Source organism: Phacochoerus africanus, chromosome 11, assembly GCF_016906955.1.
Source record: "Phacochoerus africanus isolate WHEZ1 chromosome 11, ROS_Pafr_v1, whole genome shotgun sequence".
Lineage (NCBI taxonomy): Eukaryota > Metazoa > Chordata > Mammalia > Artiodactyla > Suidae > Phacochoerus > Phacochoerus africanus.
In genome coordinates, this window is record NC_062554.1 from 23,359,165 (window position 1) to 23,503,343 (window position 144,179).

The following is a 144,179-nucleotide window of genomic DNA, read 5'->3' on the forward strand; positions in this document are numbered from 1 at the left end:
GTACTTTATACCTCTGAATAGAAAAAAAGATCCATTGAAGGCATAGATTCATTGGGGAAGGGAAAAATATTCAGTTGGGGAACATACTTATAAGGAAATAAATTAACGCTTGTTGAATTCTTGGCAGGTTCTGTATTTCTAGCTCCTCATATGTGTTAAGTAAAGTAGGACTAGTAACAGAACAATCTCTAGATTTTTACATGTTTCCATTTTTCAAGTTCAGAAAATAAAACTATCTATCTTGTTAATGTACGTATTCTTTAAACTTAAAGGTAGGCGCTTTAAAGAAAGTAAAGAGGGTTTGAAATGATAAAGGATGGGAGCAACTATTAAAAAGAGAGAGCTGGCAGGAAAGAAAGGCAAAGACTCAGAGAGAAAGAGTGAAAAGAAGACAGAAAGAAGAAAAAATCAGTAAGATGTTTTTCAAATGATTTAAACTGTCATTTGTAGCCATTTTTAAATATTGCTGTTCCTGATGCAAAGATTTTATTGTGCTTTCATTGCTATATTTACAACTGGAACATCTAGGTCTTGTCACTTGTTTCAGTTGCTAGATGAAATTAAGTAGCAGTTTATTCTGGCATAAATGGCAAATAGTTATGTCTGGAATTCACAAATAGGTTTCTTTCCTCATTACAACTTAAAATACACTCTTACTGCAGCAACCCTTTCTTGCACACAAAGTGTGCACAGGGTAATCATTAGGAGTTTGCCCACAAATTCTTCCTTTACATCTTTGTTATCTTCTTATTACATTTTTGTAAGTGTAAATATTTGATAATATAACCAAAACAAAAATGCCTAGAAACCTCCCAGAAAATCAGTGAAGATTATTGCGTCCTAGTAGACCTTGTTATTATTAGCTGTATATGGAATGGTTACTAGATAGATAATACTACTTAATCTAAAATTACCAAAACCTCTTAAAGGTCACTAACTCACATGGTGAATTTAAGATATTGAAGCTATCATAATTTTCCTTTAGCATCATTTTAAAATGTCTACAAAAATAAATAATACATGTTCAGTCAAATTTGGAGGCAAAAGTTACATCAGTGGACTCTATGACTAAACAAATTCCCTGAATTTACACTCATGATTGGAAATACTTAAACCAATTCTGTTTATTTTTATTATTAGAAGGAAAATGAAAAACAAAGTCTGGCTTCTTGGTTCATGGGGTATCATATTATTGACATTTTGGCAACTCATTTTTCCAAATTTTATTCTTCTTTCAAAATGTACACAGGTTTGGACATTTGGGAAGTCATCTCATATTTTATATTAAAGTGCTATGCTTTATTTTTTATTGAGGTATAGTTGATTTACAATATTATATTAGTTTCAAATGTACAACATAGTGAGACAAAACCTTCATGGATTATACTCCATTTAAATATATTATAAAATATTGGCTATACTCCCTGAGCTGTAAAATAGATCCTTACAGCTTATTTATCTTATCCATAATAGATTTAACTCTCAATCCCCCACCTCTATCTTGCTCTCCCCCTTCCTTCTCCCCACTGGTAACCTCTGGTTTGTTCTCTATATCTATTAGTCTGTTTCTGTTTTGTTATATTCACTCTTTTATTTTATTTTTTTAGATACTACATATAAGTGATAATATAAAGTATTTGTCTTTATCTGATTTATCTTAATAAGCATGACACCTTTCAGGTTCCTCTATGTTGTTGCAAATGGTATAGTTCCATTCTTTTTGATTAGTCATATTCCATCGTGTATATACGTCACATCTTCTTTACCCATTAATCTGTTGAAGACAGCAGATTAGCTCAGCAACTATAAATAATGCTTCTGTGGGCATTGGGATGCGTGTATCTTTTCAAATGAGTGTTTTGATTTCCTTGGGATGTATATTCCAGAGTGAAACTGCCAGATTATATGACATTCTATTTTTCGTTTTTGAGGAACCTCCATACATTTTTACACAGTGGTTGCACTAATGTACATTCCCACCAACAGTGTATGAGGGTTACCTTTTCTTCACATTTATCAACATTTGTTATTTGTGGTCTTTTTGATGATTGCAGTCTGACAGGTGTGAGGTGATATCCCACTGTGGTTCTGAGTTAAATTTCTCTGATGATTAGCAATGTTGAGCATCTTTTCATGTGCCTGTTGGGCATCTGTATGTCTCCTTTGGAAAAATGTCTATTCAGATCCTCTGCCCACTTTATATTTGGGTTGTTTGCTTTTAAATATTTAGTTGTAGGAGTTCTTTGAATATTTTGTATATTAACCCTTTATCAGATCTTTTTTTGTATCATTTGCATATATCTCCTCCAATTTAGTAGGTGCACTTTTCATATTTTTTAATTTCCTTAACTGTGCAAAAGGATTTTAGCTTGTTTATTTTTGCTGTAGTTTCCCATGCCTGAGGAGACATATCCGAAACACTGATGTGAAAGGGTTTACTATCTATATTTTCTTCTAGTAGTTTTATGACTTACAGCTTTACATTTAGTTCTCAATCCATTTTGGGTTTATTTTTATATGGTGTGAGAAAATATTCTAATTTCATTTTTTTAATGTACCTTGCTAGTTTTCCCAGTTTCTGTTATTGAAGAGACAGTCTTTCCCCCATTTTATATTCTTGCCTTTTTTGTCATAGATTAATTCACTGTAAGTGTGAGGGTTTATTTCTGGCTTCTGTTCTGTTCCATCGGTCTATGTATTTATCTCTCTGCCACTATCATGTTTTGATGACTCCGGTTTTGTACTACAGTCTGAAGTCACACAGTGTGATAACTCCAGTTCTATTCTTGTTTCTCATGACTGCTTTGGCTATTCAGGGTGTTTCGTGTTTCCATACAAATTTCAAATTATTTATTCCAGTTTTGTGAAAAATATCATTGATATTTTGATGGGGACTGCATTGAATCTGTTGATGGCCATGGGTAGCATGGTCATTTCAATAATATTAATTATTCTAATCCATGAATACCATATTTATTTCCATATATTTTTTTTGTTTTTTTCTTAAAGTTTTCTGAGTATGTTTTTTTTTACCTTCTTAGTTTGATTTATTCCTATGTATTGTATTCTTTTCGATGTAGTGATAAATGAGATAGATTTCTTAATTTATCTTTCTGTTACTTTGTTGTTAATGTATAGAACTGCAACAGATTTCTGGATATTAATTTTGTATCCTACAAGTTTGCCAAATTCATAGATAAACTGTAGTAGTTTTTTGGTAGCATGATTAAGATTTTCTATTTATAGTGTCATGTCATTTGCAAACAGTCACAGTTTTTCTTTTTCCTTTCCAATTTGGATTCCATTTACTTATTTTTCCTGATCAGGTTGCTGTGGCTAGGACTTCCAATATTGAATAGAAGTGGCAAGAGTAGACATTTTTGCCTTGTTCCTGATCTTAGAGAAAATACTTTCAGCTTTTTACCTTTGAGTGTTATGTCAACTGTGAAGTTACATAGCCTCTATAATGTTGAGGGTTATTCCCTCTATACTCACTTTGTTGAGAGTTTTTATCATAAACTGATGTTGAATTTTATATAATCTTTTTATGCATCTATTGAGATGGTCATATGATTTTTATCCTTCAGGATGTTAATGTGGTATATCACTTTAATTGGTTTGTGGATATTGAACCATTCTTTCATCCCTGGAATAAATCCCACTTGTTCCTGGTTTATGATTCTTTTTAATATATATTTGAATTCAATTTGCTAATATTTTGTTGAAGATTTTCACAGTTTGCTCATATTTTTGTTGGAGATTTTTGCATCTAAGTTCATCAGTGATATTGGCCAGACATATTTGTGCTTCTCTTTGATTTTCTGTCTGAATGATCAGTTCATTATTATAAGCGGAGTGATAAATTTCCCAAATATCACTGTGTTTCTGTCAATTTCTTTCTTTATATTTACTGATATTCACTGTATATTATAGGTGCTTCTACAATTTATAATTATTGTATCTTCTTCTTGGATTAATCCCTTGATCATTATGTATGTTCCAGGACTGGTGCTTAGAGGCTAAGTGGTGGCTCTGGATCCAATGTTAATTACCTAAAGCGAAGATTCCAAAATGGTGCTTGCCAGAACCTGTCTCCACATGGTAGAAGGAGCTCCTAAAAAGGCTACTGTCAATGTCTATGTCCTCAAGGTGAGCTGTAGTTGTTCCTGTCTCTCTGAGAGATTCTCTAAGATTAGCAGGTGGGCCTAACTGAGGCTCCTTTTAAATTACTGTTTCTGCCCTAGACTTGAAGCCTCCGGATTTTTTACTTGCCCTTTGAGAGTGGAATCCCCCTGAAAGTAAGACCCACTGACTTTTTTTTTTTTTTTTTTTTTTGCATATGGAAGTTCCCAGGCTAGGGGGTAAATCAGAGCTGCAGCTACTGGCCAACACCACAGCCAAAGCAATGTCAGATCCAAGCCGTGTCTGCAACCTATAGCAGAGTTTGCAGCAATGCTGGATCCTTAACCCACTGTGTGAGGCCAGGGATTGAACTTGCATCCTCACGGATATTAGTGGGATTTGTTACCACTGAGCCACTGTGGGAACTCCCCACTGACTTTTAAAGCCAAACATACTAGGTGCTCATCTTCTGCATCCAAGACCTCCAGGCTGGGGAGCTTAAAGTGGGGTTAGACTTCTTGCTCCTTGAGGAGACACTCTGTAGTTGTAATTATCCTCCTGTTTGTGTTTGTTACCTACCTGGGGACTGGAGGCGGGTCTTGCCTATACTGTGACTCTGACCCTCCTCCCTCTCTCCTCGTGGTTTCTTTATTATATCTTCAGTTTTAGAAGAATTTTCTGCTGGATTCTTGTCTTTCTCATCAATAGTTTATCCACAAATGGCTGTAATTTTGGTGTGCCAGTAAGAGGTGGGCTCAGGGGCTTCCTACTCTGATATCTTGGCCAAGCTCTTGACATGAAAGGCATAATTAGTAAAACAGTGTATGGATAAAAATATATCAGTTTTGCAAATATTTTAGGTTTTTATTAGGGTCCTTTATTTTTAAAAAGAAAAGATACTTCAGTGAATATATTTATGGTCTAATGAGATCCATTAGTACACAGAGATATATAGAAACATAATCCAGGGTGAGTTTTGCAGGTCTATGTTACACAATTTTTTGTGTATATAGCCAAAAGTATAATTTTTATCTATTTCTACTTTTTCATTAAACTGAAAAGAGTTTCTAGAGATGTTTCATCTTTACCATATGCTAGAAAATTGTTCATATGGAAAGAATATAGCTCATATTAAAATTCTAAACTTCATTAGCATTTACTTTAGGTAAATTTCCTTGACTGAAACTAATGGAGGGTACATGATTTACATGCATGTGTTGATTTTTTTGAAAGATGGATCTTACATTCTTTTTCAGACAGGACTAAAATATTGGATCAGCAAGAGCAAAGTGAGTGATTTTTCTTGATAAATAAAGAGAGCAGAAGAAGGAGAAATAGAAGAAAGAAAAAAGAGGACAGGAAGTAAGTGGAGGAAAATAAAGGAAGTTGAAGAAAATGAAGAGAGGGAGTGAGAAAAGAAGAAAAGGAAAGAGAAAAATTTAGAAAGAGAAGGAGAAGAGAAAGGAAGAGGGAGAGAGGAAAAAGAAGGACAAAAATACAAGCAGTAGAAGAAAATGAAATGGAAAACCATGGGAAAAAGGCAAGGCCAGTGTAGCAGATGCAGTTTGGTTGGTTGAGGGTTATAAATTGGAAGATTACATTTTAGGCTGCCTTGAATTATCACTCTAGAATCTTGACAAACTACTTTCCCCTTTAACTAGTAAAGTAGATGAAGGGGAAGAAAAGCAAGAAGTAGCTTTTCAAGCTAATCCCCAAATCCCCAAATTGCTCTTTGTGTTTGTGAGTTAATTCTATATTGAAATGTAGATGTAACCTATCAATATAGATGTATTACTGGTGAATCAGCATTAATTTCTCCTCACTTTCTTTTACTTGGCTAGATTTTTTTTTTCCCCCCTTGGCTAGAAGGATAAAAATTCTACTTTCCCAGATATCAATTTCATACACGATAGACTGCTGGTGAGATGTGGAAGTGTCTATCCAGACATTGGAAATAGATTAATCCAATAATAATAATAAAAAAACTTTGGAAGGCAAAGAAATCGTCAAATAAAAATCCAAAAGCTATTTCTGTGTGGCCTACCTCAGTATTCAAATATCAAACCACTCCTTTTCTCTTCCCTTCGACTTAGCTTTTTGAAGTTTTTGTTGTATTTAATGATGTTATGGGCATAGACATAAGGATGCACAATGTATAACCCCACATTGCTCCCAATCATGAATTTTCCCATACTGACTATACATGAAGCAACCAAATGCAGATGCATTAAATAGTCTTTCGTTGGTATTTCAATACAAAGCAGATTTAGGTGACGTAAAGAGATAAAAGTGGAAGCCTCAGTTAAGCCTGCTGATTTCTATTGCATCTAAACCTTGGAATTTGAGTACTCTCTGGCCAGCAGCATGAGGAAGAAAGTGGGAAACCAGCTGGGTTATGGTGTGAAAATTTGGATAAACAAGCCCTGGAATATTTTATATACTCAGACTCAAGGAACCATGGAGGGAAATCAGGCGCTCTGAGCTCAAAAGAGAGCGCAGACCCAGTACACTTATTCAGATAAATAAGTAGAATACAATAAATTTTAATAAGAACAGAAAATAGCTTTCTGCTACTAAGGCATAAAACTTCACCCCCTCTTAAAAATTTCCCAATGAAGCATTAATAAAACAGCTAGGGCCTAGAAATGGGGAAATCAAAAGAGAATTTAGTATGGAGAAATATAGCTAATAATTCCCTCATTCCCACATTCCAGTGAAGATGGAACTTCTGATGATGGTTCTGCGTAATGTAACTTATGTATAGAGTAGAATTTCCAAGTAGTACTGAGTTGGAATGGGTCTGGGGTAAAACTCTGAAGTGGCTCTGTCCCCTTTCTTATGGTTATTGTGACCCCAGAACATCAAATTGTACTTAGGGTTGTTTTGAACATGTACTAGTCTATTGGTAGACTCTATTGAAATTTGTTCTTCCTAGGTGGTAGGGAATGGTTCCAAATTATTATAACTAATTTCTACTGTTTTTAGAATACTATGTGATATAGAGTCATAGTAAGCACTTGATATAATCCTTATAAGCAATGAGAAAATGTAAGAAATATAAAAGACTTGGAGACCAGACTCTTTGTCCATTACTGGAAAGACTATTAAATAATACTTAACTGTAACAACCCTTTTAATTATTTTTTTAGTTTTTTTTTTTTTTTTTTTTTTTGCTTTTGAGATTTATTTATTTTGTATGCATTTAAGCAAATAGGGTCACCTCAAGTTTTTCAAAAACAGGCCCAGGGGTTTTTAATCATACAGGAGAAACTATTTCAAAGGGGGAGGCATTCTGACCCATTTCTTCATCTCTCTGAGGGCAGCCCATTATTGCAATTATGATGTCTAAACAAATTCCATCACCTCATATGAGAGAGTGTAATAGGCCAGCCCTTCTTTGTGTTTTTTAGCAGCAACAATAGGTGGTAAGCTATTCTATAATTTTTGAACAATGATTTAAGCAAATGTTCTAGCTATATATGCTATATTCATTACAGTAGCTAGACTTTATTTTTCTGAGAAATATTATCACGGATCTTAGGATACTTACCAGAAAATAACACAAATACAATTTCCCCAAGAGAAGAAAATATCATTAAATGCATGTGTATATTCAGAAGGTTTCAGGCCATAAAGGAAACTTCAGTCAGATTTTTTTCTGAACATGAGGTTGGATAATTTGGAGAATATAGCAAAACCACAATATACACCTAGGACGCTCTATTCCTAAACCCAGTATTCTTGAGTTCTGCAAGTGCTGCTGAATTGCCGCAAATGACCTTTTACTAATTACATTTATGCAGGATTTATGTATGTTATGTCAGTATACATTGCTTATAGCTAGGTTTAATTTGCACTCAAATCAAATTCCAGGGTTCTTCACACTCAAAATGCTACCTGTGCATTATTTGGGATTTCTTTTGAAAAATATATGTGTTCCAAAGGGGTAACGTTAGAATCAGAATCTTTATCTTCTTCCATATCCCTAACTAAATCAACACAAATGAATACTTTAGAATTCAGGGAAAGATATTTCAGAAATTACATTGAGTCCACTATTTTTTTTTTCCTCACTCATTAGGGAATTTTCTGTTTATATATTTATTCAAGGTACTCAAAATTCCATCTACATTGTGGAGTTTCATCATTTGTGTTTGTATTGTGAGCACAAGAGACTTTAAAACATATGAGAAAATTCTGCTTTTTTCTTAAACTCAAGCTTCCAGCCCCATTAGAGAGGGATTCCAACAGAGAGCAAAGAGGAGCATGATGTCAATCAAAGTCAAAAAAAAATTAAAAGACAAAAAGAATTGTTAGTTACCTCAGAGAAAAGGAAGAAGATCAAAAGACGTAGTATGGTGATTGAAAGAGAAAAAAATAGCAGGAAAACCAATAAACAAAATACATATGTTAAATGCATATAAAGACTGAATGAATACATAAATTTGCCTTTTTGTTTTTGTATCTGACTGGTTTGGTAAGGGTAACAGAAACTACATCTGTTTTCTAAGACCAGTGTTCTCCATTAAAACACTGGTACATAGTCATCAAAAATCCTAATTTCTTTGCAGTATTTTTTTGTTTGTTTTTTAGGGTCAAACCCGTGGCATATGGAGGTTCCCAGGCTAGGAATCTAATCTGAACCACAGCTGTCGGCCACAGACACAGCCCCAACAAGGCAAGGATCCGATCCATGTCTGTGACCTACACCACAGTTCACCGCAATGCCATATCCTTACGCACTGAGGGAGGCCAGGGACGGAACCCAAAACCTCATGGTTACTAGTTGGATTTGTTCCCACTGCACCACAACAGGAACGCCCTACTTTAGTTTTAAGATTTTATTTTTTCAGCGCACTTTAAGATTTTCCAACCAAATTGAGAGGGAAGTGCAGAGATGCATAGCTTCCTCTGCATCAACATCATTCACCAGAACAGCACATTTTTTATCAAAGATGAACCTGTACGGACACATCATAATCCCTCAAAGTCCATAGTTCACCTTAGGATTCACTCTTGGATGTTGTACAGTTTATGCATTTAGACAAATTATAATGACATAAATCCATTATTATAGTACCATATAGAGCATTTCAGCTGCCCTAAAAATCCTCTGAGCTGTGCCTGTTCATCTCTCTCTGCCTACTCCTGGCAACCGTTGATCTTTTTATGTTAACATTGTTTTTCCTTTTCCTGAATGTCATATAATTGGAATCATACAGCATGCAGCCCTTTCAGATCAACTTCTTTCACTTCGTAATATGCATTTAGATGAATCCATGTCTTTTCACAGATTGACAGTTCATTCTTTTTTAGTGCTGAATGATATTGTCTGGATGTGCTACATTTTATTTATCCATTCACTTACTGATGGACATCTTGGTTAGTTTCAAGTTCTGGCAATCATGAATAAAGCTGCAATAAACATCCTTGTGTAGATTTTTGTGTGGATATTAATTTTTTGACTCCTTTTGGATAAATACCCAGGATTACAGTTGCTGGATCTTATGGTAAGAATATGTTTGGTTTTGTGAAAAACTGCCAAGCTGTCATCCAGAGGAGCTGAACTATTTTGAATTCCCACCATCAACAGATGATCATTCCTACTGCCCCCCATACTTGCCAGCATTTGATATTGTCAGTACTCTAGATAGGGGCCATTCTAATTAGATATGAAGTTCTATCTTATTGCTTTTTCTCTAATATGATTTTGATGTGTGCTTCATTTCAGGTTCCTCTGCAAATTTCCTGCTAAAGTTTTAAATAATCAGTTTCATTCAAAATATCCTTACTTTGGCCTTATGTTAATTATTCCTCTTTAAGAAGGGGTTCAACTTTACAGTTGCCATTGAGAGCATGAAAATTGAATTAGAAAATTCTAAATGATTAGTATTCTAAGCTAATCTTGGTTACAATGGAGCCAAGCACACAAAGTAGATACTCAGTTAATAAGTAATAAAGAATGACTATAACATGATTATACAGTGTACAAAGACACCATGCCTGGACTTTGCATAATGCTGTCAGGATTTAATGATTCATAGCCATGAGTGATACTGTTAAAATGCTTAAGTAGTAAATGTTCTTTTTAATGTGGCTTTGCATTTCCTTCATCAAGAGTGGAATTAGTCTTCACCTTCTTGAATCTAGCCTTCTTGGTAATTTTATTGGATAAAAGAATGTGGCAGAAAAGGCAGTTTGCTAATATGGAGCCTAGACCTCACAAAGCTGTTTGTGCTTCACGTTCTTGCTTGGACACATGTGAACACCACATCCAGGGTAGCTTCCTGGAGAAGGAGAGATCATGGGATACAGAACTAATTCATCACAGCTGAAGCTGTCTTAGGCCAGTGAATTCCCAATCCACCAACCAGCTGACCATAGACCCATGAGCAAGACTAGTCAAGATGAACCTGAAACAGACCAATAGAACTATCTATCCAATTGATTGATAATCTTTTGAACTAAAGTTAAAAAAATGTTTATTGTTTTAACCATTGATTTTGGAAGGTGATTTTTTTTTTTATGAAGCAATGGTAATTAATACAGCACAGTAGAATGCTTAACTTTTTTTTTTTTTTTTGTCTTTTTAGGGCCTAACCCAAGGTATATGGAAGTTTCCAGTTAGGGGTTGAATTGGAGCTGTGGCTGCCAGCCTAAACTACAGGCACAGCAATGTGGGGTCTGAGCCACCTCTGTGACCTACACCACTACACCACAGCTCATGGCAACACTGGCTCCTTAATCCACTGAGCAATGCTAGGGATCAAACTGCATCCTTGTGGATACTAGTCAGGTTTATTACTGCTGAGTTATGACAGGAACCTCAAGAATGCTTAACTTAAGCTTCAAAGTTGGAAGCAATTCTTTTCTCACAACTACCATCATGCAAAAGAGAACAGATGTATTCAGCGCACATGAAGGTGTTGACATGGATGAGGTTTGTTGCTATTGTTCACTATCTATGACAAAATCACTAATTCAGTATGTGTTCCTTTTCACCAGGTGCTAGAAATACACTGAAATATTCAATAAAATATTTACCTTAGATAAATGCTGAAAAGAACAATAAAGCAGAGTAGATTAAGGAAAATCAAAGGTTGCAATTTTGGATAGAGCCATTGGAGAAGGCCTCACAAAGGAGGTGATATTTAATACACACCCTCAAGAAATGAGGGCATAAAGCATTAGGGTATCTGAGGGAAAGGCATCCCATATAGATGCAAGGTCTATGCAAGGTATAAGGCGGAATGGTGTCTGGTGTGTTGAGGTAACTGAGGAAAGGCCAATGAGGCTGCATCAGCATGAATGATGGGGAGAGTAATATGAGATCAAATCAGAAAAATAGTTGGGAACAAGTGACCAGAAAGTTTTTTAGGTCATTCTAAGTATTTGGCTTTTACACAGCTAAATTAAGGGCTACTAGAGACTTTCTACCAGAAGAGTGTCAGGTAATAGCTTTCATTGAAATAGCATCATTTTGGCTTCTGAACTGAGAATATACTTAAGAGAGGCAGGGTCAGAAGTGGGAAGCTGAAACAGGTGTCTGTAGCAATAATCTAAGTGAGAAATGAGGGTGGCTTGGACCAGGATGGGAGCAGTTAAAAAAAAAAAAAAACGGCAAGATAGTGTGGTATAGAAGGATGTACAAGTGATTCAATATGGGTTGCAAAGGAAGAAATGTTTTTGACCTGAATAGGAACTTACTGGTATATTTTACTCAAGTATCATGGACTTATAATATGAACAAACTGATGTCAAATCTCAAGAATAGCTTTGATTTTTGTCTGTACTATTGTTCTGTTGTTTGATATGGCAGGTGCTTTTCAGAATATGTCTTTAGACGTAGCTGAAAGGTAAAAGATTTATAAAGGGGGAAGATGAATCTCCATCTTTCTCCCTCCCCCATCCAGTTTGATCATTTGAGCTACTTTACATTTGAAGCCAGCATATAATGTACTGATTAAATCACATTATGCGTAGCTGGGTGAATATATTATTAAACAAATTACCCTTTTCCATAACCATGAACTGTGCATCTGTAGCAAATGGTTGAACATTTTAATAAGGAGGAGTGTAATTATATTACGGTCATTGCTTTTTGCAGGCTTATTGGCCACATTTTGGAGGTGAATATCTTCTGATGAAGATATTTATTGTAAAGGAAGGGTTTTCAAGTTATAGTCATAACTCACTGAAAATATCCGTGCTTGGAAAATAAATGAGCACGAGGGTGGAGTTTTTAAAGAAATCATTGAACTTAAAAGCAATAAATTACCAACTGGTCTTTTTTTATGAATTATTTCTTGGAGCTTTCCTATCTGTGTCTGTCTATCTACCTACCTGCCTATCCACCTATTTTACAATGAATGAAAAACATTGCAAAGCAAATAAACCAAACAAAAATTGTCTGTCATCATACAGTTAGATGGAATGAAAATGCTCCAGCAAATGGCAGATTCACTCGGAATTATCTAACATTTGCCTTTTAATCAATTATATGCAGTCAGTAGTGGTTCATGAGAGGGGCTGCAGATGATACTTCTTATTAAGCAAAATTCATAGCAACTTACTTTTCTAATAAGTGAAAAAAATTTGCCCCGCCGAAATATCTATGGCCTTACTATAATTTATATGAGTCAGAAACCAGTGTGTCAGTATCAAAGAGATTAAATTGTGTTTTGAAGATAATTTGAAAATGGAAATAACGAATTGCTTATTGGCAAGATGTTTGGAGTCAGCCCATTTCTACATGCCTATGTTTAGTGACAGCTCTTCAGTTACTCATTCAACCAAATATCATGAAATGGCAGTTATAACAAGGAATTACATTTTCTGGTTTATAGGAAAAAAGGCAGAAAGTCACTTTGTTAAACATTAGATCTGCCTTGGAATAACTGGCCAAGAATATTGTGAAGTGAAATAATAGTGAAGATAATGACAGCGTTTCTAGTCAATTACCAAATTATTTTCATTAAAACTAGAATAACTAAACTAGTTTCCTCAGCTTCTTTTGAGAGTGCCAAACAAGTTTTGGCATCCTAGGAATGATGTAGACCAGTGACTCGTTCTCAACTTTAATTGTACCGCACAATTATCTGAGTCGCTTTCAAATTATATCTACGTTCAAGTCCCATTTGAGAATAAGGAACTAGAATCTGAAGTGATTCTACAGGGGCCAGGGCATTAATATAGTTCAACAAGGTGATTCTAATGTGCAGCTATATTTGGGTAATAAAGGTGAAGTATGTCAGGAAATATCTGTTCAAAATAGTCTCATATACCAACAATTGGGACACCACTCAGCCTGAGAGCCTTCTCTTAATATTTACAGGGGAGGTTTGATTCTCAGACATGATGGCATATCTGTAGATTTTTCCTTACATAGAAAAGCCTTCCTTTCACATGAAGCAGAGTTCAACAGACTTCAGAAACATTCATCTTTGAGTTTAGGAAGTATGACGGTTAATTTCATGGGTCAATTTAAGTGGGCCACAGGGTGTCCAGATATTTGGTGCAACATTATTCTGGGTGTTTGCAAGGTTGTTTCTGGATGATATTAGCCTTCACATCAGTAAACTGAGGAAAACAGATTGCCCTCCCTGATGTGACTTAGCCTCATCCAGCCTGGGATGAGGACGAAGTAGAACAAAAATGCTAATGCTTCCCTGACTAGGAGAAAAATACCTCCTGCCTAACAGCTTTCAGTCTGGGACGGCTTTTTTCCTGCCTTGGGACTTGAGCTGAAACATCAGCTCTCCTGGGTCTCCAGTCTGCAGACCTTCAAACTGAAACTACACTATTGACTCCTGGTTCTCAGTCCTTTGAACTTGAACTTCCTGGTTCTCAGCCCTGTGGACTGGGACTGGCACAGAACCAACAACTTTTGTCTAGCTTGTTGACTCACCCTGAAGATCTTGGCTGCATAATCTTGTGAGCAAATTCTTCACAGTAAATGCCTTTCTATGTGGGGGGGTGTGTACACACGTGTGTACAGGCACACATATATTCTGACTATATTCAGAAGTGGTAAGTGAAAAAGGAGTTAAAAAGCACCTATGGCCAGAACAAGGTCTATATAATATACATATAGATATATATAGACATACATAATACATATCTATGTACATGCATATCGCTCTGTATCTGTCTATGGAGAGAATGAAGCTTATGTTTATTTCAATTTTCCTTCTCCCATTTCCCTACTAATACAAAATGTGTTAACAGTCATCAGTCTTATATCTCAGTACTTAGGTTATAGAATGACTTATAGGTTGGCTGTCAAGTTGACAAGTGGTGAGCTGAGTCAGAGAGTTCTATCATCAACTTAATTTTATTGAGAACTACCTTTCCCCAAATCTCCTTTACTCTGTGATTTCAAGTTAGAGTGGAGAGTTGTGATTGTGTGAGGTTTGGCAGCTATAAACAAACAGAACCTTTCTGTTCTGAAGCTGGTTGATGAGAGGCATTGAGACTCAGATGCAAAGATTCCAGAGGATTTCAGTTTTTCCTTGCCCTGCCCTCTCCGAATCTAGCTCTCTTTCGTGAGTCCCAGTCATCCCTAGATCAATAGCGATAGTGATGTCATGCTTACCCCCACACACTTTGCTGAAAATTTATATGTGAAAACCATGGAAAGCCTGCAGCCTGCCATGAACACCAGCCTCCTTTCGCAGTCCCAAGCCAGCAGCCAGGTGCACCGTTCTTCCAAATTTCCTTGTAAGCTCGTACTCATTTGTCTGTATCAGAGTTGGTTAATGGTGTTTTTCCCTGATCCTTCAACAATTCCTTTTACGTATTTATTTCCCTGGTTCCTCCTACAATTGTTTAATTTCTAATTTCTGTGATAAATTTCCTATTCCATACTACTCATATTAGTGCTGATTGAGTCCTAATTAATACATGAAACGAATAAAGTCCAAAATCCAAAGAAAAAGAAGAATAAGAACATTAGAAAAAGAATCCTGAACTTAAAAAAAAAAAAGGATTAATCAAATAAACATGTCTGAAAATCTGCAACTAACTTCAATTAAAGTAAAAGAATATGGAGCTCCTGCTGTGGCTCGGTGGAGTAAGAACCCAACATAGTGTCTGTGAAGATGTGGGTTTGATCCCTGGTCTTGCTTAGTGGGTTAAGGCTCTGGTATGGCCACAGGCTGTGACTTAGTTTGTGAATGCAGCTTGGATCTGGTGTTGCTGTGGCTCTGGCATAGGCCTGAAGCTGCATCTCTGATTCGACCCCTAGCCTGAGACCCTCCATATGCCACAGATGCAGTTGTAAAAAGAAAAAAAAAGAGTAGAAGAATATAACATTATAATAAGGGTAAAGATGAGTACAATAATGAGCTTAGAAATTGTTTTGAGGGAGTTCCTTTTGTGGCACAGTGGAAAAGAATCCAACTAGTATCCATGAGGATGCAGGTTCAAATCCTAGCTTTGCTCAGTGGGTCAGGGATCTGGTCTTGCCATGAGCTGTGGTGTAAGTCTCAGACACGGCTCAGATTCTGCATTGCTATGGCTGTGGCATAGCCCAGCAGCTGTAGCTTGGATTCCATCCCCAGCCTGGGAACTTCCATATGCCTTGGGTGCGGCCATAAAATAGCAAAAAAAAAAAAAAAATTCTTTTGAGATTTGAGACAGGATTTACATTTCATTCCCTCTAACACAAGTATGCTATTTAAACTTGAAGATAGTTTCCAGGAAAACTTTTTGGTCTTTAACATGTCACAAGGACACTAACAATTTTGAAAGAGCACGTTCAATTTCTTCTTCAGTCTCTGTTTAATCCTGAATACATTGCTTCAAAAAGTATAAGTGTTAAACTCTTGCTAATATGTGAAACAAATGAGTTTATTAAATCTGTTGTCAAGGAAATGTATGAACTGGTACATGAAATATTTTAATATTGATATGTAACTATTCAGAATATTGGTGCAGTCTTTGGTAATTAATGCTGAGACATTGTGTTGGCTGTGGCTCAATATTTTTGACTTGGATCAGCAGCATAAACTCTTTTTGCTATTTGTTTCTATTTGGTCCCGAGTTCTGGTGGCCATTTTTTTTTTTTTTTTTGGTCTTTTGTCTTTTTTGTTGTTGTTGTTGCTATTTCTTGGGCCGCTCCCGTGGCATATGGAGGTTCCCAGGCTAGGGGTCGAATCGGAGCCGTAGCCACCGGCCTATGCCAGAGCCACAGCAACGCAGGATCCGAGCCGCGTTTGCAACCTACACCACAGCTCGTGGCAACGCCGGATCGTTAACCCACTGAGCAAGGGCAGGGACCGAACCCACAACCTCATGGCTCCTAGTCGGATTCGTTAACCACTGCGCCACGACGGGAACTCCCCTGGTGGCCATTTTTAAGTTTTATCATGGGATGTTCTCTTGATGGTATAAAAAAGAGGTCTCTGAGACCATGAAAACAGAAAGTGATATTACTAGAAATATTTCCACTAATTCGAAGATAAAGAATATACAATGATCTTCTTTTCAGGAACTCAAATTATGCTGGGCGGGATAAACAAAGATGAGTAACTGAGACAGAATCTCTAAAATATCTGGATGAACCTGCACATATAATTTTTTATATTATCTAGGATTAGAAAAACATAAACAGAAAAACTCACCAGCTAGTTAGACTAATCACTTTTTTGAGGCGTATCTGAACCAAATTTGCTATGTGACCCATCTCTTGTTTCTATTCAGATATTCTCAAATCTCAGCTAAAGAACACAGAAATATTGTGTGATAGTTGTACAACTATAAACGTTATAAAATTCATTTACAAAATAAAATTAAAAATAGAAAAAAAAAAACCCCAAACACAGAAATAGTCTCCAAATCTCATGGTGTTTAGGATTTTTTTAAAGATGACTTGCCTTTCTGCTTCTCGTACCTTCCTGGACAAGAAGTGTTAAGCTGGCATGAGAAAACTTTTTATGTCATCTTAAGCCTGTTTGTATTAATTACGTATTGAAAGTTTTGTTCGACACTGGGGAGCTGCTTCAGTAATTAAATAATTGTTTAGTAGCAGTAAACTACATTAGAAAAAAGCAACTGAGACATTTCAAATCACCAAATAATAAATAGGATTTTAATTGTAACTGTTTATTGTAAGGGAAAGTAACGTGTTTAATGGAAATTGCATTCACCATATTGAAGCATAAATGCGCAGAATGGCTTTTTCAGTTATCAACTGTCTTAGTTTTTAGTTCTGCTTTGGAATATAACCAGACTTGGAAGGAGGATATTACTTTGCATATTAAGTTATCATGAATATTGTCTCTAAAATATTCTTTATGCATGTTCAAAGAGCATATTATAATACTCTCTTTGCATTTGAATATCTTCTAACAACACACAAGTGTGCAGTGTAGGTTTTTAATAGAGTATCAAAATGGCCTTATTGAAGGAAATTTGCATCCAGAGATAGCTTTGTTTTCTTTGTTAAGCTCCAGTGAACCCATTTAAGAGATTCAGGCTGAAAGCAAAAATTCTTTTTTTATTGAGCTATATATTTGATATACAATGTCATGTTAGTTTCTGGTGTACAGCAAAGTGATTAATTACACATGTATACACCTATTATTTCTCATATTCTTTTCCATTATGGTTTATTATAGTATGTTTTATTAAGTAGGACATACTTATTGTTTATCTATTTTATACCTAGTGGTATGTATCTATTAATCCCAAACTCCTAACTTATCCCTCCTCTCCTTCTCATTTTGTAACCATAGTTTTTTTTTTTTTTTCTGGGTCTATGAGTCTGTGAAGGCAAAAAATTTTTGTACAATAGCTCCCTTTGCCAATAAATACTTCTCAATAGATCACCATCTTACTAATGAGCATGACTAATAGTCTGTGATCTGATAGTTAGTAGGAATAAAATAATATTCTGTGATCTGACAGTAAGCAGGAGTAAGAAATTAGTAAAAATACTAATTTTCTGTGATCTGATAGTAAATAGGAGTAAAAATAGGAGTAAAAAAATACTCTTAATATATTGATTTTTCAACAAAAAATGTACTGACTTAGCCAACTGGAAATAAAAGTATGAATAAGTTCTTTGTCTTCAAGGAGATGGAGAAGCAAGTGAAGGTACTAAAGTTCTAAAATGAAGCAAATAAACATCCATGAAGAAGCTGGGAAATTTTTCCAGAATAGAAGGCACTTGTAGATTCCACAGGCACAGGGAAGAGGAAATACACCATTTCAGCAAGAGGAAACGTGCAAAAATATTTGTGACATTATTATAAACGGGACTGAGTGAAGGGGGAAGGTGGAGGGGGTTCGGGGATGGGAAGGGCAGAGGGGGGAGTCTCCTCTTTCGGCCGAAGGTCTCCTAAAAAAACCTCTTCCTTCTCTCTCTCTCTTCTCCCTTCCTTTTCTTCTTTCTTTCTTTCTTTCTTTCTTTCTTTTCTTTCTTTCTTTCTTCTCTTTCTTTCTTTCTTTCTTTCTTTCTTCTTTCTTTCTTCTGTCTTTTTAACTACTGCAACTACTGCATATAGAAATTCCCAGGCTAGAGCTACAGCTGAAGCCTATGCCACAGCCACAGCAAAACCAGTTCTGAGCCACATCTGTGACCTGTGCTGCAGCTTTTAGCAATGCTGGATCCTTAACCCACTGAGGGAGGCCAGGGATTGAACCCATATCTGCATGGAAACAGTGTTGGCTTCTTAACCCACTGAGTCACAATGGGAACTTCTCAGTCTTTCTCTTAGTAATTGTTCTCCAATATTTTTATCTTAGGTAGGTATGGCCATGTGACATGTTCAGGATATTAGGAGGTAAGCAGAAGTTATGCTTGTATCGTCTAGGTCACGTGTGTATGTGTGTGTGTGTATTTAAGTTATTCATAGTCTGCTTTTTACTCTTTTCTCCTTTCTTTATTGAAATGTAGGTAAAGAGATTTTGAGTCAGTTTTAACAATCGAAGATGAGGGCTCTATCCTAGAAAACTACAGAGCAACCCAAGTGAAGGGACCTGCCCTTGTCCCTGAATTGCCTGCCTAAATTTGGACATTCATGAGAAAGAAATAAGATTATACCTCATCAGAGGTGCTCTATTTACTGTTCCTCTTGTAATAGTAGCTATAATCAGTATGTTACAAAGCCTGATATAGCATAGCTTACTTGTGGTACATATGGAAAGGCTGGAAACTCAAGTATAAAGAGGACAGAGATGGAATAAGTCTAGAAAGAAATTTTATGGCTAGATGATTTGCACTGTACAGTCTTGTATTATAGACACAACCCATGAGTCATGAGTCATCAGATTTTTAAGCAGGCTGGTAATATGATCAGTTTAGTGTTCTTACGTAGTATTTGGGACTTTATATTTACTTAATTTTTGGTAACAACATCCAAATTTCCTTTGGGGAAATTTTTTTCTACCCCTTCTAACCAGAATCCATGAAATGGTAAGCCCATATGAGCTAGTAGTCATCCAATAGTTATGTAACCTGATTTAAGCAGTTAGATTCTATCTCCCAGAACTTTTAATCTGATAGGACTAGTACAAGGATGGAAACATTTATTCACTAAACATGTATTTGTTAATTAATTAAGCCTCTACTCTGTGCCAGGCAATATTATAGAGATTGGAGTCAATACACAAAAGAGATTAAAAACATTTGTCTTCATAGAGTATAGCTCTACAAATATCCACATGTATGGACTCTTTCTAGTAATACTACCCAGATATATCTGAGTATTTACTGTTCAGGTACACTACTATTATCCTTGTTCCTATATTTTCTTAGATATGTTTTCCAAACTTCCTGTCAATTTTGTAAGCTATAAAAAAAGTTGCCCCCAATTTCCCAATTATTTAAGTTAATAAGAGTCAGTGTTAGTTTACAGTTTTCTTTTAGTTCCTTAAGTAAATTTAGGTATTGATTTGAGATCTTTTTAAATGTAAAATGTAGTAGTTACACATTTCTCTCTAAGTCCTGCTTTCACTGAATCTCAAATTTTGTTGTGCTGATTTTTCATTGTCATTTGTTTCAGATAATTTCCTTTTTGACTTATATGTTGTTTGAGTATATCTTTAAATTTCTACATAGTGTGGATTTTCCAGTTTTCCTTCTGTTAATTGATTTCTCGTTTCATTGCACTGTGAGTAGAAAAGATACTTTGAATGACTTGAATCTTTTAAAATTTTCTTGTTTTGTAGACTCAAATATGGCTAGAGAATCTTCCACATATACTTAAGAGGAATGTGTTCTGCGAACGATGTGTTTATTTTTAGGCTCTCTATTCAGTTTCATTGATCTGTTTCTTCTTTTATATCAATACTACATGTTTTGATTGTTATGGTTTGAAACCAGGAAATTGTGATGCCTCCAGCTTTGTTCTTTCTCCAGATTGCTTTAGCTATTTGGAATCTTTTGTGATCTCATACAAATTTTAGAATTATCTATTTTTCCTATAGAAAATGCCCTTGAACTTTTCAAGGGATGCATTGTTTCTGAAGATTGCTTTGGAAAATATGGACATTTCAACAAGATTAGTACTTCTTATCCATGAATATGGGATGGATTACTATTTATTTGTGTCTTCAGTTTTTTTCATCAATGACTCATAGTTTTCAGTGTACAAATCTTTCATCTCCTCCGTTACAGTTGTCCCAAAGTATTTCATTATTCTGGATTCTATTGTAAATAATTGTATAATAGATATAGGTGCTCTGATAATAGGTGTTTATATATTTTAAATTTTGACATCAATTATGAACTGATCTCTTTATCATTATACAGTGTATATCTTTGTCTCTTGGTACAGCTTTTGATTTAAAGTTTATTTTATCTTATACAGCTACCCTTGCTCCCTTTTGACATATTTGAACACCCTGTCACTTTTAGTCTCTGTTCTTAAAGCTGATATGAGTCTCTTGTATGTAGCATATACCTAAGTTGAGTCTTTTTTTTTTTTTTTTTTTGCAATCCATTCAGCCACATCTGTCTTTTGATTGGAGAATTTAGTGCATTTACACTTAAAGGAATAGCTGTGGAATTACTACTGTAATTTATTTCCTCTTTTCTTGTTATTTTTGTTATTTCTTTGGTTCTCTTCTTTCTTTCTCACTCTCTTTCTTTGTGATTTGATAATTCTCTTTTATGTTATACAATATAAAGCTAACTATATATTTACAATATAAAGCTAACATATATAATATATAATATATAATAAAGCTAATATATGTATATAGCTAATATGTAAAGCTATTATAGGCTTTTGCTTTTTGGTTATCACAGGCTTATAAAATATATTTTAACTTCCTATTTAGGCTAATAATGAATGTATTTCAAATGAATACAAGAGCTCTTCCACCAACATCTTATGTTTTACTGTCACATTTTCATTTTTTTACATTGTCATAACATTGAACATTGACATATTTCTGTAGTTATAGTTTTAAAAATACTTTTGTTCTTTAACATTCATATTAGACTTACAAGTGATTTACTCAACACCATTACAATAGTTTATTTTGAATTTAACTATATATTTACTTTACCAAAGACTTTGATATTTTTACATGCTCTCCTGTTGCTAATCAGGATCCTCTTGTTTCAGCTAGAATATCTCCCTTTAACACTTCCTTAAGGCCAGTCTAGTGGGGATGAACTCCTTCACCTTCTTGTTGTTGTTTAGGAAACTCTTCATCTCTCCTTCCCATCTGATGGGTAACTTTGCTGGGTAGAATTTGCGTGGCTGAAGTCAGCCATTTTTAGTGCCACCTTACCCTTTACCTCCTTGTGCTGGGCTTAAAGATTAGCCAAGGTTAAATGTTAAATGTTAAATTAACAAGGTCAGTGTTAAATGTTATGCTTTCCTCAGATCTTCTCTGACCATGTTCCCTGCCCTGGGTATGCACAAGTGTTTTCCAGTTGCCCCAGCATAGGCTGAAATCTTTTAAACCCTTATTCCCCAAATTCTCACTACCAAGGTTTTCTTCCTAGGCTATGTGTTCACTGTGTGCCCCAATTATCTTTTGCAGTACATAGCAAGGACTTCTCCCTTGCTTTTCAGTGTTTTCACAGCCTCTCCCATCTGATAAAATTCCCAGGTTAGCAAAAACAAAGGGAAGCCTCTTGCATTAGTGCTTTTGAAAATCTGTCAGGTCAAAACAAACAATATTTCCTGGGAACAGGATGTGCTCTATACATTTTAAAAATAAGATACCCACATCTGGAATATGGGCTGTCATCCTCAAGACCTTGGCAGTAGTAGGGAAAAGGATGAGGCCAGGATTAATTTAAATGCCACAATTAACTTCTACCATGTTTAAATTGTCTTTAAGTGCTTACTTATTTGCTCTAAACTTTTGACTATCGCTCTGAGTTTTGCTAAGATTAATTCTGACAGTTTTTACTAGATCTTGCAGTGTTTCTGGAGAAGAACAGACCTCCCCAGAGCTACCTGATCTGATATTTTCACTGCCATCACCTATATCTATGCTCCTTAATGTGACTAATTCTGTGCTATTGTGTAGGGCACATGTGGTTTCAGTCCTTAGATTTTCTAATGTAATAGAGGTCATGTCTATTATACAGAAGTGTGTTTACATACATGTAATAAGCTACAAGCAGTAATGAGGATGGCTAGAGGGAAGGGGATGTGGAAATCAGCCAGTTGAGGAAAGTGACTTGTTCAACGTTGCTCTGTTGTGTTTTCTTTTTTTTTTTGGACTGCACAAGGGACAGAATTTGTGTATGCTACCTTTTAGCTCAGCACAGCCCCATATACTGATCTTCACAGTAGAGAAGTTTGCTGTTGAATATTCACTAGTACCTATTTTATAACTTCCAGTTCAGTCTCTTGTTGGTGACATAAAACTTAAGTCAATAAACATAGATAACATTAATCCTCAAAGCCAGAAACATCGGCCTTCATAACAATGGTTTTGAGATGCTTTGTAATATCTGACATGAAGATCCAATTTCTCTTTCTAAATCATCTTAAAGGTATGCTCTTCTTCCGGTGTTTCCAAATTTGGATCTTTTTTTTTTTTTTTTTTTTTTAGAGCCACACTCTTGGCGTATGGAGAGTCCCAGGCCAGGGGTCTAATGGGAGCTACAGCTGTGATCTACCCCACAGCTCATGGCAAGGCCAGACTCTTAACCCACTGAGAGAGGCCAGGGATAGAACCCACAACCTCTTGGTTCCTAGTTGGATTCGTTACCTCTGCGCCACAATAGGAACTCCCCCAAATTTGGATCTTATACTTGAGCTTTTAACTTTGATTCAAGAGTTCCTGCGGTGTCACAGTGGGTTAAGAATCAGACTGCAGTGGCTCAGATTGCTGCAGAGTTGCAGGTTTGATCCATGGCCTGAGCAGTGAGTTAAAGGATCCAACATGGCTGCAGCTGTAGCCTTTGTCACAGCTGTGGCTCAGATTCAGTCCCAGGCCCAGGAATGTCCATATACTGTGGGCGTGGCCACAAAATTAAAAAATAATAACAATAATAGTAAAAAACATTGATTCAGAGTGAGACCAAATGTAAAAAGCAGTATATATACATGTGTGAGTAAGACGAAGGGAAAATGTAGAAGTGATAGTTACTTATCTAATGGAGCAGCAGCTTGAAAAATCTTTGTGCAAACTCCAGTTAACTTACTGCTTAGTGAAATATAAACAGTAATTATATAATACTTCATATGAGTTTGGTGAGTTAGGGACAGTTAGAACTTAAATGGAGAGGGTGCAAAAGCAGCAAGCACAGCCTGAGATCCTGCATCACACCTGAAGTCCATGGACCGCAGTCAAGTGTTTTGTAAGAAAGGAATGTCCAAGAGCTCGCAAATTATGTGTTTACACCTACAAATGTTCACATCTCTTCTGTTTTTTCCTATTTTTTTTTTCTTTGCTAGCTGTTTTCTTTGCAGACAATTTTAATGCGACTTGTGGCTTCTGTCTCTCTCATATCCAAATCTGATGTCATTGTACTCAGTCCCACTGTCAGTTTCATTCAAAGGGCAGAATTTTAAAATGTAAATGTCTTTCCTGTGCTTTGCCTTATGAAATTCCTAGGTGATTTCTACAGGCAAGCTTTTCAACCTGACTTAGTCTCCACTGTTTTACTCTAACATAATTTCCCAGCTGGAGTCTGTTTCATGTTGGCAAAATGGTAATATATTCTTAAAAGTTTGTAAAAGGTCTAAATGGGAACAAATGCTTTCCCCACACTTTAATCGCTAGTAGCATATGTGAAATTTTATCTGAATGAAAAAATTAATCTCAGACATCAAGTTTTGTGGTTTCACAGCTTTGCTCAAGCTTGGGGTCATTAAGAAATATAGTCAGCATTAATAATAAATCATTTGAAATAGAGGCAGTCATGATGAACACTTTCTCCCTTCATGATAGATAGTGGCTTGGGGGATAAGTGCCTAAAAATCATTACTCTTGGAAGAAAAAGAATACTTTATTAATAAAACACAAATCAACAGTCTCATTTAAAGTCTTCTAGTTATTTTATTTTCTGGGAGAAAAAAAGCATTTTTAAAAACAGGGAAATGGATGTATGTGTTAAGTGATTTATCCCAGGTCTGACTGAAAGACAGTATTAGCTTCTATTTTTTGCTGAGGTCTGTTTCTTGCCCAATCCTCAGGTGGTATTCCATAGCATAGATAGAAGAGGTGGGGCCAGATGTTCACCACATGGACTTCCATGATGCATGTCCCTTCACTGACAGACCTGTCACATTCTTTTCAGCATTTTAGGAAGTGCGGTGATATGACATTGAAAACCAAAGCTCGCAATCTTCCCTAATCTTTAAGATTTCAATATGCCATTCATTTGTAAAACAAAATAATTTGACATTATTTCACACTATTAGAGAAATAAGAAAATGCTGAAATTGATAGGAAGACCAGTAGTTTTTTTTTTTTTTTTAATGTTTTCTTCAAAGAAACCCCTAAGAGGGGAGAATATTTAAAATTGGGCATATGTGTTAAGGAGAAGGACAAAGGAAAGAGAATAGAAGGAGAATTGTAAAGATTAATCAATTTACATATAGATATTTCTGCAGATAAATGTACTATAAATACATGAATTCTCCTTTTTTTTTTTTTTTTTTTTTTTAACCTATGGCCACACCTTTGGCATATGGAAGCTTCCAGGCTAAGAGTCAAATTGGAGCTGCAGCTGCCAGCCCTAGCCACAGCCACAGCAGCACTGGACCCGAGCTGCATCTGTGACCTATACCTCAGCTTTGGGATCTCAACCCACTGACCAAGGCCAGGGATCAAACCCACATCCTCATGGAAACTGTGTTGGGTTCCTAAGAGGCTGAGCCACAACAGGAATCCCTGTGTTTTGTTTCTAATTCACAGACCCTTTGTTTTTTTTCTATTATGTCTATGTTATGTTTTGTTGATGGAAAAAAAAAATGCCTAACCTAAAACTTGAGAATTATGTTTTATTTGGGGCATTAGTGTAGCCTCTCAGATAGCTATGAAGAGCTCTTCCAAATAGCTAAGAGAGCTCACAGGTTATATGGGAGTTCTTGCTGAAAAAACAAAACAAATAGAAAAAAATATATATGTATTGTTGGACATCAAAAGATTACTACTAATCAGGAAAAAAAAGAATTCAAATTAACAATTTAATGCTTTTATGTGTAAGGAAAGATGCAAGTCTAGGCTCATTGAAATTAATCCTTTGATATGCATTTTAACTATGTAGGGCCAATATCCTCTTTTTCTCCATCCTGAACTCCCCTCAGGGCTCACTACTGCCCTTGGCTACAGTGGCTAATGGCTTGTTGGTGGGCTACCTTTATTGTTTACTAAAATGGCAGGAAACTTTCTTGCCTCCAGCTTTTATTTCAGATTTCAGAAGTAGATTAATAAACAAAATCCTCTTGAAGTTTACAAGTATATGGGATTTCACCATTTTGTATTTGACCTTTATTATATACTGATAATACCTGTGCTTCAGGCATGAAGAAGAAATAAACTTACTTACATTAGCTTTTTAATTAAAATTTAAACAAAAGGAAAGCTCATGAATATGATTATTATCATCCCCTGGAAAATACATTAGTTGTTCTTGGGCTGTTACTATCATTACCAATGTTTTAAACAAAATTTAAATACAAACTAATGAAGTTATCAATAGCCATTCTGCTTCCTTTATTTAAAATCATTAATGTAAATTATCAATGAGTATTTATTGAGCCCCTATTCCATTTCTATTGTTAAATTCAGTATTAGGGGCAGGAACTATCTCTATACCCATATGGCCATGCGACTCCTTGTCCCTGACCTGTCCTGTTTCTTCCTGGTGCGTTCCGTCCAGTCACAATTAAACCCTCTTATTTATACCTTCAATCTGTATTAAATTTAATCCTTAGAAATAAACTATTATACCAGAAACTTCGGTTAACTTCTGCAGTTTTCCCAGGATGCCTATTCTCCAGAGTGCAAAGCTCTTTTAGGTAGCTCTCCAAAACTATAGCATAGCGGGAAGAACAGGCCACGCGGAGGTGAGCAGGGAATCTGGTTCTCATTCTATCTTAATGGGGTACAATGTCCTTGTGTATTTTTTGTTGTCACAGTGAGGAAGTCCTCACTGTCAACGGTAAGGAGGTAGCAGTCAATTAGGCTAGTACCCCTGCAATAATCTTGGGATATCCCACTTACCAACATCCATCCTACATTCTGTGGCACTTCAAAACGTATTTGCACATATCTATTAGTGCACAAAACATCTCGTCGAACTATAATCTTAAAACATATCTCTATATAACCTTTAAACACACAGTAGCTTTTCTTTAATTTTAATATTCATTAAAATTTCCAGGAAAATAGATGAAATATTATACTCTATAGTGTCTGGAATTTTAACATGAGTTTTTCACCTTTAGAAAAGTTACAGCATGAGGAGCAGTGTCGGTTTTGGGTATTTGAGTTATCAATACAACTATCAGTTTGAACTTATGGTTTATTCATTAATATTCATTCTATCTATAGGAACAAGCCTATGGACATTTGGTTAACATTTTCTAAAGTAGCTATGCCAAAGCATTTACATATTGAATGACAATTACAATCATAATTTTTATTACTTTTGTCAATTACTCTTAGGACATTATATTGATTTTTAAGTAATAAGAATAAGGGTTTAATAGTCTTTGTGAATTCCATGAGGATCCAAAAAGGGATTTCATATCACAGAGTTATTGAAGAAGGACAAAGAATTACTAATCACAGTTCTATAATATATGAAGTGACTATAGAAAAATAAAGGGCAAAAACAGGAATTGCCCCATAAGCTGGGGCTGAACTCAAGTCAGAATACAGAATAGAAGTTCTAGAAAAATCAGAGCCAAGAGACCAAATGTCATTCCGATGCAACTGGAGTCAGGTCACAAAAGCAGCTCAAGTGCCTGACTTGTTAATTCAAAGGATGTTAATGAGTTTTAAGAATGAGGGAAGAAGAGACCAAGGATTAAAATAGTCAGCGATTGAGATTCTACTGAGGCGTTCCCGCCGTGGCGCAGTGGTTAACGAATCCGACTAGGAACCATGAGGTTGCGGGTTCGATCCCTGCCCTTGCTCAGTGGGTTAACGATCCAGCATTGCCGTGAGCTGTGGTGTAGGTTGCAGACGCGGCTCGGATCCTGCGTTGCTGTGGCTCTGGCGCAGGCCAGTGGCCACAGCTCCGATTCGACCCCTAGCCTGGGAACCTCCATATGCCACGGGAGCGGCCCAAGAAATATCAAAAAGACAAAAAAAAAAAAAAAAAAAGAGATTCTACTGAGTGGGAGAGAGGGCGTGGTGAGGAAAGGAAAACCAAGAGTATTATTTGTAAAATGCCTGATCAGTACAGAGGTTGGCCCTGCTAATCTCATCATTTGACCTTTTTATAAAGGAAACTATATACAACTATAAATGTAATAAATTCATTGAGTAATAAAAAAATAAAAAAATTAAAAATTAAAAAAAAAGGAAACCTGAATAACAAGATTACCCTTCTCTGGTGCCCCATTTGTTTCCTTAGCCAATCTCTCCTGTACTTTGTTTCCAGGAGCCCTTACTTCTTGCTTTCCTCTCTAAATGTCTAGACCCGTGCATTGCCTCCTTTAGTTCATTTTATTCTCACCTGGATGTGCAATTCTTCAGGCGTTTTCTATGCCAGTTTCCTGGATCTACATGTTCCTTATTGCTTTTTCCGTATATTTTTGAGTATGAGTGATCACTGACAGCCAAAATTTCTATGTGTTTTGGGAACTATCACCTAGCACAGACTTTAATTTCAAATACTGTCAATGATTCCTGACCTAATTGTTCATTCTTGATCCCTGATCTAGACTCAGTATGGTCACACATATAAGGAGATTAAAATAGACCTTTTGAAAGATGATTCCCTCTTTCAGCTTGTTTAGGTAGCTTTTAGCTGATAGCTGTCTTAGGGCAACAAAAAAGTTGTTTCTCGTTTGAGCCCTGTATCAATAGGCAGGGCCCCTGGAAAACTTATACCAGAAGATGTTATCTAAGCATCTAGTGCCATCTGACATAAAGTGAAATTATGATCTATTACAGAGATTGGAAAGTTTTCTTTAAAAGACTAGACAGTGAATATTTTAGGCTTTGGGGTCATTTAGTCTTTGTTGACAGTGATGAATATTGACCCTGTAGTGCAAAAGCAGCCATATGCAAGGCTAAATAAGTGAATATGGCTAGTTTCCAATAAAATTTTATTTACAAAAAGAGGAGGTAGGTTGCATTCGAACCCTAGGCCACTGCCTGCTAGCTTTAGACTATTACACTGGTAGCTCAGACTGGCTCAGCGAATTAATTTGAACTTAAATATGTTTTATTTTTTTGGTTGTTCTACACAGTCTGCCCAGGAAATTCCCAACGTAAACTACCTCTTTGCCTATCAAATTAAATCTGCTTGAGCTCATATGAGATAATTTTTAATCTATAATATAATGTCTACTGTGTAAAAATTTTTAAGTTCTGCCAAAATTATGTACTCATAAATGATGAATGAAAAAGCTTAAAACTGGGAGGGAGTTGGCATTTATTGCTATAAGGGGACATCCTATCCATTTTCTTACCCCCATTTGTTAACTCTTTAAGAGGTTTAGAACAGTTAAATTACACAATTAAAATTCACTTTTCCAAATAATGAAAGCTGAGACACCTATGCTCAACACAATTAAAGGAATAAAATGCCAAAAATACAGAGCTAATGAAAATACAATATTGGAAGGATGTTTACCTAGCCAGTAGAATTGTCATTACCTAAACTTGGCCTGATTCAAAAATATTCATGGTGTGTATGTGTGCCTGTTTCCTAAGGCTTCCTAAGTGTTTTACCGTTTGTCACAATTTTCCACATGGAAGATTGAAGTTATTGTCACCAATATTAAAATCAGAACCTGAGGGAGTTCCCTTCGTGGTTCAGCAGTTAACAAACTTGACTATGATCTATGAGGTTGCGGGTTTGATCCCCAGCCTCACTCAGTGGGTTAAGGATCAGGCATTGCTATGAGCTGTGCCAACAACATTAGTAGAACTTGAGAGAATTATGCTAAGTGAAGTTAGACATAGAAAGACAAATATTGCATGATTTCACTTATATGTGGAATCTAAATAACCTCAAAATTATAGAAACAGAGATCAGATTAGTTGCCAGAGGTGGGAGTTGGAGGGTGGAGGAACTAGATGAAGGAACTATGAACTAGATGACTTTGTCAAAAGTTACAAACATACCAAAAAAAAAAAAAAAAAAGAGTGCCTACTGTGGTGCAGTGGGTTAAGAATCCAGTGGCAGCTGCTCAGGTTGCTGCAGAGATGTGGATTAGATCTCCAGCCAGGCAGAGCTGGTTAAATGATTCAGTGTTGCCTCAGCTGTGGTGTAGGTGGCAGCTGTGGCTCTGATTTAATCCCTGACCTGGAAACTTCCATATGCCATGGATCTAACTATTAAAACAAAAAGTTACAAACTTCCAGTTACAAGATAAATAAGTCCTGATGACGTAATGTGTAGTATAGCATGGTGACCACAGGTAAGCATACGGTATCACGTATTTGGAAGTTTCTAAGAGAGGAGATCTTGAAAGTTCTCACCACAAGGAAAAAAGCATTTTTAAGTATGTGAGATGATGGATGCTTAGTAAACTTATTGTGGTAAAATCATCGCACAATACGTATAAATATCAAATCACTATATTGTGCGCCTTAAACCTTTATAAAGTTATATGCCAATTATAACAATAAAACTGAAAAAAATTAAAAACCTTTGAATATAATATATAATATAGAATAATATAATATAATGAGGAGATAAAGCTCTGGGAAAAGACGGTCCAGGCCCAAATTCTTAAACAGTATTTTAGGTTTCTAACATTATGTTCTTAATTATCTTTGTATTTATGTCCTTAGAAGGAAAAGCTGTCACTTTTCCCTCTTTTTTTTTTTTTGCTTTTTTTATTTCTCAGGACCACATGGAAGTTCCCAGGCGATGGGTCAAATCAGAGCTACAACTGCCGGCCTATACCACAACCAAGGCACCACAGGATCCCAGCTGCATCTACTACCTACACCACAGCTCATGGTAACAACGGATCCTTAACCCACCGAGTGAGGCCAGGGGTTGAACCCAAATCCTCATGGATACTGGTCAAATTCATTTCTGCTGTGCCACAGTGGGAACTCGCAAAACCCTCACTTTTCAAGAATGATTTAGAATGTTTCCATTTTGCTCTTTACTGTATCTCATCTATCAAATTATTACATCATTCATTCATTTATTTAACAAGTATTTAATGAGGGCTTTCTACATGCAAAGCTTATTTATATAAAAGTAAACAGATACGTCTCTGGTTCTTATGGAGTTTCCAGGCTGATAAAAGAGCCAGAATAAACAAGTAGATGCAGAAATACACGTTTATTTAAAGTGTAACCAATTATATGTGCAAAGATAACAGAAACCTGAACAGCACAGCATGAGCTGTTCACTTCCAAGGGAGAATTATGCTCCGTTAATTCTCCACACATATCCTGGTCCAGAGGAATCTTTCACAGAAAAACCAAGGGTGTCACTCTCCCTGGAGCTGGCATTGAGCTGTCCCTAGTACTGTGATAAGGAACAGGGAGAAAAGACAAACGTATAAAAGGAGAAATGTATTGTGCATATGGTAGGTACAGAAGAATTTTCTGGAAGTTATCATTTAAGATAAACAGGAGGAAAAGGAATAGTCATATCATAGCAGAGAAAGAATTTTCCAAGCCAAGATAGAACAAAAACTGAGGCCCTCTGTTGGAAAGAGTGGTGTTTTGCTATGTTTCGTCAGTAAAGATATAGATATAGACAGAATCAATGGGATAGGAACTAATCTGTGGCATGTGGTGAGGTAATAAGAATACTAAGGGGGAGTTCCCATCATGGCGCAGTGGTTAACGAATCCGACTAGGAACCATGAGGTTGCAGGTTCGATCCCTGCCCTTGCTCTGTGGGTTAAGGATCTGGCGTTGCTGTGAGCTGTGGTGTGGGTTGCAGACACGGCTCAGATCCCCCCGTTGCTGTGGCTCTGGCGTAGACCGGTGGCTACGGATCCGATTAGACCCCTAGCCTGGGAATCTCCGTATGCCGCGGAAGCGGAAGCAGACCTAGAAAAGGCAAAAAAAAAAAAGAATACATAAGGGAACTAAAATCACAGGATTATCAATTTAATTCCTGGTGAAAAAGGAAATGACTGAAGACAGTGATGCGGTCTGACATATGTTAAGAGGGAGTTCTGTGTACTTCATAATGAGTCAAAAGTGCTTAAAGGAGACCCTGCGGGAAAGTGCAGCAGGGGACCAGGAGAAGAGCAGTAGATAGGAAGAAAAGGAGGTGTGAGATATGTTTTAGAGGAAGAATTGACAGAATTTTGCTTTTCTTTGTTCTGCATCATACTTATTGGCTCCATAAAATACAATTAGGTCCTCTGCAGGGGAGCTAAATTGGATATAACTAAAAATTTCCAGAAATATCTAATCAGGCTTGTTTAACAAGACTGAATAATTTGGGTCTGAACTAGAATTTCTATTGTCATTCAAATAAACTTACCTCATTTTAAAAAAAAGAGGCAATGGAAAAGTCAAAGTACAAATAAAGTCCTCTTTAGTTCATATCTGCCTTAAATCAGAACAGAGGCCTGCCTGTGTGAATTTCAACTATTTATGTTATCTTTATTTTATTTTATTGTTCGTCTTTTGTCTCTTTAGGGCTGCACCTGTGGCATATGGAAGTTCCCAGTCTAGGGGTGGATTTGGAGCTGTAGCTGCTGGCCTACACCACAGTCACAGCAATGCCAGATCCAAGCCGCATCTGTGACCTTCAGCACAGCTCATGACAATGCTGGATCCTTAACCCACTGAGCCCGAGGCCAGGGATCAAACCTGCACCTTCATGGATACTAGTTGTGTCCATTAACCACTGAGCCACAATGGGAACTCCGAACTACTCATTTTAGTAATATCCCCTTATTTATTTTTATTTTTATATATTTTTTTTGCCTTTTAGGGCCACACCTGTGACATACAGTTGTTCCCAGGGTAGGGGTCTAATCAGAGCTGCAGTTGCCGGCGTAGGGACAGCCACAGCCACAGGCCCACCAGATCTGAGCTACATGTGCAATCTATACCAAAGCTCATGGCGACACTGGATCCCTCACCCACTGAGTGGGTCTGAGATCGAACCTACCTCCTCATGGATACGAATAGGGTCCATAACCTGCTGAGCCACAATGGGAACTGCCCACCTTGTTTACTTTCTCTTTCAAAAATTTTCTAGGGTGGAAAACACATCACTAAAATAGCTTTAAGAGTTAAACTAGACATTTCCTAATCTTCCATGCCAGTTGAACTTTATTAAATATTTATCCACTAGGCAATGTTTAGAATGATATATAAATGCCAAGTCACGGCTTTGCTTCCTAACATCCTCTCACAGACTATAGTAAAAACGTAAAAATAATCATTTGCTCTTATATCATAGACACATCCTCAGAGCTAATAATTTTATCTTTTGTCTAATGTGTAGCTCATTATAAAGTCAAATGTAAAAGCAAATATTAGGGTATATATTTTTTTCTCTTAAATCTTGGGATTTTTGTTAATAAATTTAGTATTTCTTAGTTTAATTTTAATACTTGTTTACCTTTAGATTTTGAATACTTTTATTCATTTAGAAGTAACTTAATTTTATTTATTTTAACATAAACTTTTTCTAAAAGATACGGGTGGACCACTCTTGCTTTCAAGTTCCTTTTGGAGAATGAGCCTTATTCCTTAAGGAAAATCAATTGTCCTCTCCTAAGAAATTGTTAAATTGTTCAGAGATTTGTATTAGTTTATCATGAAAACATTATTATCATGCTCTGACTTGTGTTATAACAATTATAGTCTTAGAATCTGTTGGAAATTATACTAGCATTAAGATTTTTAAATCTAGGAGTTCCCATTGTGGTTCAACAGTAACAAACTGGACTCATATCCATGAGGATGCAGGTTCAATACCTGGCCTCCCTCAGTGGGTTAAGGATCCGGCATTGGCATGAGCTGTGGTGTAGGCCAGTAGCTGCAGCTGAATAGAGACCTAGTTTGGGAACTTCCATATGCCATGGGTGCAGTCCTAAAAAAAAAATAAGTTTTAATCTAATAAAGCATAGCAATTATACACAATCACTGAAAAATCTAAAGTTCTAGCTGTCTCAGTGTTTACTTTCTTTAGAGTGGAACCTGATTTCTATCATGTGAAGCCTTTACCATCAAGGCCATAACGGACACTTAGTAGTCTTGGGTCAATTAAGTCTATGTCCTGAATTCAGACCAATACTCCTCAAAGTTTCCTCAAATAAAAGGAGTTACAAGAAACTCAAATATTACCTATTATGTTTTCTCTTAAGAAACAAAACCAGAGAATCCAGCATTTTCTGAAATAATGTAACATTTGACAGCTTCATCCCACAGGCATTCATTGAAATATATGTGTTCCTTTTCTAATCCAATCTTACAAAGAGGACATCAGTAAAGTGGGAAATTTTTTTCCCCCATAAATTAAGTGAAAGTCCAGAGTATGGCTTAATACGTGGTTAGCTGTTGTTTAAAAATATTCTTCTATAATTATTTTTCCAGAGTGCCATGTTCCTCCTGGCATGAATTTCTCCATTTATTTTTTAGAATCCTGTCCCAGTTTGCCTAGTATAATTCTTTTACCCATCACCAGGCTTTCTTTTAAAAAAAAGAGAAATTTCTTTTTCAAATTTTTAAAAAAATTTTTTATTGTTATTTTCCCAATACATTTTTTTTCTACTGTACAGCAGAGCATGATAATATGAGAAAAAAGAATGTACACTTGTAGAATGAAATTTCTTTAAAAACAGGAATTGTTGCTTTTGCCTTCTTACTCTCATCATCATCCAGCATTGTACTTACCCAGTAGAGTCAATGCACCACAGATATTTATTGAATGAAAACTAATCATTTAATTATCGAAAATGTATATATTGCTTCATTTTCTCCAGATATAAAACAGATAAGATCACTGTTCTCAGGCATGCTGGATCTTTCTGTCGCTCCATTTGTAGATAATTGGCAGTAATTCTTCTTTGTGTTATATTAAGTTTTCTAGAATAAATTTAAAGCCTTATTGTGGCACATAATCTTGTGAAATAGCAGAGCTTAGGATACCAAAGTCTTTTAACTCAAAGATGGAGATACTTTGCAAAACGCAGCTGGGAAGTGGACGTAGAAAATATTCCTTTACTTATTACAGTTAGGAAATAAAATTTCCCTCGGCCTCTGGGAAAAGGTTTCCTAATGTGTTTGTGTGTGTGTGTGTGTTAAGAAAAAGAAGAAACATTGGCTCCCAAACCTTGCTGTACATCAGAATCATCCCAGGAACTTAATAAATAAACATTACCATATCCCTAAGTATCTCCAAGTAGAGCCCTGGAAACTGACAGGAGATAGTAAAAGGAGTAGCAATTGTGAAGCACATTTATGAAATAGAACTATCTCGATTATAAAAAAGCAATCAGACATGAAATGATATTTGAAATCTGTTTTAGAGATTTAATATGCTATTCCTGAGTTTTTGATATTGTGATTCACTCGTTCATACATCCATATCCCTTTAATGTAATATGCTTATTATTTAGCACAGCCCACTACCTAGTAGTCACTCAAGAGACTTTTGCTAAATGAATAAATAAATTCAAAGGATTCTAATAACAGAGAATAATCCTGCACACCTCCATATCCTATAGTTTCTAACATACTTTCTTAAAAAATGTCCTTCAAAGTGCATGAATTTAAAAACTATTATTGAGAAAAAGAGACAAATACTAACCAAATATGTACACACACGACACACACATAAAGAAACACAGCTGGGTAACCATACTGAAAAATCACTTCTGGAGTTCCCGTTGTGGCTCAGTGGTTCACGAATCCGACTAGGAACCATGAAGTTGCGGATTTGATTCCTGGCCTTGTTTGGTGGGTTAAGGATCTGGCGTCGCTATGAGCTGTGGTGTAGGTCACAGATGCGGCTCAGATCCCTCGTTGCTGTGGCTGTGGTGTAGGGTGGTGGCTACAGCTCTGATTAGACCCCTAGCCTGGGAACCTCCATATGCTGCAGGAGCAGCCCTAGAAAAGGCAAAAAGACAAAAAGACAAAAAAAAAAGAAAAAAAAACTCTTCGGTTTCAGATTCTGGTGATGATGAGATAGTTTTAATTGAACCAGCCCTCTCACACATAATACTTCTAAAACCTGGGGGGAAATATCAAAATAACTGTAAAGCACAGGAAAGTGAACAAAAGTGACATTTCTGAGTCCAAGCTCATACTGCTCATAGCACAAAGATCAATCAATAAATGGAGAGATGAGGTGCTGGGACAAGGAGTAGTGACCTTATTGAGAAAGCCAGTAGACTGAGAAGGCAGATTAGTGCCGGAAAGAACCATCTTACCCAACTAAGAATTCTTTCTGTGGCTACTTTTGTACTAAAAAGGCAAGGTAGTGTGGCTGGTTGGTGCTGGTCAGACCTCAGAGGATATGTGATAATTCTTTGTTCTTACAGCTGGTTATGTTGGTCTGGTTACAATGTTCCTAGAAACCCCGAAAAAGACAAATGTTATTTTCTTTCCAATAAAACAGTGCTCAGTTTTGCTTTCTTTTTTTTTAAACTTGAAGTAATATTATGTTCTATGCTTAGACCAGTTGTAAATGAGAACCAAACAACCAAACTATGACTAGAAAATACCAACATGTTTGGAAAATTAAACCAAACATTTGTAAATAATCTATGGGTTAAAGAATGAATTACAAGAAAACTTGTAAATTAATTTGACCTAAATGATAATGAAAGCTCACTGTAACATTTGCGGACTATAGATAAAGCTATGTTTAGAGGGAAGTTTTTAGAATTATACGTTTATAGTAGAAAGGAGGGAAGATTTAAAATCAACTATCAATACTTCCATCTTAAGAAACTAAAAACAAAAAAAAAGCCAATTAAACAGAAAAAATGGTAGAAAGATAAATAAAAGAGTAGAAATAAATAAAAGAGTAGAAATCAATGGGCTAGAGTATAAATAATAGAACAATAAATAAGGCCAAAAGTTTGCTCTTTTAAAATTGGTGTAATTGATAAACCACTAGCAAGGCTAATCAAGTATGGGTGAAAGAGATAAGAAACACAATATGGATGTCAATATCACTTATAAAGGTATCACTCTGGGTCCTATATGTATTAAAAAGGAAGACATTAAAAAGAAATTTATTAACATCTTTATGCCAATAATTTAGACAAATTAGAGAAAACATTTCCTGAAAAACACAGCTTCCAAATGTAATACAAGAAGAAAAATGAGGAAAACTAAGTTTTTCTTTCCAAAAGCTAAGTATATTCTTAGTATATTAAAGAGCTGTTATTAATAATTAAGTATATATTAAGTGAATCAATAAATCTATTCTCTTTTATCAAATAAGGTAGATTTATATGGCAAAAATAAAGTTAAAAGAAAACTACCAATCTTACTCCTTCTCCTTTTTTAGTTAAGTTTTACTGAACCAGCAAAATCCAGAACTTCTGATATCATTGTGATGGCCAAGTTTAAGGCTAAGCTGTACTCCTTAGTTGTTCAGTCAAATACTAATCTAGGTGCTGCCTTGAAGATATTCTGTAGATGTGATTAATGTCAGTAATCAGTTGACTTCAAGTAAAACAGATTATCCTAGACAATCAAGGTGTGCCCAGTTCAATCAATTGAAAGGCCTTGAGAACAGACTGAAGTTTCCCTGAAGAAAAGGAATTCTGCTTGTGGACTGCAGCTTCAGCTTCTGCCAAGAACTCCAGCTTGCCCTTCTCAATGGCCTGCCTTATAGATTTTGGACCAGCCTAGTCAATCTCCACAATCACTAAAGCTAATTTCTTGCAATAAATCTCATATATATATATGAATAGAATAGGTTCTTTTTCTCTAGAAGAATGCTAACATAAAATCATAGACCTAGATCAACTCATTCATGTCACAGAGGGGAAATTATAGATTTACAGACAGAGAGAAATGTCCTAAATCACACAGAAATTTAGAAGCAGAATTTAGATCTGAACTGAAGTCTTTCTCCTGAAAATCTTATGCTCATTTCTCTATGATTCTGTGTAATTTAGGCATTTCTGTCAGAGATGTCATTATTCTTCATTATAATTTCAAGTTTCACAGACCATCTAGCAGGAAGGTCTCACAACATATAAAAATAGACACAGCTATATTTTAAGTAATTGTTCGATACTGCAAAGGGAAAAATAGACAAATTTTTGATTTATCTGTTTGCCTTTTTTCACTGAGTGAAAAGTTCCATTAGCCATTAAAAACACATGGTTAACTTTCTCAACTATAAAGTGTGGTCCTTGGTTTCACTGTAAGCCTGATACTAAAATATATTTTGGTATTTTCTACTTTATTTCTACCAGATTTCACTAATGAGGACAAAAAAAAAAAATAAATCTAACAAGAAATGTCTTGTCTTTAAAGTACGCTGCAAATACACATTTATCTTCTTATCGTGACTTTGAAGTATTTTAATACATATTTGGCTAAATCTATCTGGAAAATTAATTGCTTCTTGAAAATGCATACTCCATCGGGAACAGCTGAATTTTTTCAGGTCACTGAGATATGGCAATTTGCACTCAAGATGATGTTATTAGTGAATATTCAAAAGCCAGTACATTTCCACAGGCAGAGAAAAGATAAAAAGGAATGACAAAGTGAGACATGGAAAAAAAAATTATTGATCCCCAAGCACATGATACTACCTCTTTCTCCAATGTAGGTATGTGTCATTATCTTCCGATATATAATTTAGAAACCCACTCATAGACTATGTAGAGTATAAGATATTCATGTATTAAATGGAAGGATAAATAAAGAGTTTCTCTTATCAGATAAGTTTGATTTTCTAGGAAAAATAAATAAATAAGGCCACTGTACTTTAGCACATTGTAGGCATCATTTGATTCAAAGACTTGTTTTTGTATCCCAACCCTATCGGTTATTAAATATGTAACCTTGGACAAGCTTCTGTTTACTAACTTCTAAAATCAGAATATAATTCCTACCTCAAAAAGGTTGTTGTAAGAGGAGTTCCCGTCGTGGCGCAGTGGTTAACGAATCCGACTAGGAACCATGAGGTTGCGGGTTCGATCCCTGGCCTTGCTCAGTGGGCTAAGGATCTGGCATTGCCGTGAGCTGTGGTGTAGGTTGCAGATGTGGCTCCGATCCCATGGTGCTGTGGCTGTGGTGTAGGCTGGCAGCTACAGCTCCAATTCGACCCCGAGCCTGGAAACCTCCATATGCTGTGGGAGCGGCCTTCGAAAAGGCAAAAAGACAAAAAAAACAAAAAAAGGTTGTTGTGAGAAAGGCATGTGCTGTTGTAAAGAACGTGGTTATGTTCCAGAAACTATCAAGTGCATGTGCAGTGTCCTCTGTGGGCCCCGTGATGGTGCATTTGCCTGTGATATTATGCTCGTTATTTCACTCTTCCCCTTTTCTACCAAGTTCACTGTTCTAGAGCAAGCCAAACTTCGGTTCAGTTCCTCAAAAACATCTAGAAAACCTTTCGTTCCCACGTGGATTTTTCTTACATTTTTCCTCATGTGTAGAAAACACTTCTCTCACTTTCAACCTGGCCATTCCTTGTCATACTTCATGTTTGGGCTTAAATGCCTTTGGCGGGAGGACAGTATCTGAGCACCTCCTCAAAACATATTTCCTTTTTTTTTTTAATATTAATATTTGTGAATTTTTCTGTTGAGTTTATCAACACTTTTAAGTTACCTGTGCACTTTTGCTGACTTGTTTAGGTACTGTCTTACAGAACTCTAAACTGAGATCGAAGACTTGTTTTACTCACTAGATTATAGGATTATTTAATTCAGATTGTGTACATAGTAAACACTGAGAAATTTTTTTTTTTTTTACTAAACCAGTGAGTGAGTGAATTAATTAATTGAATGGATGCTCATACTGTTTCATTTGTTTTTTAATGAATCCAGGCCAGAGTTACAAAATTAATAGAGAGCAGTCATATGGGAAACAGGAGAATCAGTTTCCTGTCCTCTACGTGCCAGCTACTGGAGATGCAATTTTGCTAATATAGAAACCTCAGTTTCCTCTTATGTGTCATATACAGCTTGGGATAGATTGTCTCACTAAAGTACCTGTAAAGAAGTTCTTAACATTGACTGTAACATGGGCCCATTTAAGGATAAGTGAATATGTGCACGTATTATGAAAATTTTATGTGTTTATGTAAAATTCAATGAATTTCCCAAGTCCACTGAAGCTCATAGCGACCACTAGAGATTCACAGATCTCAGGTTAAAAACAATCCTCCATTAGAGCACAAACATTCCATTTAGTCATACTACTGTGTAGGACTTGGCAAATCTCCAATTGCCTCTGAATTCATCCAGAAAATTAAATTGATTGCAGAGTTCGGAATGTTAAATATGAAAATACTATCTGGAATTTTCACTAGGAGTCATTTTCTGATAAGTTTTCATATTGCTTTAGTATTTCTTTGGTGTGTTAAGAAATGTACAAATTGGGCTTCCCTGGTTGCTCAGTGTGTTAAGGACCCGGCATTGTCACTGATGTGGCTCAGGTTGCTGCTGTGGCATGGGTTTCATCCTTGGCCTGGGAACTTCTGCATGCCATGGGTGTGGCAAAAAAAAAAAAAAAAAGGTACAAATTAACCATACTATCTATTATTCCCTTTCTCTCATGTAAATATTCTTATAAAAATAGCAGGTAATTCCCATAACACATTACTGGGCATTCAGTCTCTTTTGCTTCAATCAACTATAGATACACATAATGGAAACATTTCAATTATTTTACTATATTGCTTTCTAAACATTTATTTATTTATAAAATTATGATCACACACATTTATAAGAGAGCCCTAAATTTGAGTAAAAGTTTGTAATATAAACTATGTGTATCAAAGAGTAAGCATCTGTAAAATGAGTAGATTTAAGATAACAAGGAATAAAGTATTAAATTCTGTTATGGGAAATCTGGGTAGAAATTAACTTCCTGCCAAATAAAGAAAGTCTGAACCTTTCCAAAGCAAAGAAGCATATGAAAAAAAAAAAGTCTTCAGAAAATAAAGTAGAGAACTTTATAAAAAGGTTAAAAAAAAAAAAAAGCATTATGACACCATCCCTAATGCAATGAAATGAATAACAGCACAGCAGATTAAGGTAACAACACTGTAAAAAGTGGATTATAAATACCTAGGAATTAATGTTACTTTGGAGATAGCCCATTTAATAGCTGGAGGTTTTTTCCATGCATGCAAAACAATTATGACCCACCTCATGGAGAAAACAAAGTTTCTGGAATTCATATATTCAACAAATATATATTGAACACTGACGATTTGTGAGGCATTGGTTTGGATAGGGAGAAAAAACTATGATTAAAAAAAGATAGGAATAATTTCAGTCCATTCCAGAGATGCATATTCTCATTTGCCTCTCGAGATGTACTTTCTATGTTTAATTATTCCCTATGGCCAAAAAGCTAGCTCATCTTAATGAATTACATCACTTCTAACTTGTTATCAACTCTCTGGTGGGATTAAACCAATGTAAGGTATAGACAGGAGACTAGAGGATGGAAGGAGAATGAACACGGGATCTTTTTCCCTTGACTACACATCTTTGAGGCTTCAAATTAGCAGTGGATGCAGTCCTCTGTTAAATGCCACAGTACTTATTGTGTATCCCTTTTCCAGGGTTAAAACCACAAACTTAGCAATTGTTCCCTCCCTTACCGTGTCGAGTCCAGGGAAGGAAGGGTTTCTTACTATAGCAAGATACAGGGCACTTCCACATCCCTTTTTTGTTTCCCTTTAATTTACCCAAACCTATATGCTCACCTTTAAATCTACCTAGTGTCAGACTGAGATTTTATTACATCACACAAACTGTCCCTTTTATAAGATGAAATGTGATTGTGTGTCTATTTGCTTAAGAATAAACAAATTTTCCACCTAATTGTCTAGTGCTTATTACCTCTCATATAACCTATGTCTTGTGCTTTAAACCTGATTCTAGAGTGAGTGGTCTTTTTTACAAAGACAGGGTAGATTTTGCTATACTAAATTAAATATACTTCTTTCCGTTTATAATTTATATTTCATAAGGGAATAATGCGGAATTTGGTTTTATCTTCTCTCGTGATGCAAAATGGCACTATAGACAATAAGGAATTTTTTTTTTTTCTTTTCTGCCACACCCATAGCATATGGAAGTTTCCAGGCCGTGGACTGCATCCAAGCCAGAGCCTCTACTTATGCCACTGCTGCAGAAACACTGGATAATTAAGCCACTGCTCCACAGCAGCAACTCTTAGGACTTAAGCATTTTTAATAGAACATATATGTTCTTTCTCTGTGTAAATGTTTGCTTGTGTGTGTGTGTAGAGATAAAGAAATACATTTAAAAAAAGATACTTCTAGATTTCACCTTATATAATAATAATAAAAAAGTCACTTTAGGAGTTCTCTTGCAGTGCAGTGGGTTAAGGATCATGTATTGTCACTAGGATCATGTATTGTAGCTAGGGTTGCTACAGTGGCATAGGTTTGATCCCTGGTCCAGGAATGTCCACATGCCACAAGCATGCAAGCATGGCCCAAAAAAATCAATTTAAGAAACTTCCACAGAACCTTGAATTTCTTTTAAAATTTAATGTTCTACATGATTCTATAGCACATATTGAAAAAATAAAAGTGAAAGCAAAGAAGTGAAGATAAACTTTTATCCTTTCATTGCTTTTTTTTCTTTCTTTTTTTCTTTTTTTTTTTTGTCTTCTTGCCTTTTCTAGAGCCACTCCCAAGGCATATGGAGATTCCCAGGCTAGGGGTCTAATCAGAGCTGTAGCCACCAGCCTACACCAGAGCCATAGCAACTGGGGATCTGAGCCGCACCTTTAACCTACACCACAGCTCATGGCGACGCCAGATCCTTAACCCACTGAGCAAGGCCAGGAATCAAACCCGCAACCTCATGGTTCCTAGTCGGATTCATTAACCACTGTGCCATGGTGGGAACTTCTCGTTTTCTTAAAACACTTTTTCTGGTCTATAATAAAAGGAGATTGCATGAGAATCTCTCTTTCAAAAGAATTCACGAATTATCAAATGTGTTAAGGTTTCAGCTATAGCTTTTTAAACTTCTTTTTGCTATAATTGTTATTTCCAAATTTGAGATAATAATTTATAACTTGCTTTAAGGCTATTTCTTGATTGCCTCATGACAATTAAATTTCAAAAATCTCCAATATTTAAGTGTTTACAAGAGTTCTAGTTGATTGGACAAGATAGACTAGCATGAAGAAAACACAGGTAATGGTCTACAAACCTCATTCTACTCTTGGAGGAAAATTATTTTGCTTAACCATAAATTGGATTTCCCCCTCTACTTTACAATGCAAATAAAAATACATATTTATCCTGACACTCAGCAGTTCTAAACTGTTTCTAATTCTGCCCAATATCACTCCTGTTCAAGTCATTGGAGCGCATAAGGAACTAGTTAGGATGCTCCATAAAACTTTGAACTTGGATGGCTCAAAATTTGATCATTCCAGTTTCTGGATTTGGAGAATAGTGAATAAATAACTAGGTTTTTTATTCATGAGAGTCTGCCAAATTATAAAGACTCACAGGCATATTTATTGACTTTCACACACTTCTATTCAGCAGTCTCTAAATTTTTATTCCCACTCAAGTTTTAGCAGACAGTGCCAATTTATGGAAGCAACCAAGACACCGTAAATTAATTTTTAATTAAGTAAGTTTATTTTATTGCTGATTGTTTTATTTTCCAACCAATTGGCAATTGCAAATATTCAATCATTTAGTAAATCTTTATTTCACACGAATAGAGTAGGTCATGGCGAGGGCTACTGTGAGAATTATGAACAAGTTGCACCGTGATTCTTGGAAAAGGAAGTATCAAGTGACCTCACGTTGTAGTATCCAGACAATTCCAGGGAATGTTGCTTTCTAAGCAAATGTATACAATATCTGCATTTCTAAGCAAATGCATATGTGCATATGAAAAAAGATCCTTATCTTCCTGAGTTACCTATTCTAATTGTGATTAGTGGACTTAAGCCTAGAAAAGCAAGTTTGTACCATATTTCTGGGAAGACCCAAATATTCACAGACCATTTTTTAAAAAATCAGTATGTATAGAAAAGGGCCCCTTGTCATTCAAGTAGAATGATCATTTTAAGTTAACTTGTATTGCTTTAATTTCTCTCCAATAGATTCTGAGCCTTTAGGACTAACCAAATCATGCTTTGTGTGTGCCTGGTCGTCTCACTCTGTAATTTCTGAATCCACCTAACTTCTGCTGCTGTTGCTGTTGCCTTATTTCTGTCTCCCTCTGTCTCAACACAGGGAATTTATCTCTTACCTCAGACAGAAAATGGAACGACTAAATCCAGTGCCCTTTACCAATGCTTGTGTTCCCAAGTTCTTCTGCACACACACCCATTTTTGCTTTCTTCCCACTAGTCCTCCGGAAGAAGAGATTCCTAATCTTTGCCAGTACCTCATGATAGAGATTTGTGGAATTAATATCAATGGAACATTCTTAGGCATGTGACTTTAAATCATTTCCCTCCTTCTGGAATTATTTCTTCTTGTTTTCTCAATCTGATTTTCTCTTGGTTTTGCTCATAGTTCGGTGGTTTTTCTTTCTAATGATAAATGGAGAACCCTTATAGAAACGCAGTTTTTCCATCCATTTAAATACTATTTTGACCAAGGATTCTTTACTTGGCTCTTTTCTTTGGTTATATTATTATCTCACTCTGGACACTATTATCCATACACAGTATTTCAAATATCTGCCTCCTAAATGCAGATGGCACCCAAGTTTGAAATTTCAAGTCAGTCCTTCCTTTTGAGACTGATATTGTCAGCTTCCAATGGGTAACAAAGACACTTCAAATGTAACAAGCCATGATACAGAAATAACCCACTCAAATGATACTGAAATAATCTACCTCTACATTTCCGTTCCTTCTACAAGCTTGCTAAATTAAATTAAATTAAGTGCACCTCTATAAACTTGGAAATTAGCCACATATCCCATGGCCTATCAAATCTACATTCCTAGTTTCTACATATCTTTTTAATATTTCCCTCTCTCTATCTCCACCTTTCAACTCCATATGTATGTAATATATGTATATATGATATACATAACATCACATATATTGATATATGTGGTCAATAATTCTGCCAGGCACAGTTTAGGGTTTCTGCTACTTTAGAACAGGTTGTCATCATATTTCATTAATTTTTGCTTTATTTTATTATAATTGCTATAAAAATATGTTCTATCATATCACTTCCTTACTTAAGCCTTTTATAACTCTTCCTGCCTACCGTTAAAGTCAAAATTTTAAAGCAATGTCCTTCTGATTCCTGCCTATTTCTATAGAATTCTCACTATATTTTCTTCAGATGTGCTCTGTTCTCCCAGGACTTTCTAGCTGTGCATTCTGGTTCCTCTATTTAAAATCGTCCAACTCTCATTTATAACTAATTAAATCCTATAATACTTTCAAGATTTAACTCGCTTATCCCTTAGTCTTGGAAGACTTTCCAGATGTGTCCTTCAATCACGTGTTAATTATTTGACTTGCATTATAACACTTAGCATATGATATTATAGTCCTCAGTGTATCTTTCTTACTGAACTGTAACTCCCTTGAGAGGAAGGAATGTGTCTTTTATCACTATATTACTACTAGCTAATGTATTTCTCAATACAGACTGCACAACAGGTTCTTGAATGTAAAAGTGAGAGGCATATGATTGAAAATATTCATATAAGGAAACTGTGTGGCATGAAGCCACTTTATTTTCTCTACTTACAATTGATTGGTTTGATTAATATTTAATAAATTGATTAATAATTTTGAGGGGTATTTGCCAAATTGCTTGACCTGTGAATATTTTTTCCTTTAGAGAAAACACTATGGTGGGAAAGATTTTTCCTTGCCAGGTCATTGTGTATGACCTAATCTTGGCAAACACATGTGACAAAGGAAATATGCCTGATGCATTAACAACCCCCAAAACTTAATATACCTCTGATATATATATATATATAATTTCTCTTAGTTATGCATGTTTGCACAATAATGTATTTGCATGTTATATATTTTTGCTAAGAAAGAATTTGGAAAAGAAAATATATATATATATAAATTGAAAAACAAAACAATATGTGCTGTACATTATGAAATTCAGTAAACCCTGGCAAGAAGGAAGAATTTAACTGTGGAAACTAGGAATTATTTTTTTTCCCCTGAATAGTGTTTTTGTTTCTTCTTCTATAAATGGACATTGTTTGATGGGATGTAGAAGTCAATACTGTGAATTTATGTTAACAAATTAAAGAAAATACTAGAAAATAAGTGACTTTAAAGGAGCTTACAACCTGTAGAAATTGGAAAAATCTCTAATTTTTTCAATTGTGTGCAGTCTGATTTCTATGGGGTAGCTAGATTTAAGATATAGTTATTATTTGCATTCAGCTATGTCTGTTTATATCTTTATTTAGGCTATCATCCCCTATTAATCCCAATAAAAATGTCTGTTTATATCTTTATTTAGGCTATCATCCCCTATTAATCCCAATAAAATTTAAAACACTTCAGGAAATTACATTTAAAGTATTTTAACTGATACATATATCTAATGAGGCTGTATTATGCAACAGGCTATTTTAGCTTCTAATAGCTCAATATATGCAATAAAAAAGTCTCTGTTCTCAAGTTGTGTTTAGAGGCAAATATGGGGAAAGAGGATGGTTGGCAAAGAACCAGTAACTAGAACACAGTGGGATTTGTGTCATTATGGATGGACGTTTAATGGAGCCAAGAGGGGGAGCTAGTGAGGTAAAGAGAGGAGGTATAATTATCAAAGTAATTTAGGTTGTAAATCACACTTAGTTCAATCATAATGAAGTGAAGCACCCCATAACTGCTTCATTCTCTATTGTGTGTTGCACACATAACCCTAATCTTAAAGCATCATTATCCTTTCTTTTGGAGTCAAACTATGTGTTGCAACTGTAAGCCTCCGACCTCCTAACCTCCTTGGCCTCCCACTTAGTGGCATCTCAGCATGACCTCTGATTATGAGGACCATGAACCACTGCACATTGCCAGAACACACCACGAATGGTGGTAGTGGTTTTTCTTTTCTTTAGCCTAGCTATTATGTGAGGCACATCAGGGAAGTGAGTACAAAATTGGCATCCAGGTGTTAAGTAAAAAGAAAAAAAAATAATAAAACACAAAAAACACTGAATGTGCCAGGCTCAGTTGACTTCATTGTACTGTCTAGAAACCAGTCTTACTCCAGCTGCCCTTGAGACTGTCTGGAAGAATCAGAAGAGATGGGATAAAATACAGAGTAATGTTAAAGGGATTTTTTAAATAAAGAATTTTTTAAAAAATTGTGTTAGCTAACTTAGAACTAAAGGAGATGTGGAGGGTCTTTTCCCTTCTTTTAATTATTGCTATAAAGACACAATGTCATTTTTTTAATACTGTAAAGGGGGCAATAACACCTCCTCATAGGACAATTCCAAAAAAGATTATCGTTTTTGTCCCTCTATTGTACCTATGAAATTATACAGACTGTGATTCTTAGAATTGGTTATTTTTTTCCCCTATGGTGTTTGCATACTTCTCCTTCCTTCTTTTATCATTTCTTCTTTTTTTCTTACATATTTTTTATTTCCTTCCTTCCTTGCTTCCTTCCTTCCTCTGGTCTTTCTTACCTTCCTTCCTTTCTTCCCTGCATTTTATCTTTCTTCTCACTCTATCTCCTCTCTGTCTTTCTCTTTTTTCATTCCTGCTTTGTTTTTTTTTTTAATCCTATAATTGCATGATATACTAATCTTTAGTAGTTGCAATTATACAACAAATACTACTATTGTAAAAACAACATAACCTTTGGACACTCAATTTCTTCATCTGCAAAATGTATATAATACAGCTAGACCCCTCAGCTGACTCTTATGCTAATTACATAAGATCAAATCCTTAATATAGTTGATGATGTATAATGGACTCATCAATTTATGCACCTGCCATTATATAGCTCTCAAACTTTTCCCTTGCTTTGGATATTTTTCCTTGAGAAAATTACTACTAAAAAGTTATAAAATTTTATTGTATTTTAAAATGTTGCCAAATTGAATCATAAAAGATCCTGGCCATTAAAATAGGAATAAACAATAGCAGCTTTAAAACAATAAGAGAATGATTCTTGGCACCTTCAAAAACTGGACCCTTTCAAGACAAAATTCAGGCTGCTCAGATAATTACAAAGGCTCAAGAGATAATGAACAGCTTGGGTGAGATTAAAAATGAGGTTGATCTCCTGCACAAGGCCACTCCAATGAAACCAGGAGAGATAGTTGCCTAATACACAGAACCAGACACAAAGGGCCAAGCAAAATGGGGAAATAGAAGAATATGTCTTAAGTGAAAAAAACAAGATAAAACCCCAGAAATGCTTTAATAAAACAGAAATAAGTAATGATCTGAGTTCAAAGCAATGGTCACCTTGAAGAATACAATGAAGAATATAGGAACTGAGATGAAAAAATACACAAGAGGGGTTCAGTAGCAGACTAGATGATGCAGAAGAAACAATCAGTGATCTGGAAGACAGGATAGTGGTAACCCAAATTAAGCAGCAAAAACAAAAGCATTTTAAAAAGAGAAGATAGCTTAAAGGACCTGCTGGACAACATTGAACAAAATAGCATTAACATTATAGGAGTCCCAGAAGGAAAAGAGAGAGGAAAAGGGACCTAAAACTTATTTGAAGAAACAAATAAGATCAACCAAAAACCAACACCAAGACCATTATAATTAAAATGTCAGAAGTCAAAGCTAAAGAGAGAATCTTAAAAAGAGCAATAGCAAAAAACTTGTTCCATAGAAAGGAACACTTATAAGGCTATCAGAAGACTTCTCAGCAGAAACTGCCAGCCAGAAGGCACAAACATGATATATTCAAAGGGCAAATATATGTGTATGTTTATATACTTCCAAAAAAGTACACCCTTGCTGACAATGTTACCATTCAGAATTGAAGGAGCCATAAAGAGCTTTCCAGACAAACAAAAACCAAGAGTGCATCACCACTAAACTGTCCTTACAAGGAATGTTAAAGGGAAATCTTTACGCTAAAAAGAAAGGGTACTGATTAGTAACATGGAAACACCTGAAATTCAAAATCTCAATGGTAAAGGTAAATATATAGTAATGTAGTAGTTTTAATCACTTACAAACTTAGTATGAAAGTTAAAAGATAGAGCTCCTGTTGTGGCTCAGTGGTAACAAAATTGATTAGGATTGATGGGGTTGTGTGTTTGATCCCTGGCCTCACTCAGTGGGTTAAGGATCTGGTGTTGCTGTGAACTGCAGTGTAGGCCGGCAGCTGTAGCTCCAATTTGATACCTAGCCTGAGAACTGCTATATGCTGTGGGTTCAGCTCTAAAAAGCAAAAAAAATAAAAAAAAAAATAAAAAAGTTAAAAGGACAAAGGTAATAAAAATAACTATAACTACAATAACTTAGTCAAGGGATGCTGAAAATAAAAAGATGTAAAATGTGACAACAAACATATAACATGGAATGGAGCAAAACTATAGTTTCAGAATATGTTCAAACAACTTGCTATCAACTTAGAATAGACTGTCATATGCTAGCCTCTTGGTAACAACTATGCAAAAATCAATGGTAGATACACAAAATATAATTCAAAAAGCACCTAAGAATACCACAATGGGATGTCATCAAACCACAAGAGAGGAAAGCAAAAGAAGAAACAGAGAATAACTACAAAACAGCCAGAAAACAATTAATAAAATGACAATAAGTATATAAATGTTTATAATTACTTTAAATGAAAATGGGCTAAAACCTCCAGTCAAAAGACAAAGAATGAGTGAATGGATAAAACAAAACAAGATTCATCTATGGCTGCCTATAAGAGACACAATATAAGGATACACACAATTTTAAAGTGAAGAGATGAAAAATGTCTCATGTTAATAGAAATAAAAAGAAAGCTGAGGTGGCTCTACTAACATCAGACAAGATATACTTTAAAATAAAAATTGTAATAAAAGACAAAGTGGGCATTACATATTGATAAAGGAATCAATCAGTAAGAAGATATAACAGTTGCAAATAGTTATGCACTCAACGTAGGAGAACCTAAATATATAAAGCAAATATTAACAGAACTAAAGGGAGAAGTTGACAGCAGTGCAATAATAGTAGGGATTTTAATACCCCACATACATCAACTTATAGATTATCCAGACAGAAAATCAGTATGAAAACATCAGCCTTAATATCAATTAGGTCAGATAGAATTATGTGTGTATATACATAATTATACAAATATACGTGTGTGTGTGTGTATGCATGCGTATAAAACATTCCTTCCAAAAGCAGAATACACGTTCTTCCAAGCTGCACATGGAACATTATCTAGGATATATCCTATGTTACATCACAAAATAAGCTCAATAAATTTAAGAAGCTTGAAATCAAATTAAGAATTATTTTTGACTACAAGGATATGAAACTAGAAATCAAGTACAATAGAAAAAATTGGAAATGTCACAAGTATGTGGAAGTTAAACAACACACTACTAAACTACCAATAGGTCAATGAAGAAATCAAAGGAGGAATGAAAAATACTTTGGAAAAACAAAAATGGGAAAAAAATAAATCTATGGGATGCAGCAAAATGTGATCCAAGAGGGATGTTTACAGAGACACAGGGCAACCTCAAGAAACAAGAAAAACCTCAAATAAACCATATACAATAATCCATGGGACCTGTAAATATTACTTTATTTGGAAAAAGATTCCTTTAGATGTCTTTCAGTTAAGGATCTTGTAATGGGTAAATGATCTTGGATTATCTGCATAGACTCTCAGTGTCATCAAGTGTCCTTATAAGAGGTAGGCAGAGGGGTATTTGATATACACACAGAAGGCAGGGTGAAGATGAAGATAGATATTGGAGTTACGCAGCCACAAGCCAAGGAAAGCTAGCAGTCAATACAAAGTAAAAATAGAAAACTAGCATAACTATGCATACTCATTAATTAAAATAGTAATAATTCTTATATTTTTGTCTTATATAGAAGATTGATGGCCAATAATTTTTGAAGAGTAGCATACAGTTTTGAACAATTAGTACAGGCATAGTGCTAAATGATTTCAATGCATCATCTCATGCTAACAATTTCCCTTTGTAATGATATCCTTATGTAAAGAGGATTGAAAAATTCTATCTTAGCCGATATCCCTCCACCTGCTATAAAACTAGAATGTTCTTTGAAGACACAAATGGACCAGGCCCACTTCAGTTCCAGGACATAGGGATTAATCACTTGTTCTTACATATTTATATATTGCTTATATGCTGCTCCGAATTCAGCAATCATATGTTACTATCAAGATCAATAAAAGAGATATCTCCAGGAAAAAACAAAACAAAAATAGTTGGGTGTAAGGAAATTTGGGGAGAGGAGTTGGTTCATCTTTAAGGCTACTAGATTTATACTATACTAGGTAGGAATTTTTTTAGACTATCTTGAAGAATATCGCTTCAGGTATTTTTAATATTCTCTTTTAAAGGATTTCTTTTAAGAAAAATTTTAGGGTAACAGCAAAATTGAGAGGAAGGCACAGAGGCCTCTGCCCCACATATGAATAACTTCCCCATTATCAACATCTCCCACTAAACTGGTACATTTTTTTCAGTTGGTGAAACTTCACTGACACATCATAGATACCCCAAATCCATGGTGTACATTAATTTGCTCTTGGTGTTGCACCGCCTATGAAGTTAAACATATAATAATGTGCATCAGCCATTATAGTATCATACAGAGTATTTCAACTGCCCTAAAAATCCTTTATGTGCCACTTATTCTTCCTCTCCCCTCACTAATCAAGCACTGGCAACCCATTGGCAAATTTTTACTCTCTCTTACTTTTGTCTTTTCCTGAATTTCATATAGTTGTAATCATACAGTATGCAGCCTTTGGCTTCTTTCACTTAGTAAAATTCACTTAAGATTCCTCCATGGCTTGATAGCACATTTATTTTTAGTGCTGAATAACATTCCACTGTCTGAATATACCAAGTTTATTTATCCATTTACCTGCCGAAGGACTTCTTGGTTGTTTCTAAGTTGTGACAACTGTGAATAAAACTACTATAAACATCCATGAGCAGGTTTTTTGTGTGGGCACAAGTTTTATGTGGATGTAATTTACTCTTTTGGGTAGAAAGCAAGGATTTTTTTTTTTTTATAGTTGGTGGATCATTTAGTAAAAGTATTTGATTTTGAAAAAAATAACCAAACTCTTCTTCAATGGATGGGAGTCCCTTTTGCTCCATATCTTTGCTGCCTTTGGCATTGTCAGTGTTCTTGATTTTGGTCACTCTCAGAGGTGTGCAGTGGTATCTCATTTTAATCTGCATCTCCCTGATGACATAATATGTGGAGCATTTTTTCATATGCTTATTTGACATCAGTAGCTCTTCTTTGGTGAGGTGTCTGTAAAATATTATTTTAATCAGTAGAAGTATTAACATTCATTTGAAAAAGAGACAGATTGTTTCGTCAATCCCAAGGATACCAGATTCTCTAAAAATATGATAGTTCTATCCTGGGAGCTATTCTCTAATCTAAATTGTGGTTGAAAATTCTTTGATGAAAGTTTAAATTCTCTTAGTATATAAAGAGTTTACTGTTTTTAATTTGACATTAACCTGTCTCTCAAGTACAGTTTTTAATTTGTTTTGTTTCCATTTGTTCTGTTTTTCTAAAACAGAAATTCATAGTCTGGGGATTTGGAATACTTAGGAATTCCACAAATGGAATGGAGTTTTTGTGAAAAGGGGTGCATTTTTAGTTTTCTAAGTAGAGGTTTCATAGTTTTCACAGGACTTTGTGATTTAAAAAAAAAAAAAACTTAAAATAAACATGCTTTAAAATATAGCATAGGCTTAATTATCGCAATTGTGATTCTATATGAATTCATAACCAAAATTATTACTTTCGAGTTTTAGACTTCAGAAGTTAGTGCTTTTAGGCAATTACAGAACTCTCAATGTTGACACAACATCAAACATTCAGTTTATATGTTCAATATTGATGTCACCTTCCATGCTTCTATCATCTATCTTCTTTTCTTCTATCGGCCCTAAGTCTGCTTTGAAGTTTCACATTTAACTAATTTAAAATTACCGTCTTTTAAGTTTGCCTCCATTCACATGATTCATTCTGGTCTTTATCATATTTCTGTTTTTTTTTTTTTGGTCTTTTTGCTATTTCTTTGGGCTGCTCCCACGGCATATGGAGGTTCCCAGGCTAGGGGTCTAATCGGATCTGTAGCCACCGGTCTACGCCAGAGCCACAGCAACGCGGGATCCGAGCCGTGTCTGCAACCTACACCACAGCTCACGGCAACGCCGGATCGTTAACCCACTGAGCAAGGGCAGGAACCGAACCCTCAATCTCATGGTTCCTAGTCGGATTCGTTAACCACTGCGCCACGACGGGAACTCCTCATATTTCTGTATTTTATTTCAATTCAACTTTCTCATACAAATAAAGTAGTTTTAGGCTGTTGATGCCATAAAGACAAATTATCCAACAGGTCACATAATTAGATGTAGCAATAAGGCATGGTTGGGAGTGATGGACACCATTTCCAAGATTATATTGTGTAATAGTCTATGATATTTTCCGACTATGATTTCTCCTTGCTTATTCATTACACAGCTGAAGCAGAGGACTTAGAAAAAGACCTAGGGCATACCAGAAGTGGTTGACAAAAGCAGTCTGCACTCCTCAGTCACCACCTGGAAAATCACCTACATTAACAACTACTTGGACTCTGGCATGAGAGAAAAATTAATCTCTATTGAGCTAAATCCTTAGGGATTTAGGATAGTTTTCTATAACTGCTCATGTTAATTACCTTCTTCACACAGAAATCTTTTTCCTTATAGATTCCAGAGATTGGGTCTTGATTGCCATCACTGGCGCATGGGCGGAGTAACCGATTTCTCTTTTTTTGCATCATTCTCATCTGATTTCACTAAATTTTTAAATATAACCTTTACTTTTTACTCTATTTGTTGTCTACAAAACTAAATCTTCATGTGAATAAGAATGGTTCAAATTTGGTGCTTAGATTTTTTTTTTCTTGCTTTTTAGGACCTCACCTGCAGCATATGGAGGTTCCCAGGGTAGGGGTCAACTTGGAGCTGTAGCTGCTGGCCACAACCACAACAATGCCAGATCTGAGCCGCATCTGTGACTTACACCACAGCTCAAGGCAATGCTGGATCTTAACCCACTGAGGGAGGCCAGGGCTCGAACTTGCAACCTCATGATTACTAGTCAGATTCATTTCTGCTGCTCCACAACGGGAACTCCTTTGGTGCCTAGATTTATACCTGTTTGCTCTTACCCACAGCCAGATTTACTGAAACTCTTTCTCATTGTTATCCAATGGGGAAAATCACCATGGCAAATGCTTACAGCAATTAATGCCATCAGCACACAGCAGAGGACATAGGAACTCTACTAGTGAAAAAGCTCTTTCCATCTGCAGCCCTGTGACTGTTGATATTCTTGCAAATCACCAATTTTCATATTTGCGATTGTAATTTTCTTCACTTATTTTTAGGGTTTCATTTGTGGATACTTTCAAGGAAGAAAACCCTTATTACTTCTTTACAGTGAGAGTCACTTTAATATTAGTGATTAATTAAGGACATCAATTTAGGGACCATACACACCTGGATTATAACCCTATCATGGCAATTAATGCATCTGGGAAAACTCTCCTGCTGTGACTTTCCTTCTTCTTTTAGGGATGTCACTGCTAGGAAGCTTTTACTGATGCAGGCAATATGTTATTAATTCATCCCAGCAAGGGCTTGTGGTGGCCCTTCATCCTGTACACAGTATTTCTTACTGTACAGTAAATATGGACTGAAGAGACGGGACAGCCTAGGAACTCTAAATCTCTAGAGACTTCGATCCATCTATATCCCCAGGAAGCTATCCTGGACTAACACTCTGAATTCTCCTTTATTGGAGACATTCAGATATAACTTGTAATAATCTTCAATATGATAATCAAGTGAGTCAGAGATACCTGCAGTAGATTATTTTTTCACTTCAATTATCATATTCTGGTTGAATAACAAGAGCTTCTGAAGAGTTGATATATAAGCCACAAGTCGCTTCTGAAAGCACTTAGAAGCTCTCGTCTCATAGCAAACCCATCATGGACGAACACAATGAACTCTGATTTAAGTTAGTCATTTGGATAGGATCTGGATGGCTGAATTAGAAAAAAAAAATCTTCAAAAAAATGACAGTTGTGTAGATAGGAACTGCCTGCCTTCTGCTCAGATTGCTGTGACAGGTGTGTTCATGCAGCTATTTTGACAACCATGGAGAAAATAGTGCTTGTAAGGAGGGAGAAATTGGATGATTACCATTAAATTGTATTGATGCCCTGCAGAAGGAAAACGATGAACCAAATGCTGATAACGGCTAGGTGAGAACCAGAGAGATGCTGTTGTAGCTTAACAGAAATCCTCATCGCCTAGAGTGAGAGGGTGTATAGCTGAATGGAAGACTAAAGACCTGGTTAAGAGTCAGAGCTACAAAGGGTTTGTGCCCGCTTGCTCCATGGCACAGCTCCACACTAGGGCATGGTCTACAGCAACTCAGGGGGCACACAGTTTTTGGAGAAAGAGCTGACTCAGACCTAGAAAAGTGTTTGAAACTCTGACTGGGGCCAGGACCACCACAGCCCATGCCCTGACTCATGCCAGGGACCTGCTCCAGCTCCTCTTGCCCCCCTCCTCTTTGGAGTTCCCTCCCTGGGGAAGCGGTCCTGACCTGATCACTTCTCTTCCCTTCCTATGTGATTCCTTCTGGATCTTTCTCATGTCTTTGGTTGTACAACAGTATTTTTGAAAAACTCCATTTTGTTTTCCGTGAGAATTCCTCCACATGTAGACCTATTTTAGATGTGTCCATGAAGGGGAATGAGCTCCATCACCTACTCTGCCATCCTGATCGCCCCTTAAAGAAAAAATTTTAAGACGCATTTTAAAGAACATAATGTTATTCACATCAGGACATGGAAAAACAATGAATAGGGAGAAACAAGTGCACAATGGGTGATGTGTTTGTACAAGCAAAGTTTATGGTGAGAGAAAAATTTTAAAGCAAAGTACTTATAAGCCAAATTAAATTTTATTTTATATATATATATTATTTGTTTAATATATACGTATATGAGAAAGTCAGTTGGCTGAACCCCCACTCATGTCTGGGTTAAATCACTGCACCTTTAGGTGTCTTGCACAGTATCACTAATGTTCCTCAATGAAATAATAAAACTCAGCAACCCAGAGAAAACACAATTTGTGCCACATGGATGGAAAATGCATCAAGACAAATGCATTTTCTGAGCATTACCAATTCAACACCTCTCACCTTTCATGGTCTGCATCTGTATCTGCTAAGAACTGAAACGAACCACTTGCCATACAAAGCTGGCTTTCAATTGTGACTTTTATAGTTTCTGTAAGCTATTACGAACTAACTCAGATTTTAGAGCCCATCTCTTCTGGTCCAGACACTGAATGTGCTCGAAGAGTTTTATCTGCTATGTTGTTGAGATTATATAGAAAATGCTAAAAGCAGATAGTGACATGGCTCTGCATTAGCAAAACTATCACACAAATGAAGCTTATGACTTCTCAGCTAAAAGGGTTCATAAAAGGTCTGATTCTGAAGATGCAGCCTGCCTCCATGGAGTAATTAGTAGAACTTCAGGTGGGTTGGACAAAAGTATGGGGGGCATTTTTTTCTGGTGTACTCTCACTGGATAAATTAGATACACTCACTTGTCCAATCTTATGGCAAATGGTTGCCATAATGCATTATGTTATTAGTAGCTAGTCTGGGCCTATATTTCTGTCAACAATTGAAGAGAACTGAACTCACTGGGCAAAAAATATAATAACGTATTACAATTGCACAGTGGTTTTCATTGGCACATTCTATGGCCTTGTGGATAATTAATTCACATTCAAATTTGGTGAGTTTCTGCTCACACTCATTGCCACATATATTATTTATGACCATAACTGTAGAAAATATATCTTAAAAATCTTACCACTCCCTCTTTCTCAGTAACCTTGTTTATCAGATAGCTTGGAGTGCTTTTTTAGGTTATTAAGAACTTTTGGAAATCTTTGGGTAATCTTGATTTTCTTATTTCAAAAGAACATAACCCAGGGGCTACAGTGTTGTCAGTACGATAGCTAATATTTCAAAAGCTCAAAGATTGCGCTAAATCATGAAATATGGGTTTGGTGATTTCTAGAAATACTACTAATTCAGTATTTTTAAAAGTTATAAATATCTAGGAAAACATGAGGATTATTTTTCATAAATGTTGGTTCTTAGCTCTGTTTCTTGGCAATGTAAGTATTTACAGTGTAAAACTAGTGATGTATTATTTAAATGGAAGTCTCAGTGGAATATTTGCTTTCACATTAATTCCTGCCTAAGTCTAAATGTTAAATTTAGTTTAATTAACTTAACAGAATTTCATCAATATTTGTAATTTTTCACCTCATGGTTATAAGTTTCTGGAGTTAAGATAACATATTTAATATTCTTCCCAGCAAAAATTTGAAAAGTAAAAACACTATACAAAAATTTTTATCTAGGTGTTTAAAAGTAAATGTATTTTTTTCCAAATTCTATAACACACAGTAGAAATACCAAAAGATTAAAAATAAAAGGGTAGATAAATACATACAAATAATTATCAAAAGGAACTTATATGATTGTATCATAAAATTGATTTTAAGGAAAATTACATTATTCAGTATAGAAAAGTTATTTTATAATTTAAAAAATTCAATCTCAACAAATAGTAAAATAACTTAAATATGTAATATCATAGCATATAAATACATAAAGCAAAAGATAGGGAACTATAGGGAGATATAGACAAATCCTTAATATACATGGAGATTTTAAGACACTTACCTCATTAATGGGGGAAATGTTGTTTGCAACTAAAAGATAAATAAGACCTGGAGTTCAAATAAACAGAATAGACATTATAATCAATGATGCTGTATTATAAACTTCAAAGTTGCTAAGATACCAGATCTTGGTTGTTCTTGTCACCAAAACTTGGCCTCTGTCTTCTGGTGCTGAACAGAAACGCGGAGACACAGTTTCTATTGTTTGTATTGCTTTGTCACAGCAGGATAAGGCCTTAAAGACTGCTCTCCACTGGGAAGAATTGCAGGGAGTTTTACAATAAAAAGGAAACATATGACATATGGAATGGCAGAAAATATTTGCAAACTGTCTGCCTGATAAGGGGTTAATATCTAAAATATATAAGGGACTCATGCAACTCAATAACAACGACAAAACCCAACTAAATAACTGGCAGAGAGCCTGGATAGATATTTTCCCAAAGAAGATATATAAATGGCCACCAGGTACTTGAAAAGATGATCAAATCACCAATCATTAGGAAAATGCAAATCAAAATCATGATATATTACTTCACACTTGTTAGAATGGCTATTTTAAGAAGACAATGATAAGAAGTTTGTGCAAGGAGGTGGAAAAAAGGGAACCCTTCTGCATTGTTGGTGGGAAATATTATGAAGTTCCCTCAAAAAATTAAACATAGAACTACTTTATGATCCAGCAATTCCATAGGATATGTAACCAAAGAAAGTGAAATCAGGATCTTGAAAGATCTGCACTCCCATTGTCATTGCAGTAAACAGTCATAAAACTGAGATGTGGAAACATCGTAAATGTCCGTCTGTGGATAAATGGATATAAAGAAGATGTGGTTGGTATGTGTACACAATGGGATAATATTCAGCCAAGGTAAAGAGGAAATTCTACTATTTGTGACAACATGGATGGATCTTGAGAGTACTATGCTAAGGGAAATATTTCAGACAGGAAACATAATTACTATATGATTTCTCTTTTATGTGGAATCTAAAAAAGCTGAACTCACAGAAACTGAGAGTAGAATGGTGGTTACCAGGGACTGGGATATGGGGGGAAATGGTGAGATATTGGTCAAAGGGTACAAACTTCTCATTAGATGCAAAAATTCTGGGGATGTAATGCACAACAGAGCGACTATAGTTAACAATATTATATTATATGCTTGAAACTTGCTAAGAGAATAGATCTAAATATTTTTATCACACACAGATAAAGGGAAACATATGAGATAGTGAGGGTGTTAACTAATCTAATTGCAGTAATCATTTTGCAATATATGTTTCACATCAACAGATCATACCCTTAACTGACATGTCAGTAATATTTCAATAAAGATGAAAAAAATGATATACTTAATATATCATATGGTTGAAGGGAAAGGAATCTCTTTCCACATGTAGAAGATAAAATGACAGTAAAGTCGTCTTTGATCTAAATTTGACCAAGTTCATAAAAAAAATTTTGTCAAGGAATATACTTTTAAAACATGAATGAAAACTTAAATTATGATTTCCTCCATAGTTCACTAAAAGAGGAAACTATTTTTCCCTAATATTTAAAACATCAGTTTAGACTCGGAGTGGTAATTTTGACACCATTTACATTAAGAAAGCTTCTTCTTTTGGTTGTTAAATAATTTAGGCAGTGAGCTGAGCTGAATTTTTAGTTTTGCTTGCAATTAGAGCAGAAAGTCATGGTCAGTGGCCTGAAAAGCAAATTACGATTTAAGGAATGGTAAGTTACTTTGGATTCTAATAACATGGAAGAAAATCATCCTGAAACAGGAAGGAAGTTCTCTGGTGTTACAGGAAGGCTTTAGATGAGATAGAGTTTTATCTATTAAACTGTTGGATCCGTTTGTATCCAGAGGCAGACTTAGTGTGAGCAGAGTTCTTTATCACCTCTGAGTATAAGAATTCGAGTATGAGCAGGGCTGCTGGCTCTAAGCAGAACACGAGAGTGGAGGTTTATCATACCTCTTCTTCACCACCATGTTCAGCATTCCCCTCAATCATCCATCCATGCCTCTGTAACTGATGTCTCTCTCCACCCCTCCACCTCCTCTCACCTCCTTACTCCATCCTCCCTCCATGTTCTGCTGAAAAGGAAAATGTTGTAGGACTGTCACACCCTTACTTCATCTGGAGAATTCAGTTACATGAAGTTTTGGAACTGACTTCAGTGCACCATTTTATTCATTCCTAATAGCCCTGCAAATCGATCCTTCTTTACCTTCCTACTTAACTTGATAACCGTTTTTATATTTCCAAGGGGTTCTATGTCTACAGATAGTTTGCAGATGTGGAAATTTTAAGAATTATAATTATGCTAGAGTTTTGCAAAAATTGTATTATTTATAAATGTACCCCTTTTATACAATGGGATAGATTATAAGTAAACTTCCAGGTGTTACAGTGAGTAACGAAAAATATATATAATCTATTTTTTGGGGGGAGTTGGGATGGAAATGCTATAAAATTGGGTTGTGATGATTGTTGTACAACTATAAATGTAATAGAATTCATTAAAAATAAATAAATAAATAATATGTATATACTCTATTTTAAGAAATAGCCCCTATTTTAATAAGTTACTGACCTGTTTCATATAAAAGAACAAGTTCTAATGGAAAAATTTAGAGTGTATTAGGCTTCAGAATGGCAAAATGGCAACACATCTACTGAAAATATCAATAAAAGCTGATAATGTTTGAAGGCACTGCAAAGCTAACGAGTCAGTGAAATGAACAAAGAATTAAAGCCTTAAAGAAAAAAAAAAGTTCTGAATATTGAATTTTTCACTGGATTTCATCTTAATTTGGTTGTTATGGGGGAAAATGAATACATTTAAAATAAAACATATTCTTAATTTTGTTCACGGTAGATCCAGGTCTCACATGAGAATCTTAAGAAGACGATAACAAAGGAAACCTCTCCTTAACCAACCTTTTTGTATATGGTGTTTATTAGAAATTAGTGTGTATACATATATTTGTGTTTTTGTTAACGACTATATTCAAATCCCCAAATTGTTGGTCTGGTAAAGAAATTTTAAACTCTCAAAGTACATGGGCCTATTTTATAATCCTTTTGGTACCCACTTTCTTGTAAATGAGAAACCAATTTTCTCAAGAGAAGCAAACAAACAAAACTTTATCTCAAATCCCCAGAGGTTCAAGCTGACTTTGAAGTAAATGGCCATGAAGCAAAAGGGTTTCTAGTCTTGGCAATGTATATTTTCCTTGTTTAAATATTATTTCTGGTCATTGCTCAAGGTTCTCTCTCAACTCTAAGTTAATAATCCAAACTGACTTGCATCCTCTAGCATAAAGCAGGGAAGTTTAGATTTAATTATGGCTGCAAGATATGCTACAGTCTGTGTATTTCAATGAAATAGGAAAATGATGATGTTGATACTGGAAAATCCTGCAACCCCTTGAGGACAATGTACTTCACGTAAGGAATGATGATAAAAAGATACAACAAAAGATTTTTGCACTGATCCAACAAAGCAAGATCAGAGATATAATAACATCATAGGAAATTTATACTACTATGTAACTGGATATCCTACATACAGCTTATATATGTATTTGAATTGTCTTTTAGGACTTAGTGAAAATTAATGTACCACATATAGTTTACTAAAATAAATTTCCTGCTGATTCAGCACCTGGAAGATTACTTGCTTGACAGAGAGTACAAGAAATATAGTGCTTGTTATAGACATGATATCTTTTTATCACTTATTTTAAAAAATAAAGTTATATTTATGGCCAGAAAGTTGATAAACTCTGTAGATTTTGCAGCTGCTAACTTCTAAAATGATTACCTAAGGTATAATATTTTTGAAGTATATATTAGGCTTTCAATGCTGTCAAAAGTTGTATTAGTACCTTCTTACACACATCGACAAATTAATGTGCATTCTCAGAAAAATGCACTCAGTACTTATCACATAGAAACATGAAAACATACTTTCTATCTTCAAATCATGACAAGAAAAATATAATAGTGAGTGTTATTGCTTAAGTAAGGCAAGTAAAATAAATTTATACTTCAGCTTATTAATCAAACTATTTTATTTTCCTGGAACTGCACCTCAGCAATTTCATCACATTCTACCAAACTAGAGCCTGGGCAATTAGGATCTGGTTTTTGCAAAACCGAATTAACCTATTTTGTAAAGAATACAATTTTCAAATTTTGGAATTATATTGAGTTGTATTATAATTATATAATTATGTATTATAATATATAATTATTTATTACATTATATAAGAACATATAGTTATATGTGATAATATAATTATATCACTTGATACATAGTTATATAATATATATTATTATTGAATTATATGTTATATTATATCATATCTCAACAAACTCCACAATCTACCAAAATAGAGTTAGCATTAATATATATGAGAAATTGGAATAAGACACAATATTGGGGAAGGTATATTTAGGACACAGAAAGGTAACGCTACTTCAAGGAATATATATGCACAGTTCACCTGACTACTAAATTGGGGCTCTGAAATTTTTCTGTTATCATAATCTTGGTAAAATATAAGGAAAAGGAAGCATCCCAGGGACTATACAATACCCAATTTAAGAAAGCAATCCTGAGAGAAGGAGAATGATCTTTACTTTCTTTCTCAGGATTTTTCCAAATGGCTATAGAAAGCTAGAGTCCAAGGGAAGCCTGGTAATCTTGCTGAGCTGAAGAATCAGAGATCAGAGTATGGAGATGCTGAAAGGGCTGGGATTCATGGAACACAGAACTGGAAAATAAAGTTTCCCTCTGACTCCTTGGCTGACGTCTAGGTTTGCCTGTACAGAATATGAATATACACGACCAAAAACCCATTGCTACAGGGTTAAAAATGCAACAGAGATTCTATAGGACAAATTTGGAAGACTGGAGCTTTGCCTAAGAATGGAGAGAATTCCTTAACACTAGAAAGGGCTAAGACATAAGAAAGACTTGCTTTTAGGAATAAGAATGTTCTTGGGAGAATGGACTACTCTATAGACACACCCTAATGAATCCTGAAGTGAAAATGAACTCAAGTGATCTAAGGAAAGACCAAGTTTGGCATGTGAATCCTCACTGGTTAGAGAGACTCAGACCTGATGTATATTTATCCTGACAAATGTAAAACTGATATAATAGGAAGATGATAAAAGTAGTATTAAGGTATGGGGAAGTCATTCTGGATTTTTTATGGGCTTAAATTGAATTTTATGCTAAATGAAACAACATACATTGTACATAGGTTTTGATATTTATCAAAAAAGTACATTTACTGGAAATAGAGAATGTCCATGTTACAAATAGAGATAAACGCCTCCCTTCCTGGGGCACCGATACGAATGCGCCTGCCATGAGACTCTCTTCCCAGGTGCCGAAGGCCAAACTCACTTTCTGTGTAAGTTCCGATCTTTCATTTGAAACCATAGAGGAATGTATCCCTAACTTGTTTAATGTTCTTTGTTCTGAGAAGATATAAAACTGTGCTGAAAACCATGCTTCTCCAGAGTTATATGAGAGGCTATTTTCCTGGCAATAGTGGCGTAGACTGGTGGCTACAGCTCCGACTGGACCCTTAGCCTGGGAACCTCCATATGCTGCTCTTCTAGACTGTTTAGTAATTATTTTTGTCAACAAAGGCAATCGGCAAGTTATTCAACTAAGAGAACAAAAATCAGAAATCTTCAGAGGAAGAAAGTGGATGCAGTGTCTTTAAATCATATACTTAGGAGTTCCTGTCGTGGCTCTGCGGTAACACAACCTATTAGTATCCATGAGGACATGGGTCTGATACCCAGCCTCGCTCAGTGGTTAAGGATCCGGCATTGCGGTGAGCTGTGGTGTAGGTCACAGACGTGGCTCTGATCTGGCGTTGCTGAGGGTGTGGCATAGGCTGACCACTGCAACTCTGATTTGACCCCTAGCCTGGGAACTTCCATATGCCGCATGTGCAGCCTTGAAAAGTAAAAAAAAAAATACCGAAAAACCCCCAAAACAACAACAACAAAAATATATAATTAATGTCTGGTACATATAATTTTATTAGATACGGAAAAATGAGAAAAATGCAATCCATAATCAAGAGAAGATTAACAATGAGAAGAAAAATAATCTCAAAAAAACTATAAATATTTTTAATTACATATCAACAAAGAAAATATATTCATATTTTAAAAGAATATGAAAGTATGTTCAATATCATTAAGTGTATGGGAAATGCAAATTAAAACCACAATTAATGACTACTAATTTACACTAAAATAAAAAACAATAATATCAAGTATTCATAAAGATGTAGGACAATTGGAAACGATACATTGCTTTGGGTAATATAATATACTATAATGATGTGGAAAAGAGTTTTGCGGTTTCTTATAAAGTTAAATATGTACTTACCATATTATTCAACAATTCCACTCATTGGTGGGCTACACTAAAGGAGTGAGAACATATGTCTCTCAAAAAGACTGTGATCAGAAGTAGCAATTTGTAGTCAGAGAACAGATTCCCAGTTCTGTTTTGTTGGTGGATAGAGTCCTTTTGGCTCACACAGGCTGTGTGCAAATGCTCTAGGAACAGGTGCACAACCATACCTGCTCTGTAGTGTGGGTAGATGCTACTGTGCCAAGAACGGAAATTAATCAAAATTAATCGCAATTTACCTCCAAGTCTTCCCCAGAAAGTTGTAGCCTTCAATAGATTCCAGAATTCAAAAATAGACATGGCAGACTGATTCTGTCAGTACCATTGTTGTGTAGGTGGGCAAACAGATTCTTGGTTCTTCCTACTCTGCCATCTTTCCAGAATTCCATGCCCTACATTGATTACTTTTGTGTATTAAAGCAACCATGTGTTTCAGGAATAAATTTAACATAAGTGGGGTGTACTATCTTTTTAATATAATTTTTGAATTTGATTTGCTAATACTTTTTTTAGAAGCTTAATCTCTTTATGAGGAAAGAATTTATTTTTCTTTCTTTAATGATTTAAAATTTTTGGTATCAGTGGGAACTTCACGAAATGAGTTTGGTCCTATTTTCTCTTTTCCTTACATTCTAACACAGCTTTTTGGTCTTTTTGTCTTTTTAGGGCTGCACCCACAGTATATGGAGGTTTCCAGGCTAAGGGTCCAGTCGGAGCTGTAGCCGCTAGTCTACGCCACAGCCACAGCAATGCGGGATCTGAGCCATAAGTGTGACCTACACCACAGCTCACGGCAATGCCAGATCCTTAACACACTGAGCGAGGCCAGGGATCGAACCCATGTCCTTATGGATTCTAGTTGGGTTCACTAACTGCTGAGCCATGACAGAAACTCCCAGAATAGCTTTGTAAGACCAGCATTTCTTTGTAAAAGAAAAAAAAGTCTCTTTTAGGAAGAGTTTACTGATGAAGCTGTATAGGTCTGGAGATATATTTTGAGGTAAATATTTAATTAGAAATTCAATTGCTATAGTAAATATTTAGACGTTCTAATTGTTCTTGTATCATTTTTGAGAGGCTGTGTCTATCATCAGTTTCATCCAAATTTAAATATTTTTTATTTTAAAGTTGTTTATAATACTCTCCTATTATCTCTTCAATAGCTTTAGAATCTCTAGTGAAGTCACCATTTTTCTTCCTCTTCTTGTCTTCTATACTTTTGTTTTCTGTGAAAAACCTGGCTAGGGGTTACAAATTTCATAAGTCTTCAAACAAACAACTTTAGAATTTGTGATGTTCTCTATTTTATGTTTGTTTTCTGTGTCACCAATTTCTTATCTTAATTCCGCTTTCTCTTTTGTTTATGTGCTTAATGGGATCTTCTTCCAACTTCTGAGATCATTGATTTTTTTTTAGTCTTTATTCCTTTCTTTTGTGTTTTTACTAATTTGTCTTTAAAACTGATTTCAGTTGAAACCCACACTTTTTTTTTTTTTTTGCTTTTTAGGGCTGTGCCCATGGCATATGGAGGTTCCCAGGTTAGGGGTGGGATTGGAGCTACTGTTTCTGGCCTACACCACATATCCAAGCCATGTCTGAGACCTACACCACAGCTCACGGCAACACCAGATCCTTAACCCACTGAGCAAGGTCAGGGATCGAGCCCGCAAGCTCATGGTTCCCGGCTGGATTCATTTTCTCTGTGCCACGATGGGAACTCTGAAACCAACACATTTTTAAGTATTTTATTTTTATTAGCATTAGACTCATTAGAGTTGTTCTTTCACCCATATAGTCTCTCAGTGTGTACTGCCCGGTTTTCAAACATTTGAGGATTTCCTTATTACTATTTATTATAAAATTTTAATTTTTTACTCTATTTGGAGATCTTGATCAGCATAATTTAATCATTTACAAATCGTTCAGTCTTATTTTATGACCCAACTTGTGATCAATTTGCTAATATCTCTAAGACCATTTCAAGACAATATTTATTCTGCAACTGTGTTGCAGAGCTTTCTATAAGCAAATTAAATTAAATTTGTTAATTATCTTTGAATCTCCAATATGATTGTTTTTGGGGGGGTCACTCTATGGCATGTGGAGGTCCTGGGCCAGGGATCGGATCCAAGCCTCAGCCATGAACTAAGTCACAGCTGCTGCGATGCTGGATCCTTAACCCACTGTTCCCGGCCAGGGATTGAACCCATGTCCCAGTCCTCCCAAGACACTGCCAATCCTATTGTACTATAGTGGAAACTCCTGATTTTTAAATTTTTTTGTCTAAGCCATACACAATTAAAATAGATATGTTAAAATCCCCCAATCTATAAGTTTTTCTAATTTTTCTTTCTTTTTAAAATTTTTGGTTTATAATTTATTATATTAATTACATATTAATTATAATTGTATTGTTAAGTTTTATTTAAAAGCTGTGGTATACAGGTATGCATAATTTAGTTTTTTTTCTGCCCATTGCATTGACACTGTGACCATTATGAAATGCACACCCCTTTCGTTCCAGCAATATTTATCAACCTGAAATATACTTTGACTTGTATTGATATTGCCATAAGCATATTTTTTGGTTAATATTAGTGTGGCATATTTTTTTCATCCTGTGGTTTCAGTCTTTTTATGTTCTTATAGTATGCCTCATATGAAATATATAGTTTAGGTTTTTTGTCATCCAGCCTAACCTCTTACTCTGTTAAACAAATATAGTCCAGTTAAATAATATTAATATGTAGTAATATTGATATATCACGTTTTCATTCTTCTTCTTACTCTTTGTTTTCTCTCTGCTTCTTCTGCATTGTATTGTCTTTTCCTTCCTATTTTCTCTTCCTTTCATGCCTTCTTTTGTATTAAATAAGAACTTTTATTATATTTTTCCACTCTCTTGCAAACTATACATTATTTAATATTCTTATAGTCATTATCCTAACGTGCCAGTTAGTTAGCTATTGGCTCCTAGATCCAAAGTTATCCAGCTACACTCTTCTCTCTAATGCAAGAGCTAGGATGCTACAGATGGCATGTCTTCTTTTGTCAGAGAGCTTCCTGTCAGGTTTGGCCCTGGAGAGCGATTGCAAGGTAGAAGTAGTGGAAGACAGATTTTCCCCTATTTTTCGCTTGCTGTTCCTGTTGGCATGTGTCCAGAAATGGTAGCAGACGTTGGCTCTTCTCTCAAGATTCTTTAAACATTGCCAGGTGCAACTTCAGCATGATGCTCACTTGCACATACCAGATAGACAAAGCCCCATCTCAGAATTCAGAGTTCCTGCTCTACAATGCCTCAATGCCAGTTTATCCATCTCCAAATACATTTATTATAGTACATAACTCATAGACTTCTTTAAAAATTAAATGTTTTAAAGCATATAAAACACAAGAATATTAGTTGACTTTTCTAATTATATATAAGGTACTATTATTGATATACTTGCATATGTTTAATATATATCCCTTGAGCTTGAAAGAAATATTCTATAAAAATAGATTTAATTACATCCTAAAATAAAATGGAATCATATCTCATTGCTAGGCCTGAGAGAAACAGACCCTATCATTTTTGGAATCCTCAAAGTGTTGTTTTTTTATAGGATTTATAAAATTATACATGAAAAGAAAAATATGTATCTTTATAGGCTCATGCATTCATAGGTATGATAAATTAGATCTTCATTTAAAATTATTAGAGAGTAAAAAATGTGGACATGTTTAAATGTTACATGTGATTTTTCAATGAATATTTTAAATAATGCCTATTTCCAAGCAAAGATAACTTATGTCGAGTCTTGAGTTCAAAGGCCTATTTATATTCAAAGAAAATGTTATTCATAGCAAGAATTTTAAATTACACTCTGAAAAATTCTTACTTCAGTTATAAAACAAACTTACTAGTTGTTGAGAGAATAGTAGAGCATTTCAAGCAACATAATCTATAGAATTAGATAAATTATTTAAGGTTAGTTCCTAATTAGGCTTAATAGCATCAATAATTAACAATTCCCCAAACTCAGAGCAAAAGTGCTTTATTCTTTTCAAAGGGTTTTTTTTAATTTCCTTATTAGATGCTTACATTAACTCTCTGAAGTACCTTGGGAAAAATGTTACCCTCATTTATTGGGTGAGAAAACTGAATCTGGGAGATGTCTGTAGACAGATTGTTTATCATATGAGTAGAGTCATCACAGGATTACAAAAGGATTAATGATGTATTATGGTTTCAGTACCTACTTCATAGTCTGTGAGACATTCTAACATTTTACTATATGCATCCAGCTTTTTTTCTAGGTCTATACAGCCTGTGATAATTTAAGAAATCAAGTTTACAAATGAACCACAATTAAATATAAACAAAATAAACAAATAAATAGGAAGAAAACAAAACCAAAAACCCCTTAGGATCGTGACTATGTGTTGAGCCACTTGCCATGAGGAGAAAACCTGACAATTGTTTAGAGAGAAACTACAGTAGAATGTGCCCAGAATTGAAACAATAAGCATTTATTCTGCCAAAAGTTTAAAAAAGAAAGAAAAAAGAAAACAAAAAAACAAGAAAGTAAGAAATTAGGAAAATAAGAAAACAAACAAGAAAGGGAAGAAATGATGGCACAGTCCAGTAAATAAAATTTCTACCACATTCCCCTTTGAAATCAGACATAGAAAACATAAAACCGGCGTCATGGAGCCAGGCAGCTAGGCACCAATATTAAAACAACAACAGCAAAAACACATAGAACAATATCCTTTAAATATAGCTAGAAAGTACTTGGAGGGCTGAGCACTGAGGAAATCTTAATGGAGAAATACTGCTCATCTTTCAGCATCAGCATCATCCTCTTCATTCCATGGCTAATATTTTTATGTTCTAGTTTAATGTCAAGTGCTTTAAAACATTGTCTACTTTGCTCTTTAATGCGGTTCCATGAAGTAATTGGAATTTTGTTTTTCCTTCTTTAGATGAGAAAACTGAGGGTTAGAGTGGTTGAATACTTTGGCTAAGGTAGTATAGCCAAAGGGATTACAATTCAAATATTCTCTCTTGGATAAAATATCATACTTCTAAAATTCACAACAAATTTTCTCTCACAACCTAGGTCTCAAACACTCAGGAATTCAGAAATACAATGTCATCCTTCACCCAACAGCAACTGAATCAAGTTATCCCAGAAAGGCAGATGGTCTTCATATGAGACCACATATGTATGAATCACCCTGGAGAGGTCCTCGGGACAGTGGCATTCCTTGGTGAAACGAAGACTGTGAAACTTACCTTAAATTTTATCAAAGCTAATAGTCTAATCATATTTCTTGATTCATCTTACAGACTGTTTATCTCCCCCCCAAAAAAAGTCACATGTTGAAACCCTAACCCCTGCCCCCAATGCAGTAGTAATAGGAGGTGCGGTCCTTCTGTGGCAATTAGGTCATAAGGGTGAAATTCTCATGCATGATATTGGTGCGTTTTTTTAAAGGAGACCCAAGAGAACTTCCTCAACCCTTATGCTTTGTGAGAACACAGGGATACGATGGCTGTTTATGAACCAGAAGGCAAATTTTCCCTGGACATTAAACTTACCAACATCTTGATTTTGGACTTCCCAGACTCAGAACCATAAGGAATTAATTTGATTGTTTATATACCACACAGTGTATGTTATTGCTGTAACCACCAGCATGGACTAGTGCTAAATGGACTCTTCTATCATCCTGAGGAATTTGGAATCCTTTTACTCCTCGACCTACTCTTGAAGCTTAATCTGAAAGCTTTGAAATTTGGACACTTATTATGATCAAATTCTACTCACATTATATATCTTATAAATCTTGACATTTTTAAGTAGCTATGTAACTGTATTAATAGCAATTTCCCAGAATTAAACCTGTGTTTTGCTGTTATTACTACCAAGGCTATATACTTCTCCTATTATGAGATTTTGTGTTTCTCAGTTAACTAGATTTTGTATTTCTCAGTTAACAAAGAAAACGTCAAGCATATGTTTTAAATATTTCAATATTTTAATATTTTAAATATCTATTTATCTGTAAAGAAAGTTTATATTTAATATATGCTTGAGTTCTCTGAATAGTTTTCCAAAAATTTTTCTAGAGATAACTAGATATATTTTCATCTTTGGCTTCGTCAGCATCTGCTGTTACCTTCATTTCCAAGTCTATTAACTCTATTATTGTATGATTTTATTTAGAGAATATGTATATTTTAATGTCCTAATTCAAATGCCAGATCATTTTATAATATCTTTTAATGTAACTTTTGAACATATAGTTTTAAACCCACATAAAATGCTTTTTCACCCTAAAATCCTGCTTTCAAGGAATAAGCAGTAAGCAAAGATAGGACACTCAGTCAGAATAGGTAGATTGACCTTTATTTTTTGAGTTTTTTAAATAATATTTTTTCATAGAGACTGTGATGGTGAATTTTATATGTTAACTTGGCTGGGCCACTGGGTGACCAGATATTTGGTCAAACACTATTCTAGCTGTGTTTATGAGCATGTTCTTGAATGAGAATAACATTTAAATTGGACTGAGTAAAGCAGTTTGCCTCTCTAACATCGGTTGGCCTCATCAATCAATTGAAGGCCAGCAAAGAGCAAAATGCTCACCCCCAGTGAAAGAAAATTCCTCTTATTTTCCATGCTTTCAACGTGGGACATTAGCACTTTTTTTCTTCCTTTAGATTCAAATTGAAATACCTGCTCTTACTGGTCTTGAACCTGCTGTCCCTAAACTAACTAAACAAAAAAGGAGGCAAAGAAGAAGGGAGTCGAGAGGGACCTGAGTGAGCCTCAGCAGATGTGAATACCTTTGGGGTGAAAACTTGTGAAATCTGCAGGCAGTCCATGGCGGATGTGCTGGCTGTTAGATTCTTCAGTGGTACAGTCCCCTGAGTTGGCTGCAGAATATGTCACTGTGTGGCCCATAATAATTCCCACTGTGTGCTACTGCTAGCGCTACCTTTTTTTTTCTTTATTCCTAGTCATTTCTGTAGGTCTCGGTTTTGCTTGTCTGGGGGGTCCAAGAGAATATCCAAAGTTGGACCTTCTTTGAGCTCCCCAAAAGGCTAGGGATGCTAGTTGCTCACTTCACAGTCCCCTTCCTGGAGAGAACTCTTTCTACCTGGGAGGATCCCTGCTGGCACTCGGTAATGTCAGCTTGAGGGATGGAATGATGATAAGCAAAATGAAGCTGACTTTCCCCACTTCCTGTAGGGTTATTCTCAGGATTTTTTTGCAGTATGTTACTGAAGTTTCTTAAGTGGAATCTGGAGCTGTCCCAGAACTGATTTGGTCATGGGTAGATGTCTCATTGTTGGACTTTGCTGGGGGCTGGGCATAGAGGCAGGGGTCGTCTATGTCATCATTTTGGTGACATAACTCCATAACTCACATACGTATTCATCAACACAAGGCCACACACAGACGGACACGCACAGATGCACACACACACACCCACACACCCACACACACCCTTTGGTTCTGTTTCAATGAAGAACACTTACTAATACAGCTGCCATGTTTTAATTTTGTCTTTTTTTCTTTTTCTTTTTTACATTACATAAAAGGAGAAATTTTTCCAGCCCTTGAGACTGTGGCTTGTCATTGGCAGCATTCATTATCCTGTTAAGTGTATGAGATTAAATACAGTTCCTGGTCATATAAACCTGAAGTTTATATGGTACCTATGATAATTATATTTTATAGAAAAATAAGTTAATATTCTGAAAATGACTTGACACCTGATGTAGGTCTACCTAGAGAGACAAAATGGGCTGATCGTCAGGGGTGCAAATGTTGTTGTTCCTGTGACAGTTATATTTCTCTCAGTGAATTAATCATTTGACATTTTGAATATATAAGTGTCTTAAGAGCTTGCTTAATGTGTGCCTACCTCTGAGATATTAATGTCCTCTTGGTGTGCTGATAAAAACGGTGTGCTGAGCCAGCAAAACAAAGGGCCATATCTGAAACTTAATAAATTCATCAAGAAAATGAATTTAACCCCTAGAGTCCTCTTGGCAGAATTATTGTGTGCATTCAGCAGGCAGATGATCCAGAGGAATCAACATTTCTCTTTTCCCTAAATAAGGGAATGAAGCATTTATTTTTCTTTCGAAATTTGTACCAAGGATGTAGAATGCTAAAAAAAAAAAAAAAAAGAAAAAAGAAAACAGATGTTTCAATAATAGGGGTAATTTCATTTCAAATTTTTAATTAAAATTAAATTTAAATAGTTCATGAAGACTGATCTGTGTAATTACATAGTATATTATAATTAGCTTTAGCATATAAGATCTTCAAGGGCAGTAATAGTGAATAATACAATTTTGTATCCCTGGTGTCAAGTACAGTAACTGCCACATGGTAGGTTTTTAATAAAAATTATTGAGAAATAAATATTTTATTTTATTTTATTTATTTATTTTTTATCTTTTTTGTCTTTTCTAGGGTCACTCCCGTGGCATAGGGAGGTTCCCAGGCTAGGGGTCTAAATGGAGCTGTAGCCTCTGGCCTATGCCACAGCCACAGCAACGCAGGATCCGAGCTGCGTCTGCAAACTACACCACAGCTCATGGCAATGCCAGATCCTTAACCCACTGAGCAAGGCCAGGGAGCGAACCTGCAACCTCATGGTTCCTAGTTGGATTTGTTAACCACTGAACCATGACAGGAACTCCCAAGAAATAAATATTTTAGTGATAATCAACTATTACATTATAAAATCATTGATAAACAAATTGCTTAACTGATAAACCATTTTTATTTATGACCTATCTTGGACATTGTCCCCCCATATTATTTTCCCATTTGCCCCTAGTAACAAAATATCTGGATTTCAGCTGAGTATTTGGCGATCAAGAATATAGATCTCAGAATTCTCATTGTGGCTCAGCAGGTTACGAATTTGACCTAGTATTTGACTTGCAGCAACAGTGAGCCAGATAAGTTCATTTGAGGAAAATTACTGTATTCTCCAAGCAGGGATGAGAATCTGAAAGTCAGTACGAGTTTTCAATGTGAATGTCAAAGCAAAGTTTTCTCATCACAAAGCCTCTTCTCCCAGCACAACCACAACTGTACAAAGAGTTTAGATTCCCATTTTAAATCTTAAAAGCCATATGTTGAAATTAAACGGCATAACTCTGGACAAATTTACATCATCAATCTGCCGGTAATATGAATAAATCCCATATTGTAAGCATTAATAGAAATATGACACTGAAGAAACATGTCTCTTATTATTTGTGTAGTGTATTTTATTCAAGTTCAGAACTCTTAAGAGCCACAAACTGAAGTAGACAACAAATGATGAACAGCAGTATTGTTTGTTGAAACAGAACTCCAATTAGATCCCTGGGTAACATTACATGTTCTAAAATTACTTGCAGAATACATCATTAAAACACATTGTCAGACCAAGTTTTCTTAACTAGAAAAAGTGATTTTTTTAGTAAATTTCAAAGCAAGTTTATTTCATCAAATCCAATTCTTCATTTACAAAACCATTTTCAAAGAGTTGGGTTAATGCTTATGAAGAAAAAATCATTTGTAAAGACCTTCATGGAAAGTTATTCTGAAATGTGTTTTGATAAACCTTCATAGTATTAAATAATCTTCATAGATGGAAAATTTGTATTGCTATTTTACATTGCCCTGTATTCTACATTTTCAGCATGAATCTTTGTCTTCTGTCCTTTCAGGTAATAGAACACTTATTGAATTCCACACATACTCTTGATATTCCAAAATAGTTGATTACATAGTTTCCCATCTTTCTTCCAATACACACTTATTTCCATTTTGTTTTTTGGACCAGGGAAGAGGAAAGGACCCGAGAGTCATTGGGAAGCAGTAAATAGGAAGAGAGTGAGTGATCTCAGTAACAACTCTGGCTGTTAGCCTATATTGTCTTTATAATTCACATTTTTTTAGCTGAGTCTTACTCTCAGGCCAGCTACTTTTACCTGCTTGAGAACAATAATTCTAAGCTTTGAGGCCAGTCTAATGCCTCTGCCACTGCCAATTCCCTTGGCTCTTAGAGGAATGTGCTATGTGAAAAGAAAGTGCATTTTATCAGACATGACACTAGTCAAGGGCAAAACCATAAGGAAATACATTTTGCTCTGCTGAAACATATACGGGTGTGTCTATACACACATACACACACACACACGCACACACCTTTTTAATGATGATATTTTCACTATATGTCTTCTTCACTGCTTCGCATTTTGGGGCATTCCTTTGTGAACAAATGCTCCACTTACACAACTTAAAATGCTTTTAATATAATCAAAAATTTCTACTGCTATGGTTTTTTCACACTTTGGCCTTTGGATGCTTTGTCCCCAGCACTTTAATCCATTTTGAATCTTTCACAAGTCAGGAAGTTTCCATTACATAAATAAAGCCTACAGACCTGCAAAGCTCATTTATTTAGCTAACAACTGTTGATAAAGTTGGTAGGTTCTGCGAAACCCTGGTGCAAAACCAGATATAGTTCCCCATCCTATTTAACTGAAGTCTGGCTCTATGATCCTAACATGACTTCATCAGGCAGTCATTGGATTTTCATTTTACCTTGAATCCTCATGTTTGAATATTGGATTTTCTAATACAAATTGACCTTGGTTCCCATGGTATTTGATGCTCTCAGCATTCTCTAGAAATAAGTTCACATTTAGTTCTTTTCCTCATGGCCTACCTTCTTTTGATGCTGGGTAGTTGTGAGCCACAGCTCCAAGTTAGCCTCGCAATCATGAGGAGGCTTACTTAAAAATTCTGTACCCATACACCATTCTGTTTTTCACTTTCAGGATCGTATTCAAAAAGCACATGATATATGCAACAACTTATTTTAAAATAGGCTTTGTTTTAGATGATTTTGCCCATCTGTAGTCTCATGCACATGTTCTGAGCATGTTTACGGTAAATTAAGATAAGCTATGGTCTTTGGTAGGTTAGGCGTATTAAATGTATTTTTGACTTATGATAGTCAAAGACTTTATGATGGGTTTATTGGGACATAATTCCATCAGAAGTGGAGGAAGACCTGTAAATACTCACACACATACCCGCACTCACAAACAAAGGGCTAATTTGGAGAGCTGGATAATTTTCAGCTATACCTATTGTAACAACTTCTTCTTATTTTCTTTACCCTACTAATCATCTCATTGCCTTTCATACCTCTCTTCTTTGCTTTAATCCTAGATCCTAATAATTAATGAAGAAATTATATTTCTGCCTTTATATTATTAATCTGAAAATATCTTGGCTATTTGACCTTCATATTCTAAAAGCAATAACATTTCTGTAATTTGCTTTTATTGTTTAACTTTTTTTGTTATTATTTATTTCATCTTTTATATTCTCCCAGAGACCATGGCAATGGGTGTAGTTTTATAAAACTAAAAATTAAATGAATAAATTATAAAGAGATGTGTCATTTCCTGTATTTGTGCCCAGAGACTGAGGAAATGGCTCCATTTTCAAATAGAACATAAATAAATAAGCAATTCAAAATCTAGGTACAGGGTGCCATTATGCAAACTCTGTTCTTTCCTTCATTTCACATTTAAGCATCGGCACCTTCCATAGCCAACCAAAATAATAGGAGTAATACCTAAAAACCAGAGAGAAAAATGGCCAGGGTTTCCTTTTCTCACTCTCATTATTATCACTTCTAGGAAATGGATTACCGTTGCCGTTTTCTCTAATTGTGAAGAAGGCATCAGAACTTTAATGTTTAATAACCAACATGGAGAATCCTGGGAAAGCTTCTTTATAGGGCTGTAACATTAGCATGTAAGTTCTTATTTAGGCAGTTGCTGCAAAGATCAAACATGGGACTCAGTAACCAGCCTCTTCTAGAGGACAAAGCACAGTGGTCTGCTTTTCTCACCTAAACATTAGCAACTGCATGCTTTATCGTAGGGCCAACGATTATTTTGAGATGTGTCAGGACATAAATACATCCTTCTAAAAGGGATAGCAAGGAGAATAGAAAACAACCAAGAAGTCTTCCCAATGTTCCTTATCATTTCATGGGAACTTATGGGTCTTCCCCAGAGCGCTTCTTGCCCTTGCAAAATAGTTACAGCTCTCTCTTCATTCTCCATGTGTTGCTGCTTACAAAAATGAGAGTTGTAATTCTTAGGTCCCTCATCCTTCCCATTTTTACTGGAACTATATGGTCATGGGTGACATCTTTCTGAGTAGCAAATAGAAAAAATAATGATGATAAACATTGTATAGTATAAAACTTAATCATGCCGTTAAGGGCAAAAGTGTTTAAAAATGTGTTTCTTTGTCTCTGTTATTTCTCATAATCCTATGATTTGGGGTGAAAAAAAAAAAAAACTCCCTGAGGTTTTTGCTGCATCTATCTTATAAATGATTCTCTTTGATCAAAATCTAGCGCAAGCTCTCCTTTTTTTAGAGTCATAGAGGCAGTGATTTCATATCACAGTATTTCAACTCGACAGCTCAGTGGGAGTGAGGAAAAGGAGGAGGGGGGTTATCTAAAGAAGAGGAAAAATGGGGGAGGCGAATTCAAAGTCAGGCCAAGATGACAGACAAAGCATGGGAGCAGCTGTACAAACTGTTACTTGATCTCTTCCAGAGATTGGTGTGCTGAGGTGAATGACAACTTCTAATTAAAATGGTAGCTGATTATCATGTAAGAAGTGACACAATTTGTCTAAGACCTGTTGTAGAAGATGAATCACTTTTATTTGTGGAAAATTCTAATTTAAAGATATGCATTTTTAGATGAACATCTGTGGTGTGTTTTTGATGGGAGACATGGTAATTAAATCCTTTTTTTATTTTGTGGATGAAATGTTCATATTGTATTTTTTATCATGTATCAATTTTTACATTTCCATAAACAAGAATAAAGCAAGTCCTCAATACTCACATACAAAATTTAGTTATACAATTTAGAACTTTTGAGTGTTGTCATTAGATACCTAGATCGTGATTGCCCGTTCATATTTCACCATGAAATCCAGTGGAGTACTAGTTTTTAAAGTTAAATGATATCTTTTGTAAACTTATATCTATTAAACTGATTCATAAGCCCCTATCAGAGCAAATGTTTGGCTGTCCTTAGAACACTTGCTTCTAGATGTTTTTTAACTTTTTTAGAGTTTGAAAATAGAGAGCCTTGGCTTTGTTCTCCTTAGTGCATATCTTTCATAGCGAAGAGAAGTATTTTCCAGTTGAACATGTGCAGAATATGATCTTACTCTTCCAAAGGAATGATGAACGTCTCCGATTTCAAATAGTTGTCTATGGTTTGGCAGAACATGCCTGGTTAAATTTAAGAATGCCACATATGAATGGGTAGATATTTCAATAAGACAAAGAACAATGGCAAATAAGCAGACACAAATATAGTATAAAGTGTAGAATATGGAATACTATATATACTATATATTAATATATAATGTATGATATATATTTTATATACACACATGCACATACACATAGACATGTATACACACATTATATATACAAAATTTATATAGATATACATACATATGTACATGTTATATTAGTACATATGTGTATATAATTTACATAATTTAAGCATATAATATAATGGATGCCTGTGAATATATTACTTATATTAGTGTATTTGACTCTTGATAATGCAGGCATTAAGGTGCTATTTATCCACACAGTTGAAAATCTACATGTGACTTTAAAGTTGACCCTCCATATTTGTGGTTGCAAATCTGCAGATTCTACTAACTGTGGGTTGTATAATATTGAAGTTTGTATTTATTGAAAAAAAAATTCTTGTAAAGTGGATCCACACAGTGCAAACATGTTTTTCAGGGGTCAACTGTGTATGTGTAATATATGTGTGTATATAGCATCATGTATGTATGATATGTATATACACATATGATATGTACATATTATATATACAAACACACACACAAATATCAAACTATGGCTGTTGGAACCAAATAAATATATTTTTTGTCTTTTACAAGCTTTCTCTAAATTTTGTTCTTCACATATTTGTTGTATTGAACTTTCTATTGCTGTTTTATGTGTATTCAGCAACATCAGGCATGGCCAAAATTCAGTTGGCCTCATATATCATAAGAAATAACTGCTGATGGATGAGAGATAGAAACCATATGTACTCCCTGCATCTAGCTGAGTGGTCTTCTGAAAGCCAAAAAAAAAAACCCCAAAAAACCCCCACACTGAATGTTTTTTTGTTTTTGTCCCTTCAGATTTGATTGCACAATTTCTACTGTATTTTGCATATGGGGCCAGAATACATAAGGGAGAAAGAATACTTACTATATGCAGAACAGCATTCTACAGTTCTATGTTTATTGCTATGTTTGTACATTCTACAGTTCTATGTTTATCGTTCTATGAGTTATCTTTGAAGAAAGTACTGGCAGATCCATTTTAGAGATGAGGGAATGGAAGCAAAACCAGTTATACATGGCTGAAAAATTAGTAAGAGGTAGACTCCAAAATTAAGCCCTGCTCCAGCTCCAAAGCATTCTTGCTTTACGCAGGCTGATTTTTTTCTCAGTTTCAGAAACAATGTGGAATTGTGCATCTATCATTGCCCCCGAAGGGTCCGGAGGGAGACTGGTTGCCAATGACTCATGAACTTGGGTCCCATTTTAGAAAGGCTCCCAAATCCCACCCCACGTTGTTGCTTCCTTTTCATTTGCTTAACATGCAAGATAGTTTAGTCATACAAAGAAAACATGGATTTAGAAGGGGCAGCAGTTAAAGATCATGATGCTAGACTATACTCCCCCTAGTGATGAATGATTTTTATGTCATGTAAGTAAAGGCAAAAATTTCCATTTAATCTATAGGGTATGTAAATATACCCTATAGATTACATGCATACATACATACACATATAATTTCCATATATATATGTATATATATAATGTTATTAACTTCCATTTAATCTATAGTGTGTGTGTGTGTGTGTGTGTGTGTACCCTGTAGATTATCTACATACATACATATACACATATATTTATATGTGTATACGTATATATAAAGGACAATTACAGGGGGAATTTCTCAACAGTGTTAATAACCAGTAGTTAATAAAGATTCTGTTGATAAGTAACATCTTTGGATGTAGTTGAAATGTGACTTATGCTATATTAATTTGGAAGAAGTTCTATCTCACCTCAAAGCCCAATAACCCATCCAGTGTGTACACAGCTTGTAGTCTTCATCATGGAACTAATTGTTCATAATGACTCAAAGAAAGAATCTCAAGGACATGTAAAAATATAAAATGAATAAATATAAAAATATTCTGGGCCTGGGAAGCTGATGGTAAAAGCAAAGCTGGATATAAAATCTAAAATTCAGTGTCCTCTAAACCCCCTCTAAAATTACAGTAGACTTTGCGAATTAAAAGTTCAAACTCTCCATATAGAAATACAGAAATATGTCTTATAAATTTCTATTCCGTTGCAAATGTTTACCAACCCCAAGTGTCCTACATTCCTAAATCCTTGTAGGCGTAGAGCTCTTGATCTCACTTCCATCTCACATCACATTGCTATGCTTTTTCATGGTTCCATGCTAACTTAAATAGGAAACCTCTTTTTAAGTGATTTCTCTAGTGGTGCAGTTATGTGTGGGGGGTGGGGGAGTGATGAAAAGATTAAAAAAATACTTTTGAGAATGGTTTAGTTGGTTTAATTACAAGAAAACACTGGAAATTTCACACCGATCACTTTTCATAGATTTTTAGCCCCCTGCCCAAGTTACAAGCTATCTGAATGACTTATTTATGCTCATTTATGACAGTTACTCAATAGGCACCATTAAAGTTCCAGGTTATCAGGGAATATAGGTTGAGAAAACTAGCTAGGTAAAACTTGTTCTCAAATATACTTAAAATGCTAGTGAAAATTGAGATGTAATGATGAGTTAGTAAATGCTAGTTCCAGTTATCTACCATTTACATGGGAAAGTCTTGTTGCAATAACTACTGGATATGGGAGGTCAAGGATCATGTCTAAATTATACATTATGTATGATCTGTGCTTAACAGAGTCTGGAACAAAATGAGGGGTCACATATATGTGTTGACTGAAAACAAAACAGTTTTCAGTTAGCATTTTTATTTGTTTTATATTGTTTTCCACACCAACTTTGGACTTCTGCTTATGTTCTTTTTTTTTTTTTTTTTTTTTTTTTTTTTTTGCTATTTAGGGCCACAGGTGTGGCATATGGAAGGTCCCAGGCTAGGGGCTGAATTGGAGCTGTAGCTGCTGGACTACACCACAGCCACAGCAACATCAGATCCAAGCCACATCTGTGACGTACACCACAGTATGTGGCAATGCCAGATCCTTGACCCACTGATGAGGCCAGGGATTGAACCTGTATCTTCGTGGATAATAGTCAGGTTTGTTTCTGCTGAACCACAACAGGGACTCACTTCTGCTTCTATTCTAATGTTGCTATTTTCACTTCCTAAGTTCCTTTTTGTCTCTGCTATTTGTCATACATACATTTTAACTTCCCTGTTCAAGGATGGGAACATTGAAGGTGTCAGGACTGTGTGGAGGGAGTCAGTAAAATTCATCCATGAAAATGCTGGAGCAATAAATTAAGTGGAGATCTGAGTCAAGTCATGTAGGAGACACACACCATAAAAAAAGGGGGAAGAAATGAGAACTAACCATGTTTACATTTCTTGGTAGGAATGGTACGAGGTGTTTGATAGAAATTACCTCATTTAATCTTAGATACGATCCTATGATATTCTCATTATAGTTTCTATTTTAGATAGAAAATTGTAAGATGAGAGATATTGCTTATTTTTTACGATTTCATAAAATGATAGGAAAAATACAATTCAAACCCAGATCATTTTATTTTCAAACACCTGTGTACATTTCCATAATACATTGCTTTCTATGTAAAAAAATCATTTTGATATGTTTCAAACCTCTTCTTGGAGTTCTCTTGTGTTACAGCAGGTTAAGGATCTGGAGTTGTTGCTGCAGCAGCTCAGGTCATTGCTGTGATGTGGGGTTTAATCCCTGGACCCAGGAACTTTTATATGCAGCAGGAGCAGCAAAACAAAAACCAAAAACAAAAAACAACTCACTCCTCAGTCTTTATGCTTGCTCTAATAGTAGAAATGCATCCCGAGGCTTGCTGGATTGACAGTGGAAAGGATATACTAGGGAACACTTTTTTTCTTATAAATTAAATAATAACCAAATGTTGGAATCCCAACTTCAACCATATACAATAAATAACTCTGAATGAATAAAAAAAAAAAAAAAAAACCTTAAGTGTAAGAGCTGAAGCTATGGATCTCTCAGAGGAAAACTTATGGATAAATTCACAGTGGTGGATTTGGCAATGGTTTCTTAGATGTGACAAAGATTTATAAGCAACAAAGAGAAAAAAATAGCTAAAAAACATCTTAATAATTTTTTTAAAAATGTGTTTTAAAGAGCCTTATCTATAAGCTAAAAGAAAACACACAGAATAAGGAGAAAATATTTGCAAAGAATATATCCATAAAGGACTTGATCTAGAGTATTTAAAAACTCCTAATAACTCAATAATAAAGGACAAATGACCCAACTAAAAAGTGATCTGAATAGACATTTCTCCAAAGAAGATATACAAATGGCCCATAAGCACATTAAAAACATCATTAGTCATCAAGAAAATGCAAATCATGAGTTTTCATCATGGCTCAGTGGAAATGAATCTGACTGGCATCCATAAGGATGCAAGTTCGATCCCTGGCCTCACTCAGTGGGTTAAGGATTTGGTGTTACTATGAGCTGTGTGTAGGTCGCAGACATGAGCTGTGTGTAGGTCGCTCGGATCTGGTGTTGCTGTGGCTGTGGTGTAGGCTGGCAGCTACAGCTCCAGCCTCTAGCCTGGGAACCTCCATATGCTATGGGTGCAGCCCTAATAGACAAAAAATATAAAAATAAAAATTAAAAAAGTGCATATCAAAACCTCAATGAGATACCACTTCTCAAGCACACTAGGATGACTATAATCAAAATATCAAGTAACAAGTATTAGTGAGGATGTGGAGAAAGCAGAACCCTCATACCCTGCTCAGGAAAACTTAAAATGGTGCAGCTCCGGAGTTTCCGTCGTGGCGCAGTGGTTAAAGAATCCGATTAGGAACTATGAGGTTGCGGGTTTGATCCCTGGCCTTGCTCATTGGGTTAAGGATCCGGCATTGCCGTGAGCTGTGGTGTAGGTTGCAGATGCGGCTTGGATCCCGAGTTGCTGTGGCTCTGGTGTAGGCCGGTGGCTACAGCTCCGACTCGAGCCTTAGCCTGGGAACCTCTATATGCCACGGGAGCAGCCCTAGAAAAGGCAAAAAGACAAAAAAAAAAAGTTAACTTCATAAGACAATAATTACAAATCTGTGTTAATAAGATTATGACGCATAAAGAAGTAATTTATATGGCAATAATAGTACAAAGAAGGGAGATAAAACAGAACTATACTGGAGGAATAAAAATAAAGAAATGAATAGGAAAATGGCAGATATAAATTCTACTAGAACTGTAATTACATTAAAAAGTAAATGGAATAAATACTTTGTATCATTCAAGGTTCTCCAGAGAAACAGAATCAATATCAATTAAGACGTATATTTAAGACACAGAATTGTGGGGACTGGCAAGTCCAAAATTTGTAGAGCACTCTGGCTTGCAGGAAACTTGGGCCAGAGCTGATGCTGCAGTCTTGAGGCAGAGTTCCTTCTTCACCAGAAAATTTCTATTTTTGCTCTTAAGGGTTTTGACATATGGAGTGAGCTCTATCAATATTATTGAAAGTAGTCTCCCTTATTTAAATCAATTTATTATAGATGTTAGCTCTATCTACAAAATAATTTCACTGTACCTAGATTGGTGCTTGACTAAATACCTGAGTATTATAGCCTAACCAAATTGATGCATAAATTTAACCATCACACTTTTACTCTTGTAAAACTTGGCACCTATGTATTCTCTTTAAATCATACTTAATCTACAAATAAAGACAATACTTTTCTTTGACATGTTATAACTAACTTGTCTTCAACTAAAAGGAACTAAACTTGGAGTTCTTGTCATGGCTCAGCAGTTAACAAACCCAACTAGTATCCATGAGGACGCAGGTTCAATCCTTAGCCTCACTCATTGGGTTAAGGATCTGGCATTGCTGTGGCTGTGGCGTAGGCCTGCGGCTACAGCTCCGATTGGATCCCTGGCCTCTGACTGGATCCCTTTCACATATATACATGAGCAATAAAAGGAACTAACCTCACATAAAGTGTCTAGCTCAGTAAGAATGAAGTGGTAACATTTTCACTATAGAAGCAGCAATGTAATTAACCTGTTAGGAGGTAGCAGACTGGGTGATCCAGGAAATGATGCCATAGCAAAGACTCAGTGGAGGTCCCCATAGGCAGATTGGGCAATCAGCAGGGGCTATAGTCAGGTCAGCTTCGGCAAATGGTTCATTAGTTCATGTTGCTGAGTTCATATATGACTTCCATTTATGTTCTGAGCCCAACATGCGATGGCACACTGTCTAGGGAAAAAAAAAGGCTGACCGGTCTGCACAGAATAGGCCATCCCGTACACTTGATTAATAAAATGTTTTTCTGCTGAGGCAACATTTTGCTGAGCATTCACATGGGACACAAGCATCTTCACATTTTTTTTGCCCACTCAGCGAGGTCTATCTACATACGTCATTGGCAGATTTCCATTATTACCAATTTTCCAATCAAGTTTTTTCCACGTCCCTGACTGTTGAGACAAATCATACATAGATCACAGCCTATAAATCAATATATACTCATATATTTGGCCACTTCTTTCAAGCAAAATGAGCTAGGTACTATGCTCGAGACTCTACCAACTGGAGTTCCTGTTGTGGTGCAGTGTTTAACGAACCTGACTAGGAACCATGAGGTTGCAGGTTCGATCCGTGGCCTTGCTCAGTGGGTTAAGGATCCGATGTTGCCATGAGCTGTGGTATAGGTCTCAGATGTGGCTCGGATCCCACATTGCTGTGGCTCTGGCGTAGGCCGGCGGCTGCAGCTCCAATTAGACCCCTGGCCTGGGAACCTCCATATGCCGCAGGAGTGGCCCTAGAAAAGGCAAAAAAAAAGACCAAAAAAAAAAAAAAGACTCCACCAACTAAGACGAATTCCCTCCATCACTGTTCTTAAGGGTGTTCCAGAAAGGAACTGTAGCACCACAGTCGTCCATTTTTTGAAAGGTGCTTGCATGTCATAAAGCCCTGATTTCAAACTTTAGTAAACACTTTTATAAGATCTCATGGATCCCTTGTGCTTGCGTGTAGTAACCATTATTACTAGAGGTGTTATTTATATAAATGCTTTCTTGTATTACAATACTCATATCTATCAAGGCCTGTAAATATTAAGGGGGCAATGACAATGGGTTCTGCAATTTAATGCAGACAAAGTGTGTCATTGACTGCATTAAAATATATACAGGCTCATGAACAAAGCCAGAAAAGTGTGTTAGAAGAAACAGATGTTATGGAACTTTCATTCTCTACCTCTTAGTTGCAGTCTATTTAAAAGACCACCGTGAACTAAAATCAATACGATGTCTGTTATGAATGGGTCTCAGAGCGATCTTGAACTATCACTTCTATCATTTCCAAAGAATGTCAAGGTTTCACACTTGCTTTTGATGCAGGTAATACCATGCCCTTATTATGAACATTTTTTAGGAAAAAAGTGTTTTCTATACTATTTTGATATTTCCGTGAAATAGGGAAGCGGGGGACAGCAGGTAGCTGAAAATGAAAATTTTTGACTGATGTCTGTGCTGGCAGTTAGTTGTAGACTGCCTATCAAGGCTTTGATGTTGGGATAGAAAGAAATTAGAAAACCCTAAACCTAAGGCTATCCCAAGACAAAATAAATTGCAGGCTACTAGCTAACATGCGCATCCTCAAATGCCCTGGAAGTCTAGTTAATAATCCCGGTTCAAGGAAGCCAACTGTCCTTGACTCTAGAGAAGCCATTTATGTTCATTTCAACTCATTAATGTTGGAATTATGATCAAACCAAAATATGCTCCAGTGAATGGCCTCAAAAAAAAGTAAAGTCGACTTAAGCACCCTCTAGAGGGTGCCATTTGAGAATGTAAAATTACACTTTTTTTGTGTGTCTTTTTTTAGGGCAGCACCCCAAGCGTATGGAGGTTCCCAGGCTAGGGGTCGAGTCAGAGCTACAGCTGCCGGCCTACACCACAGACACAGCAACGACAGATCCGAGCCGCATCTGCGAACTACACCACAGCTCATGGCAATGCTGGATCCTTAACCCACTGAGCAAGGCCAGGGATCAAACCCGCAACCTCATGGTTCCTAGTCAGATTCGTTTCTGCTGTGCCACAATGGGAACTACTAAAATTAAACTTATAACATAAATCTTAATATTAATGAAAAAACTTACCAAAGAAATACTAAACTTAGAACTAACATGACATGAACACGCTATCGTATAGTGTGTAAAATAAGATTATGTTCACGGAAAACATATGTTAAGCTATTTCCGCAGTTACCAGCAAAATTCAAAAGATAAATTCATAATACCTCATCAGCCATAGTCAAAACAAATACAGAATCCCTAAGAGACTTACATCGACATTCTTATGTTGTTGTTGTTGTTGTTTTAGGACCACACCTGTGGCATGTGGAACTTCCCCAGGCCAGGGGTCGAACTGGAGCTACAGCTGAGGCCTAAGCCAAAGCCACAGCAATGCCAGATCCAAGCCTCATCTGCAGCTTAATCGCAGCATGTGGCAACACGGGATCCTCCACCCACTGAGTAAGGCCAGAGATCAAACATATTCTCATGGACACTCGTGTGGTTTTTAACCCACTGAGCCACAATGGGAACTTCCTTATTATGCATTTGTATTAAAAGTCTTCTTTTACATTTCAGAATATATGGGTTTCTAAAATATTAGAGAACATATCTTTAAATAACCAAAACACTGGGTATAATTAATGCCTTGTAGACTTAAAGGAGAATATACCTTGGGACTATAGGGTGAATTGGTAGGAGGGAAAGTTTCTCCATAATCTTACCTCCATGCCACCTGACTTTAATACCTATTTAAAACTACCTGTGAGACCAGTCCAACCCAGTTAAACTCCAAAAATTTTAGGTAGTGAGCCTTGGGAAAACAGATTATAGCATGACATGATTGCATAGTTTTGTCTTCTTAAAGGACTCTATTTCGTGGTAGATAACTTTGCTGTGTACCAAAGTCCTTTTTTTCCCTGGTGAGAAGCAGTGGAAGTGGGAGCAGCTAACTGGGAAAATGTGGATCCCATCGCCCCTTGTAGGGAGAATGGAAATCTTGAAGCTTCTCATTTTTTGAAACATGTTTGCAGAGCTGATTATATCAGCAAAGCCCTTTAGTTTCTTGGCACTATGCAAATATAATGTTCCTTATTCGATTAGACTATTCTACAGCCCAAAGCAGAGAGCAAAGTTAAAAATAGAAGAAAGTAGAAATTAAGAGAATCTTAACGTTCCCACTGCAATATAAATAATGCTAATAATGTTAATAAAAACTTCTGGCTATTTTATAGATTTTCTTTATATCTCTACTTTTGATGACTATAGTTATTAATAGGACAAATGTAACTATTATAATTCATAAAAATGTATATGATAAGAGTTCAACCTCTGTATTAATATATTGCAGTTCTGTATATATTATAATGAAACATTGTTACTGAGGTAATTATTAATTATTCCTTCAATCAAACGTTTTAATGACCCTACTGTAATTTGTAGCATGTTCATGTAGTACTGGAGTAAAGTCATAATTCAAATGCTTTCAGTTAAACACAAGGCCTGTAAGCAAAAGTTAGTATCAGCTTTATTTAAATTCTGCATGCCCAGAAACAACCCAGACATCAATCAACTACTGGATGGATAACCAAACTATGGTATAACCATGCAGTAGAAAACTACTCAGTAATGAAAATGAATAAGCTGAAACATGAAATAGCATGGACGGATGTCAAAAGATTTTGCTAGATAAAACCTGGCAGACATAATAGACTATGTATTGTATGATCCCATTTATTTGACATTCTGGAAAGTGTAAAACTATAGGGACAAAAATCTATCCATAGGTAGTAGCTGCCAAAGATTCGAGGTAGAGAATGACTATTTGGGCATTTGTTACAGAACTACATGTTTTTATCAAAATTGATAGAACTGTACCTATAAAATAGAGTAAATTTTATTATAAAGTACATCGAATAAAACTGGATTTTGAAAAAGTGGATTATAGGAGTTAAGGCACAGATCTATTTTACTTTCTTTAAATATGCAACAAACACAAGGAAGCTTCATGGATGTACTTGGCAATGATAATGATAATGACATTGATGATACTGATGATGATGAACATGCTTAAATTCTCACTGAGAAGGAAAAGGAGGGGTCTTAATGCATAGATGACAGTACATTTTTTTTCCTGATTGCATACGTTGTCTTATAATTCCAGGGGCTTTGACTTAGCTAAAATTCAGCAGTGATATAGGCTGAAGTATAATACATCTTTCCCCTGTACGGTTTCACATCGTCTCCAGGGAGGTGGTATGGGAGGATAGATGGGACTCATTCCTTTCTCTTTGACACTGCTCCAATGTTCTGACACTCTTACCACCCCCACGTTCATTCTTGCTAGTAGGACTGTCTACCCTCAACTTGTCCAAAAGGAGTAGTGGAAAATCAAAATGCCATGCATAGCCATAAAGAAAAATAGATGAAGAAATTGATCAGCATATAATCACGGGCTTGAAAAAATCACCCATTTTTTAAAACATTCTAAATTGTCTACTTGGACATTTAGATGTTCTTCTGGCAGTTGTACAGAAGAATTGTTCCCTCAGATAGAATGCCATCCTCCTGACTCAAATTGTGATGGGCAGGCATATTTTAAATATTAGTGGTAATGTGGAGTTTCCATCGTGGCTCAGCAGAAATGAATCCAACTAGGAACCATGAGGTTTCAGGTTCGATCCGTGGCCTTGCTCAGTGGGTTAAGGATCCAGTGTTGCCATGAGCTGTTGTGTAGATCGCAGATGCGCTCGGATATGGCATTGTTGTGGCTCTGACCTAGGCCAGCAGCAACAGCTCGCATTAGACCCCTAGCCTGGGAATCTCCATATGCCACGGGTGTTACCCTCAAAAGAAAAAAGACAAAAATGAAATAAAATAAAATAAAATAAAATAAAAATTAATGGTAGTGTTTACAACACAAATATTATTTACAAACATCTAATCCTTTTTAAAACTTAGTTTCAGAGCTAGGAGTTTGTAGATTTTTTTTTTTTTTTTTTTTTGCTTTTTAGGGCCACACTGGTGGCATATGGAAGTTCCCAGGCTAGGGGTTGAATTGGAGTGGCAGCTGCCAGCCTATTACACAGTCTCAACAACACAGGATCCGAGCCAAAATCTGCAACCTATACCACAGTTCATGGCAATGCAGGATACTTAACCCACTGAGCAAGGCCAGGCATCAAACCCACATCCTCACGGTTAGTAGTTGGATTTGTAACCACTGCGCCACAGTGGTAAATACCTATAGATGTTATTTTATTTATCATTGTTTTTCCCATTCGGAAGCCCTGTTGTTTTATGCATTAGGTTCTCCTAGACTATATTTACCTAGACTTGGGACATCTACCAGTTAAATGCTATGCTACTACCTCTGCTTATGTGATGGTGAAGTAATTACATGTAAATAATTTTTATGATGCCCTGACCATAAAGTATATTTGAAATTATTGTTTAAGGATCTAAAATCATATAAATTTAAAGTTCAAAGAAAAGGGATGAAGTCTCAAAAAATAAAACAAAGTATATGGTTTTTGAATGAAGAAAGAAAAAAGAATCCGGACAAAGGATTTAGATTTTAATAGAACAGAATAGTTAAATCTATGGACTAAGTAAATTGGTTCTTTCCTTCTCCTAGAACCAAAACTGTCTAAGACAGATATTATTAAGCCACATCTTAGAAATGAAAACAAAAACCAAACAATTATTTACTATATAGCACAGGGAACTATATTCACTATCTTTTAGAAAACTATAATGGAAAAAATTGAAAAGGAAGAATGTAGATATAATACATATATAATGCATGTATAACTGAATCATGGCTGTATATCCAAACCTAACATAATATTGTAAATCAACTGCACTTCAATTAAAAATGCAAACGAAAACAAGACCTAGAGGAATCGAAGACCTCAGAATGTGTGCTGTTTTTTGGTTTTTGTTTTTGTTTTTTCACAAAAGAAGGGTGCCTTCACATCTTCTCATGCAAAATACACCTTCAAATATTGTTTGCAATGAATTGACTAGAAACAATACAAAAGAAATGAAAAATCAGGAAAACAGATCTGCCTCCAAATGTACAAGCACTTACCTGCCCACTTTTACAAACATGAACAGAACACCTGCCAAGTGCAAGATGCCCCATTCACCTGGGTTGTGTTCTTGATTAGGTGAGGTTGGAATCAACTCCTGGTGTTCACCAGAGATCTAGTGACAGAGAAGTTACCAGAGATGGAGTCAGGGAATTTGAACATGTTACCAATCTCTCTACCACTTCATCAAACTATTAAAACAAATGCACAGACACTTACACACTTAACAACAGTTAACAAACTGATGGTTGACCACCACTGATTTACATAGACTTGAAGGTATATTCTAGTTTTGAAAATTTTTAGATGTGTGTGGTAAAAAAATGATAGAAGAGTGTTCTATGCAATTGCTTCAGGCCATTTCCCACCTTATTGTCCACTAAATGTCCAGTGGTTTCATTTATACAGCTACCTTCCTTTAGCCTTTAGTTCCTTTTATTTAGCCACAACAGCCTCAATCTTTTTAATCCTTGCTTTTTTGATCTACACAACTGCTGATTTGATAGTAAGTCCAGACCACCTAGTTTTTCTTAAAAGCCATCAAAAACCTTAGCAAATTGACTTAAGACAGATAAAAATCGGTGACCCGGGCATAACTAACATTATTCTTTTATATAGAATACCCAGTTGTAAGCCTTCAGCCTTTTTCCCTTCTGTTATTTAAAAGGACATGCTGATGGATACCAGCTGAAAACTTTTAAGAGCTCTTTCTTTTAGACTTATGCTCTAAGAACTATCCGCAAATTCCATACCACATTTATGTTGGCCTTGTAAATGCCAAAGTGTTTCTTGGAGATACAATCATCTGGCACTGAAGTTCTGCAGATAATTCCTTGGAAGAAACTTAAGATTTTTATCTGAACATGTTTAAAATTACCTTTTTAGGAATTTTATTCCACTCAGGGACAGAGTTCTACTTGGAGGGCTTTTTCTTTTTTTTAATGATGTGAGAATTTGGAAAAAAAAAAAAGGAAAGGAAATTAAATAGAAATTGATAGACTCTGAACCCTCATTCTAGAACACATACCCCGTACAAACAACCAAGCATTGGAGAATGATCCTATGTGGTCTGTTATCCTTAACAAAAAGCAGTACATTATCTAACTCATTTCAGCCTTCTATCAGACAGAATAGATTGTGTAATTCTGGTATCATAACAACTACAGCAAATAACACAAAATTTCAGTGGCTTAAAAATAACAGGCATTCATTTTTCATACACACTCCTTGTGCAATGAAGGTCAGCAGGCAGGCTCTGCCTTCACAAGTCCCTTGAGGACCCAGAAGAATGGAGGTCTCAGATTGATGACTGATGACTGAGGAACTGAGGAGCATACCTTTTGTATATTTTGCAATGACTCTTGAAATTCCCAGAAATATAGTACACACACCTCTTCTGCTTACATTTAATTGGCCAAAGTACATGGTGTGGTCATAGCCAGCTTTGAAGGGAGTGAGGAAGGGCCATCCTGCCGTCTGTTTCAAGAAGGTGAACAAGGAGTATATGTTGAACCCTAAGACCATTACATGCTCAGGACCATACTTTTCAAGAATTTGGAGAAATGGCATTGCATCCTTAGAGACTCTGATCATGGCACAGAGATCTGGTAAGTGACAAGAACCCCCCCAGGGAAGTACTGAGTCCCAGGAGAGAAGTGCCTACGTCATCTGTAAAAGGGAGGCTGGGCAGAGAGGTGAACTTGCATGCAAAGCTGATAGATTGTGAAGGGACAGAGGAAGAAAGCTTCAAAACAGAGAATAGAAGATGGCATTTGGAGCATTTTCTATGCCACTTCATGGTAAAATATATAATTTGTTTGTTTGTTTTTTTGGTCTTTTTCAGGGCCACACCCATGGCATATGGAGGTTCCCAGGCCAGGGGTCTAATCAGAACTGTTGCTGCCAGCCTACCCCAGAGCCACAGCAATGCCAGATCTGAGCCATGTCTGTGACCTACACCACAGCTCATGGCAAAGCCAGATCCTTAACCCACTGAGCAAGGCCAGGGATCGAACCCACAACCTCATGGCTCCTAGTTGGATTCATTTCCACTGTCCCATGATGGGAACTCCCAAATATAGAGAATTTTTAAGGTGTTCTGGACTTCAAGAAGAGTCATAATCAGAGTGAGTGGACACGAGGTGCATAATAGTAACTTTTTATTAAAATATCCACAGACTTCAGGGTTATATAAGCTCAGCACTGTATAATGGCTTTATTATTAAGTAATTATTGATGAAACTGGTCACACTAGCATTGCAAACATGACTTAATTTCAAATTAACTGGATAGCCACTTCATAATCAGCATTGGCTGTTTTTAAATGTATTGTTACTTGGCAATGAAAGTGATGATGTTTGATCAACTGCTATTAGAGCTTGAGATTAACATTCCCTTCTGTGGAAATTGTCCCGTTTGCCACTTAGACAAAGTAAATGTTGAATGACTGGGGGTGTAGACGAACTGTCAATTGTGTTTTTAACATTTTAAAGACAAATTGGTAACAACTATGCTTCTACGATCATACAGCACAATGGATATGACGAATATTGCCTTTCAAAATAATACAAGATAATCAGAAAAAGCTCCCCAAATAAAGGCACGAATCTAGAGCATTACCAAGGTCTTGAAAGAAGAGAGAATGAAAATACGATGTTTCTCCAATCTTACTTCTATCTTTAATTCTTTACTTAGACATATGAAGCCCAATGCACCTGTCTTTAGTAGACTGAGGACTCAGGGTAGGAATTAAGACATTTTTCTTCCTGTGTTCCCCTGGTCTATCTGGCTGTGTATATATGTATATGTATGTGTGTATATATATATTTCACTTATAAAAAATAATTTTCATCATTGATTAAAAATTTATGTGATTGGCTTGGCAAATAAAATGTGAGTTGACCTCACATATGTCACTTCTGGGCAGAAAATTTAAGATCCAACATGAGATTTACCGTATCTTTTTTCCCACTACTGCAATAAATGGTAATGGTCCAGACATTCGACTAATCTGGGCCCCCATTTAAAAAATAATGTGGAGCAAGGCCTCAGCTGCATCACTGTGGACATGAGTGAGAAGCATCCTTTACTCTTGTAGGCAACTGAGGTATTGGTATTTTTTCTTACCTTACCATAACCTGGCCTGATCTAATGGATAAATGGTATATTCAGAACAAAGAAACTGCTTGAAGGCACAACTGCTGTTAGAAAACACAGTAGTTGAAATAAAATCCACAAACTAAAGCTTATGCTTTTTATTTAGGGATAATTTCTCAGACCCGAGTTTAGATTTAGTAAAACATGAAGCTCAGAAAAGTGGAGTCACTTAGTTTCATAAAGGGACTTCAAAATCCATGCTCCTTCCTCTAACATCTGTGCCATTTAGGTTTTATTCTCATTTTGCATGAAGAAAAACTGATTTTAGGGAAATCAGTTTATGACTATGAAGAAGCTCAGCTGACTCCATGACTGGTGTTAATTCCACCCCTGTACTAAGAATGATACCACTGTACTAAGCACTTGGGGTTTACAGTCTGGAAAAATGGTATAATACAGCAGGCTACAAGTTATCCTAGGTATATGCTTTCCATCCCTTTATTCCTCCTACCTCCTGTGCATGAATCACGAGCATCGCTGAATTCAGCTCTGCCTCTTAGAGCTGAATCACATGGGATAAGTCACACACCTATAAAATGAGGATGATAAAAGCATAAGACCCCAGTACACTGAAACAAATTAGACTATGAATAAATATAGACGATCTGTCCTTCATTCTTTTCTCTTTAAGGATCCTTACTGATAAATATGCATATGGCCAAATATGAGCAAGTCACAATTAAAGACAGACCTGAGTTTCCCAGGGGCTCAGTGGGTTAAGGATCCAGAATTGTCACTGTTGTGGCACAGGTTCAGTCACTGGCCTGAGAACTCTGTATGCCATAGGTGTAGCCAGAGAATACAAAACCAAACAAAACTACAGGCATTTTCTTAATCCACTCCAAGTTAAAGATGTTGACCCTGATCTCAGGATCCTTGTGTACTGGAAAATCAAGAGCCTGTTCCAGACTGGAGTTTCACAGCCTGACTCAGGCTCCACTCACAGAACTCAGAGAAAACGTGAGATGCCTTGATGGGATTACTGGCCCCTATGGAGATCAAAGGCAGTGGATAACCTGGCCAGACTTTTTCTCTGTCTTTCCCAGTCCTCTCACCCTTTAGATGATTCATCTGAGTCCATAATCCCAGATTCTTGGGACTTGAGAGAACTTTGCTATAGCTCTGAAGTGGAGGAAAAAAAATCCTCTACTTCAAGTGAAAAGAGTTATTCTCAAAAGGACACTCAATATTCAAATTCTATTAGCAACCTTGCCTAGCTCCTATATATTCTATAATTCAGAATATATCTACTTGGCATTTATTAAAGACATCTCTGCTGTACCATGATTTTCCTCTGGGAAGCATTTGTAAAATTGTGAAAATGTCTCCCTCCTATCATGTCTAATACAATGCTAGAAATTGCAAGTAGAAATAAATTATTGTATTATCTAGTCTTTCTCTTGTTGAAAAAAATTGTCAGCCCCATTTTTTAAAATCTCAACTCCCCCTAGTGCAGCACTGGCTTCATTGGAATGAGGCTGGGATTCTGTCCCTGCGACTTACTGCTCTACCTCAGAATCTCTCTTTGCTCAGGATTTTCTTCTCTGAATTTAATTCAGCACTTCGAGCCCTACAGGAAGTAAATGCATCTGCTCTCCAGTGTTTCCTTACTTTGCAGGCAGAAGATATATGGTTTATTTAATTCCCATTTCCATGCTTACGAAAATACACTACCATTTCTCCTTGCTCCACAGTGGGAATATGCTTGATTTATCTTTTGCTTTTTACATGAAACAGGAAGGCTTCAAGCCAAGTCTTTCATTCTGGAAACTGCTTATCTTTTATTGGAGGAGAATTCTTTTTGTTATTGCTCTTCTAAAACTTTCATTCCTTGAATACTGGGTTAACTGCTGACCAGGCTGAGTAAAGTGGCTACCTTGGTGGCTAATGGCTTAATGTAAAAGAATCAGTGGGCTGCATTTCAAATCAGCAAATGAGGTCAGAAAGAAAACAACCTTTCCTTTCTGTAGACTTTAGTCATTTTAGGTCCTGTCTAAAACCGTTGCATCATTCTAAAAGATTAAATTGTCAAGCATGGAAGAATCTCTCCATGGCTTTCTTTATAGATTCATAGAATCCTGGTGAAGCAAGACGGCTCAATAATTCTACTCTCTTTGCTTTCAACCAAAAATTGTATTGAAACTTAGAAGGTTAACTTTTTTCCCCTAAGATATGGTGTGCCATGTGACTAGTTCATTTCGCTTGGTGCTAATGAATCAAGGATTAGAATTCAAACTCCATGTGAATCAGTTAAGTTTGCTTGCTCCTAGCGTTCCAGAGAGTGTGCACTGAATATGAGTGTTAAGTATACCACCACTAGTGGGCCAATAAGCAAAAGTATATGCTTTTCTCATGGAAGATTAATAGCTTCATTTACATGCATAAATGGAATCCTTAAGGTGCATTGAAATTGTTCATAAATAGATTGTCTCAACCTTTCTGACAGACGATACATAGTTCAACACTCCTAAATCAAGGCATTTTATTTTCTCTAATCGTAGAGCTGGAATTCATTTTAAGAGGTCTTTGAATCTGGCTCCCAGCCTTCCAACAGGTGTTTGAATTACATTTCTTGCTTAGTTCATGCTATTCTGGAAAAAAAGAGAAAAACTAGTAGGCATTTTCTTAGTAATTTGCTTTATATTTCTAAAGACTCCTCTGTCTTTCCATTGCATTAAACTACCCTAATATGCAATTTTAAAATTCCAACCACATATTGTCTAGTATGTTTTGTTTATCTTTATTTTTTGCCCTGATTTTGTAGAAAGTCACTGAAATAGACATTATATTTTTCTCTCTGACCTTGGTCTATAATGACCCTGTGGAGGGATATGGAATCAACTCTGGAGAAAGTGACTCTTTAAAATGTGCTCATTATTGAGGTAATTTTCTTTCAAAGAATGATACTCTGGGGCATTCCATCATCTGTATCCCATCATATATTTTTTGGAGGATTAAGAATAGTGCCTTCACGAATCTCTTTCTAAATGGACCTAGAACCATTTTATAATACAATTGTCATGTATTTGCTAAAAAGACATTTCCACCAGAATCATCATTGCTCGGGGGGATAATTTGCCAAATAGGAAACAGTAGAATGTGGTGGCACACATCTCTTTGAAAATTGAGATTATACATGGCACAGCTGTACTCAATTTAAAGGCTCCCATAGCTTAAAAAAAAATTGCCTTAGCATTTTGAGTCTTCGCTGAACATTATTTACAGAATAATCCACTCAAATTAATAAAAAGTCCTAATCTGCAACACGAATAATTTTGAGCAATGGTGGGTTTGGTCACTTCCTTTTCAGTTAGGCAGACAGTTTCTAGGCTTGTTGTTCTTTTTAGGATGAATTGATTAATTTGAATTATAATTGTTTGGTGTTTATTTTCCAAATATTATGCTTTATATACTGTAGAATTCTGGCTCTCTGCTTTATCATTTAATGGCCTGAATGGATCTTTTTCCTGTTTGCTTTTTTTTTTTTTTTTTTAGTCTTTTTGTCTTTTTGCCTTGTCTAGGGCCGCTTCCTACGGCATATGGAGGTTTCCAGGCTAGGGGTCAAATCGGAGCTGTAGCCACCGGCCTATGCCACAGCAATACGGGATCCAAGCTGCATCTGCAGACTACACCACAGCTCATGGCAACACTGGATCCTTAACCCACTGAGTGAGGCCAGGAACAGAACCCACAGCCTCATGGTTCCTGGTCGGATTCATTAACCACTGTGCCACAACGGGAACGCCTTTGTTTGCTTTTATCTTCTGTTTTCTTTCTAATCATCATCTACACTATGGCTCCCAAACATATTGTATCAGTGTCATACAAGGAACATGTCAAATAAGTAGCTTTCTGAGCCCCAATTTAAAGCCTCTGAATAAAAATTTTCAGAAATAGATCCCTAAAATCTGCAGTTTTTAAAAAAAGCCACACAGGACCATGATATACAGTTAGGCTGCAAATCTTTTTAGTAGCTATATTTTGCTCAGGAGAAATTCTCTTTGTACTGTTGTGGTGTGATTATTTTATTTCAGTGAAAAGAGCTGTGTCCTCATTGGATTCTAGATTCTAATTTCCCTACTACATGATTCTATTATATTTCCTGTGTCACATTCCCTGAGCAATACCTTAAAATATCTCCTTTGTCCAATACCACCTTAGACCCAGATAAGAGCATCGTTGGCTTTGAACGCTACATTTTAGATAGCCCTACACTTCACTTCACAAACACACGCAAATAATTTTACCAAAAAACACATGGGTGTCTCAGGAATTTAGGATTGTGCTCAGTATTAGCACAACGCGTGTCTTAAGCCAGAATATCTACTCTCATGCTCAACAGCATCTAGACCTTGGGAAAACCTCTCTACCTTACCCTATATCCTTGAAAGGAGAGTCAGTGATGTCCAAAAAGTTTGAAAATGTGTGGATAATGCTACCACTGATATGAAGAAAGACTGTTGATATGAAGGGAAGATTTAAGTAATGGCGGGTTTTAGATAAAAGGAAAGAAAAAATAATTCAATAAATATTTTCAGAAAGCAATACTGTGATAGATTCTTACATATTTTCGTGAGGACAAGAAAATGATTTTTGAACTGGACATATATTTTAGATTATTTATGTTTCATTACACATCAAAAAATCACTGTCCATCAGCAGAACATCAGACATATGTTGAAATTATTAATTTTCATCATGTTTGCCATTTGATAAGATGTAATATATAAAAATCATAGCATTACATTTTAAAAATTAAATGATTAAGGCATACATTTCAAAGTACAGAATAGAACATATTTTATTTAATAAGTCATTAGTTTGATTTATAACATTTAAATATTTGAACACAGATTATGTTGCTCCCATTTTTATTATTGCACCAGGACCTATGAATGTCAATCATGGGTCTATCCCTAGTAACAGTTGCAAAAAGCTGTTACTTGACATTTATTTTATGCTTATCCAAGATGCATAACACATTGTCTACATTCTTAGTGTAATGTATCAAATCTACTTAAAGCTAACATTTCTTCTGAGAGTCTGAAAGCCAGCACATGGCAACAGTAGTATGCTGCCATGCCCAAGACCAAATAAAAGGGCTGATTGTCATGACTTTTACGGAGAGCAGTGTTAAAAGCAGAATTCATTGTGCCAAATATATGGTGTCTACATAAGAAATACTCCCCGAGTTGAATCGAACTTATGTTCTCATGAAGTAGGACACTGATAAAAATCAGACATTATAGAGGATGACCAAGAAACAGGTTAACTAGCTTACTAATAACTCAAGACTTCTCACATGGACTATAAAGTCATCTCCCTGTCTTCAGTCTTAACCTCAAGAAATTTAACCTTAATGTGAATGATGCTATGATAGAGAAAGACAGAGTATGTTAGGGGAAGCACGTTAGAGAGGGGGTCAGAGAAGATGTCTCTAAGAACGTGACATCATATGCTGAGCTTGAAATAATCAGATTCCTGGCAGAAGGAACATAAGTAACATGTACTATCAGTTAGGAAAGGGTTTGACCATATTCAGGGACCAGGAAAATGGAAGTTTTTAGGTAAAAGGAAAGAAAAAATAAATAAATAACTTGATAAAGATTTTTCGTTTGCTTTTGTCTTCAGTTTTCTGTTGAACAAGGTAGAAAAGTGGGACAGCTTAGATGGGAATGATCAATAGACACCAGATTAGCAATATTTCCTTGTAGATCATAACATATGATACATGATCTACACTATTCTGATTCTCTACGTAACTCCTTTCAAGTCTGTCCCATCACATAAATAATAAAATCCAATCCCTTTAGCATTGTTTACAAAGCCTTCCATAATCAGACTTCTGTGTTTCTATCTAGTTTCTTTTCAGTCATTTCTTAGCTCTCCTGTAACATTCCTCAAACATGGATCTGATTGTGATTCTTTGCATACAAAACCACTGCCTCTGTAGGCTCTTTTTTTTATTATTATCCCAATTTTATTTATTTTTCCATTATAGCTGGTTTACAGTGTTCTTTCAATTTTATACTGTACAGCATGGTGACCCACTAACACATACTTGTACAGATTCTTTTTTTCTCGTATTATCATGCTCCATCATAAGTGGCCATACATAGTTCCCAGTGCTACACAGCAGGATCTCATTTCTGATCCATTCCAAAGGCAATAGTCTGCATCTATTAACCCTAAGCACCCCATCCATCCCACTCCCTCCCCTTCCCCCTTGGCAACCACAAATCTATTCTCCAAGTCCATGATTTTATTTTCTGTGGAAAGGTTCATTTGTGATGTCTATTAGATTCCAGATATGTGATATCATATGGTATTCATCTTTCATATGATTGGATTAGGAAGATGTGGTATGGTACACAATGGAATACTACTCAGCCATAAAAAAGAACAAAATAATGCCATTTGCAGCAACATGGATGGAATTAGAGACTCTCATACTGAGTGAAGTACATCAGAAAGAGAAAGACAAATACCATATATATCCTCTTCTTTAATGGGGAATATTACCCTGCTGATATGTTTGCAAGCTAAATTACACACATATACATAAATGCATACATGGTGAACATGAACAGTGAATGAACATCATTTATTTTTACTCTCAAAAACAGCTCAATAATTGAGAAAATAGAAACTCATAGGGTGAAAGCAGTTTGCCTAGAGGTGGATAACTAAAGTATGATTGAGCTAAGACTCGAAGTTGAGTTCTCTAGTAAAAAATCCACGGCTCTTTTGACTACATGAAACCATTTTCTCTGCTATTCATTATGATAAATGACAAAAATCCTTTCTAAGCATATAATTATGTTCTATAAATTTATCAGATTGACTAACTGAAGAGCCAGGGATCACATTTCTTAATTCTGGAAAAGACTCCATACTTACAGCTTCAATTTTCTGCAGTTTCAAAAGCATTAATTTGCTCAGACCACCGTGATTCTTGAGATCCAATTGAGTTCTAATGCTTAATTTGCAATGCTAATTTAACTTTTTCAAAATGTGTTAGTTATAGATTCTAAAATAGGTCAAAAGATACAAAAAATTCACACTGTGGGCTAATAATCCTAGAGCAAATTTCCCATTACAACATAGAGATTGCATTTAGGAATTTTTCTCAAAAGGTATAAAACCTCTGGTTTTATATCATTTTCAACAGACTAAGTACAACCTAGGCAGATAATTACAGCTTATTCATTGCATTTAAATTGAGTTTCAAATTTTGGGTGTTGTATTATTTTATAATGCAAAAATTGCAATGATTTCTTTCTTATACTTTAAAAAGAGTTTCATAGTTCAGGAAATACTTTATTTTGTATTATTTTATCTCCATGATAATCCTATGTATGTGGAGGTAGGAATAATGTTGATCACCCATCTTTTCACGTGTGCTGAAATAAAGTGAGAGGGGCTGAAGATCACTCAGTGCCACTCAGCATGTGGCCATTCTGGGCCCCATTTTGGAATTTGAAATTTACTCAAGTTGGTAGCCTGTTATATAAAGAGAGGGGATGTTTTCAGTGACAAAACTCTGAGAGCACACAACTTGAAAGTAGTTATACTATTCAATGAAAAGAGAAAAGAATTAAGTTTTCAAACTTCTTTCACCCTTGAGATAGCCATAGGACTATAAGGCAAAATAAGAATGTCCTCTCTAGAATATAGAAGTTGAACATATCTAATTTGAAAATAACTCCAAAACCATAATATAATTCCTTTCGGCAATAGAAAAATATAGGTGAAACATTAAATATCTCAATCAAGATTATTCTATTTTTTTTGAAAAATAATAGTCCACTTATTTCTCTAGCTTAGAAAATTTGGTATCTTCTCATAAACTGCAGGTATTTCCTTAAAACAAGAAAAAATATTTCTTATTCTGTTCAAGAAATGTTGCAATATTGTAGGTATAAAAATATTAATAAGATACCATCTGATCCCTATAAGAACTTAAAAATAATCATAGGACCCATGCATAACCAAACCATGAAATATCCTTTCTGTATGCTGCAGTGTACCTAGAAAAAAGTAAAACTTCTCTAGAATTTAGTTTTTCAGTGGGAGCAGATCATACACAATTGAGGTGGGATTCTGAGACCCTTGGAGAAGAAGGCATCTCCCTGTAAAACTGAAGTCAAATTGTCCTTAAGAAGAGGTGTGATTCTTAAGCATGAACTTGTGTCCTCAGTTGGATGATTCTGTAAAGCTGGCCTAAGGAAAAGGAAAAGGACAAAAATTTCAACCATGGAGCCGGCTTCTATCACCTGAGAGGGGCCAACTAAGGAGCAGATCCTGAGATGGGAAAAAAAAAAAATGAGTATCTACAAATACAGCCTAAGAAACCCCAGTCATGGAAATAAATTGACCATATAGTGTGTGATGCACTTCAGTGTCAGTAACTCAGGTAAAAAAAGGAGGTGAAGAGAATTCACAAAATTTTTGGAGTGGAGAATTCCTGTCATGGTTCAGCAGAAATGAATACGACTAGTATCCATGAGGATGCAGGTTCGATCCCTGACCTTGCTCAGTGGGTTGAGGATCTGGCATTGCCATGAGCTGTGGTGTAGCTCACAGACATGGCTCAGTCCCCGAGTTGCTTTGGCTGTGGCCATGACCAGCAGCTGCAGCTCTGATTTGACCCTTAGCCTGGGAACTTCCATGTGCCATGGGTGCAGTTCTAAAAAAATCAAAACAAAAAACAAACAAAAAGTCTTCAGAGCCTGTCATGTATAAAGACAAAGACTGCTGACTTCTGCTATTGCCAAGGAGTGAGGGCAAGTGTTGCAGGGAATGTTGGTGAACACTTTAGGAGAAACCCTTAATAAGGTATCTTCCAGAAATGGTTGGAAGCCAAAGGAAAGAAGAGTTTTTATTGTGTTTGTCAACAGGTAGGGCCATATAAGGGATAAGAGGAGGTAAAAGCAAATAAGAGATCTGTGCAAAACTGTGTTCCCTCTCTCACCTATAAATCATGTGAGTAAAGTGAGAGAAGCAATTCAGTTTGCACTTTAATTTGTGAGTGTGATGCAAACGGTGGACTTGAATAAGAAAGCCTTATTATCTTCAGGCCCCTGACAATCCCCACGTGTCCCAGAACTAGAAGATCTTGTGATCAGTGACATTCTGTAGCATCTAGATTCTCTACTAAGTGAAAGAATAGGCCAGAATCTAGACAAGAGACGGCAGGTCTTCCAGTAGCCCTGCTTCCCTAGAAAGTCCTTAAAGGAAAGATGTGCCCAAGTTTTCACTGACCATCAAAATTTACCTAAATAGGGGTTCCTGTCATGGCTCAGTGGTTAATGAATACAACTAGTATCCATGACGATGCAGGTTCGGTCCCTGGCCTTGCTCAGTGGGTTAAGGATCCAGCATTGACGTGAGCTGTGATGTAGGTCGCAGATGTGGCTTGGATCCCGTATTGCTGTGACTGTGGCATAGGCTATCAGCTATAGCTCTGATTCAACCCCTAGCCTGGAACTTCCATAAAAAGACCAAAAAAAAAAAAATTACCCAAATAGCAGACAAGGTCATTCCAGAAAAAGTCACTCATCCTAATGTAGCTATCTTTTCTGGAGGACTTACTATGTAAAAGTCAGAATACTTAGCAGTATGTATATCTTCTTTTTTAAACTCTAGTTATGACACCAACACTCTAAGATATTATATGATCTCCGTTTTGAAGTCCAAAGCTTTAATAATAAGTTGATATAGCTAATTGGTAGCCACAGTAAAATTCAAGATCGATTCTTCCAGGTCCCAAAGTTTATACTCTAGGCTGACCTTACAAAGTCTACATAAATATTGAGTTCCCATCATGGCTCAGCGGTTAACAACCCCTACTAGTATCCATGAGGATGTGGGTTCAATCCCTGGCGTTGCTCAGTGGGTTAAGTATCCAACGTTGCTGTATGAGCTGTGGTGTAGGTCACAGATGTGGCTAGGATCCTGTGTTGTTGTGGCTATGGTGTAGGCTGGCAGCTATAGCTCCAATTTGATGCCTAGTCTGGGAATTTCCATATACTGTGGGTGTGGCCCTAAAAAGACAAAAAAAAAAGAAAAGAAAAAAGCATACGTAAATAAACTGCATGTTTTCCTCATGATGAATCACAGGCAAATCATTTAATATTTGTCTGTTTCTTGTACACATTCCTTATCAACCAGCAGTAAACTATTTTCCAGAGAATAAAATTGTGGAAGGTAGATGAGGAATAAGTATACTGAGAGAGAAAGAGACAAGGTGGCAGGGAGCAGTTGGGGGGTGGATTCAGAGATAAATTGTTATGATGTCACCACTATAAGTGGTGGTAAATTGGGCCCAGTACTCTCAAAGAAGGATTCATTTTCTTCCTATCATTATTTCAGGTTTTCTTTTTTTTTTTTTTTTGTCTTTTCTAGGGCCGCACCCGTGGCATATGGAGGTTCCCAGGCTAGGGGTCTAATTGGAGCTGTAGCCTCTGGTCTATGCCAGAGCCACAGCAATGTGGGATCTGAGCCACATCTGTGACCTACACCATAGCTCATAACAATGCCGGATCCTTAACCCACTGAGCAAGGCCAGGGATCAAACCCGCAACCTCATGGTTCCTAGTCAGATTCGTTAACCACTGAGCCACAATGGGAACCCCTCCTATCTTTTTTTGGCATTGTCTCCAAATTATACCCTGACCTCCAGAGTCACTTTGTTATGATGGAAAAGGGGGTGGGGAGATGAGAAAGAAAAAAAAAAAACAGGGATAATATATCTTATAAATCACTCAGTATCATGACATATATCTAGGTTAATGGTTTTGATACAATTGCTAGGAATATATCATATTACTTATTATACATTTATAATCTAATTTGTACTTTAATATTTAAACCAAAGAAGCAGCAAATTCTGATACAAATCATCCCACCTAACTCTCCCTATAGCCCAATAAGAGAAAGACGCTTAAAGCAAATATGAGTATTTATTTCTCTGCTTTGCCTCCCTTGCCTAAGCTTTTACAGAAAGCTTTTAAATGTTCCACTTCATGGATATGATTGAAATAACAGGAAGCCTACAAAGATATATTGAACTGAGACTAATGCCTTAATCAATGGATTGGAAAGATACAGAACAAAATTACAACTTGCAAGTTCCCTTTGTGGTAGATAACTTTGCCTTGCTGAGTTTATCTGAAACAAAAAATCTATGTCATTCTTTGCTCTGTTCCATTCACTGAATTTTGGCAATAACTTAGAAAACCAGATTTTATAGCCACATTGTACAAAGAAATGTAAAATTTGATAATTACTTAGCAAATTTGACCAATATGGGTATGTTTAGCAAAACTCTATGCTGTGAAGGGAAGTTCTCAAACCACAGAAAGCAGCAGAGTGAAATCATTATAGCAAATAGAGAACTGATTTTATAGTCACAGATTCTAGATCAACTCCCCTTTTTGACTGGTTATGGAACATAGAGTGACTTGCTCAATGTTCTAAGTGTCAGCCTTCTCAAACATACCACAGAAATAAAACTAACATGTACAGATACCATGAATATAGAAATTACATGTACATGTCTAAAATAGCTGGTATTCAATAAACGGTAGCTTGTTTTAGCATTGCTATTATTATGATATCAGGCATTCATATGTAGATTTGTCAATTAATCAAATGTACCTTTCAAAAACTGAATTGAAAATTATGTGAAGGTATTGCTTTATGTAGAATGTCATAGGATTTTTCTATTTTTATGTAGTTAAGCTAAATGAGTTATAATTATAGACTTGTTAAACCTAGGGGAGTTATTTTAAAATGAATTTCAGACATATACCTATTCGGGTTTATGAAGCTGTGTATAAGAATCTGTTCATAGTGGTTATTACATGAGAGAAAACTAAAGAGATCATGTCAAGTTGAGCACTTTTACTGTTCATCTTAGAACTTTGGCCTTATTTGAAGTTTTCACCTTGAACTCCACATAAATGTGTGTGCATGTGTGTGTGTGGTGTATGTATCCTAACAATTGTCAGCAGTGTCCATTACTGGGTGAGGGGCACTTCATATGTTTACATATATCTTTGTTTGTATTTGCTGTAAAGCCTGGTATTTAGGAAAAGAAATTGTGGAATTAGATTCATCTGGCTTTGAACTGTTTCCTCTCTTCTTAGCTCCATGAACTTGGGCTCATTGTTAACCTTTCTGATGCTCACTCAGCTTCTAGTCTCCAAAATGACGTTAGTGATAACTTCTATCTAGCGGAAAGACAATGCAAATCAAATAAGGTGACATTGAAGAGGCACCAAGCACAATTTGTTGCTGGTGCATAATTTACGTTGAATAAAAAAATGAACATTATCATTTCCATAATGGCCGAGTATTGATTTTATGAGGTGAAAAAAACAACATAAACAGTTTATTTTGAAGGATAAGTTACTACACAGTATTTAAGAAAAATCAATTAGAAACTGTCAACATACAGTCACGCATATTCAAAATGATATACTACCAATAGGATCACCCACCCTGCAAGAAAGAATTCTTTTTATGAACCTTGATAGAAATGTGTGTGAGATGTTCTCATTCTACCTTGGGTTTTAGTTATTTTTGTATATTTACTTCCCCCATGCACCCCACAACATCTGGCTCCTGGAAAGCTACCAGGAGATATGGTGAAGGCCAAATTATTGATTTCTTTTGACTCATGAATAGATTGTGCTTCAGAGAGTTATATTTATGTACTCAGGGTTGTACAGCTCTTATATGCCAAAATCTGGACTAAAGCGCAAGTTTTCTAAAGCTGAAGAATTAGGTCTTAACTACTTCAGAATGTCTTTATATAACAAGCCTTCTGTCTTGTTCTGACATCTCATAATAGCATTTATAACTCCCTTTGCTGTTGCTTGCATTTCAACTACATTGGTTGACATCTTTAGAATTCCATTACTTTCTCTTAGAGTGGAGATTTAACTATTATCTGTGTCCTCTAGTAAATCTCTAGTATTTACATTCAGATTATATGTTGAGTAAGAACAGCTAGCAGAGTAGATAGGAGAGGGTAAGAAAAGGGGAAAACTGCTTTCCACAATTGGCAATTGGTTGTTCATTCACTACAAGAACCATGGAATTGAGAAGGAAACATTGATCCTTGCAAAATGAGTTATTTCTATACCCAAATGAGTTATCTCTACAGCACAGACTAATTAGAGACCCAAGGAACAGGGGAGAATCAGAAAGGTGAGGAAGAAATCTACCGTAAAGAGGAGTGGATACAATTGAGGAACTTTGACTTCTGTGAGGACAAGGGTCCTAAGAACCAGGAAGCTGTATCAGATGTGAGTGGGCCTTAAGTTGTCCTTCTTCATTATTGCGACTGAAGATTCCAGGTTTTCAGCAGATTTATGGCCACCCTTCTGTCACCCAGTCATGAATGCCTTTTTTTTTTTTTCTCCAAGTCCATCTTTTTTTCACTCCTTTAATTATTGGACTTTCTTGCAATAATTTTTTCTATCTAGAGTTATTACGACAACCTCATTTCAGGAATGTGTTTCTATCTGAGCTAGGCCCTTTATACTAGTGTTGTCAGTAATGGAAAAATGCCCCCTATCAGTGGAGGTTTAATAATGGCCTTCCCAATGTATCCATGTCTTAAGTCCTAAAATCTGTGAAAATGTGAACTTATGTGACAAATGGAACTTTGCAAATATGGTTAAGAGTCTGGAAATGAAAAGATTATTTAGATGAGTCCAGTGTAAGCAAAAGCATCCTTATAAGGTGGAGGCAAGAAGTCAATACAGGAGAATGAGGATAGAGGCACAAGGCTAGAGGGGTCACAAGAAAAGGAATATGGGTAACTCTAGAATCTAAAAAAGGACAAGAGAATGAACTGTTCTCTCAGAACCCTAAAGACTGTGCTCCCCTTGGGAGAGAGTAGGAGGTGGCTTTATAGTTTGGGAATGAAAAATAGGGCCATTGATAAGGATCAGGGTACATGAGAGCTTGCATTCTTTTTCAAAGCTAGTGTTTCTGTGGTCCCAGGATTGGTTCTGATGAAGCGTCTTTTGGAATGAAGAATGCTTCATCAATATCTTCCATTTGTTGGTGGTTTTTGTTCTATGGAAGAACTCAAAAATATTGTTATGTATATTCCTTGAGGAGGAACCAGGATCCTGCCGCAAGGCTGTACTATTGTCTTTTGACTGTTCCTTCCTGGCCTCTGCATCCCCTCACTTCCTCCATCAGCAACTGTTTGAACCTGCCCTATGGAACTCGGGGAAGGTGATGAAGGCTGAAGCCCATTCCCCAAAAACAAGAAATGGGGGACATAGAAAAGCTTGTGTGCCCAGGACCCCACAGGAACCTGCTTGGTTTCATTACCTCCGACTGTATAGGTTTCCCTAAAATACTTTGCAATGAATCATGCATATTATCGATGAAAAAGATTCTGGGGGAGTTCCTGTCTTGGCACAGTGGTTAACGAATCTGACCAGGAACCATGAAGTTTCGGGTTCAATCCCTGGCCTTGCTCAGTGGGTTAAGGATCTGGCATTGCCGTGAGCTGTGGTGTAGGTTGCAGATGCAGCTCGGATCCTGCATTGCTGTGGCTCTGCCGTAGGCTGGCAGCTACAGCTCCAATTCGACCTCTAGCCTGGGAACCTCCATATGCCATGGGTGCAGCCCTCAAAAGACAATAAGACAAAAAAAAAAAAGAAAAGAAAAGAAAAGAAAAAATTCTGTAAACATACATCTTTGACTTTTTGTATATGTGATTAATTTTCTCCCTATTACAACTATGTTTCTATTTGGGGCATGTAATTAATTCCTACATATATTTTTAAGCTTCAGTTTCACTCACTCTTTCATGAAGCAAGGCAAATATTTCCTAAAGGGGTCTCTCTTTGTCTGAACTTACACTCTATGTTTTGCTGTATGTGGCTATATAAATATGAGTTTAAATTAAATAAAATTATAAACTCAATTCTGTACGCTAGTCACATTTTATTTCCTCAATGGGTGCATGTGGGTAGTGGCTATCATATTGCACATTCAGAAGAAGGTCAGCAAAAAGGAAAATTTCAGCTTTTTATTAAAAGCTATCTGCTCTCAAATAACAAAATTGGAAGATTTCTTCAGGAGCATTAAATGGATAGATATGTAGTAGAAACGTTTATTAGAGATTTCAGTTGCAGAAGAATGGTTGGTTTACGGTACTGTAAGGGCTCATCCTGCCATCAATGCTGTTAACATTATCAACTGTCAAAGAAAGGCAAGTAGTATTTTTGCTTAAATTCTTCAGAGAAAGACATTATTTATAAACTCTGCAACACATACCCCTAAGCTCTAGCCCAGCAGTACTGAACTAGAATTTAAGGGAGAAATATCTGATAATCTATGTCTTTAACACATGCCCAGGTGATTCTAATATTTAGAAAGAGACCTGGAAACTTTCAGGTAAAGGAAACGAAAACAATACATATCCTCTATCAGTGAAGCCGACCAAAAAGGATGATGCTCTTTGGAAAAGGCTTTGTGTACTAGAAATACCTAAGCTGCATTTAGAGAAAAAAGCGAAAGCTGAAAAAGTGAGAGAGGAAATGCATTTCAGGAGTCTTGGGCTCAGGAATGACTATGGTAAATTCAGGGACCAGTGAGAGACATCATTGCTTTTCTAAAACATTTAAAGTGTGATGATAATGAGTAGACATATTCTCTTTCACTAGAAGTTGAAACTTTAAAAAGCAAGCACATACGCATATAAAGTGCTAGTGATATCTTTATAGAACACGATACTGACTTTCTAAAGAAAAGGTGGTGTTACTAGATTGACTCAAGTGTGATCATGTAGAAGTGGAAGTAACATGGAATCGAATACCTGTGGGCTTTCAGAGGAAATTAATATTTTTGAAAACCAATGACATTTCATTTTCAAGTAGCCAAAAGTCTCAATAAATATTAAAGAAGCCACATACATATTTGCCTAGCTGGAATAGAGAAACATGCCGAGGTGGTTATACAAGATGAGAGGAATAAGGAAAGGTTAGAAACAGAAGGAAATAAGGGACTAGTATTAATGTCTTTAATTCAATATACAATTATTAATCGAGTGACTACTCTGTGCCTGGCACAATACACTGTCAGTGGAGGAAGTACATTTTGCTATATTGTAGCATTTATGTGCTCCTGCATTTGAAAGCAAAATAACAATAAATGTTTTTAGGTGATAATTAGTAATGATGGGGTATAACTGTGGGGATGTAAAGATTCCCTGTAATGAATCATGTTCCAGCACACCTCATAGATGCATTTCTTTTTTTTTAATTTTTTTAAAATTTTTTGGTCTTTTTGTCTTTTCTAGGGCCGCTCCCACGGCATATGGAGGTTCCCAGGCTAGGGGTCCAATCGCAGCTGTAGCCACCAGTCTACACCAGAGCCACAGCAATGCAGGATCCGAGCCGCATCTGCACCCTACACCACAGCTCATGGCAGCGCCGGATCCTTAACCCACTGAGCAAGTCCAGGGACCGAACCTACAACCTCATGGTTCCTAGTCGGATTCATTAACCACTGTACCACGACGGGAACTCCATAGATGCATTTCTTTAATCCAAATTCATTGATTATGACCCATAGATTGCATCTGCACAGAAAAAAAACCAAAGTATAAAATAGAATAACTACACAAGAGTTCATAAGGTCATTGATATTTTTAGAGAATGTATTATGTTCTTAATATTATTCAGACCTTCTGATTTGTATTATCCCTTTTTGCATAATTATTATTCTTTCTATGGCTTTCCCAAGTCCACAGGGGTCTAAATTACATAAAGTGATAAACTGGAATCAACATAATTAATATTGTTAATGGATGTAAGAAGGCAACCAAGAAACCAAGAAATGCCACAATAAAGGCAGAAAGGGGATCAAAGAGGACTTAGCCATCCAAGACAAAGTGGCTATCAGTACTTTGTGGTGGTACCTACCTTCCCTTCTGATCCAAATTAATCTAGAATATGATTTAATAGACTCCAAATCATACCTTCCGGAAAGTAGAGTTCTCTTATATATATGTAAATATATTTCATTCAGTACTTTTATTAAAGGCTGAATTCAGTTGTGTTGCTTATGGAATTAATGCAATAATGTTTTATTTTGAACGTATTGTAAATGAAGTATAACTCAAAAATATGGGGATATGGAAGTAATTAAAACATGCTCCCCAGCCTTAGAAGTTGAATAATCTAATAAAAGATTGCCTTGAAAATTAATACTCATTCATTCTTTAAAGTGATAAATATTGGGTAGTAAATATATGCTAGGAACCATGCAAGATCTCATTGGGTAGCTGTAGTAAGCAGAATAATACACTTTCAAAGATGGCTGCATTTCTGTTGTATTCCACAGAAACTATGAGTATGTTACCTTATGTAGCAAAAAGGACTTTGATGTGTTTAAACTAAGGATACTGAGTTAGGCAGATTACCCTGGATTATCTAGGTGGGAGGCATGTGATCACAAAAGAATCCTAAAAATAAAAGAAGGCCAAAGTCAGAGATTGGAAGACACAGTACTGATGACTTTCAAGATGGAAGCTGTCATGAACCAAGGAAGGCAAGTAGCCTCTAAAAGCTGGGAGAGGTAAGGCAATGGAGTTTCTCCTAGAGCCCCCTAAAGAAATGCAGCCCTGCTGACGCCTTCATTTTAGCCCACTAGCACCATTCCAGACTTCTGAGTGCTAGAGTTACACTAGAATAAATTTGTGTAGATTTAAGCCGCCTCTTTTATGATAACTTATTGCAGCAGTAATAGGAAACTAATGAAGTAGGAGTGGTTACAGACAAGTAAATAAACACATAAGGAAAGAGAGACATTAAAAAATGCAATGTGCTAAAATACTGAGAATTCTTAATAAGTAGTTATGCATTTTGAGTCATAGTAATTTATACTTAGAGCATAAGTGATGCTTTTTCTGGATCCTCAGGAATATCTGAGAGTTTGTAGATTAAAAACAATAGAAAAGTTAATTCAGGCAAAAGAAAGAACATCTGAAAATTGACAGTGGTGTTAGAGAATAGTACAGCTTCAAAAGAAGAGAAAAGAGGAGTTCCCATTGTGGCACAGTGGAAATGAATCTATCTCGGAACCATGAGGTTGCAGGTTCAATCCCTGGCCTCGCACAGTGGGGTAAGGATCCAGTGTCGCTGTGAGCTGCAGTGTAAGTTGCAGATGTGGCTTGGATATGGCATTGCTATGGCTGGCAGGGTGGAAGCTGTAGCTACGACTGGACCCTTAGCCTGAGAGCCTGCATATGCCCATGGGTGTGGCCCTAAAAAACAAAAACCAAAACCAAAAAACAAACAAAAAAGAGAGAGCTTTGAGTGTAAAATTCAGGGAAAGATACGGAAGAGTGTGGATGGTAAAGGAAAGGGGGTATCACACTCCTCAGCTTCGCCTGTAGCCGATATGAATGTCTGTACATTGTGCAATCTAGAGAGACTACAAATTGTGTGAGGCCCGCTAGTGGGGCGCTGAAGATGCTGGAGTAAATAGGCTGGTGAAGTTTTGTGCCAGGCAGAGAAGGGCACTGAATGTTATAAATGACGTGGATCTATCCCATACTCAGCAGGGTCCTTCGTACAAGTTAATTTGGGGGAAATGTGTCATTAACAAATCTAAATTTACCAAGGTAACACAGAAGTGTGAGGTGTGAGGGATGTATTGGAAAATCTAAAGATCCAAGCTATAATTTTTTGATAATATACATCCAAAGCAACCTAAATAAATAATTTCAGTGCACATGGGAAGTACCATTGAGAATTTTCTAACCCAAATCCATGCTTTTTTTTTTTTTTTTTTTGTCTTTTAAGACTGCACCAGTGGCATATGGAGGTTTCCAGGCTAGGGGTCAAACTGGAGGTGTAGCTGCCGGGCTACACTATAGCCACAGCCGCAGCAGCATCTGTGACCTACACAATAGCTCACAGCAATGCTAGATCCTTAACCCACTGAGTGAGGCCAGGGATCGAACCTGTGTCCTCATGGATGCTGGTCAGATTCACTACTACTGAGCCATGCTGGGAACTTCCAACACATGCTTGGAGGGCACAAACCTCTTAGTGTCCTCATTTTCTGAGACATTAGAAGGGAATGTTTTCACCTCTTAAAACACTTCTTTGTGTGTGATTATTTTGCTTCAGATCTGTGCTTTGATTCATATGGGAAGACATCATTATTAAAATAGAACCAACAGCTGTTTTACTATGATTTTTATCAACATTTTGTACTCCAAGGATAGGTCATATCAAACTGTCAAATACTTCACTGGTTCTTTATTCTTTCCTTTAATTTACAGTTTTCATTTTTGACCTGCATTGGAATAACTGCTAGTTGCCTGCTGGGAGGTGACACGATTCATGGATTAAGCACCAGCTGATGTCTCAGGAATTCAAAGATTTGCTTTGGTCCACCTCACTTAACTCTTCATCTTTTTCTCTTGATCTTAAAAATAAAAATAGCAGTACTAACCTTTGTACTCTTATAGAAATATTCAACACTCTGACAAATATGTAGTGAGAGAAAGAGGCATTTTCCAGCATAATTGGATTTCATGTCATTTTACGTTATGTAACCATGAGAATTTCAAAGACGGAAAATACTCACTTTTAACGAATGGATAAAGAACAAGGAGGGAAAATTTAGTGGTCATTGTAGATTATCATTTGATTTTGGTATCTGGGTAGTGACAGTTTTCTTCAATATAAAAGAAGAAGTAAAGATGGTGCCAAAATATATTAAAATCACCATGTTCTGCAAGGGCCTGAAAATGTTTTTCTACCTATTTCATATTCATCTGATCCTTCCTAGAATATAGTGACCCTTTATAACGTAACTCTTTGCAAATAAGAACATTGACATATTAAAAACTAATAAAAAGAAAAAATCATATAACATAGGCTAATCAAAAAGGGATCCCTGATCTAGTAATTCCCAAAGCATTTTTTTATAGAGTGTTCTTGATGTTACATGAAAAAATGAAGCTTGTAGTGAAATAAGATTGAGAAGTGCTGAGTAAAATAAAGTTAAACATGATTCTTTGTTCTAAACCTTCACAGAGTCACTAAGAGTTTAATTAATGTGCATCTAATAAAGGAGCATATTTTGTGGCAGTGACTGAATTCATTTGACCAGAGAACTTTGTATTTTCCCTACCCAGCATTTACGAAAGCATTGTCCCATGGAATAATATGCACTGAAAAGTGCTGCCCTAGAGAAGAGCAAGCAATATTTCAAAACATATTTCTAAAGAATGATGAGGTCAGTGATTAGTGGATTATTGCTTACATCCCCAAGGATTTGAAAAAGAGTAAATGAAAGCTAATTAAGCAAGAGATGTTCAAGTAAGATGAAGAGGAAAATTTCTCATAGGAGAACAGAACTGGTCCAATGTGAGTGCTTAGAGATAGATAGGATTTATTGCATTAAGTGCAAGAAAGAACGAAATGGGATATGCAAATTATCTATATTTTTGTTTATGCAATGATAATTGCAACATCGATAGTTGAAAAGTTTAGGAATCTGATACTTTATAATAAATTCCCATTGGAGGAGAAAGACACTCATAACGTGAAAGAAATTCTCAAGGATAAGAATATTCTGTCTTCAAGAGGCTTGCGGGTAAGTACAATATAATATTCTCAAAGAATGGAAAAAGGTACCAGTTTCTGTAAAAGTAATTAATAGACATTTTGTTGAAAGTGATGAATTTTGAGCAGAAATACTGAGGAAATCAAGGAGAAAAATGTGAGATGCCAAAATTAGTGGAATAAAAAAATATGAGAAGTGTAAGAGAAGGTCAAATTAGATTGAAGTTCTTTTCAGCAGTTTTCTTTCCTTGAGCAAATTTAAGGAAAATTAAATGGACAGATTATGATGTCTTTGATTGAGAAGATAAAGATGGTAGGGTCTTATTTTTTTTACAGAACTATTTTAGGAGTCCGTGAACATAGTGCTCCAATCTAAAGATGAAGAAATAAATGGAATTTTTTTGACAGCCCTTAGAGTTCAAGTATTCAGTCTCCATGGTAACCTAATGTTTGAGTTTTAGATTAGGGGACAAATCTTTGCTATTTAGGAGAATTTTTGAATGAAGAAACAATAGAGTAGGGGATAGGGCACGTGTATTTTAAAAACAATGTTAAACTATTAAACTTAAGTCTGCTTCTGTTTATAAGCTTGTGTGACAAAATCTTTTACAAGAATTGAGCTGCAAGTTCTAATGAGAGAAGGAAGAAAAAATATGTGATGCAACAATGAGTAATTATTTGAAAAATCCCAAAGAAATCATGACTTTTACCAAAAGAAAAAAAAGTAGGCATTATAACATATATAACCCCCCCAAAAAAATCAGTGAAAAAATCTTGCTTTTTTTTTTTAAAGATTATTTAAATTTTTTTTCTAAAATATTTAGTATACTGAGGAAGCAGTTGAAATAGCCAAGGGAATTGTATAGCTATATACTTTTGTTTAATGGATAGTAAAATAAGGTTATCCTTTTTTATACTTTTGCAGCAAGGAACCTATTTATAAGCAAGCATTTACTTACTAAAGGCCCAAGCCCAGGGTCAACTACTGCATGAAAGCTTTTTGTCTCAAGTCACATTTGCCCACATTCTTCATCCTAAAGCATAGTGATCTACTCTCCCTTGAGGATTTCTATACTTTTGTCATTGTAAACATGACTTTCAGGAGTTCCTGCTGTGGTGCAGTAAAAACAAATCTGACTCGTAACCATGAGGATGTGTGTTTGATCCCTGGCCTCTCTCAGTGGGTTAAGGATCTGGAATTGCTATGACCTGCAGTGTAGGTTGCAGATGTGGCTTGAATTCTGCATTACTGGGCCTGTGGTATATCCTGGCAGCTATAACTCTAATTCTACCCCTAGTGTGGGAACTTCCACATGCCTCTGGTGCCACCATTAAAAAGACCAAAAAAAAAAAAAGGCTGAGATGGTAAGTTTTATGTTATAGGTTTTTACTGCAATTAGAAGTAATGTCAAAAAAAAGTGCATTTTGATCTATTGTTAAACTTTTCTGCACAATCATATGAATTATATTCATTTCAATTTTAGCCTTAATTGTAACTTCATACAATTTAATTTTTAAATGCCTATATTTAACAACCAGCATACCGAAATTCTTAGAAAATAATTACATTGGTTCTTGTCAGCCAATATACCTAAATTAGTTAGAAACGAGTGACAAATTTCAGGAGCCCACTCATACAGTTAGGCACCATCACTTAATGATTCATAATTTCTAACCAAAGATCATTTGTGATAGGCATGCACTAGTACTTTCAAATACTCTTCTACAGAGAGTGACACATCATGCTTGTTAAATAATGTTTGGATGCAAAGAATAGTACAGATTCACAATCAAAAAAATTAATTTAGTAAAAGGCTAGAAGCTTATCTCAGAGACAATTAGCAGCAATAACTAAAAGTAAGCTAGATGGAAAATTGAGAGTTATACGCTAGTTATTCTATTTCACTTTTGATCATTCCATGGAATGGTCTTTCCTGTGTTTTTCCATTTTTTTCCTTTTTATCCTTCATATGTGTTTTGTCCATTACTGGATACATGATACAAAAGGAGAACTAACCTTAAACCCATATAGCTTAAAATTTGAGTGTCTACTAGGGGCTGGGTAGCTAAATTTTCTGTTGAGAACACTTATCCTTATGCCAAAATTGAAGGGAGCCAAATATGAATTAGGAGTAGGCTACCATTTTAAAAGTTGCTAAAATATAGAGGCACTAGATTAATGTGCCTTCATAACTAGTATCTATTGAGAGTTTCAAAATTACATTTTTAATCATAAACTGGCCTATTATTGCCTCAAGAGCTATGATATGATTTTCCCCAAAGTCAATGGTAATTTCCAAGAAATGAGAGTATGAGGCTGTGCCCCACTTTCTGTGTCTGAGTATGTATCTGTTAGCTTTTGCTATGTAACAAGCTATCCCAAAACTTAAAGGCTTAAAAGAGCAACTAATTAGGAGTTCCTGCTGTGGCACAGTGGGTTAAGGACCTGACTGCAGCGACTTAGATCTCTACAGAGGTGCAGGTTCAATCCCTGGCCCCATGCCATGGGTTAAAGTATCTAGCATGGCTGCAGCTGTGGCAATGATCAGAGCTATTGCTCAGGTTCAATCCCTGGTAAGGGAACTTCCATATGCCAAGGATGGGGCCATTAAAAAAAAAGAGCAATCAATTACTGTTCTCACAAGACAAAAGATCTGAACTTAGGGAATGAAATCACCTGGGTGGTTCTTGTGGCATCAGCTAGATTTCCTTCTTCTCTGGATTAGGCAAGGTCATTTTTTAATTTATTTTATTTTTTTTATCTTAAGCAAGATAAACAGGCACTCTCACATTGTGGGTTCCTCAGTTGGGACAAGGAACCTAACTTGATCCATTTATTGATTATTCTCACCTAGATTTAGATAGGTTTTTTCATAGTTTAGGTAGGATTTCAAGAAAGATGTGCAAGGCTTTTTGAAGTCTGGACTCAGAACTGGCATAATTATCGCTTCCATCACTTTCTATTGGCCAAACCTAGTCTCAAGGATAGCTAGATAATGGGATGCAACAATATAATCCAGGTCTTAGTGGAGGAGCTTTAAAGTCACATTGAAAAAGACTCAATACAAAGTTTAAAGAATTTTAGCCATTCCTATAATCTGTTTTATAATCTATTCAGAGTTCTTAATAGAGGTAAACTTTTCTGAAGTTCCTTCTTGGTCAACACTTTAATTGAAACACTGATGCTAAATTAATATTCTTATAATTAGAAAAGACATCCAAAATGATTTTATTAATTAGCCTCCAGTAAGTATATTAAACTCTAGTGCATTTTTAATGGCTAGCTGTCAATATGCCCTATGTAAATGAGTACAAACACCTCTACCACATGAACCATATATTTAGTGGGTCTTATCTGAATTCAAAACAAGTTATTAAATACAATGGTTTGAAAGAATATTTATCATGTTTTTCTAAATGTAAAAATTTTGTGTCTTTGCTATAATATTTGGAAATTTGTAAAAGGTAAATTTTCATAAAGTTTCTGTGGATATCTTATTAAATGCATTTATAAGTTTTCAATTTTGATTTATGTAACTACATAAAGATTTTTCTGTAGTACATTTCATTGATTATATATATATTTATTACCTTGTGATGCCAATAAATTCTGTTATTGATTCTAACAGCTGTTTAGGTTATTCTTTTATATTTTCTGTGTTAACTTTTTAAATCTGTGCTTACTTTTTTTGCTTCTATATCTCCAGCTTTTCATTTCTCCATTTCATTCTCTTGTCTAATTAGTTAATACTTACAGATCTATTTAAGGAGTAGTATTTAACAATGAAGACCCATATACATTTTCTTTCATTTTTTATTAAAGTATAGTTGATTTACAGTGTTTCTTTAATCTCTGTTGTGCAGCAAAGTGACCCAATCACATTCAGTTTCCATTGCTCACCTATCCCAAGTTTCACAGTTTGCCTCCACCAACCCCAAATTCCCTGTCCATCCCACTCCTGGCCCCTTCTGTTCTGACATCAGAAGTCTGCTCTCCTTGGCCTTAATCTGTTTCTGTTTTGTAGATAGGATCATTTGTACCATATTTTAGATTCCAAAAATAAGTGATATATAGTATCGTCTATTTTTGACTTATTTCACTTATTATGAGAATCTCTAGTTCCATTCATGTTACAAATGGCATTATTTTGTCCTTTTTATGGCTAAGTCATATTCCATTGTATATAGGTACCACATCTTCTTAATCCATTCATCTGTTGATGGATATTTATGTTGTTTTCTTGTCTTGGCTATTGTGAAAAGTGCTGCAATACAACAAAACAAACAACCAAATTGAAAAATGGGCAGAAGACCTAAAGAGATATTTTTCAAAAGAAGACATATGAATGGCCAACAGGCACATGGGAAAATGCTCAACATCACTAATTATTAGAGAAATGCAAATCAAAACTGCAATGAGTTACCACTTCACACAGGTCAGAATGGCCATTATTTTGGCCACAAGTCAACAAACAACAAATGCTGGAGAGGGTATGGAGAAAGGGAGCCCTCTTTCATTGTCGATGGGAATGTAAATTGGTACAACCACTATGGAAAATAGTATGGAGTTATCTCAGAATACTAAACATAGAATTACTACATGGGAGTTCCCATTGTGGCTCAGCAGAAATGAATCCAACTAGTATCCATGAGTATGAGTGTTTGATACCTGGCCTCACTCAGTGGTTAAGGATCCGGTGATTCTGTGAGCTGCAGCATAGGTTGGTGATGCAGCTTGGATCTGGTATTGCTGTGGCTGTGGTGTAGACCTGCAGCTGTAGCTCCAATCCGACCCTTAGCCTGGCAACTTCCATATGCTTCAGGTGTAGCCCTAAAAAGTTAAAAAAAAAAAAAAAGAACTATCATTTCCAGCAATATGATCCAGCAATCCCACTCCTGGTCATATACCCAGACAAAAAAATTCAAAAATTCATTCCAAAAGGTACATGCATCCATATACTTTTCTCCTTCCTTCCTTCCTTCCCTCTTTCCTTCCTTCCCTCCTTCCCTCCCTCCCTCCTTCCTTCCTTTTTCTTTCTTTCTTCCTCTTTCTTTCTTTCTTTTCTTTCTTTCTTTCCTTGCTTTTTAGCGCCACACCCATGGTATATGGAGGTTGCCAGGCTAGGGGTCGAATTGGAGCTTCAGCTGCCAGCCTATGTCACAGCCACAGCAATGCCAGATCAGAGCCGCATCTGTGACCTCACCACAGCTCATGCCAATGCTGGATCTTTAACCCACTGAGCGAGACCAGAGAGTGAACCTGCAACTTCATGGTTCCTAGTTGGATTCATTTCTGCTGAGCCACAACAGGAACTCCTATTTTTCTGATTTAAATAGTAAATAGAAACATTTCTGCTATTTTATCATAAATAAGTTATTCATTCAACAAATATCTAAGGAATACCTAATGTATATCAGTTACTGTTTTTTTATACGTGTATAAATCATATTTGTCATGATAAAGAATTTTTACTTAATTTTTTAAGGTTTAAAATTTAAGACTAAATACATGTAAAATTTTAGCTAATACATTGTTTGCATATTTTGAAATCTTATTTTTTTTCTCTTTTGGCTCATTTAATGATAACATTAAAGCTTTAAATAGATTAAAATTTTACAACTTTTACAAAAGATGTGCAATTAACAGTAAGTTTATTTAAAGAAATTCACTTATTTTCTGCTCCTCAGTCACCTTTGTTTTCCTTCAAAGAAGATTTATTGTACGTGCTTTAGGAAATATACATACTTAAATATCCATATATGAATATACACACACATACTTCAAACTAAAATTATACACAATAATCTGTATCTCTTTCAATATACCAGTATATTTTGGTTATTCCTCCACATTATTACATATGAAACAAATATGTCCCTTTTAGTAACCAATTGTTTTTCATCATATGCATGACAAAAATGTATTTAACCTATATTACACTTAATGCATATCTAAAGAGTTTCTATCTTTAATTATGGAACAAGATATGAAATATGAAACCCCATCACTACCACATAGTTCAGGTGATAACCCTCACATAGAAACTAAATTGTAACTGTGAACACTATCATACTCCTTGAGAAAAGTATAAAAGAAAAGAGAAACATAATTCGTTATGTAAAACATAGAAACTACAACCCTTAATTCTGGACCAGATAATGGGGCCCCCAAAATGATAACTATAGAACACATTGTGTGTTCTTCTTACCCTGGGTCATTACCTCGTGGACTTTTCTTAAATGAGGTGAACCAAATCTTCATATCTGCTGTATTTTTGGAGTTTCCATAGTTTCCCACTGATTATTTCTACTACTGAAAAGAAAAAAGGAGAATAAAGAAGAACCCCAGTAAATTACCCAGCTCCTAGACACTATCCTTTATTTCCCCTGGTGAAAGCTAGCACCTGCTTTTCTATTGGCATTCAACATCCACTACTCAGGCCAAAGCACTAGTCCATTTCTCTGTCCGAACATAGTAACATGAAGAATACAACATAAAAAGGCCTTACATCAGAATCTGCATCTGTTGCAAAATCGTGTTTTGCTCCAAGTCATGCAAAACAGATGACCTTACAGGTAACCTAGTAAATAGGCCAAAATAATATATTTATATTCACATTGAAATGACTCTGCGTCTCTGCACATCTACAGTCATGATGCAGTCCTGACCTTTAACCATGTCTGCTTTTAGAAACATGAAATACGTAATTCCTTTAATGCTTACACTGAAATGCTCTAATTCCTCGCCTGTGACTTAAATTCAAAGTTCAAAACTTCAGATCTAATATTCACTATATAGGTTCTTAAGTGTAAAAAATAAAAAGTGTAAGCATAAGAAGCTAGTCCACCCCATAATCATGTTGATTACAGTTGTCACCAGAAAGACTGTCACAGCCACTTAATCCCCCCTTGCCTTGTCTTCATTCAAGCCATCATTCGTAATAGTAAGTGTAATGGTGATGCTATGACAATGCAAGGATTGCCTGTGGTCCGTTTTCCCTTGTCAAATAGGTCATCTGCTTGCCTGTCAAATGAGTATAACTCAACTTTAGAATTTTTTTGAGGGTCTGTTTTCTGAAATCATCTTGGTATTAATTACTGTTTTAGTTAAGGTAGAAGTGGAAAACAGAAAACAGGCATACTCAAAAGGGATTTTAGAGAAGTTATTGTTTTTATGTATCTGTATAATTTCATATTTATTATTTATTTCACTGGGTTAACCATGCCTAATAATGGTAGTGATCACAATAACAGTTCCTGATATAAATGAGAATCTTTCTACAGTTTTCATCATTGGTATGAGGCTAGCTTTCAGGATAAGTCACTGCATATATTAATATATATTATAATCTTAAGAAATTTGTCCCTTCATTTTTACTGTGATTTGCTTTTAAGTCATGAATGAAATTAAATTTTCATTAAATGTATTTCTTGAACATATTTAGCGGTATATTTTATACTTTATTTAGTTGAAATCTCTATATATTTGCTTGGGTTTTTATTTTTGTTTAAAATTTTATGTATTTGGTTTTTTTTGTTTGTTTGGTTTTTTTTTTTTTGTCTTTTTACTATTTCTTGGGCCGCTCCCACGGCATATGGAGGTTCCCAGGCTAGGGGTCGAATCGGAGCTGTAGCCACCGGTGTATGCCAGAGCCACAGCAATGCAGGATCAGAGCCGCGTCTAGCAACCCACACCGCACGCAGCTCACAGCAACGCCGGATCGTTAACCCACTGAGCAAGGGCGGGGACCGAACCTGCAACCTCATGGTTCCTAGTCGGATTCATTAACCACTGCGCCACGAAGGGAACTCCAAAATTTTATGCATTTGGATATTTGACTTTTATATTGAACTGTAGTGATAGCACATACCATTAAGTTAAAATAACCAGCATTACATTATCATCATTTTCCAAGCAAAAGGAAAAGTTTATAGTTAACATTTTCTTTGACCAAGTGTTTAAGTAACATATTTAAGTTCCAAGAATTTGTGTTTGCTTACTTATTCATAGTTGATTGATTTCTAGGGTTTAAAATAATTATGAATTTATTTATTTTTTAAATGATTTTTATTTTTTCCATCATCGCTGGTTTAGAGTGTTCTGTCAATTTTCTACTGTATAGCAAAGTGGCCCAGTCACATATAAATATATACACTATTTTTCTCACATTACATGCTCCATCATAAGTGATTAGATATAGTTCCCAGTGCTATAGAGCAGGATCTCATTGCTTATCCATTTCAAAGGCAATAGTTTGCATCTATTATCCCCAAATTCCCATTCCCACTCCCTCCCCCTCTCCTTTGGCAACCACAAGTCTGTTCTCCAAGTACATGAATTTCTTTTCTGTGGAAAGATTCATTTGTGCCATACATTAAATTCCAGATATGTGATATCATATTTGTCTTTGTCTTTTTGACATACTTTACTTAGTATGAGAGTCTCTAGTTCCATCCATGTTACTGTAAATGGCATTATTTTGTTTTTTTTTATGACTGAGTAGTATTCCATTGTGTATATATACCACATCTTCCTAATCCAATCATCTGTCAATGGACATTTGGGTTGTTTCCATGTCTTGGCTATTGTGAATAGTGCTGCAAGGAACATGCAGGTGCATGTGTCTTTTTCAAGGAAAGTTTTGTCTGGATATACGCCCAAGAGTGGGATTGCTGGGTCACATGGTAGTTCTATATTTAGTTTTCTAAGGTACCTCTATACTGTTTTCCATAGCGGTTGTACAAGTTTATATTGCCACCAACAGTGCTGGAGGGTTCCCTTTTCTCCACACCTTTTCTAGCATTTGCTATTTGTGGATTTATTAATGACGGCCATTCAGACTGGTGTGAGGTAGTACCTCATAGTACTTTTGATTTGCATTTCTCTAATAATCAGTGAGTTGGTGTTATGAATTTATACTTGGACTATCTCATTGTTCTATACATTTATACTTTTTGGAAATTTAAGTTATTTTATAACATTTTATCATAACATTTTATAAAAATTTTGGGAACAATTAATAAACTCTTATCACCATATATAACTGAGTTGATACTGTCACCTGTAACCTAAGTTTAAGTTATAAGTCTTTAGAAAAGGTACCAAAGAAAAACTTCAAATCTGTGTATTTTATAAATTTGTGTATTAGATCTATGATTCCATTTAAATATAAAAATGTAATATAGGCAATTATATATATAGTGTATGTTTATATTTAGTATATATACACACTTTTATATACTAGCATAAGTATATGTCTTCTGTTGTCTTCTAGAGTCTCCTACAATAAGTGGGGTTTTATTTCCATTTTTATTTGGTGTAATCTTTACTTTATGTACATTCATATTATGTTATGTGATACAGAACATTTCACTAAAACGAGATCTTAAATTTTTATGTTAGTCTCCGTTATCAACTGTTCATTTTATTACCATACATCTTTTTTTTTTTTTTTGCCTTAAATTAAACCTTCAATTTGAATGAATATTATGCTGGGAGATTTTTAGAGATGATTTTTAAGTAATTCGCACTGAGTGACAGCATTTTTGACGGTCCACACGTGTTCCCTACTCCACAGATCATGTCTCTCCAAGAGACACTGAAGACCCAGATTGCTTTTTAATTTATCTGATTCCCTTGGAATATTTAACTATGATGATATAGGTTACAAGATGAGGACACATAGGATTCAGATTGTCCTCTTCAAATTCATCTCTCCCAAGGGAGTGTGAATTTTAAGAGTGTTAGAACCTCATCTGCTTTGTCCATAAAGCAAATCTAGTCTCTAGCTCTGTCACAAAGTAGGTGTTTAATAAATACTAAATGAGTGAAATGTGGCCAGGATTGTTTTCCAAAAGCTAGATGACTCTCAGCTTTTAATCCTTCAGTGGGTCATTGTGGTGATAAAGATGTTTAATTCCTTAGTTTAGTATCTTGAATGTTAATACTTCCTACTCATTTTAGGAGAAAGCCCACATCATTTTATGGACAGTACCACTTCACATCATATGTTTCTACTTTCCTTCTTGCCCTTTGGGCTTTAATTACCTACCAACCTCCAGTTCCATAAATCATCCGTTCGTCCCCAAACAGAACCTTTGCAAATACTCTATCTTCTGCAAGCAAGCACCCAACCTCCATTCCCTCTACTCTCCTAATTTTCCTTAATTTTTACTATGTCAGCTGAAATTTCACTTCCTCAAGGACTTGTTTCCTGACCATCCATGTTAGGTTTTGTTCCCCTGTTATACCACTAGTCCATTAACACTAACATATACTGCAAATGTATGTTTGAATTGATATTTGGATAATGTCCAGAACATAAGCCTCCTAAAGGCAGAGTCTGTGTCCAAATATTTACTCATATTGTACTCTATGCTTAGAGAACAATACCTAATTGATGGCTAATACATATTTTTATTTCTTCTTTCTTTTTAGGATCGCACCTGAGGCATATGGAAGATCCCAGGCTAGAGGTCAAATAAGAGCTACAGCTGCTGGCCTATACCAGAGTCACAGCAAAGCCAATGATGAGCCATGTCTGCAGCCTACACCACAGCTCATGGCAACACCGGCTCCCTGACCCAAAGAGTGAGGCCAGAGATTGAACCCACATCCTCATGGATACTAGTTGGATTCATTTCCACTGTGCCATAATGGGAACTCTAATACATAGTTGTTAAATAAACAGGTGCATAGGTGGATGCTTGCTTAATTATCATCTCTCGTCTGTAGTTTTTCCCACATACATATTTTCTTTACTCATAGCAAATTTGGTTCACCAAGCATTTTCTTTCTCATCTGTGCTTAGAATGGTATTTAATATTTTATTATAATGCCTCTGTCATTTCAAGGCTACCTACCTTTCACTCCTTTTGCATTTTTGTGAGTATTACATAATTTAGACACTCAGACCACAGTTTCTTGGCTAAAATGGCAGGATTTACTTAAGGCGGAATTGTCATCATTTGCAAAAAGTGAATCTTTGGGGATTATCTCTGGATTTTCCTTACTATTTCACAAAATTCTAGATTCTCTGTGGAAGGTAAATTTCATAGTTATTTGTCTTGTGATTCTGAAGGCTTTGTCAGTCAATCGATGTGATACCTCCATTTTTGCCCCTTAAGTCAATTATATTCATATTTATCACAGTAATTCAAGTAAACACGTTATTTTCCTCTTTCTGATAATTTCCCATCACACACAAAGCAAATTCCAGACATTTAGTACAATGTTTTGGTGCTACATTATACAGCCTTTGCAAAAACCCTCAAGTCTTTTTGCCTGCTAATTTACCACTTACAACATTTATCAAATGCTTTTAAATAGGAGATATTTGAGAACCTGCTATGTTCCAGAAACTGTTCTAACAGTCTCCTCAGAGCAGTGAATGAAAGAGACAAAAAAAAACTGTATGCTTATGCAACCTACATACTAGTTGGGGAGTAAAGAAAAAAAAAAGGAGCTAAATATATAATACGTTAGAAGACAGAAAGTAATCTGGAAAAAATGAAACAAGAGTGAGAGAGGGAAGTACCAGAAAGGGAGGAACAAGTTTACTGTGGTCCAGAAAGGCCTCTGAAACAACTGAATGATGCCCTTGCTGATGTAAGCTCTAATTCTCTAGCTAACTTAAAACCATCCTTTAAGAATCAGCTCTTTTACTCAGTATGATAATCTCTAGGCCTGAGACAAATCTTATATGATATCACTTATATGTGGAATCGAATAGAAATGATACAGAAGAACTCATTTCAAAAACAGAAAAAAACTCATAGGTTTCAAAATCAATCCTATGGTTACCATAGGTGAAACCACTAGGGGAGGGAGAAATTGGGAAGGTGGTAATAACATATACACATTTTTGTATACAACAGATGACTAACAAGAACTTACTGTATGGCACAGGAAAATATACTGAATAGTTTGCAATAACCTACATGGGAAAAATAGCGGATGCATTTATATGTACGACTAATTCACTTTTCTGTACATCTGCAACTAATACAGCATTTCAAGTCAACTATATTTCAATAAAATTAAGTTTAAAAAAATGAGTCAGCTCTTTTAAGTTTGACTAGAGTAAGAGAGGAATGGCACACACCTTGTTCCTTTCATGACAGCTTTAGAACTGGTTTCCCATTTGTATGTTTCCTTAGCATTCTGTGTTTATAATTCTCACAGCACTCACTTGGTAAATTGAAAATATTTCTATATGTGCCTATCATCCTTTACCTAGTAAAATATCAATCTCTTAAGGAAAGAAAACATAAAAATTATAACTTTATACACTTCTTTTGGCAAAGATGTTTAGTAAATATTTGTCGAATTAATTTGACCTATTCAGAGCATTTTTTTTAACCTATACTTATATTATTATGGTGAAATCATTCTTCTCTTGGCCTTAGTTTCTCCTCTGAAAAATTAGAGGTATTGTAAGTCTCACGGAAGTTTAGAAGAAAAAAGCGGTAAAATTCTGCTATTAAATAAAATGATACTATTATCTAGGATGGCCCCCAAAATACCTTTATGAAAGTAAAACCTCTCAGCGGAAATCACTAGATAGTTTCTTCATATTATCATTTCTTTTATATCAAGTATGAAATTGGTTGTATTTCCAGATCACTGATCCAGGAACTGTACAAAATGAGTCAGCTAGTTTGGAGTTTACCTACCAAACTTAAAGATGTTGATAGATTTATTTATTAAAAATCCATATTCCCAGAGTTCTGCTTTTGGTGTGGTTTGAGTAGTTCCCCAGAACTGTTCCTTCTACCAAACAATAATTGTAAAATCTGGGAAGGGAATAGACAGCCACCTAAATGCTGTGAAGTGTGAACAAAAGCAAGCTGATCAATAAGAGAGTGGATACATAGAAAAAGGGAACGGGAAAGGGGAAGCATTAGTTCCTCTGTTGTTTAGTCTGAGGGCAGCCTGCCATCAATGCTACTATGGCCATGAAATGTCAGTGGTGAAAGTTCAGGGCAACTAATGGTTCAGAAAAGAGAGGGGAGAACCCCAGAAAAGAAATACCCAGAAGTGATAATACCAAATGCTCTGCATAAATTTCTGAGTGTCTGACCCTGTGCTTTTCCTATGAGTAGTCTTTACATAAAGATAAAATTACCCAAGAGGGTAAAAGCCAGTAAGTCCACTCCTGTATATGTCATAATCAAGCTGGTGAAAAAACAAAGATAAAAAGAAAACCTTGAAAGAGGCTGTATAAGAATGACCTATTTCTGTATAAGGAAAGAGTTTTTGAATGAATACTGACTTTATCACAAAATATAAAGACCAGAAGGCATTGGGAAATATTATTAAAATCACAGGAGAGATTAATTATCAAACCATAGTTTCGTATGTAGCAAATATTTCCACTGACATTAAAAATGAATAGGTTAATTTTTATATAAAAACCAATGGAGAGTTTATTTTCACTGGATCAGCATTATAGGGAACTCTAAAGCGATTTTTTTCAGGCTAGAAATGAGGAGAATCAAAATGGTAAAATATTTAGTAAACTTTTTTCTGTTTTATTTTTTAAACTATATAGGATTGTTTGAAGCAAAAAGGATTTTGCTATCTTTTCTTGTTCATAATGTACGTTAGTATAACAGAACTCTAGCATAAAGAATGGGAACAGTAGATGAAGTTCTATGTTAATTAAAGGTTAATACATATTTATTTAGGTAGTACATTATTAACTACACAGAGTATGAAAATGTAGGGATAAAAGAGTTATCACCCCGATATGACAGAGGTCAAGAGAATAATATATAATACTATAATATTGTAGCTAATTTTATACCAATAAATTTGATAATTAGGATAAAGTGCATAGGTGACATCAACATCATAGTAGCATAAGATGTCCCTTGCAACAAAAAATTGACATCCATCCATGGATAAAGGTGCTTTTGAAGAAGACTGTGGATCCAACATCATATACCAAGAGACCTGGGAGGAATCTGGGCCTCCTGTACATTAGGTGACTGACAGCCAGACCTTGGTCCTGGCTGTGGACCCTGCAGTGGTTCATAAACCAGCCCCAGCTTCCCTTGGCCACAGCCCAGGCGCTCCTGGTAAATAGTAGAAAAGACATTTGCCCATAAATGAGAACTTTTGTGGAAGTTGAGATTTCCAGAGGGAAAGTTCCATCAGGCTGTGAGAGGGAAACATGAGTTTGGATGCCTTGGAGATTGTAAGAATGGCATTTTTCACAGAAATAGAGAAAATAGGACTAAAATCTGTGTGAAAGCAAAAAATATCCTGCATACCCAAAGCAATCCTGAAAAAGAACAAAGATGGAGAGATCATATGTATTGTTATCAAAATATATTTAGAAAGCTATCAAAATCAAAAAAGTATGATACTAACATAAACATAGACAAATAGATCAATGGAACAGAACTGGTGGTTTGGAACTGGCATGTGCACCCTACTGTATACAGAATGGTTGGTCAATGGGGACCTGCTCATTAGCACAGGGAACTCTACCCAATATTTTGTAATAAAATTTATGGGAAAATAATTTGAAAAAAAATGGATATGTGTTCATGTAAAAAAATACTTTTATACATGGTTAAACTAATATTTGACAGGACACCATGAATACTCAATGAAGAAAGAATATTCTCTTCAGTTAATGATTTTGGGAAACTGAAAAACAACATGTAAAAGAAAGAATTTGGACCCTTCTTTTACACTCACAAGAATTAACTCAAAAAAGGCATTTTCATTGTAGCTCAGTGGGTTAAGAATGTATGGGTATCCATGAAGATGTGGGTACAAACCCTGGCCTCGCTCAGTGGGTTAAAGGATCCAGCATTGCTGTGAGCTGTGGTGTAAGCCACAGACTGGACTCAGATATGGTGTTACTGTGGCTGTGGCAACTGTATGCCATGGGTGAGGTGCTAAAAAGACAAAAAAAAATTAACTCAAAATGAATTATAGACTTAAGACTTAAACATATGACATGAAAATTTAACCCTTCCATGTCAAAAAATAAATAAATAAAAGAAAAATGTAGAAAAACTCTTTGATATTGGTCTTGGCAATTATTTTTTGGATATAGTACCAAAAGTACAAGCAACAAATTAGTAAGTGAGACTTAAGTTAACATGAATTAGCATAGATTATGACAGACTAACACAGCAAAAGAATCAACAATACAAAATGGCAACCTACAAAATGAAATGGCAACCTACAAAATGGGGGAAACATTTGCAAATCATATACATTATACGGGTTGATATTCAAAATACATAAAGAACTCACGCTACTATATGGCAAATCAAAAACCAAAGTAATCTAATTAAAAAAATGAGCAGGGGACCCAACTGTAAATGGATATTTTCCAAAAGTCCTAGACGTTGTAGTATTTTCTATCACTGCTATAATGAATTGCCATGAAGTTAGTTCCCTAAAACATAAAATTACCATCTTACTGCTTTGTGGTTCAGAAATCCAATTACAAAAATATTTTGTATCATTTTTTGTTAGATTCCACGTATAAGTTATATATTCATCTTTGTCTGATTTACTGCACTTAGTATAATGATCTCCATATCCATCCATGTTGCTGCAAATGAAATTAGTTCATTCTTTTTTATGGCTGAGTAATATTCCATTATATATACACACACACACACACACACACACACACACACACATATATGTATATATGTATATATATACACACACACACATATATGAATTGCCATACATACATATATATATATATAGATGTTTGTGTGTGTATATATATAGAGAGAGAGAGAAAGGGAGAGAAGGGGGGTAGAAGATCTTCTTTATCCATTCATCTGTCAGTGGACATTTAGGTTGCTTCCATGACTTAGCTATTGTAAATACTGATGCTATGAACATAGAGGCACATGTATCTTTTTAAATTAGAGTTTTCTCTGGATGTATACCCAGGAGTGGGAGTGCATGATCATATGGTATCTCTATGTTTAGTTTTTCAGAGGAACCCTCATACCGTTCACAGTGGTTGCACCAATTTACATACCCACAAACAGTGTAGGAGAGTTCTTTTTTCTTTGCAATTTCTTCAGCATTTATTATTTGTACATTTTATTAAAGTTTTTCTCAATCTGTACAAGGTAACTTGTTACTTCTGTGCCCTACTTTGCACCTTCTTTAGCACTATTCTTAGGCAATGTTGAATTAGTTATAGGACAAGCATTTTCCTTGCAAAAGGTCCACAAGCTCCTTGAACACTGGTTACATAATTCTGATTTAGAAACAAGTGATTCTTTTTATTTCAGTCTACCAGAGTAGGCACCAAAAAAAAAAATGTTAGTTGATTTGAACTATGTTGAATTAACAGATACATATGGAACATATGTTGTGTGCAGGGTTAGATACAAGGTCTGCAAGGAAGTTTGAACTATGTCGGCACTGAAGCCTATAATCAAACACAGGGGAAAGGGAATTCTAAAAATAATTTAAAATATAAGGTAGCATATGCTTTCCTCCAAATGAATGATATAAACAATACGTGCTAAAGAGTTATGATAGCCAGGATTTGAAACATCTGTGATTTATTTTTTTACAACTTTGACCTAACTCAACTGTACTGAAAAAAAATTCTAATTCAGAACAGCTGTCCGTCTATACTTAAGTCACATAATAAGAATGCCCTGGACTCAATGATGAAGCCACATTAAAATAACACTTATAAGAATTCATTTTCATCATTTTTCATAATAAGAAATAGTTTATAGGGCTATGTGAGGAAGAAGAGAAAGACACAAGAAAGGAGAAAGAAATAACAGGAAGAGTGTGAGGAAGAGGGAAACTCTAAGGACCAGATGGGTTGAATATTGACATGAAGTCTATTGTCCTTAGAAGTGTGATATGATTACAATTCTACAATAAAAATAGTAATCTAGCACTTTGGAATACTGTCTCAATTTTAAAACAACAGGCAAAGTTTCCTGTTGCTCAAAGTACATAGAAAACAGAAAACAAAACAATATGAAAAAGACTCATCCTTGATTTGACCCCAGAAATGTACGTAAATATTTTGCTACAAGTTTCTATGGGGTCATATGTATAATCCTTTAAATAATCAACATTTACAAATCAGAAAACCAGGAGACTTTAAGTTCCCTTTGTGGCTCAGTGGTAACAAACCCACCTAGTATCCATGAGGACATGGGTTTGATCCCTGGCCTCGCTCATTTGGTTAAGGATCTTGGAAGCTGTCGTGCAGGTCATAGACTCAGCCCGGATCTGTTGTTGCTGTAGCTGTGGTGTAGGCCAGCAGCTGTAGCTCCAATTGGACCCCTGGCCTGAGAACTTCTATATGCCACAGGTGCGTCCCTAAAAAACAGGAAAAAAAAAAGCAAAAAAAAGAAAACCAGGAGATTTTATGATGCCCTTTCTATCTTTCTAGTGAATGATTACAATAACACCAGCCACACAATTTATTCATGGAAAAAGAGATTCAAATTCAATTTTTTTAAGTTCTGAAGTTATAAAGAGGAAGTAATTCCCATATTTTTCATGAGTACTATTTTATGTAAAAACAGATCAAAGTTATAAAGCCAGAAATCCAATTTTTCTGGCCTTCAGTTTAAAAAATATCAGTTTTAAATATTTATCACCTTCAGATATATGTATTTATGTCCTATAAGACACAGCAGGATGTAGATGGGAGTGCTGACCTTGGCAGCATGCAGATCTCATTTAAAACAAAGCTCTCTCACTTCTTAGCTTCTTTTTCACCTTCATTTCCTCATCTATAAATTATTTCACTGTGAGTTAAATATACACATTTAAATTGTCGTGTGTTATTAATAATGGTGATTATGAATAACGAGGTGTCAATACCTTTTAATTTTGTCATGAAGTCCCACCCCAATCTCCTCTTGTAAGCTTTCATTTCATTTTCGTATTCACTACATTTTAGGAGTTCCCATAGTGGCTCAATGTGTTAAGAATCTGAATAGTATCCATGAGGACGCAGGTTCAATCCCTGGCCTCATTCACTGGGTTAAGGATCTGGCATTGTCACAAGCTGAGGTGTAGGTTGCAGATGAGGCTTGGCTCTGGTTGTTGCTGTAACTGTGGTATAGGCTGACAGCTGCAGCTCTGATGTGACCCGTAGCTCCAGGAACTTCCATCACATTGTGGGAGTGGCTCTAAAAAAAAATAATTTATATTGAGAATATGAGACCTGAGAACCAATAGAATATACCTGTAAATAATGGGCACGAAGTAGGGTAATCCCTTTATATATTTTCTTATGATGACTATAGTAGTGCAATTTAATAATTAGACTATCTAAAAGTTAACTCATCCTAGTTAACTAAAGAATACACACACACACACACACACGTAGGCATGTCTGTTATATATATAAAACAGTATGCAATAGTACCCCAGCTTTTATTTTTCAAGAAATAAGGAAATAAAAAGTTTCTATTTTTTTTCTGGGTTTACTTTTTAAAAATCACCTCCCCACCAATCTATAACACTAACTGCATTAGGATTTGCAAATTAAAGTTTATTTATTTTCTACCTACCATATATGAACAATTTTAACAGTTAAATTTATTTTAAAGTATGAATTACTGTCTTTTTATAGTACACATTTTTATCATTAGCAGGTATATATGGATACCTTCAAATACAGAATTATGATAGATATTTGAATGACAGCCTAGCGTACTTCTTTACTATTGCAAACACAATCAATTTTTTTTTAATGAAGCATTGACATTTGTTTTTAAACCGCTTACTGAAACACTAAGTTATTGGAAAACATGGATTGGAATTGTTCTCCCCACTTTTAGCACCTTTTACCATGAAAAAAATATATTTTACATTCTGAGATGTAGTCAAAAAAGCAAATGTGATAAATGGAAGATAAAGAAGTAGTAAGATATAAATATACTAAAAATAGAATGTACCAACAGTTTGAAACTAAAGCCTACAAAAAAATAACCACAAAAAGAAATGGAATGTTTAAACACATCACCCAAGTTTTGCTCAATATCTCAAAAACTGAAAACACATCTTTATTTGATGTGTTTTCCACTGAGCTGCTGCATTGCATCTTAGAGGATTAACTTCCCAGAAAAAAAGAAAAAAGTGAAGTATCCATTGGGAAACAAAATTTAGTTTGGTTTAGGTATTTTTGTCTTTGGGTAAATACTTGGAAAAGTACAAACTTAGTATAATTGTGGTCAAACTGTTATTATTCCAAAGAACTTTCCAAAAGCTGTGAAATCTTGAGTTTAACCCTCAGGTCGACTGCCTGTGTAGACAGAGTCAGAAGTCCCTATGAGGAAATCAAGAAGAGTGCCTGACCTTTCATGTAAATCAGACAACTCAGGAACCCTTGATTCCCCAAAATATTCTAGAAAAGAATGCGTATAAAGGCCCCACACTCCTAAAAGTCAGATTGCCAGTCAAGTTCTAGATTTGAGATAAGGAGTTTACTTCTTATGGGGGTGATAAGTTCATTTCTTCCTGAGTGAAATCTCTTGTTAGAATGAACATATGAATATAATTGATCCTAAGGAAATTTGGTTACATAATAGTTCTAAAAAATTGTTTTATCAACCACTATTTAATTGCTATTTCACCTCAATTTTTCTTCAAGAATCTTAAAAATCACCATCTAAATTAAAATTAAAAAACCTACCAAAAAAGGCCAGTTTTCTCAGGATATTGGCTTTGTCCTGAGATAAAGCATACAACTGTTTTGCATTAGAGCCCTAACTGTCACTATGTTACAGCTGGGGCAGATTTTGTATAGACAAAGTTAAGGCTTACTGGGTCACCTTAAGCCGTATTAAGTTTCCGCTTTTTCTCTAGACAAGGTTTCTTTTCCAAGATAGGATTTAGAGAAGGTAGGATTATGGTCTGCTAGGCTGTAGGATTAACAGCTAACACAAGAAGAAACAGACGATTTTGCACAAAGTGCAAAATGCAATATTTCTGGGGATGAATATACTTATGGTGAATTACATGAATATTTGGTGCTGACTTGTTGAGCTCCTAGAAAGCTGAATTTACAGTCTTAGCGCAGGAGTGCCTATACTCTGTCGTAATGCATTTAGAAGTAGAAAATAAATATTGAGGCAGGAAGCATTTTAGGAGGTGATTAGAATATAACATATATAGGATCAGCAACATGGTGAAAAAAAAAAAAAGATATGGAGTACAAAAAAAGAGCAGAAAGGCAGAGCAAACAATTGTTCCCTGATCACTCATCTATAATCAATGATCAAGAGTACATTTCAATTGTCTGACATCATTATAAAGAAAAAATAAACACATCCGTTTCATAGTCTTATCAGGCCCACTTAAAACTCTTTACTCTTCTCTAGGTAACTGGCCAGCTCTAATTTCTCTGAATATGCCCAATTCATTCCTGTCTCTGGAACTTTGCAAATTCTCCCACTCTAATGGTTTTCCTGGTATACCAAGGTCTGTTAAAGATCACTTCACATACTTTGGGCCACAGCTCTCATTCCAGCCCTAGATTCATGGACTACCTGCATGAAGATTTAAAACCCTTCAAAATGATACTGATGCGACTCAACTCGCATCATTCTGCCCTGGGGTTTTTCCAATATGGCGGTGTCAGAAACAGGCAGGAGTCTGCTTGGTGTACACGTAAGTACAACTTGGAAGTGTGGGGAGTTAAAATATCTGAGTAAACCCTTGACCAATGGAGAAAGGAAGCTGATGAATCATTTGTTCATCCTATGGTATCTGAGATGGAAAATTATAAAAAGTATCCTATACACTCCTCAAAAGGTTCTAGAAAAATTGAGCCCTAAATGCTCATGGCAGAGACCAATTCCTCCTTTTCTGATTCACACTGGTCTTTCAAAATTCTCAATGCTTGGAATAATCTCCCATGGTCTCTAGATAGGCATCCAGGTTAATACAATTAGGTAACTGTTGCTGTTGCTTTCAATCCCAGTTTAAAGATAAATTTCTTCAGAGAAACTGTTCTTACCTCTTCCTCAAAATTCAAGCCAAAATTGTCCATAAAAGTTTTTCACAGTAGACTCTTTACTTTACAGCTGTAGCATTTATCTCAAATTTTAATAACACTTTATTTTTTTTTAAAAATGTTTGTTGGATTATGATATTCCTGAGGGAAGAGAGCATGCCCATTTGTCTATTTCATTCCCAAAATTACGGCATCTGACACATATACAGGACTCAATAAATGTACACAGCGAATAAATAGGCAATATTCAAGTACAAAATATGACATAATGGAAGTTATAGAAGCCCTTTATACCAGAAAACTTCAAAAATAACTACAATGATCTCAAAAGTAAAAAGTTTAATTGAAAAAAAAGCACAGCTTACAAAAGGTGCATGCAATATATGCAAAGGGCATGTTTTATAGAGATACAAAATAATCATGTCCCAGAATTTTAGAAATATTGAAAATGGAGAGAAAGTATAAAATATCTGAAACAAGAAAACTAAATTTGGAAAGATGATTCATACCTGTATGGGTATATCCTTTCTATGTGAACATGAATGACTAGTTACAGCTAAAGGAGAAATCAAAATGTAGGGACATATTGGCTGTGTTTAACCTTATGAACACAAGAAAGAGCCATGATCGAAGATGTCTAAACCCAGTATGAAATGGAAAGAAATAAAGAAATGATAAGGAATGCCTTGAGATTAATGAGGGAATAAAAAAAAATCAATAAATGAGAAAATATACAGTGATGCATGTCAATTATTTCTCAGACAATTGGAAAAAAAAGAGTATAAAATATTTTAAAACAAATTGAATGAGAAATAGGTACAGGTAAACTGTAGTAGTATATTTGTGATAAAAAGTGGTGAATGTTTACTTATTTATAATGTAGATTAAAACCAAAAAGAGAAGAAAAATTGGAGCATGTTCCAAAGTAAATTAATGTTCAGTGTCCCCAAAGGATTGTGTTTATTTATAACCTAAAAGCAAATATCACAGAAATTTAAAAAATCCAATATGGATGAAAAATGATTTGTAAAAGTAATCAAGTATATGAGCAGCTCAGATATGAAGTATAAAATATTGGTTATGCGGAGTTTCAAGAAAGAGACAAAGGGCACAGTGGTGAAAGCAGAATGCAAAGGAAAACCAGTGAGAAATGAATGAAAAATATCACAGGAGGTCAAAATATTATAGAAAATGTGTTTCAAGCATAGAAAGGACAAGAGGTCACTCTGAAGAAGCCTGCAGAGTAAAAATTACACGAATAAATTATCGACCAATGAAACAGATATTGCTAAAATATTAAATTAATTCCTTGCTTCCTTGTCTCAGTTTTCACAAAGAAAATAAGGGACAAACACTACGAACAGACATTAATTTCCCTTGGGAGAGAAAAGAAATATTACAGGAAATTGTGATCATGCCAGAACAGGTAATCAAAAATAATGGTTGAAACCACACACATAAATAACATTTAAAAAATTCAATAGTCAATGGCCAGGTATATCTCACTCATTTTATTGGAGAAATCCTGAGGAAAAAAACTAACAAAAAAAGCAAGAGGAAAAATGAAGAATAGAGTTCTTTGCAGTCAGCCTTTTTCCGAAATCTAATATTTAAGGGATACAGTCTACTTTTTTTGTTTTTTTTTTTAACTGGAAAGATAAGAGATCAGTATCAGGAGTCCCTTTCTCTTCTGAAACTCTCAATTCTACTCATATACATTCACATATCAAATCACTCGGAAGTAGTTATATAATTATTTATTATGCTGCCTACAAATATTGACCCCTGGTTTTGGCATTGTGCAATAGGGGAACGCTAGGGAGGCGGACATGGCTAAGTATTTATGTAATCCAAACAAGAAGACATAATTCTATGTTTATTACAAAATAAATGAAATAAATAGGACCTCTCTTTCAAAAGTATAAAACGGCAAAGTAAGAAAAGATTAGAACACTTTGTTTTCTGCTTTTAATTACAGCTGTACAAAATGAGAAAATGTGCATGGCTTCACTTAAGGCAGAGCTCTTAAACCCCGAAGGAATCGTGAAGCCGAGAGAAGACAGATGTGATGGTAGAGTATGATGATGGAATGGAACCTTGATGTGATGCTAGGATCTGTAATGAAAATACAAATATCTCTCCATATCAAAACATGGAAATAAGTAATATTTGTATTCAATTATATTAGAAATTTACCTAGGTATCCCAGTGGCACCTGGGTTAAAGATGTAGTTAAGATAATCTTATATATTCATTTATTCCTTAGCTCCCTCACTCTCTCACTCAATCAATAAATATATAAATATACTACCTGCTGGGTATAATCCACTTGCCAGTCCAGTGGACATAAGGACCAATAAGTGACTATCTTTACCTTTAGAAAGCTTATGCTTTTGGAGGGATTCATATTTCTAAAGAAAAATGGGACAATTAGTTATAGGTGGTATAGCATCCGGTATGGATGTATAAGACACAAATGGGACACCTCCAATTTTCTTTATAGAAAGGAGAGCATCAGGTAGACATATTGTGATAGCCACTGATCTCAGTTCTTAAGCAGAGAAAGAGCTCTGAAGTTAGTTAAAGAGTTGGAGGTGATATATGAAGACTATTCCAGGCAGTGTGAGAAATACGGATAAAGCACGTGGAGTTACGAATCAGCACGGGCCTTCTAAAAGTATGTTAAATTAACTAGAAACAGCAAAGAGGTGATAAGGAGGCTGGGAAGTAAATTACATGATAATCCCGGAAGAGGTCTTTTTCTCCCCCTCACATTCACTTATCTTTGTTTTGGAATTTGATGCTTAAAATAATGAATGTTTTCTGATTGTTTGTCCTTCATGAAAAATATGCCATGATATAATTATCCCAGAGAGCTCTACATGGTAAAAGCAAGAATTTCTGACATGATTTGTTTCCCTAAAACTGATTGTTGCTATAGTAAGAATTCAGTCTGTAATTTTTTAAGTGGTCCTATTAGTTAATTTAACCATCTTACAGATACATTGTTTTTTAAATGAATGGGAAAGTAACAATTGTTTTTTACTTAAACATCTTTCTCAGAGAAAAGACAAAATAATTCAAGGTAAATACTGAAGAAGAATTTTAGAAATAATGAGCTAACACTTAGGACATCTTGGATACAGGAAGTATTTAGCAAAGTACATTATCCTTTTTGACTTTATATTGGTATTTTAATATTGATGATTATACAAAAATCATTAGGCAGTCCAAAAGGACATCCAGAACACGGGGAAATTAGTACAACTGGAATGCAAATAATGCATCAAAGAAAGAATAAAGAGAAAGAAATTTTTTAGTTACTAATGTTCATGTTTTCATTACTCAACACCTTAAATATTCAAGAAGCTTTTGAATGAAACACAAGTTCATGTAAGCCTTTACAAGAATTCAACAAATTGATAGATCTGAAAATAAAAGAGAGCGGATACAACCAATATTAGGTGAGAGAGTATATTTCACTAAAGGTTCTATTGACTGAAAGTATAACACAGAGATATATAAACAATTTTATGCCCATAAATGCATCAACTAGAATTTAATGGATGAATTCTTTAAAAGACATAAATTTCCAAAGCTCATTTAAGAAGAAATTTATAACTTGGATAGTTACCTACTACAATTATCAGCGCCTTAATTAACTTTCTCCAACAACAACAAAACCAAGTAGCCCAAGTAGGCTTCTTCTGCCAAATTCTACCAAACACTTAAAGATAAAATAATATCAGCATATACAAGATGTTTCCAAAAAATAAAATAGGAGAGGGCACTTCCTGACTTATTTTACAAGGTTACCATTACCCCAATATTGAAGATATTACAGAACAAAACTATCACAAGAAAAAGAAATATAGACCAATATCATTCATTCGTATGGACACAAAAATCCTCATTAAAATATTTGTAAATCCAATTAGTAACAAATTTCCTTCACAATGGGAACTCCATATTTAATAATTTAAAATAGCTTGCTTTTCTTTTTAAAAATGGGAACCTGAAAAGGATGTGCAGTTTTAACAATTCTGTTTAACATAATAGTAGATATTCTAGCCAGTGCAAAAAGAAAATAAAAATGAATAAATGTTACATAGATTGAAGTGGAAGTAATTATATGAGTTTATCATCTATATAGACCTTCCCAAAGAGTCTATAAAAATGAAAGTTAATAGAACTAAAAAGGGAATTTAGCAAGAATATAGGATACAAGATCAGCATACAAAAAAATCAATATTTTTATATGAAGGCAATGGGCAATTGAAAATCATGTTTCAAGTAAAATTTCAAATAGCACCAAAACCATGAGCTAATTATATACACATTCTCAAAAATTGTATGCAAGCTTATATACTGCAAAGAATAAAACATAAAAACATGCAAATTACTAGAAAAATGTAGGAGAAAATATGTTCTTTGGTAGGCAATTTTTTAATCAATAGGATATGAAAAAGTATAAGTCATAAATGAAAAATGTACTTGATCAAAATTAAAAAGTTTTCCTTGAGCAAATATACTATTAAGAAAATGGAAAGATAATTATATACTGGGATAAGATATTTACAAAACACATATCTAATAAAGAAATCATTCAGAAAATGTAAAGGTGTCTCAACACTCAATAATAAGGAAACAAACTACTAAGAAAAAAATTGGGCAAAAGACTCGAGATAATTTTCTAAAGACTTATGGATGGCAAATAAACATGTAAAATGATACTCAACATCAGTCATTAAGGAAATGCAAAGTAAGATCACAATGAGACAGTGCTGCACAGTTATAATGTGAGATACAACCACACACCTATCAGTTCCAAAAGCTGGGAGAGGACGCAGTGAAATTGGAATTTTCCTATATTGCTGGTGAGGATGCAAAATGATATAGCTACTTTGGAAAATACGTTGGCACTTTCTTAAAAAGTAACCACAATATGATCCAGAAATACTGCTTCTAGATGTTTATCAAGATAAATCAAAATATGTCCACATGAAGAAGTCCTGTTCACAGACATTTATAGCAGTTATATTATAGAGATTAAATTCATAATCTCCAAAAACTCAAAATAATCAAAATGTTTACAGTTGGTAAATGGATAGAATCGGGTGCACATGCACAATGAAATTCTACTCCGCAAAACAGCCAAACAGATGAATCACAAAGATTCTGAAGGAAAGAAATTATTTATACTAGCTGCATTCTTGATAGTTCCATTTATAGGATCAATGAATGCCAAATTATACGGACAAAAAACTACCTCATTGCCAGGGGCTGCTGCTGGGGAGAAAGGAATGATTGATTATAAAGATATGTGAGGAGCTTTCAGGGTGATAGAAATATTCTTTGCCTTAATTTTGGCAGTGTTCACATAACTTTGAGTTAGAGTATGAATTGTCCATCTTAAGAAAAGGGTGAAGTTTAAGGTATTAAGATGGGAATAACATACACACATTATTGTGTAAAATAGATGATTAACAAAAAGCTACTGTTTAACACTGAAAAATCTACTCAATTGTCTGTAATAACCTATAAGGGAAAAAACAATGGATATATTTATATGTAAGACAGATTCACTTTGCTGTATACCTGAAACTAACACAACTGTGGAAGTCAGCTATACTCCAATAAAATTTTAAAAATAACAGGATTTTTTTAAACGATAATGCTGGGTAGATAGAGATTATTGGCAATACTGAGGCCTGAGAGCAGAATGGTTAGCCTATTTTTAAATACCGGCCAAACTCTTTGCTGTATCCTAGATAATTCTGAGGCTGGAAATTTGAAACTGTTATTTTTGAGACTACTTTCTAAACAGGACTTAGACTTTAAACGATAAAATCAAGTCAAAAGCTACAAGAGCAAAATGTGGTGGGATTTACCCAGTTTTTAGTGTCATGAAGATGATGGTCATAAGCAGCCCTTTCACTTTTCCTAGAGCACTCTGTTATGCTCATGGGAATTTCCACCTCCCACAGCAAACACTTCAGGTCTTCATCCTGTCAGCAGCTACATTTAAGGGTCTCACTGCTTTTCACCAATGCATTGAACAAAGTGTGGTTTTGAAAAGTTGTATACGCCTATAAAATTTTGAATTCAGTTATCTACAAAGAATTCAGGAACCTATAAAAAAATCATCTCTGAATCTCAAGCTTGCCTTTAATAGAGACACTTCTCATAGAGACACTAATTAATCAAAAATAGTCACACATATGCCACAGGACAAGAAACAACTTGGTTATGAATATTTTGAATCCATGTCATGAAATATTAGCTTTAGGTTCACTGCTTAGATTTCAAACTCAAAACACCACAGGAAAGATAAATCGTTTGAATTCATGGTTAGATGTTGTTACTTGTGATATCTCTCTCTCTCTCTCTTTTTTTTTTTTTTCCCCTGAGAATGTACTTTAAGATAGCATGACTATAAAGCTCAAATCTATTGGGAGCTGCTCAAAAATCTGATCATGATGAAGGTAGAAGTCAGTTATTGGGGCCTCAGATGGTTCTAAAGGAATGCTACTCACTAATATTGTGGCTCAGCAGTAACAAACCCAACTAGTATCCATGAGGATGTGGGTTTGGTCCCTGACCTTGCTCAGTGGGTTAAGGATCTGGGGTTGCCTTGAGGTGTGGTATGAGTTGCCAACATGGCTCAGATCTGGCGTTACTGTGGCTGTGGCATAGGCCAGAAGCTGTAGCTCTGACTTGACACTTCGCCTGGGAACTTCCATAGGCCATGGGTGCAGCCCTAAAAAGACGAAAAAGAAAAAAATGGGTATCTTACAATTATGAATTGATACTTTATTAAATGGCAGAAAATGAGCACATTAAGAATGATCAGATTTCCTTTTTTTTATATTCTATACTTTATCCCATTCTGTGTGGCTTTCATCTTTACTATTTAGTATTATCTATTACATTTCAATTTTTCTTTAAAAATTGTGTATATTATGCAACTAAAATTTATAAATAAGAAGGCCTTATATACCATTAAATATTTTATATAGCATAATAAAAAGAATAACTTAACTGGTAAGAATACCAAAAATAATACACCCTCTGAAAATAAGTAAAATATAAAATGCATTAATTGGTTAAAAAACAGTGTAACTATATAAATATGTCCTCACAATTTGTTACATCTTAGTGATTCTTCAATATAGGCATTACACCATTCTAGGTGATGTGATAAACAAGACATTATAGACCTTACATTGTACCATGGAGAGAAGTGGTTATTAATAATACAATTGTAGAACTGTTTTATTTAATTGTATAGTTGCATTATTTAATTATAATTATCATAAATTCTTTGATGGAGAGGAAATCAGAATCAGATCTAAGAAGACTTCAGCACTCCAAGAATGATGTCAAATGACTCCCTTCATGGTGGATTATTCACTTATTTACTATCAGATGTATTTCTTATCCAGAGATTCCTTATTTGTGTATCAATTGTAGATTTTTGGTTTGTAGTTATTCTGAAGTTTTGATATAAGAGTCTATATGTATATGAGATTGTTTTAAGTTGTTGTTCTCTTAATTGCAAGTTCATCTCCAGTGTCCTGCATTTGTACCCACCTCTTCTCATGATTTCTGATTTTGGTGGTATAATTGTGCATAGATGATTTTATATCTTTACTGTATATATACCTTTACTGGTGAGCCTTGTCATTTGTGGAATTTTTGTTTCCTGTTGCTGTCTTTTCTTTTCTGCCTAGAGAAGTTCCTTTAGTATTTATTGCAAGGCTCGTTTAGTGTTGCTGAAGTCTCTCAACTTTTGCTTATCTGTGAAGGTTTTGATTTCTCCTTCAAATCTGAATGAGAGCCTTACTGGGTAAAGTAATCTTGGTTGAAGTTTTTTTCCTTTCATCACGTTAAGTATATCATGCCACTCCCTTCTGGCCTGTAGAGTTTCTACTGAAAAATCTGCCCATAACCTTATTGGGGTTCCCTTGTATGTTACTTGTTTCTTATCCCTAGCTGCTTTCAAGATTTTCTCTTTGTCTTTAATTTTGGTCAGTTTGATTAGTATGTGTCTCGGGGTGTTCCTCCTTGGGTTTATTTTATATGGTACTCGTTGTGCTTCCTGGATTTGAGTGAGTGGTTCCTTCCCCATGTTAGGGAAGTTTTCGGATATTATCTCTTGGAATATTTTTTCTGTCCCCTTCTCTCTCTCTTCTCCTATAATACACCCCTATAATACAGATGGTGGTGCATTTAACGTTGTCCCAGGGTTCTCTGAGACTCTCTTCATTTGTTTTCAATCTTTTTTCTCTTTTCTGTTCTGCATCCATAATTTCCACTAATCTGTCCTCCACCTCGCTTATTCGTTCTTCCGCCTCCTGTATTCTGCTGTTAGCTGCCTCTAGTGAATTTTTTATTTCAGTTATTGTATTTTGCATCTCTTCTTGTTTAAGTTTTATATCTTGTATTTCTTTGCTCAGTGTTTCCTGTAGGTCATCCATCTTTGCCTCCAGTTAATTTCCAATGTCTTGCAGCATCTTCAGCATCAACAGTCTAAAGTCTTTTTCCTGGAGGCTGAGAATCTCATCACTTAGCTGATTTTCTCGGGTTTTTCCTTTCTCCCTCATCTGAGTTATAGTTCTCTGTCTTTTCATTTTTGTAGGTTTTTGGCGTGGTGACCTTTTTATAGATAATAGAGTTGTAGCCTCTCTTACTTCTGGTGTCTGCCCCCTTCAAGAATGATCAGATTTCTTACCTGGACTTTTTGTCTTCACTCTCTCCCTCCATTACATCCTACCCATTCCCTTTGTAAAGCTAGATTAAATGATGATGCTTCATACTTCATTCCTTACAATCTGCAGCAAACTCTGTAACAGAATGCACAATCCCTCATAAATAGATATCAATATAATTTCCCAGATGTGTTTCACACTTTCAGCCCCTTCCACTTTGCTTTCCTTCAGTCAAACATGGAGATTCATCAATACCTCCTGGCCATTTTTCATTGGATACTTGGGTGTTATTTATTTGTTTATGCATATAGATAGCACACACTGAATCTTTTTCTGGAGTGCATCTCTCTCTTTTTTTCTGATCAAGTGAACATGAGTCCTCTGTAAGCCATAGTTTAAAAATTGCCTTCTGGGTAAAAAAAAACTTTTGTACATAATTTGGGCTTAAGTTTTTTGCTTTGTTTTTTGCTACCTTAATTCTTTGTTCATAATTCTGTGGTAATTCCTATTTGAACATGAAAATGAAGTGCATTTTTATGTACTTAATTATTTATGTTTCTTCTTCCTCATTCATCAACAGTGCTTAGATCTGCTCAACTAAGGAGAGAGTCTAGGCCATATTAATCTTTTAATTTTACTATCTAAGACTGCATGGAACATGGTAGATGCTAAGTACATTATTATTCTATAAATTAAACTATAGAGACCACATGTTTGAGCACTTAGAGTAAATCTATTTTCAAATGGCAAGTAAAACTACATTTGGAGTCATTAGTCACTACTATACTAGTAACTGGAGAC